Here is a 144,179-nt window from a genome sequence, read left to right as displayed (position 1 = left end):
ATACGTTCCTTAATTTTAATTCTAAGTAAGGTTTTTTGTTCAGCGTATACGGATCCCCACAATTTCCAACATTGTAAATCCGCGTGTTTATAGAGATCTACGCGCCCGTTTCCCTCTAGCGTTTTTGAAGGCCGTTCAGAGTGCGCCGCTCTTTCAACGCTTTCAACGTATGACCAGAAGTAACAATTAAGTATGACACTGATCGACCTACACTCTTAAAAAAAGGGTGTTTTAATGGTATATTAAGGGTGTAATATCTGTAAAAAAACACTCTTTAATGTTAATTTAAACGCCCTAAAGGGATTTTTATTGTCCCAAATTAAAAACTTGAAAAGGTGTATAAAGGGTGTTATATTACCCCGTAAATTGAGTGATTTAACACCTCGTAAGGGTGTAGCTCCCTTAAGGCAGTAGTTTAGTACCCTAAAAGGAGTATTTTAACACTTTAAAGGGAGTATTGTAGCACCCTTACGGCAGTAGTTTAGAACCTTAAAGGGAGTAGTTAAAAACTTTAAAGGGAGTATTATAGAACCCTTAAGGGAGTATTGCAGAACCCTGAAGGGGGTAGTGTAACACCCTGAAGGGAGTCGTTTGGTACCCTTAAAGGAGTGCACTGGTCTTGTACCCTAGAGGGAGTAGATAATAACCCTGAAGGGAATACTTTTATACCACAAACTGTTAACAAAGGAACCAAAACGGAGGACATAAGCACCCCAAACAGTGTAAATAAACACCCTAGCAGGAAAACTGCTTTTTAAGGTGTAGAATAACATCCTTTATAAACCTGTTAAGGTGCTAAATATGGGACAAGAAAAAACTCTTAAAGGTTTGAAAATACACCCTTTTTTTAAGAGTGTAGTCTTCGGCGTATGACCGGAAGTAATAAGTGTGATCAGAAGTATCAAATAAGTATGAGACTGATCGAAATAGTCTTTGTCGTATAACCAGAAGAAATAAGTGTGACACTCAACGGCTGACTAGTAGTAATAAATAAGTATGATCAGAAGTAAAAAAAAGAGTGACAATGATCGAAGGAGTCTTCGATGCTTTCAAAGTATGACTAGAAGTAACAAATAAGTGTAAATACAAATATGTGTGACCCTGGATATATATTGGTTGTGTTACCGGTGTAGTATTTTCACGGGGAAAATAATTTTACGTATGATTAAAAAAATGCATCTAACATTTTAACACGCGTGCTTGGTGTTTGGGTGGAAATTTTTCATAATTATTTACTTAGGAGCGATGCATTATGAAGAATGGGGTTTTTACTTATGACTCGAGTCCAGTAGTTTATTCGTCCAATATTAAACATTAATATAAAAACAATTTGAATTTTGTAGGTGGGTTATGTCTTAAACTGATTGATCGTATATTACACTATTAGATTTATACGATCAACTAGAATAGCTGTGGTACTGACGAAAGACGGGTTACTCGGGTAGTTGGTAATAAACTTGACCGTTTTTTGTACGCTCATTTAGCATTTTACTACATAGATTTATTAAGGTAAGTTCTAGAAAAACGGCCTTTGTTTAGTTTCAACGAAAATCAAGATGTTTTTTAAATAAATCTATACACAACCTTTTCATTGTACAGCCATTGATGCTCTTGCTCGTATACGCGTTTTTTAAAGAGTTATCTATGTGAGAGTCCTATACCATGTGAAACTACGCGAAATCTACATATTTAGTGAAAATGCTAAGTGGGTATTTCAGCGCTGGTCTTAAAAATTTTTGAGTTTAGTGATTGGACAACCGCCGTTAAATCGATTATTTCTACGTAATGAGTTCCCTTGTTTTAATTTATTGCAAATTGCCAAGGCCCTACGATATTCTTTCCAGTGTGATCAAATTTATAAACCAAATTAATTGTTAATTTATAACCCAAAATTGAGTCATATATTAACCATATTTTGGGTAACTTATAAATTTAACCCAAAATATCGTTATTAAAATAACCCATTTTGGGTGAAAACGAAAACCACCCAATATTTTGTTTGGTTAAATACTGACCCAACAATGGGTAAAAAAAACCCAATTAATTGTTAAATTATAACCCAAAATTTAGTCATATATTAACCATATTTTGGGCTAATGTTCAACCCATATTTGGGTAACTTATAAATTTAACCCAAAATAACCCGTTTTTGGTTTTTTCTAATTGACGTACCCTCTTACCCAGACTGCTTGTTGGAGCTGCGGCTTCCGGGTGGTGAGCAAATCCTTTCACATACTTATGCAGCGACATCGGTTATAGCAACTATATATGTATACCATTTTTTTCCAGAAAATTCATCCTTTAGGCAGTCTATCAAATGTAACCAAGTGTAACGGTTTTTAATAGTGAAACCTTACCTTAAGCCGAACTAAAAATGTTTTAATACACTGAGAGAAAAAACCCTGTTCAAATTACATGAAAGTGTTGGAAGCAGGGGATGCCAAGACGTTTCTGTAAATATAACAGCTTATTCCGTATTATAATTTTACAAGTAATTTTAGGTTAATTTAACATGATGAAATAGCTGTAAATAACATAGTAATAAAGTCTGTCAAATCAACATGAATAACAGTCTGGAGTACGTGAACCTTATACGTAATTTAATTGGCATATTAAAGTTGGTTTTACACATCCGTCGGTAGAAATTACTTTTTACATCTCAGTAAATTCGATAAGTAGCAAATAATTAAATCAACAAACATTATTGTAGAAAATACACTAACACGTTTAGTCAAATTTACGAATATGAAACTGAATTTTTGACGTGGTAGCTAGGGAAAAAACAGCTAATATGCAGGGCCGATCTCACATTTTCCAATAATATATAATTAAAAGGTTATGCGCACAGACAATTTATTAAAATCCGGGGCTAAACGGGTCAAATCTCTCAGAGAGACCCAATAATGCACATTTGCACAACTTGTTCTTGGGTTTTTAGAAATTAGCCTTATGTTCAGTTCTTTTTGGTTAGTATTTTTTAAAGTTTCACGCGTAAGGTTGATTTCTAGTATATAGCTAAGGTAGCCTACGTAAAGAGACTATATTTCAAAATATAGCACGATTTTAATTTACATGTTTACGTAATTACTGATACACAGCTATTTCACTAGTAAAAATGATTTTGTTTAAAAAATAACAATAATGTCAGAAGACTTTGGTACAAAATTTTACATGTTTTACGAGGCAACTGGGTTTTCAGGTTTGCCAGATAGGTACTAATCTAATTGTGAGCCTCTCTGGTTCAAGAGAAATCGGGCCCTGGCAGAGCCTTTAGCCTCTCTATAAACCAAAGTAAATAATCACGTAAGTAGTATTTTACCGAATTGTTTATTGCTGTAAATAAATTCGACAAACGACTAAATATTAAAACGCTCTTTTCCGAAAGAAACTCTCGCTTAGGTTGTAAAAAAATATCTCACGGTTTTATATTTATTCATTTTTCTTATTTATTTCTTACAATTTGTATAACGTTTTAATTAAAATTTAATTAAAACCATTTGAGGCCGATAATGGATGACTATAACCACAAAACATATCATGACTCTATCATTAATAGATTTCAAAATAGAGTTTAGTCAATCCCTGCCTTGGGCAGTGCACCCAAAAATATAATTTTGGGCAATGTGGGAATCGAAAACATTTCCAAATCACTTCTTGGTCTGCAGGGTGAAGGATTATCAAAGAAATTACCATGCATTATGCATAATTAAATTGACGGGGTTCAGATGCTATTAACTAAGTATATGAAGGGTGGTCGTACGGGGCGCACCCCCACAGCAATGAAACAATAAATAAAACTGTTTAAAAAATTTGTGTGCTGAAATAACCAGTTTTTCAAAAATATTGGCTCTCCGATGAATTATACGTTTGAGTTTTTAAATTGAAATTAATGGATTCCAGTATATCTACAGTGTCAGATATGCTAAATGTTTTTAAAGAACTTCAATGTTAATCTTACTGAAGCTAGCCGTTTAAGTACATATCTGTTATTCAAGTAAATTTTACATAATGAACTGTTAATTTTACACTCTCGATGTGTGTAATAAATACAGCTGCAAATATTCCTGAACATTTTTACAATGTCCTTCTGTACATTTTACAAGACCAACCCATTTTTATAGAATACAGGCCATTTATGTACTTATGTTCCTGTATAAAAAAAGGATACGTGTAATTTGTACAGTAGTATTCTGTACTAGTTGTACACACACGTTTCATGTTCATATCTTCTGTTAAATTAAAGGATAACAGTAATTATCACAGGATTATTCTGTGCAAGTGATATACAGACGATTCATGTAAAATTATCCTGTTAAAACTAGGGTTTTTTCTCTCAGTGTACAATTATGTGTAAATATTACTGTTTTGACAATTTCCGCGGTGATTTTAGGTGTCATAAGAATATCAGTTTTCCCCTTTTAATTTGTTTTTATAAACACTATAATTGTGTTAATTCTGAAAGGTGTTCATTGTTATAATATCATATAGAAGTTCACCAGGTTTCGAAGAAACAGTGAAAACTAATATAAAATTTAGCCACTTTGTCAGTATTCCATTGAGATAAATAGTCTTAGGTTGCCCATGGACCAAGAATCTAAGGGGACTCACTGTTCAGACGTTTATAAGCAAACGTTAATACTGGGAATAGGAAAATCACGGGTAATTTTAGTCCAATGTGGACAAACTTGGCGTATCTGAAGTCGATTTACGACGTAATTTCGTACACTCTTTAAAAGGTTGGGTTGCTTTCAACCCAAAATGGGTTAAAATTCAGCCCAAACCTGGGTCCGTATTTACCCAGCCCAAAATTTGGGTTGTTTAGACTCAACCCATTAAAGGTTAAAAATTCAAATTGATTTTGGGTTGAAATCTACCCCGCCTTGGGTTGAATTTTAATCGCGTGATTTGCTGTGCAGCTAGATAGGTAAATTTTAGACCTGAAAATTTTCGTGTGCCTATACAAGACCAAATTAATGTCCCTCTTAGATATGAATCATTTAAAGGATCCATGGAGAAATTACAGGAATAAAATTTCAACGGAGGCCATACATGGATACTATTCCTCAAGATAATTACTGTCTTGAGCTTTCGACCCGCAGGTTTTTGTTAAATTAAACTGAAAGAAACCAATTTTCTTATATATATATCGTTTCGTAAAAAACCTACAAAGTTATTTTATTTTATTTTTTTTTAAATAGAGCTAATACCCAAGGCACCACCTTCGACCACATAAGCAATGTTGCTTGTGCGTGATCAAGTAACAGGTGGCCGGGTTACAATGCGTAGGAGGGTGGTGGCAAGCCCTTCATGCCACGCGAGCCAACAGCTCCCTACACTAACTATTACCGTTAACCTCAGCAAGTTTTTATGGGAAGGGGAAAACCCCTTTATCCAGTGGGGAGATAACTTACAAACTCTACGCAGAAGGAGTGGTTCCGGATTTAAAAATAAACATACATTTTTTAACGATTGATAACTTTTTAGGTTTTTTACGATACGATATATAAGAAAATAGGTTTCGTTCAAGTTAGTTAGACAAAGACCCGCGGGTCGAAAACTCAAGACAGTTTTTGCCTTGATAAATAATAATCCATGTGTGCCCTGCTCCGTTTATCATTTACTCCTACAATTTATCCATGAAAAAACCTTCATATATAACAAAGTAACGTTTAATTTTTCGTATATAGGGTGTCATCATTTTATCGGCCTAGGAATTTTTCTCAAAATCAATACTTTCTAGAAATTTGAAATATTCAGTATGTACGCTTTCCGGGGAGATCGTGAAACCTTTCACGATTTTTCTGAAATTTACAAATAATAAGGATCTCCCTCGACAGAGTACACACTGAAAATGTCTATGTGTCCGTTTCGTTGTATTATTTTTATGCATTTTTTTTTGTATTTTCAACACATTTTATTTTTAATTATTAAAGTAACAAAATATGTACTTTTCAACAAATATGAGAATCGGTAGGAATAAGCTAATTGTTGAAATTTTTTAAACCAAATGAGATTTGAAACGATTCTATATGGATTTTAACCCAAATTTTTAACCTAATTTTGGTTTAATAAAACCACCCATAAAAAATTTACAAATTTTAAAAAAATAACTAATGTTGGGTTGTTATTAACCCAAATTTGGGTTGCAGTGAGACAACCCAATTTTTTTAACTCTTCATTTTTAAGAGTCTAGAGAAGCTGGAGCATTCACGTTTAATTTTGACAAAATGGCGCCATTGTTGTTGGTTAAATGATGAGGCTAGACGTTTTGTTTTTGAAATTAATTCTTTAAGAGTCTAAGTAATGGTAAATAACCATTGCGTTAAGTTGAAATAACCAGTAAGCGGCATATGGCTGAGGATTTTTCATTCACTAGAGTCCATTTAATTCCTAAATTTAAAAAAATAATGAAGTAAGTCTAAATTTACTTTATCACGCGTACTCTCGCCTAAGCCCCAACTAAACCTCTCGTAGTTGAACATAATTCTTTAGGCACTTCAAAACGACTGCCGTGCCTCAGTAAGCCTTCCAATTTAGGCCACGCCTACCGTGTCGAAATATCGGGAACAGTGAGTCCCCTTAGATTATTGGTCCATGCTCTGCCTCCATATTTCCACTCCAAAAGACTTTCATCCTCTAGATGAAAGTCGCCCTGGTTCTGACTTAATTTTTTTAATAAATTTTTATTATAAGGCTGTGGAAAATGCGGGATGAAAATTTAAAAATAAAGTAATATCAGAAGTTCATAATACGCCTCTCGGGGGGGAGTATTCTACTTCGGTTTATTCATGATAGATCATTCCGCGGCACTCACGGGCTCTACTTAAACGCGGCCCACTCGCGGATAGTGATAATCCTACACCATACGCGTGTTCGCCGCCCGTCGTCTGAGGTCAGCATTTGTAAAGATCTTTAAAATAACGCGTCTTGGATGACGTTTAACATCTCTGATAAAATTAAGAAATGTATACTTTTTAATACCTTATAATATTTTAGTAAATTTAATATCTTTTAATGGTGGGGAAATAATTTGCTTGTTTTTCTAAAAACTTCACCTTATCATGAAATACAATTTATATGCATTCTACAAAGATTCATAAGTAATTAAGTGAAAGAATTGACAAGGTAAATAATTCAAGATTTCTAATGTGAATATGTAACATCAAGAATGTATTTATTTATACCTAGGGAGACTGTCTATGTCGAGACGGTTTTTAGCCTTTCTCTCAATCCACCCGTTGGTCCCCCAGTACGCTTCTCCGCTTAAAATAAAACGAATAGTCCCGGTATTTCATTGGCTGCTTAAAATTTACGTCACCTAACGTGATGGAAATCAAACGCCGCTGACGTTTTGTCTTTCCCCCCGCGCGAGACGGGGGATTGGCGTTCAACGTGCCCGGCGATTGTCGTAACATAATCATTCTTCCTAAATATAAATAAATACATTCTTGGTAACATCTAGGATTGAAAATGCATCTAAGAAAATTATATTTGTAACTTATATATTTAAAACTTAGTTTGTAAAAATGTTTTTTTTATCCTACTAGAGAAAGAGATATTCCCTAAATTTATTGGTTTATTAATTTATTTAACATAAATATTAAATTTATGTCAAATAAAAACAATGAAAAAAATGACCAGATGACTTTAAACATAGGATCGCATACCTTACTGATTATTATTATAATTGTGTTTATGTTATTATGTATTTACATTAGTTTATTTTCTTATAAATAGTATTTTAATTAAAACCAAAATTTATTTTTAAATATAATTGTATTGAAAGTAAAATAAACTTAAATCATATTCACATCAAAATTATTTCCTAATTATTTTTAATTTTCTTGAAGTGACCATAATAACATCTATTTCTGTTCTTTAAAAGTTGCGTCTGTAATGACTAAAATTTTCATAGCCTTCAAAAACAGCTCTGTCGTGATTATCTCTTAATAGAATATTTTATAGAAAAACATTATTTAAAGCTTTCACAATGTTCTGCAATTAGCTTACCATTTATGTGTTCAACATTTTCCAAAAAAATAACACTCCCACTAATCGCTAACTGAGAGAAAGGTACGTGAATTTTAGAAAATATTTGAAGAATACTTAAGTGTTTAGTTATTGACTTCATGTAATGTATAATATTTATATTATTTTAATTAATGTCTTTAAATATATATCCACTATTAGATTATTATTGTCATTATTCTGGATACAAAACAGAAACAAGTCTGGTTGTTTCTAAACAAGACTTTGTCTCAGGTTGCGCAATATTGTTAATTTATTTTCCTTCAGTTGATTCAGATGGTAATTTTTCAATACAGTCTTCGACAATAAAATTTATTTCCTAGACAATAAATTTATCGCATTTTTTAATGAAAATCAGTTAAAATTAGTAATAAAATACATGCAGCGAAAACTGAAAAATTACATACTTTATCCTCAAGACTGCAGGTACAAGTTTTATTTCTGACAAAGATCCCTGTCATTGTTTCTAATTTATTAGTTAACTTAATTAGTTAAACAACCTTTAACTACATTACATTAGCTTTAATTCATAAGGAAAACCAGTAAATCAATTTATAATTGTAGCCTCCAGCTCGGTCTAGACTCTAGAGACGCCATATTCTTTTCAGAGCCCCAAAGCCACCCGGTGACTACCTCCGGTACTACTTTTTTTCAAATACGTCATGATTCTAAGAACCAATGGAAAGCACCCGCGGTTTTTGAACTGTCGCAGAATGATCTATCATCAAAATAACATGGGTTCAATGAGAAATGGAATACTTCCCCCGAAGGCGTTTATTATGAACCTCTAGTAATATATATTAAAAGGCGCGCTATTTCACGATGCTAATTAAGAGATTTTAAAACGAAAACCTACATCGCCGTAATTAGATTCGCCCACTTTCTGATATTCTTGTATTTTTCATATGTTTATCTTGCAATTTTAGTAACTTTTTATTTAATTTAAGAATTTAAAACCCTACCTAAATTTGTTTTCAGCTACAAAGTCAAAATTTCCATAACACCACATGTAACATAATCACTCATAATATCATTTTCTTTAATGAAACCTTGTTCACTGTATATGACGTAATTTACGTCACTTCCAACTTCGTGTCGAAAAACACGTGATTTAGTTTCAATGGTAACCTTTTCAATAGCGCAAGAATTTTTTGCTCCGCCTATTGTGTGATCCGTGTGAAACAAGATCTCATTGAAATTTTTTCTATGCCTCTGTATATCTTTCGCATACTTATAAGTGATTATGAAATGAAGAAACATTTTTAATGTGCACATCGACAGTACAGACCTTCAAGGATACACACCAAATTGGACAATATATAGAATTAAGTATCACTATATTTACACAATCATAAATTACAAAAAGAAACTTTGTTATATATACATTTTTGACACGTACATTTTTGTGCTTTAAAATATCTTGATATTTACAGCAGAAAATATCAATTTCGTCACTGAAATCGTTACAGGTCATTTGGAATCTTTTTACAGGAGATGAAAGGTAATTTTTTGAAAATGTTAGATATGATAGCATTAACCAAAAAGAGCTTTTCAGTAGTATAAAAAAATTAACTCAAGGTATTTGAATGTCAATTTGTTTATTCGGAATTGACGAAGGAACGTATTTTTTTTAACGGTGCAGTCCTATTAAAATTAATTCTTGAAGCGTGTAGCTCTTCGCCTTAACTTTTCAGAATTTCCTTTGATTTGACTATTTTAAGATTAACTTTACCATCACAGCGGTTAACTCTGCAAATAATAAGGGCTGTGAAACCACAATATACCCAAAAGAGGGAAATCATCGCTCATATCTTGGGGAAACCAATATAGACTCCCATCTCTTTTCAGTTCTTGCAAAAGCTGTCAAAATAGGGATAATTTAAAAACTCAGTTAGCTTTTGACGGGCTAATATTTCCAGAGTTATTAATTTTCGTCCAACCAAAAGGCGCAATCTGCAAAGAGTCATCCGAACAGTTAATCAGATAAAAATCGAAATCGTTTATTCTACATCTACTGAAATTACGTAAGAAAAACTTAACTCGCCTCGTGACACCATAAACCTTAATTTTTTTATTTATTTAAAATTTATGCCTATTTATTGTGTTATCTTTAGAAAGCTAATCGCAGTATTCTAAATGAACCTATAGTGAATTTCCCGTAAAATTCAAGCAACATTTTAGTGCCCCCCCCCCCCCCCCCTGTAACATTTAGACTGCTATGAACCACCCTCCTCCCTTAGTGCACTACTAGTCCAGTAACCTTAGGAAAAAAATCGACCAAACTTCGGAATAAATGGCCCCGGGCCGAATTTTTGCATACACCTTTATTTAGTATCTATAAACGTTGTGTCAAAAGTCCCCATCATTGGGGTGTATGGAACTTTTTTTAGTGGGAAAATGAGCGGCAAAAATAGTTTTTCGCCAATATCTTCGTTATAATTACTTTTACAGCTATACTGATAAATTAATGTTCATTCATAAACAGTTTGATATTTACTATTTTATTTTTATAAAATTCCCCCTTCCCCCCTCCCCAAAAATCTCTTTGGTACCGTTCGTTTTGAAACTGCATATGCAGTGGTAGTAACGACCTAGAATGCCCCCTGGTGGTTGAATGTCAAGTCGGGCAGTTTTGAATCTATTTTTTTCGAACTAAGCGCAACATTGCCGGGAGTAGTGGCGTACTCCTGTAATCCCAAGCGTCTGGGAGGCAGAGTTTGGGGAATGGCCGTGTGAGGACGACCACCAATTCCCCAACGGGTGGTCGGAATACTTCCGCCATGGGTGTCCTCACCCCTGTCCCCAATAGTTGATTTTATAAAATAAAAAGTGGTCTTGCCCAACTTGTTAAAATGTTGCTCTTACGTCACAAGACACAGCTTTATTAGTATATTTTGCGCATGAGCGATTTGCACGCGCGCTAGAAAAACCAATATGTCTCTGGCGACTGTAGCGCGCGCTAGTAGGCTTGTGAAAGTAAGAGACTGTGACGTAAGAGCAACATTTAAACCAGAAGGCCACGTTAGTTTATAAAAAGAACTATTATCCCCCCGTTGGCGTGGCCGTTACACATATCTCGCCCTGATTAATCAGGTGGACGAGCGGACTAAATTTGTCCCACACGTTACAATCACGAATAAAAAATAAAAATATAAGCGCAACATTTTGTCTCAGAATTCGCCTTAGAACATTTTTCATTCGAAATTGACGTTAAACCAAGGGCGTTTAGAAAACAAAGGGTGGGGTATCAATTATTATTTAATATTAAAATAACTACTTCATCAATTTAAGTCAATCTAAATTTGGTCTTCTGCAGGGCAACATGGTTACTTGGAAGTATTACTAGAAGTTTTATTTAATAAGCGATATGGAAGAAAAATACCGTTTCTTAGCTTTTTTAGCCCGTGACCTTTCAATAACAAGACGTACGACGGTCGGAATACACACAATCCTCCTGATGTGTTAAGTTTGTTTGAGCTATTTACAGCAACCTGCAACGCCGATGACATAGCCAATATATATCCACAGCCATACTTATTTGCACTTATACTTATTTGTTACTTCTGTGGTCACACTTATTTGTTAATTCTGGTCAGACGTTGAGTATCACATTTATTTATTACTTATGGTCACACGTTGAGTATCACATTTATTTGTTACTTATGGTCACACGTTGAGTGTCCCTCTTTTTGGTTACTTCTGGTCACACGTTGAGTGTCCCTCTTTTTGGTTACTTCTGGACACACTTTGCAAGCATCGCGTACTGCTACGATAAGTGTCACACTTATTTGTTACATTGGGTGGCGGAGTGGTTAGCACTTTCGCCACACATAATTGTATTTACACTTATTTGTTCCTTTAGTTATACTTTGAAAGCATCGAAGATTCCTTCGATCAGTGTCTTTCTTATTTTTAAAAACCAGACTTAGAATTAAAATTAAGCAACGTAATTGCAATTCTATGTTCTATGTAAACCACAGCTATTCAAAAATATAACTTTCATGAAAATCGGACTTAAATTAAGGAACATTATGTCGACTTTCAGGCGGAAATATAAAACCACGAACATTGGGGTCCCGTAAATAACCCCGAAAACTATACTTAAATTTAATATTTACTGATATAACCGAAGTTGTAGTTCCACTGAATCCTAACCTATCCAATAATATTTTTTTAACGTTACTGGACTTAATTTTTAACAAAACATTAACCACACAACGACAAACTACCGAAAACGGTAAATCGGGCAAATGCCCAACTTCTTGGGCTTCGATTTCAAAAATTTAAGAAAGGCTATCAATGGCGAGATTTGTACACTCGAACGAGATATCATTGACTCTTCTAGCCCTAACCGTTGAAGAGATATGCGCGACACGGCGCCATCGGCGGCATCGGCATCGGCAACGGCTACACTATACGTGAAACTAATACACACAAATTCTTAGGATTGTGTGTAAAAACATTTATAATTTACTGCTTATAATGTGCTTATGTATTTGACTACTAAAAGTAAATTAAATTGAATAGTGTAAAATTTCAAGGTAAAACTTTTAAATATTTGATTTGGTGGGGATACCTTACTAATTTACGCGTTAAAAGTTTATTTGTTATTAGCATTATAAATACTTTTTTGGACTTTGACTTATACGTAGGTTCCTAAAGTATTTTAACAGCCGGATACATGTTCTTTCATCGAAAGCTCCCTCAATTTTAATCAGTTTTCTCGCTCAAAGTTTGTAGGAAGCTAGTACTATGAATTATTAGTCACGCACCACGGCTCAGCCAAATTTAGGCGGACGTTGCTTAATTTTTTCATTGACCAAATTATGTGGGAAAAATGGTTTCCGTTTATTTAGAATTTAAATAAACACAGACTCCAAAGGGTTGTGGACGAGCTAGAGAGTAAGCGTCTCTTCGGTTATCGCCTCGCTTTGGTCTTTTAAACGCAACTAATGGGGCTTATTGCTAAAACGGAAACTTCCAACGCTCCAACCAAATCGCTGCTCGCGGGTCTAGTTAAGAGGTCTGTAAATCATACTCGAAAATTAACATTAAAAACTAATTATTATTTTTTCTTATCATTGGGTGTTAACCGGGAAGTTGCCAGTTTTTGGTGACCACCTTATAATAAGCATTATGAAGTAGTTTTAGTTAAAGCTCGTGCGCGAACGCGTCAAGCTCCAAGTGGGTTTTCGTTATCCAATTTATTTTGAATAAAATGGATGTCTTTCCGTTTTCTTTAACGAGGAAGTCGCGGTCATAATAGCTTTTATATTTTAATTAAAACTACGCTCCGTACGCGAAGTTAAGGCAAATATGAGAACAGAAGTGATTTGAAGTCAAATTTGGCCAACCCCCGAGATAGACCTGACAGAGTATGTATCGGATGCCTGGACTTTTTCGAAACCTTTTCTGCTTCGGAAGAAAACTTCATTATCCGCCACCTCATCTTAATTTTTTCTTCTTTAGTAGGCAGAAGTAATTTCCTGGTGGCAGCCAAGTTATAACGGCTCGGGCTTCTGCTCCTCTTGGCTTCTATCGAGACATCTCCTCCGTCGCACTCCCCGTAATTGATGTAGCCGGAGCGGCCCACAGCGCCATCTCTTCGTGACCCGAGGCGGCCTCCGAGATCTCTCTCTACTTCAGAATGTGTCAAACGAGCGAGATCCGAAACGCCAGGGACTAATTAATACCGTACCACCAATTCGGTGAACTAGTCGCTTCTTTCGGTATCTACTCGTTTGATCTAAAGGATTTCCTACGGGACATTTTTTGCCCGAGTTTTGAAAAGATGTACAAGACGCCTACCGACGCGAAATGTTCGATTTACAGCGCGGGAATTCCCAGCGTGCCAAAGTGATACCGTCTTGCCAGGATGAGTGAGCAATTTTTTCACTTTACTATTTTTAGACGTTTTCTTACAAATTTTACCAATATGGCGACACACCTTAGAATCTCGAAGCTTTTGCTCAGTAAATTACGAAATATTTCGGTTTTTTATATAAGAAATGAAGAATACGCGTTGTGACGAAGCTGGAAGGCTATTTAATGGTTTTTAGAAAGTGCTTTTCTATTCAGTTTATTCGGTTGCTCCGTATACACAATTTATATTTTGGCTTCTGCTAGAGAATTTATATCTAAATTCTTAAAAGTGAAATATTTTCCCTTATGTTAGGCAAATGGAGGTTTTTCTCATTTTGAAAGAAAACTTATTTCAGAGAAATTTTAAAATCCCTCCTCTACTTACGGATCATAAAGCCACCATAATTGTAAGAATCCCCACGAATTGAATCAATTTGGCTTTGGTACTTTTCGCGTAAAAAGAGAGCCGATTCTTTTTTTCTCCCCATAAAATGATTTTTATTATATATAACGGGTTTCTTTTTCTGGCGTTTATATCCCGCGGCCCGAGTTTTCAAAATGATAACGCGCGAATCCCCCGAAACGAATGGGAGAGAATCCGGGATATTTTTCTATCAGATTCTCCTTCGCTTCGTCCCGGAGTTTCCCCGAGTCGCCATTACCCCCAAACATTTTTGCCTGGCATTTTCCCAATATAACGTTTTCCGTTTATTTCGGCGTGTAAGAATGGGAAGCGAGGGGGGCGGGGGATAAAAGGCGAGGAAGAGACGGGGCCGAAGGAATGGCTCGGTAATAGCCAAGTCACGAAGAGTTTCTACCCACTAACACTCGGGGAGATGATGCCCTTTGACATCTCGTCGAGCGCTAGCTCTCACAGCCTACGCTACACTTCTTACATACACGGCAAGGGAGCTTCTATCGTTGAGATAACCCGGCTTCTTCAACTTCTATAGCGTACGGGTCAACTAGTACTATAGGGTTTGTCAATGCGGCCGTGCGGTCTGCGCTTGTGGAAGCCGCTCAAGCGCTTTACCCTCTTTGACTGAGCTATCTCTACGTTATCCGATACTACTGTCCAAGGCTAGAGGACTCGCGTAACACTACGATTTTAAACTCGGCTAACACCAGTTTCAAGTAGAGTACTAATATTAGAAGCCATAGCGTTTCGGATACGTTTATAAACCCTTCGCAAACTTCAATAGCGTGGCTTAGATTGAATATTTTTTATTAGGCACGCATCAAAGCAAGACAAACTAATTTGTAGAACTGAGTTGAAATAACTTAAATTGGGAAATGAGTCATTTTTAAATGGTTAGCGTAAATGTAAATTGTGGAATCGTGTTTGAGTTTAAATACTGCGCGCCTTTTAGGCGATAATTTACGTTCAAGGCTACATACAGGACCCTGGATAGTATTTGCGGAGTCCGGTTTCTCACTTTGCTCATCCGTTGCTCAACAATTTTGCGAGGTCATAAGTGAAAAATGGCGCTAATATTAATTTCTACCTTTAAAAACCGGCTTGTGATTGCTATTGTTTTTTACAGTTTTAAAAAGTTCAAGGTCATTAAAAAATGAGGAACATTTACCAAGTTTCATCTAAATTGTTTGTTTAGGCTTTATTTTACAAAATGCATTAGGGCCAAAAAAGCGTTCAGCAGGATACTACGTTACGTTGAACAACGGCCTCAACGGATCGTCTTTTAATAGAACGGTTTTTAACCCAAATTTAAAATCAAGTGGTCCGTTTCACTTAAAAGCCTCAGAATGGATATCTGAAACCCTTAACAGCAATATCCGCTTTATTTCCGCGGAGCGGCTGAGAATTTCTTTAGGAAAATGCCAAAGTTCAAATAAACCCTTTTCGCATGGCGTATAGAAACTACGAGTAGGGTTACGGGTTCGTGGTAGAGTAGGGTTACTGGCGCCTGGTTTGGGCGAGGAGAGAGTGAGAAAGGGATCAGTCGATCCTTCAGCGGATTCGATTCTCCCTTTCTCAGGTAAAGCGGCAATTGAAAGGCCGCCGAGTATTTTTCTCTTTCAATCTCGACTATTCAGCGAACTAAGCCTCCCGTTCCCGACTAAGCTAAGGCCCGCTCGCAGCCGATGGATGTTGGAGAGGAGAAAGAGAGAAGTCTGTGCCCCGGGTATCGAGGCGAAGCGCGCGACCCGGGCGCTCTTTCCTTATATCTGCGGAGCTGAAAAAGAGCCCAGTAATCTTAATCAATCTTCCCCAATTGTCCGCGCTCGGCCTTTCCTCGCCCCCCCCCCCTCATCCGCGGCCTAGCCTACCCGAGGCCTGCCTTTTCCCCGTTCTTCTTCCGGGGTGCCCGGGTTTTGAGAAGAAAAGTATGAATGCTTTCGCTTCTGGCTCAGAGGCTAAGGGGGGCCCCACGCTAAAGCCCTGGAAATGAAATCGAAAAAGAGGAAAATTCTTCACCCAGGGCTCTCACTCTCCCTTTTACTTTCTTTTCGTATCCCCTTAAAGCGGAGGCGCGTTCCGTCTGTAGAAAGAGAGAGCGGATTACTTCTGGGGCCGGCGACGTGATGAATTGTTTGGCGCCGAAGAATTATTGCCACTGCCAAAACAGAGGCGATAGGCCATTTTTCCCCTTACCGCGTTAATGACTCATTAGTTAAAGCAAAGCTCTTCAGTCCGAGTCACGATCTGAACGTATATATATGTACATACACGTGACCCCCACATCGTCTGCTGTAGACGTTTCTATCGCACTCTTTCCACCTTCGCGTTTAAACCCGTAGCTCGGTCACCTCAATCCCTTTCTTCCATTCTCTCTCTCTCTCTCTCTCTCTTTGAGTCCGAAGCAATCAACGATAGATTTCTGCCGCCCACCGTGACCCCTCCCGTTTATCTATTGGAGTACGATTAGTTGGGTTTTCCTTTCCCACTAAATGATTCCGGGTCGGAATTCGATAATCTAGCAAAAACGTCTTTTAAGCCACCGATGTTGGCCCATATACGAAATTGGTTAGCTCTCTCGCATCGATCCGACGGCCCGCTGAAATTTGGCCAGATAGAAGGGCATAGGTGCTACAAATCGATTTCTTTCTTATAACGTTTACCTATTAGTTTTGGAGACTCGAAATAAGGGGCTTAAATCCGCGCCTCGTAATAACCCAACGAGAAGATGAAGCGGTGAAAAAAATCGGGAGGCTTTTTAACGTTGGCTCCGGCTTCTCGATTTTTTCGCCGCTTCATCTTTTTTTCATCCCGAAAACGAAGGGCGCCGTAAGAGAACCCCTATTTCTAGGAGCCCGTATATTAGGAGGAGAAACATTTTGACTCTAGTGGAAAAAAGAGCGTTCGCCCGATGTAACGTATGTAAAATTTCTCCCTCTCGCCATAAAATTCCTTTCGGAATAACGTCGCCTCTTTTACTCGATCCGTGGACGCGAGAGAGAGAGAGAAATCTTATACTGGCAGTGTAGATTTTTCTTTCATGAAATATTCATCGGAAAAGCAAACAAAGTCTTTAGGCGCAGTTAAAGCCTGGAGGATTTCGGGGGCTCAGCTCCATCACGGCAACGATATATCCCCGAGCCTGGAAAGAGTGATTAATTTACACGTGGAGTTTGAAACGACGCGTCTCGCTCCCAAGTAACCGACCGCCGCCGAGCGTGCAGTATTGGAATTAGTAATTGGAGCCGGCTTCCTATATCTCCCATCTTCTAGTCGTAACTTTTCTCTTTTACGTAACGATCCGATAGGTGGCGTCTCGGGTCTCACCCCCTTCTTTCGCTCCTTTTACCTCCCACTAATTAGGTTATCAGATAGAAACTCCGAAATGTTGATAAAGAGTAAGCGACTCCCAGTTCGCGCCCGTATAATATCTAGCGCGCTTAAACACTTCGAAATGGAAAATTAAACGCGCTTAGTTCAAACACGCTATTCGCGGAGATAGTCGTCGCTTTTCTATTCGAAATTAGCAATCGTCTTCATTCGCGACTCCCTTTTCTTTCTCTCTCTCCTTTTCGTCGCGGTATAAAGCGTTCTTTTATGACCCTTCCTTGGCATTTGACTGTTATTTATTACGGCGTGGCTGACGTAGTCGGAGGTCGTAATTAATTACTTCTCTTAAAAAGCGATTAATTTTATATCATTTTATATATTCGGGCACACGCCGAGTTTTCGTAAAAATTCCCAGTTAAATGACGCGACCGTTTCTAGATCTGCTTCGAGCTAGGAAGATCCTTAAAAATAATAAAAAGTCGAGAAATATATACCAAGAATTAGTATTTCATTCGATTTTCTCTTAAAACGTTAGCTCCGCGCTGTAGAATTTTATGAACCTATACGCGTGAAGATTAAGCGACTTATATATCTTACTAGCGTAGACTATAGCTTTCAAAATGTCGGTTGGGGTTAAACTTCATTAATCTAAGTCAAATATTTTCTTTTGTCTAAATTATAAACGGTCTTTAAAAGGGTATATCGATAACTGGTTGCTTCCGACCTCTTTAAATTCCTAATGAATGGTTTTGGTAATTGATAACTAATCTAATTTATTACCGAGTCTGTCCTCGTTGGTGGTGTGGGTTATTATAGAAAGCTTAGCCTGCCCACATCGTCTGGCAAAGGTATACGTACTCGTTTGAATGTCTACCTGTTACTGGATTACGTTTAAGCGCGGCTCGTAACTTTCTATTTAGCGCGGGAGTAAGAGCACGTTTCTGCGGTGAGATAATGATTGCGCCCTTAGTTCCCTATTTTCGAGATTTCTGTCGCGTCCACCTTCCCTTTCCTCAGCGTGTCTGCAGACGCGTTGGCTCATTATTGTCGTATGGCTATGATAGAATGTTTCAGTCTGGTACGGTCCTTCTGTCTTTTCCACAAAACATGACGCCTGTTATTGTTCTTTCGTGCAGAAAAACGAGCGAAGCGAATGGGGCAACAGCGTGCGCGTACGATTCACGATCGAGGAGCCAGAAAGTCTTCTATAGACGGCTGACGAGCCGCGCTGAGCCACTACCCAGCGAGACTCTTAACTGGAACAGAGCTACTGCCGCAACTTTCTAACGCTTCACCACCGCTTTCCGTAAGACCTCCTACGCGAAAGGGAATGGAGTATTTGGGAAAACGTTCGAGCTCCGACGTTGTGTCGCGGTGAGTGTGTTGGACGCGTCTGCCGGATCGTAGCTTATGGCTTCAACGTTTTTCGTTCGTGATTGAGTATCAAACGACATATTCTTTGTCTCATTCTTCGTTTTTCCCTTTTTGTTCCAGAGATTCGTTAAATTGAAATGACTTAGAGTGTGATTAACCAGCGTTTTTATTTTAATCAGTGAGAAAGTATCCACTTCGTTATTAGATTATCGGAGGGGTGGGGCGTCTAAGGTGAGCGGCCATCATCTACAAGAATGATTCGTTTCTTCGGACAAAAGCGGCAGCGCCTCGGGGAAGCAACTCTGGGGAGCGCGAGTGGTAAGTCTTAGACCAGGGGCCCGCGTTGGATCGCCTCCTTTCCTCCTTCTTGTCTCCGCATCCCTGGCCGTCGAACGTCGGCGTTGTAATTAATTTCCTAAGGAAAAGAACCGCTTGATCACAGTTTTTTGGGGGGACTATACCTCCCGAGAAAATTGGACATTTTTTAAATTGATTCTTTATTACGCTGTCATTTCCGTCGATTTCTTCGCTGTCTATGCCACGGGACGAACGTATTCGGTAGAGAGGTACGCGCGGCTGTACGAGGACGAACGCGAAGGGTCGTGCCCTTTATTGATTAATTCGATCAATAAAAGGCCCGAAAATGGAAGACACGAATCTTGTTTCGTTCGATACGTAAACTAATCGGCCCCTACGAACGCGTTTGGCAGAGCGCTAGACGCGTGGCGTGCCCTGGTGAGCGCGCCTTCAAATATATATCTGCCTCTTTTTGCCGATGAATCATGAAAAACTTATGAAAAATTGGTCGCTGGCAACGGCGAGGGGCTTCTCTCTCCGTCGGCGTCCGAGCCAAAGGGGCCTCTGCCACCGAAATCATTTCTCTTTAACGCTCCGATGCTTGACAAATGCGTTGCTCCGATAATCGAGCTCCGTTACGTATAGCACCTGCGTTTTCTCTATCCCCTGCCACACCGCCCATCCATCGAGAACCATTCGACTTAATTCTTTTTTATTTCTCAATACTAATGTCTTATAACGTCCTCTCTCCCTCTCCTCGCAATGTCGAAGCGGGAGTAATATCGGGACCAGGAGGAAATAGAAATCGCTGTCCGTAGTATGATTCCCGGCTGAATATTTTTATCCGCTAGGGGAATATCGTCACTCTTTTCCACACCTCCGTCGCGACGGGAGATACTCTATGGGTTCGGCTTCCCCGCTTGCCGATATAGGGGGAAGGGGGAGGGGTCGCTACTTGACGTCGGCATTTGCATTACCTCCCTCCCCTGAAATATCTTCAGAATGCGAAATGGATATTCCAAAAGTGTTTCGGCCCGTTTCGGGCATCCCTGGCAGACTGGCTCCCTTCATCTCCAGCCGCAGAAATCTTTATCCTCCTGGCCCCTCAAGCCATCCTCCCCCGAATTCGTGTCGGAACATACACGTAAAACGCGGCGATTCGTGCAATATATATTTTTTATTTTTTCTCGCCGATCGGTGAAACGCCGTGAAAAATATTCCCGGAGAAATATTAGGCCTTTGCGAAACAGATTTCAATATCTCCGAGGATTTTCTTCTCTCCGGCGCAATTTTTGTGATATGGCCCGTCCGAAATGGCGGAGCCCCATTATAGGCATAGCTTACCGGACGACCGCTCTCCGAAATACCCTCCTATTAGATTTATGTTCCGAAACCCGAAAATGCGTCCCTTTTAAGACCCGCGTTATATTGATCAGTGCATCAAGCCGGCTCAAAACCAATGAGGGGAAATGGTTCTTTTTTCGCTAATATTCAAGCTACCTGGCCTCTCGCGTCGACCGCGATCCATCCTTATCGACACTCTTTAAAGTTTATCGCTTTTTCAAAAATTTTATATTAGACTAATTTTTTTATAGCAAAATTGTTCTCTTAAATATGTGGAGTGGTGAATAGGTGATTCCGAAAAAAGATTTCTGGTCACATGATTTGGTTATTTTCTGTCATATGGTTCAATTTCCACAATATATCAAGAGCACGCGCCTTAAAAAATAGCTAATTTTTACAATGATAATAGTGGGGTGGTGGAGTGGTTAGCGCTTTCGCCTCGCAGCAAGAAGAGCCGGGTTATATTATAAGTCGCTATATGACTTGGGCCTATGGTGGTGCCTTGGGCTTTAGCCTAGCTGATTATTATTATGTATTTGTCGAAATTATATTTCAGAATCACTTATCATTTTAATTTAAAAAAAATCATGGTTTAACGATAATTCCAAACATATATTAAGAAGAAACCAGGTATTTCACGTATCATGAAGTATCTTGTCTCTCTTTAAAACGTGTGTTACATTAGAACTCGAAGATACTATATAGCTTGCAGTAAGTGTTTGAGAATAGAAACGAGTATAATAACTTCTTATTATCAAAGTTAAATTTAATTGTCCAATTTGGAGCTTTTCGGCTTTTCTCTAGGGACCAACGTCATTCTGAACGGTTTGTCATTTAAGACTTATTTAATATTTTCTTTTCTTATACGCTCTTTCTTCCTTTTTTTTTGCCGTCTCGATTTAATTTTTTCGTTTTCTCGTCCGCGATGTAACGGTTACCAGACTATTGGAAAACGAGGCTTTTAGTCTATTGATTACTTTGACAGAACTACGTGGTGATAACCCTCGCTCTATACCGAATAGGTGAAAAGAAAAACGCTTTTAGAAATGTTTCCTTCAGGCCGTAACGAGTTTATGAGCCGCTTATCCCGGATCTCTTTTCCTCCTGGCGACCAAAATCATCTTCAGTCTCGACGATTTTCTCTTTTTCTTGCTGGTTTTTCACGTGTTCTAATACCGAACCGGTCTCGTCTTTCGCGTAGAATGTTTTCGGTTGAGCTCGCTTCGGTTTCGTCTACCTCGAAATACGTTGGTGTGAAAATAGTGAATATCCCAAGTATTTCGGACAATTCGCAATGGTCTATTAGACTAATGCGACTGGGAATCACCCCGCCATGCACCTATTAAATTTGGGGTTTTCCGTTTAGACTGTTTTCCCGTCTCTCCCTTTCATTTGTTATCTCGGGGAAGGCCGCGTTCGAGCCGAGAGAAAGGGCTCCTTTTTCCTCTTGTTTACGCTCCTTACACGCGGAGCGGATAATCACGCCAGGGCGACTTACACGAGCCAGGCTCACTCTTTCATTGCAGCGCCCGGGTTAGCCATCTCCTTCCCACCTAAAAGTGGCTCGTATAGGTTGGCTCTCTTCATCCACGCGGTGCTCGAGTCCCCCGCATTAACCCATCTCATCCGATATTGCATTCCAGCCATTTTCCAAAGCGAAGGAGAACCAGTAGAGCGAACGTATAACCCAGGCGACGACCAGCGCGACTGGAAGGCTGAGAGGGAAAGAGGCGTTGGAAGGTGACGGAACGGAGACAAAACGCGCGGAAGAAATTCTGAGAATAAGAAAGAGTGGAAATTTAGACCGCACCATTTGCCTTGCAAAGTAGGGTTCTTATTGGCTTTATACGGAGAAAGGAGGGAAAAGACCTCGCGGCCCGATTCTTGTATTTTTTACTGAGAAATAAAAAACCTCCAATTTATAGGACTAGATCCCCTGGTAGTACACTTCTCCTGACTCGTGCTTGTATCGCTACTAGAATACTTCTACAGGCACTTGGGTCCATTTTTCTACTTTTAGTATTCAATAGGTGATTCCGAAAAAGATTGCTGGTCACATGATTTGGTTATTTGCTGTCATATGGTTAAAGCGTTTGAGCGCGCGCTTCTTTTATAAATATCCACACGAGCGAAATCTCGCGAGCCACAATCTACTAATACATAGATATAGGAAACGTATATAAAGGTCTAGATAAAATATTTCAAAGGGAGTGAATACGGTGGTGACAGCTAGCAGAAACGCGTAATTTCTGCAGACTACGTTATATCGGTAAGAAAGCTCGTGCTATCGTCGCGAGAGCCATTGTCTCCTGCTTAAAAATTATACTAAAAGTCACCAACAGATGGTGTCTAAAGACTACGGCCTGCGGAAAGGTCAAGCACTTAGTACTAAAATGCTAAGAGAGCTCGCGCTCTTGGTCACGTGCCTTCCTCGGTGTCTGCTAGGTGTCAATTCCGTATTTTATGTTAGGCTTAGACGCCCCGAAATTTATCTAGACCTTTATATACATTTCTTATATCTATGTACTAATATATCAAAAGCACGCGCGCAAAAAAATTATTTCTTTTATTCGTGTATTTGTCAATATTATATTTTAGAATCACCTAGGCCTATAGTTGATTTTATTAAATAAAAAGTGGCCTAGCCCAATTTGTTTAATTGTTGCTCCTACGTCACGAGACCCAGCTTTATTAGTATATTCTTCGCACGAGTGATTTGCACGCGCGCTAGAAAAAGGTATATTCCTCTGGCGACTGTAGCGCGTGCGCTCGTAGACTTATAAAAGTAAGAGACTGTGACCTAGGACCATATATAACATAATTACTCATAAGTATGCCACTGTACCTTTATTCCATTCAAAAATCTTCACTAACGGTTTGTTTCACAACGAACCAGTAAAAAAGTGGACTACGTTAGATTTTAACCTTTTTATTCATCCTAGTAATTTTGGGAGTCACACTATTGGCTACTAACATATGTATTTAAGCCAATGGAAAACCTCTAAATTGAGAAATAATTTTATTTTTGAAAATTATTAACTCGCTCGGTTAGCGCTGATGAAGTTAAATAATGAGTAGTTTAGAAAAAGAAATGGTTGGGGAAAATTACCAATACGGTCAAGTGATCGCTTTCCCAAAATGGAACAAGTCGTCGAAGTGGGACATTCCACCAGCGTTATTAAAACCCATACCAAGCCTAGAAAAGTTAGGCCTAGGCTCAAAATAGATGCCCCAGAAAAGCTCAGCCTGAATTTAAACTATTTTTTCCAATAAACCTGCTTTTTTTATTTGAAAATGCAAATTTATTTTAGAACCTAAGTGTACACAAGAAAATGCACGACTTTTGTCGGGTTGCGTTCTCCTTGTGTGGGGTGCTGCGTTTGTTGCTCCTAGCTGTGACGTAAGAGCAATATTTAAACAATAAAGCAATGTTACTTTATAAAAAGAACTATTCTTTTCGTTGTACGTTATTTATTCTCGAAACGTGTAAATTTAGAGGAATTCAATACGGCGGGGAATCTGTTAGTCGTTAATAGGATTTTAACCGTAACAATGACATTAATATACAATGATAATTCGGATTGACAGTTTGTTTAGTAGGGCAGAGGCACACCTCGTGGTAAAGGTTAGTTTTATCTTTGTAGGTCAGGCGGCGCTCACGTCTAATCAAGTATTTAGCATTAGCCGATAGCCATAGCCTTATTGAATTTCAAATCAAAGTCGATCGATCAAAGTCGCTCCAAATAATACCTCGGTTTAATTAACAGGCGCCTACAACGGTACAATCAAACCCGCCTAGTTACTCTCTAGAGATACCTCGTGGCCCTTTCATAAACTCCCTCAACAGACTCGCGCTTGTGTGTCGTCTGAGCTCCCAACTTGGTGTTTGTTTTCTTAATAGGTTAGTCCAAAACTCTCGTGTTTCCTCGACGCAAATTAATCCCAGCTGGATCTTTGAGCAAACCCGCCTAAAACAGAATAAATTTTGTACAGAGAATTCCGTCCAAGCCAACGCGTAAACTCACTCTGAAATGTCCGCCTATTATCGACGACAAATTCTTTGATTTTCGGCAAACCTTTCAAGTTGTATAGCGCCTACAAATTTTCTCGAACTTGTCTTTTTCCGCGGATCTTTGCTGATTACGTAAACAGAAAATGAGAGCTTTGCCTTATCGGTAAATGTTTTCTCCGAGTCAAAGTTCAAGGTCGCTACGAAATGCGTTTTCGATATAAGAAAAACTGGTTCTCAAAATATTGGTTCTCGTATACCCGACGGAATTAATCTTTCTTTAAGGAGGCGGAAACTCATTATCCCTTTGGCCCGCGCTCTCATTCGAACGAGGATGACTAAGGTCGCGTGGGCGGGTGTCATCCTCGTTCGGCGTCCGTCGAATATTCCAAATTTCCTTTTTAATATCATTTTCTCTGGCCTCCCTTGATTAAACCGGGCTTCTACTAATGAATGGTAGCGCCGCCAAACTTTCAAAAGCGGCTCGTAAAGTCACGGAAAACTGTTATTGTGAAGCGGGAAAATACGCGACCGAAATATTCCCGCTCTATTAATTATAGTTAAGGCTTAATAACGTGGTCAGATGGCGGCGGTTTTGAAAATTTAAAACCTAGCTTACAGAGTATTCCAAAAGCGGGCTTTTAGTTAAAGGTCATATTTTTAAAGTTTTCCAACTGCGCTTTCACTATTAAATTTGGTGGCGGTTCAAATTTCTGTGACAAGAAGACATACGCGACAAATCGGCGGGGGGGGGGGGATTGCGTATAAGGAATCGAGAATCTTTATCGTTAATGGCTTCTTGGAGTTGAATATCCTATTTCTGTCATGTTGGGGGTAATTTTAAATCCCATTGAACCCTTGTCTATTCTCCGTCTCACCCGCGAATTGCTGAATCAGAGAGAGAGAGAGGTTCGGATCGAAAGGGGGGCCGGAGAGGGGTTACGTATATCCCTCGCCCATTCAAATCGGCAACTTCTCTAGACAATTTGTAAGCCGCTAAAGCGCGACGTTCCCTCTATTCGAATCCTCGCTAATACGCTCGTGTATGCGAGCGACATATAACAGCGGCGAGAAGGAGCGGCCGAACTAGCTTAGCCCAAACAATGGCGAGTGGTGGGGAACTTTAAGGAACGAATTATGGAGAGCCATCTAAATTGAGGAACCGCTCAATTCGGACCCTTCCAAATGCGGCCCGACTGTACAATATAGCGTATGAAGGGAAATCGAGCCCCTTATCCTTTGTGAATTTCGACTTGTATGGAGATTTTAATGATATCCACTCACTCGCCTTCGTAATTATTCCACATTTTGATAAGACGCCCGAATGGCTGCGCTCAAATTTCCATCGCCTTCTTAATGTCATTAGTTTTTGCATTACGATCTATTCGCGAAAATGTTATTTGACGTATCCAGTTTTAAATAATTAATTTCGGGCAATGGCGCGAAGGTTTTTGACATAATAATAAATAGCTTTGACAGTATATGACTCGCGATAATTGGCAACGTTACCTATATTTATATTCGACATTGCGATTTATCAGCGTATCCCAATTAAGAGTTCAAAGTATAAAACGAGCACCCCTTACATTTGAGACCTTTGGCCACCCGGTATATAACCCTATCTTAGATAAACCCCGAAGTAATTTCGGGAGACTATTTCTATATATAAAAAAGGTCCGGGATGATGCCACTAGATCGGCTGTTTCATCTTCTAACTATAATTTTTGCCGCGCACGTTTCGAAAGATCCCGATAACGGTCGTGGCAGCTCTCTCTCTCTCGCAACATTTTGGCGGAACAAATAGGCCCGTATGAGTCGCCTCTCTCTCTGTACGGTAGGGACGCGGCGCTGTTGAGCTGATATCAGCGGGAAACTTCCTTCTTGCATCTATCTCGATAATGTTTTCCACGAGACCGTTGGTCGACTGTTTTGATCTATGGACTGCTGTTAAAGCATTTATTTAGACGGCTTCGGATGAGACGAAAGAAAGGGGAAAAACGTATAAAAGTACACTGCCGCTCAGTCTGCCGCGAGATCACTTTCGGAAGCGCAATTCCTTGCTGGCTTGTTTTCTCTCGACGCGGTTATATAGGCCAGCCTCAGTTTCCTCTTTTACCTTCTCTTCGGGAATGGCTTAACGATTTCCTTCTCTGCCCTAACAGGAAGAGCTAAGACGAACGAACTGATAGAGAGAAAAATATGAAAAGCTTGCTCGCCAATATAGCGCTCCGCTGCCCAGCGCGTTTTCTTTCTCTCTCGGGATCCCGCAGTTTCCTCGTGTTCCTGATGAGTGGCCAAGATTCTCTTATTTACTGTGTTGCTGCCGATTATTATTTGAATTAGTGAGTGTTTCTTCCCATATTGTAGCTGACTTACAATATGGTACCGCCTTGAAGACTTATGTATATGTCTAATTCTTAATTAACCCCGTGTCCAATTTATGTAAGAAAATTATTTCATTTCGTACTTAACTTTATAATAAATAAACTATTTACTATCGGCATTGCAACAGGCCGGAGCTTTTTCACAATCAAACGGAGAAATTTAAACCAAGTTGGACGGTTGTGTTTAGAACCTGCTACAACTGACCACTAGCTTATTTACACTAACTATTGCACTAAAGCCTTTGCAAGTTTTTATGGAGAGGTCAAACCTAAGTACTCTGAGGAAAGACCTTACATATAGAAGGAAAGAAAACTCAAAGCTATAGGAATGGGTTCTAGCTTTTACCCTTTGCCACAAAATGTGATCAAACCCGATATTCTGTTGCTGCAACCGTACTAGCCTCCCTACCACCCCACTAGAAACAATTAGGTTAGTTATTTAAACAGATTAATACTGATTTAGTATCTTCAAGAACAGCCTATTCAAACCGAAAATCAATGAAGGTTGTTCTTTTGTAGAAAATCACATTTTCAAACACACTCAAGTAGGGCTTAATAGCTTGGAACATATTTTACAAATCCTTGAATAAAGCAACTAATTTTTAAGCCTAGATAATATTGAAAACATTCTTAAGACACATTCTACCAATTACCTTTTCGCCAACATTTTCCTCAGCTTTGTTGGTGAGCACAGTTTTCGACCCGAGGTCGTCAAATGGGTTGCATTTTCGTTCACAAACCCCACGAAAGCGGTCGAGATTACGCGCGTTAATCGGCGAAGGAAATTACTCGTAATTATTCTAATTACATTAATAAAGGTATTTTGAAATAATTTTATCATTAAGTTAGAAAATGTTTATACATAAAGTATTAAATTTCCATATTTGGATCTAAGCCTTGGTCACAAAAACCAACCATTCTTTTAAAACACCCAAAGCGTTTGTGTGAAAAAATGTTTTTCTCCATTTACACGGAGCAATTCGTATTGCGACTCATGTTGACCAACCATGACTGGTGTGAATAGGACTCAAATATATCAAATTTGAATACACTCAATTTGCCCAAAGACAGTGTTGAAAGGTAACTCGAAACACCGTTAGTTAACTTGAACCGGCGATTAAAGAATTTCCATCTTAAGTAGGTATTTAGCCTCCTTATACTGTATATGCTTACCTATTTCTCGAATATGTAATGATGAAAATGACAATTTTGAACGATGTTATAACTAGCAAACCTCTAGACGTCAGGCTGTCAATTTCTGTAATGTTTAGGCTACTCTGATGCATTTATTTTGCGTCGATTTGAATATGTCACTAATCTCTTTCGAGACTTATCCCTATAGAGTAATTTCGGCGTGACGTACGTCGACGTCATCCATGCTTTTTCCTATAGATAAAAACTTGCCCTCAAAATGGCGGCCATAGCCCAAAGCTACAGACCGATACTACTCTATAGTAATATTTTTAAAAAGTGTTGAAGAATGATTTATATTTATAAGCAAGTTTTCCATTACACTTAGATTTTTCATATATCGTTTAAATCAAATATCGAAACAATTCCAAGGCCCGAAGATATTGATATGGTAGAGACAAATTTTATTTTTACAAGTTTGCTTGCGATAAGTTATTTAAGACCATAGAAAATTAACTTAAATCGATTTGGTGGTACTATATTCTGCGACTGACTTTTTATTTCAAAATGATCTCAATCTAAACTATCGAAATATATATCTTTTGGTGTATTTGAATAATTCAATATTGACTGGCTTTTATTTCAAATTGATCGGAATCTAATCTATAAAATGAGGTATTTTATGGCGGATTTTATTGATCCAGTATTGAAATAAGTTTTTTTTTAAAAATCCATGTTCCGAGTTAGTCGATATACCTAACCGTAGTAAAAAATATATTATTTTGTTTCCCAATTGTTCAATCGTATAAGCAACAGTTTTTCCCCTCAATATTTTAATCAGTGAAACAATTTAATCGGAATAGCAAATGTTTCAATAATAATTGGAATTGCAAAAAGTAATTTCCTTTCAATTTGTTTTTACGAAATAATAATAATAATAAAAATAATGATAAACACACTTGGTTATCTACTCGATCGTAGATTGCCATTATACTAAATATATCGTACATTGTCATTTGGATGATGAAGAAATAAGCATTAGTTCCTTCATATTGCTTCTGACAGAAATGACGGTATTTGGGAGAGAAACTTCATTTTCATTTTGACCCGAAATAAAAATCGTTTGCTTTCAATTTCTAAGCAAATTCTTTCTCGATCTGGAGGCAAAGAAACGAAAAATAGGTTTTCAATTACGCTCGCGTGCGTGATATACGATAGTCAAATTATTCGTTCGCCTTGACATTCAGACTGACTCGAGCGGGCCACACCAGCAGCTAACAAGAGAATAAAAAAAATCAATTACTTTTTTTCGTTTGACGCACACGAGCCCCCCTCCCAAACTGTAGTTCTATCCCCCCCCCCAACTCTTTGCCTTCGGATCACTATATAATAAAAGCTTTATTGGAATATATAAATTATCCTTCGATAGGGTAAAGGGAGGGCGAGATTGGGGCCAACCTATACCGCGCTAAGGGAAGGGGGGCAGAAAGGAAAGATGGTGTAGTTGATGGAGCCCGGAAAGCAATTTCTAGATGGCGAGCCGCGATGGCTGGTCATAGATGCCGAACGCGTATATCTCTCATAGGTCAACGTCAATAAAAACGAAAAAACTTCCTTCGCTTGGCTGGCTCAATTTCCCGAGCTGAAATGGAAGTTTAACTGCCAGCCTCCGCTCGCTGGAACGTGCCAAAGACAGAATCGGCGTCTATAGCCCTTCCTATTATACCTAGATGGTCGCTATGGCTCGTGGCCTACATACAGGGTCCTTAAGACTCCTCCGGAACTAGGTATCGAGGGGGTTCAAAAAAAGAAAGGCCAGCCCTCATTCGATAACTTCTGGGAACGGGTATTATCACCGGCTTAGCCGCTGGTAGCGTTCAGGTGCGTAATTGTGTTCGAAACCATCCGCAGCTTCTAGGCCACCCAGCGGCACCCCTAGTTCGGTCCGATGGAAGTTACCTTTCCGCATCAGCGACCCTATTGCGCGAAGAATATGTCTCTCTGGCTCTTCCAATACGAGTGATGAAAGAGGAAACTATTCAGGATTAGTTTACCCTCGCTATAGTATTTAGCGCGTGTGACGACGATAAAAAGGACAACTCGACACGATACGTATTAATATTCGCTTTAACTTTTATCTAGACGCGAACTTTCTGTTCCTGGTAGATTAGCCCCTGGGTTACTTTTGGACCAGGGGCGATGCGAGATAGAGCACGCGGCCGTCTCGGGTACCACGGTAGGACTTGGCGACACAAAGACGCTTCATCAATACCCATCCCGAAAATCCGCGGCAATTTCGCGACTGTAATAAATGAAGGGTGGAAGCGCGGGGATTCTACCCTCAATCCAGGCGAATATGACGCGAGGAAATGGGTGCCACGAGACGTTTTTCAACGCTCGTGGCGGCGCCCAAAAAGCGTGAAAACGAGAAGGACGAACATTTTTCAAGCGAGCAGGTGACACTTTGACACGTGTTTACGAACGGACAGGCTAGCTACTCTCATCTCTGGCCCGGCCGCGCTCTCCTCTTTATGAGCGCCCATGAGGGTGAAATATTGCGCCACTTTTCCAATTTCTGAAATCACTCCTGCTCAGCCTCTTCCTCATCTCCCCTACAAATAACTCAACTAGCACTTTACCCGGCGTTACTTCCTTAGCTCGATTGAGCAGACTTTACCCTTTCCTTGTATTTAGGCGCGTTATCACCTCGGGGGCTGCTCAACGCGAAACCTCCCTAAAGGGACCTCCGTTCATTATTTTTCTTATAGATCCCTCCTTACCCTCGAGGGTCCCGCGAACTAGTAGCGGAGTCGCTCTCCACCGATAGTATATATCTTCCTACGATGGAATTTCGTAATCAATATTTGAACGCGTCTTATTTTTCGATACTCGGTATAAATATTACTCGAAAAAAGTATACAGCGGACGAATCATTCTAAATCCCCTTTATCGCGAGGTCGTTGCGTTCCCCGTAGGAAAGCCTATTGTTCTAGTTTGTAAGCTAGCTAGCTAGCCTAGCTTGAGGGACGCCTCATTAAGGCTAAATTGAATCTTAATTGAAGTAGTTTGGGGGTAAACAAACTTTAGAGCGCGCTCTTTCGGAAATGCTAAAACTTTGGAGCGCCGCCTGGGTTTCGGATGACGAACGACGCTTGAGCTTGCCCTTTAAAGCCAACTCGCCGTAATGTTTGATAATCATTAGCTAATGAATACCGTAATATTCTAATATTTGTCGTGTTTTGGGGTTAGGCGACTCTAGGAAGATTGGATTGGGGCGACCCACCCCGCCATCAACGCGTAACGAAGGGGTCCCTTCCCCGTCTAATGGCCTCCTCCTAATGACGCCCGATCAAACATTTTGACCTATTGAGTGACACGAGGAGAGTCATTTGGAAGAGTGTATAATGGGCGCGCCGTCCCCCCGAATTACACAATATAGAGCTAACTCGTTCTTAAGTCCCGTTCTCCCATTGATTCCTCCCAGGGATTATACCGCCACTGCCCGACCTCCGCGATTCTCTATAATTAAACAGAAACGCCACGGGATCCCCCCTTTTTCCGGGGCTTCTGTTTCGCTTTATTACCCTCCGGGGTATCACCCCCGCACCCCTTTATCCCCTGATATCGCGAATTAAGATATCCCAGCTCGCGAGCCGCCTTTGAAATTAACTCAACCAGCGGCAAATATTAATAGAGCCTTTTGTTTGTCCTTTTATCTGTAGAGCTACCGTAGTCTCCCACCACTTTTAGATGAAAATAGGCCAAGCGCCACTGCAAAAGAGTCGCGATACCGACCCGTTGTGTCCCCCAAGGACCGAAGGTAGTTGTTTAGAAGACATATATTTTGCTAATTTGTCGGCGTGAGTTTGTTTAATTAGTTACTATCGTTACTGGAAAGTTATATATATTTAACTACGATTTTCTAAAAAATAGGTCTTTCAATAACATAAATTCGGGCGCGTCAAAATTCTGATAAAAGTTCTTCGTGAGAATTGTTTTCCTCGTGAGAGCTCGCTAAAAAGCGTCAAATGTAAAAAGATTCTTCTAAAGATGGCGACTTACGAGAATGCCACGAAAGTTGTACACTAAGCCTTTTAAAAGGAAATATTTCATAAGAAATTAACTCAACATTCAGTTTTCTCTGAAATTCATTATCGTCATCAGCATCAAGTAAACTGACTAGAATATTAGCTGGAATTTTTATTAATAATCCCCCCCCCCCCTTTGTGACCAAATGAGAATGATAGGAGGCATTCTCACTATTCTCAAGAGAATTCGTGAGAAGAGATTACGTCACCTCCTGCGAGAAGGACCGTCAAAATTTTGAGAAGTGAGAATTATCACCATCAAGGGAAGAATTCTTAGAATTTTGACGCGCCCTTGGCCTTCTTGTTTTAATTTTTCTTTCACAAGTCTAAGAGCGCATTATGGAGTCGCGAGGCGAGGATTTTAAGAATTTTTAGTACGATTATTTTAGTAAGCGCTGTCTCGTGACGTAAGAGAAAAATTGTTTAGTTCAATTTTTTGTTAACATAAAATAAATAGTTATTTTTATAAAGTAACGTGGCATTCTATTTTAAATGTTGCTATTACATCACAGTCTCTTACAAAATCTACTAGCGCGTGCTACAGTCGCCAGATGAATATAGTTTTTTCTAGCTCGTGCGCAAAATATATTCTAATAAAGCTGGGTCTTGTGACGTAAGAGCAACATTTTAACAACATTACTTTCAAAGAAAATGTTCGGAAATTAATTGGATCTATATAATATTATAACAAAAACAGTTCTTCGAACTGAAAAAAACAGTTTAGAGCTCGTTAAATGTGCAGCCTTAAAGGGACATATATTATTTTTATTGTTGATTAATATGTCAAATTCATTTAAAGTATTAAAAATATTCCTGTGAACAACAGAATGACGTCATTCCACCTTTCAAATCACAGTCCACTGCTCCTCCAATTTGTAACACAAAATCTTTGATCCAATTTTGCCCACAAAGGTATCCATATTTATATTTATTTTCTTCCCTACACATTTAACATAAAAATTTTAAAATTTATTATTATTATTATTATGTATTATTTATTTATTGCAATAATCTGCAACAAAAAATAAAATAATAATAATAATAAATTTTAAAATTTTTATGTTAAATGTGTAGGGAAGAAAATAAATATAAATATGGATACCTTTGTGGGCAAAATTGGATCAAAGATTTTGTGTTAAAAATTGGAGGAGCAGTGGACTGTGATTTGAAAGGTGGAATGACGTCATTCTGTTGTTCACAGGAATATTTTTTAATACTTTAAATGAATTTGACATATTAATCAACAATAAAAGTAATATATGTCCCTTTAAGGCTGCACATTTAACGAGCTCTAAACTGTTGTTTCAGTTCGAAGAACTGTTTTTGTTATAATATATGCCCATTTATGAGACGTGGTGCTTTACAAGACTTACATCTCAATTTTATAATTTTTTAAAAAATTAGTGCTTTCTAAAATTAAAAATTAAATGTTTGTAGTGTCTCTAATAAAAGTGCCGAAATAAGGCCTGCATAGAAAAATAATTGAAAACTCAAAAAATATTGTTATATTAGTTCAACCACATAAAAATTATTACCTTTGCTGCGCAAATACTCAGCCCGTCGTTTTGCCCTTTTCTTTTGTTTCCTTGGCATTTCAAATTTTAAAGCTCGAAAATTATTAGTTGTCAAACTTAACAGCTGTCATTGTTGTCAAAAAATTAAACATTCAAAAAATACTGATAGTTTAGTTCCACCAAAGATAATACGTACCCTATATTCGATATCACGCCGCCACATTGACTATACGCCACGAAGCTGTTACCGAATTCCAGGCGAAATTCCGAAAAGTCGGGCTGCTGAATTATGACAGTGATAATACCCAAGGCCCAAAATTTTAGCCTAACTTTTATTTAAATCAATTTAGAATTACCAAATACCGTACAAAACTTAGGTTGAAATGAAAGCCAACTATCTTATTTACCTTTTATCATCGAAGATTTGTTCGTTTTAAATCATTATGTTTAAACATGTTAGAATATGAAAATTAACATTTCACGCGGGCAGCTGGGCACACGGCATTAAAACCGCCATCAAAACGAAGCCGTGTCGGCAAGTTGGCAACTTTTTTCCGACTTCCACTCGTTCCCGTTGCGCATGCGCGCCAATCTGAAACTTAAGAGGGAAAATGGATGCCTCGAAACCGTAATTTCCTGGCTTCAAAAACTTATATTTTCTCGGCGTTATTGATTAAATTATAAATCGTGAAAAGACGGGCCTATGAAGTGAAACACGGCGATTTTAAATCCGTTTACAGAATTAAAATACGACAAGTGGTTGAGGTTAGAGCGCGACCCAAAAAAGGCCTAAAAGTCACTCAAGCTGAGTTGATGTCTTGCACGACCAAAGCGGTAAATTGCCAATATACGCGCAGCAGAGGTGGAAATTGGGGGAAAAGATGAGCTCTAAATATACTCAGCGGCCGCGGAGTATAATACTAAGCAATTGCCAAATTTCAAAGTTTGGTAATTAGAAGTATGCCATCAAGAATATATTTAGTTATACTTAGGCAGAATGACATCACGCTATTCCACCTAAATTAATCAAATCAGCTAAAATTACGTCTTCCTTCCCCCTCTCGAGCAGCGGTAGCATTAAACGATGATCGTGCAGTGGCAGCACTAAACCATCGTATCAACATGGTGATTCTCCTAAAGTATAAGTAAATACATTATATCAGATGATAATGGGGTTAAGTATGAAAATAGCCCAAAATGGCGTGATATGAAAGTTTCGCCCTATTTCGTCGTTGAGCTACTCCTAGAGCTACAGCGATTTACTGCTTGTAGTATTCATACGCGGTAAAGCGGTCCCAGTCGTGTGCTATAATATCTGATGTTGCCTAGGTTGTCTACTCTGGGGAAACTTAATTGGCCTTGCTTTTACATGGAAGAGTGTAATGTAGTGATTAATTGTGGTATTATGGATTTTAACAAGGTGATTTAAGTTATAGAGGAGCAAATTAGACCTAACACTTTTAAAGAAAATTTATGTACTTCCGCGCAATTAGAGTTACACAATGAATTTTTGAACAAATCTTCAACTTTCCAAAGGGAAAACTTAGGCCTGACAGTCCTTCTTATAAGGCTATGCCTTAATTTTTTAAGTAATTATGACAAAATGTATCTTAACCCATTTGGGAGTACGGCCTCGACGCATCAAAGCAAGATAAAGATAACAAATGTGGAGAAAAAATTGGTATAGCAGCATTAGTGAAGATTTACTGTACTTGTCAACGTTTTTTATAACTCCTATATGTTAATAGTTTATAGACAGGGGTTGCAATTAATAAATAGAGTAATATAAATGATAGTAGATAGTAAAATATAATTACTTTAAGAAATATATCTTATAATGAAAGTTGAAACTAACAAATGTGCTGTAGCGTTAATGCGTTATTATGACCAAGACTTAAATTTTTAAAGTTTTTCTTCGCATTTCCTCTTTTTCTAGGGAAGTTTCGGGACAGACACATATATGATTCACATTATATTATATTTTACAGTTGTTTGTACTAGTTTTGATTTAAGTTCTCGGTCAAACTGGGAACAAAAAGTTGCCGTCGTTCGTACCTCCATTTTTTCAAACCACTACTCAGTGTTTCTTTCAGGCATCTCTCCGGCAAAAGTCTACCGCCGCCCCCCCCCCCGGAGCTTCCCCCTTTTCCGACGCCACTGCCAGGCGTGCAGGGAGTGCTACGCTCGCCACTGGATACCGGCACCACCGGAAGTCTGGGAAACCCCACCGAAGAAAATTTTCTGAAAGAAACACTGCCACTACTTTCGCGGCTGACGTCACTTGCCCCTGCTAGTCCATCACAAAGACCATAGCTCTCGAAGTCTCGAGTGGATTATGTTCTTTATGGAGAAACTTTCATGTTCGCTATTTTTACCATTGACTCTACGGAGCGTTTCATACTTCTCCCCATTATCCACATCTAATTATATCCATTATACTGTATTATCCATAAATCCGTTATATCCTAAAAAATCGGTATTGCCTCTTCTATCCGTATTATCAAGGAATAAGGCAAATCTAAATCCGTCCTTGGTAATACATAAATCTGGGCATGCGTTTTTAGTTAGAAAATTAGAATATGCAGCCCTTGGGCTTCTTAGAAATCATGTTCGATTTTCGAAGGAAATATTTTTCATTATTAAAGAGCTCCAGGCCCTAAATGGTTCAGAGTGTGCAATAACTGGTGGCTTTACTGGGGAGTCGGGGTCCGGCTCTTGTAACCCATAAGGGCGGTGGCGCACTGGGAGATGCTAGCTTCGATCGACTGGTCCTATCTCCACCTGCGACTTCGGTCAGGTTTGGGCTGGATACTGAGCTTCGGCTCAGGCTAACGGAGAGGGTCCGTGCAAACTGGCCGCCTCGGCGGATTGGGTACCCTGCTGTGGGGCAGCGGGCCTCCATATGCTAGCACGGCGGTCCTGTTTCCCGGCCTTTTGGAACAACACCGGGATCTCCGGTGCCGGCTGTGCCGGGTTACTTGGACTGCTGTATGCTCGTCGTTCCCCTTTAGGAGCTCTCTCCAAAGGGTTTGACTCCTTACCTGTGTAGGTAGGGTGTCGGCCGGAGTTGCTACAGCATCCATTCTTAATCCCATTGCTGTGTGCGAAGTGGGGATTGGTCCACCCACTGCTGCACCTTCTGCTGGGTTGAGTGGCTTGCGTCAAAGGTGCGACCATCAGTAGTAGGGTACTACTACCCATGCTGGATTTGTCACCTGTCCGGGCTAGGTGGACGCTGGCGTAGGGCACTATGATGATCGGCCTCCGGTGGTATGGTCTCTGTTACTAGCTATATATTCTGACACACTATTAAAGAGCTCCACCGGCGTTTGAAAAATCTGGGTGAATCTCCAGTAGCTCCGCTTCTTTTGTACCACGTGATAGCCGGACCGGTTAGTAACATTCTAGTTTTTTTTTTTCAGGATTTCGTGCATCAAACCAATAAAATTCAAACGCCGGTGGGGTCCTTTAAAGTTTTCTGTTCATTCATACGCGTCGTCGAATTCCGTCTTTGACAAGGCTAGTAAAAATTGTCGTCGTCGTATATGAATAAAAAAAACCACCGCTGGTTTCCTCGAACTTCAAACAAACCCCTTGTCAACATTTCCAGTAAATTCTGATTAAATTTAATTACGAAATTAGTGATAACAAAATGAAAGATAAACATTCCGAAACGCCTTCGACGTCTCATTAAATTTCAGACAATGACCAAGGGAGCAGAAAGAAGTAAAAATTAGTGTATTCGTTCGCAAATAATATTTATCTTGATTGTGACCATCGCTGGTAATTTCCGAATCTTTTGAACAAATTTAGTATAGAGGAGGAACCTATTTTTCTAATTTAAAATATTTGTTACATAGGATAAAATTGGCGAAATGCCTTAAACGTAGGTGCAGCTTTCAATTTGCTACGAACATTTCATCGATAGTGAGTTTATGAATTCTTAAAAAAAAATGGTAAGATGTAAATACTGCTGTTTAATCAATTTAACTTTCCTAAAAGGGAAATAGTTAAGATAATGGCTGAAATGTAGTGATATTCCGATAAAGAAATTAAATAGAATTCAAACATCATCACCGGATAACTTTTATTATTAGTAATTTCCAGTTCAATAATGCAATTAACTATTTCTTCCTGAATTCAAAAGTGCATTTGTAAATCCGTCAACATGTTTCTGCAAATAACTCGGTTTTCTAATTAAGAAAACGTTAAAATAAGTAAATAGCATACGATTGCGTTCAAAAGGAGAGAATCGTTCACTAATTCTAGCAGCTGACAAATTTAAATTAGTACATTTGGCCCATTAAGCATTTTTAAAAAAGACCACGGCTCTAAATGTCTGAAATTTATTTCTTGTAACTATTGTTATATCAGAGTTTGTTTTAATGTATCACTTTTACTGGGTTTAATGATAGTGCTTTTCTGGATTTCAAAAACTAGAAATCAGGTTAGAAATTGTTTTTCAAGTGCATTCTATCTTCTTGAGATTTTAAATTCCTGCTTATCTTTAATTAAAGCGTTGGATTTCAAAATTCAGGTTTACTATTCTGTTTTGAATTCCATCTTTCCCCAGCTTTCAAATAACGTATAGTTTGTTTGAAAATCTATCAGAAATTTGTTTTTTGTAGAAAATAAGAAAAACATTCACACGAATTTTGAAATGTGAGCACTAATAACCATAATAATCAGCTAGGCTAATAGGCATCACCAAGTCATGTCTCATTATCGATTTTAACAAATGGTGTTCTCCAGTTGATTTGCAGTTTTACAAATTCTTTAATTATGGTAATACAATCCACTTTAAACATCCAGTGGCTTTCTTTTAAATACAGATTATTATGGATTATTTAATAATACAGCCTTGTTCTTATGATTATAATGAAATGTTTAAGCTTAAAACCATATTATGTAATTAAAATACCATACTTCACTACGTCCCTTATTCTAAAATTCCCTTTATTAAAAGTTTAAAACCATACTTCAACTTATTCACTACGTCCTTAAATCTAAAATTCCCTTTATTAAAAGTTTAAAACCATAATATGCAATTTAAATAGAATACTTCAACGTATTCACTTCGTCCTTAAATCTAGAATTGAAATAAAAAACAAAAAACAATTAAATTGGTCATTAATTTTTAAATTTATGTCACGAAACCCTATTTAATTACACAACGCCAATGGGTGCCGATTTTTCTTATCACTAAAATATATTTCCGCGCAGAGTGGCTAGGTGGCGCTGCCTCTGGTATTGAGAGATAGCTTATCTCGATCTTCTTCCTAGAGCTTCTCAAATTCTCTTTCACTATTCATTAATTCGCGTCACTGATAATAGGCATTCTGTTCCTAGTGATTAAGTGGGCCCTTTAAGAGTGTGTATCAATTTTCTTCCGCGCGAGTCGATAATATTCTCTCGTTGATATGTTTCCTTTTAATTCCGAGCCAGTTGAAATTGTACGCCGCGTCGGAATTATTTTTCCGTTTCTTCTTGTTTCTGCGAGAAATTTTCAATGGGCCCCATTCTTCGCGCTCGCTCGACTTCAAAGGAGCGGTTCTCCAGCTTGCCAGGACCAGCGGAGAAAGGGGTATCAGCGAGCGACCCCGATGCGGGCTCCCTCTTGGAGCGGACGCGATGGATTGTGGTTTTAGTTCTCTATGACGGAATGGCGTGAAAAAGAAAATAGCTTGATACCAGCCAGAGAGAGAAAGAGGGACTCCATTAAGTAGTCGTTCGAAGCTCCGCAGAGAGAAAAGCACGGACAGTGAAAAATAGAGAACGACTCGAGCGTTCTTTTCCTTCTCTCTCCTAAACCCGCGCTGCAGCCTACCACCGAAGGGCCTATCGGGGCGTCTATGTATCGGGGCTATGGGAAGGTCTCACTGAATAGGCGCGAGAAGGGGGAGACGCGAACGTAAATATATCTGGCCCAGTGAATGTCATTCTCAGTCGTATAAGGCTCGGATGGAGTTTGGCTGGGAGCGGGCCGGCTACTAAGGCGAAAAGCCACTAAGAATTGAATTGGGATGAATGCTTTAATCAGAATGGAAAGAAACTAGGAACCGTGATGAAGTAGTTTCGTCCTATTTTCTCCGCTACGAGAGTATATATCCTTAGGCCGCGCCTCTTTTCGAAGCCTTCTTCTTTACTGTTAGGTAATAACGATTCGTCTCCTCTTCTATTATACGTTGGAAGGAGCGTGCCTTTTCCTACCTTCTTTTTATTAAATCCACTATGATTATTTACGCTAGCCCAAACAAATATAATTGCAATTGCCAGATCATTACTTTAATCAAAATCTCCGCCGCGTACGCTAACTTATATTGCAAAGAGACGAAATTAATTTCGAGATTGGCGTTTGTTTCATCGGCGCCCGCGGAGGCGGCGACCCTAATTGACGCCCCTTTAATATACACCGCTATTTATTGATATATATTCCGCATTTCGCTCGGATGAGCGCTTGTTTCCCGCGAATCGCCGAATATAGCCTGCGAGGGCTGAAACTCTAAAATATCAATAACACCCCCTTTTAGTCTACCTTATCCCCGGCTTTTCCGACGAGGGCGGCAATAACTATATTTAGCGGAATGCGGTTCTCTTTATTGATAAATATATCGCCGCACGAGGCTTAAGTCGATTATTGCAGCCTTTATCACTTATCCGCTAAAACATTCGAAGGCGTTCTAATTATAATAGCGTATCTTTTAAGCAGGCGCGCCTATCTTTATTCCTTTATCCCCGCGGCACAATAGAAGCGAGAATGTTTAGAAAATATTTCGTGTGTGTACGCGCGTACGGTTAGTCCTGATAGCGAGTTTCCTTCGCTGCTTTTAAGGAGATGGTTTTGGCGAACGAAAGGGTGCTTTGGGAGGGACGTCTCGCGGATAAAACAGTGCGGGGAGGGAGCAGATCCGCCGTTGTCGTTCCATCCGTATGATAGGAGATGGCATCCGAGCGAGGGCGAAAGATCTCGTTGCTCGGCCGGCTGCCCGCGAAGCGAGAAAGTATTTGACGACACTAGGCCTGTCCTTTTCCTTTGACCCGGTTCTTTCGGGGAAAAGGATTGAGCCCATCTACTCGTCCGATTTATTTTATAGCTCTTTTCTTCCTCTCGTTTAATTAGCTCGATAATGTCGCGGAGTTTCGCCCTGGCACCAGCGGCTTCCCTTTCATCGCCCAAGATAAAGGGTTCGCCCGAAAGAACTGCACACAAAGAAATAAGAAAATATCTTCAAAAATTTTGGCGGAAATTTAAGAAGTCTTTGGTTTACACGCAACGACGCCTGATAAAATAATGTCCTTTTTTATACCATCGTGGGCTCTTCAATGTGAACAATAATATTTTTTTTTTGTTCGTTGCGCGAGTTTAAAGGCTTATTTTGTAAAAGTCTTAATTTTAAATCTTTTCGAAATAGGTCCAAACGTAAGTAATAATAAACCTTTTTAATTTGATTTTAGGGTGATTTCGAAAATTTTCGGTTTTAAGCTAAAGTATAGGTTTCGAAATGATCTTTTTGAAGTTGGTGTATTAAAACCCGGAACATTAAACCTTTCCCGAAGCTTAGCTCTTTATCGCTACACGTGGCCTGAGAACAATGAAAGTAAGACCATACACCTGAGACACGTAAAAGGTAAAAATGCTATGGTAAAGCTACTCCTCCGAGACTAACCGTTTACGAAATAATCCGTCTGTTGAGGAGAGAATCAATAACAAAAATGCAATTACCGACTTTTCCTTTTAAGAGAATTGAAAAATATTTTCAAATGGATGAAGGACGTTTTTGCCTTTATCTCCTTTGAAGATAATAGAAATTTTCTTCCGACATTTCCTCGGGGCTATTAAATTTACAGATTCATTTTTCTTTTCTGGAGAATGTCATTTTCCGTCGGCAGTCTAATCAAGATGGGATAATTATCATGACAGATGACCCTCTTCCCATAATGCAGTAACTGAAAAATGTTGTATCGATGTTAACGATACTTTCGGAGATAAGGTTACCTGCCATTTAAAACGAGGTTGGGCTGCGATAAACACGTCCTTATCATTTTAGTTTCGGTATTAGGTAACCCATCTTCGAGCTTTTTCACGATCGTATACTTTGATCTATAAAGTGTTCACGTGTAGGCTGTGATTCTTTCCCTTCCGCGCCGGCAGCCGTTCCGTATATAAGAGGCTTCTTTCCTAAATGACGTTGCGGGGGCAGACTTTTCCTCGATACCTGTCTGGCACGTATCGTGTGTTGTGTGTGTGTGCCGGCAGACTTTCTATATCCAGTTTCTTTTTACGAGCCTATTCAACCGGTTCTCCGATAAGTTTCCGTTTTCTCTAATGACGGAAACGTTTTTTTCACTTTCACTTCGGGTAAACAATTAGTATTTTGGCTCCCTCACTCTCTCTTTCCAAAGAACTCACTCTTCAACCCCTTCTTCCATTGAAGGTTGCGCCTCCTATATAGGAAAGAAAAAAAAGTATATAACAAAAAGGAAGAAAATAAAGTAATAGCCAAAGTTAGCTTTCTTTCATTTTTACTTTTCCGGCCACATTTTTTTCACCGCTCTCTTTCTCTTTACCGGAATCTTCCCGGGGTTCTGGCGACGAGTTTCCGCGAAAAATATAACGATTTTGGGGAAATATTATTCCGTAAAATATAATAGTTTAACTCGGAACGAAACGCGCGGGTCGTACCCTTTCGTGCGGCCAAAATTTAAACAAAAAATAGATTATATTATTGGTAAATTGGTGTAGAGCCTATTGAGTTGGCCGAATGGTCTATCCGCACGTGATTTGCGAACGAAATTACGACAATGGAGATAGATGAATGTAATGAACGACCATCTTTTTTTAAAAAGATTCGAAACCGTATTATGGGAGCGTGACAGACCGTCACGATATTCCGTGCTTGTACTATAATCCTTCCACTTTATTACATAAGCAAACTAAAAATCACGTGGATGAAATGGCCCATTAGATTATACACCGCCCTCTAGATTGATTCTCTAGAATCGGTTAAAGCCAGGCCAGGCGAGGATCAAACTCGAAGGTTCCCGCTTGTCTAGCCATATACCATGTAATAAACGTCCTAGAATGTTTTTCTACGGAAAATTTCGCTTTGGGGAAATATTAAGGGAAATTCGTTAAAGACGATGCTATTAGAGGAACGCCCCTTATTACTTAGTTTCCGAGGGAATTATATATAAATTCCTCTTATCTACGACTACCCGTTTTAATTCCCGTCTTTCCCCCCAATTTCGAACTTTGTCTGAATTAATGATAATAAGCGATGCTAAATTAGGAATTCTTTGAAGATAATTCTCGCCGTAAAAATAACGACGTCGACTAATCCCCGAAATGGTCACGGTGGGGTTATGGAAAATAGGAAAATTTCCCTTCTTTAAATGTCGGAACGGCAAAGTTAGGCATAGCACTTACATTCCCCGATAATTTCCTCGACTTTGAAATCCCCCGACAAGTTCCCCCTCAATAAGAATTCGAGTCTTATTGCGCCACAGAAAGGATGGTCCAAATTCAATTACGGTGACAACCTATTAAGCCAGGCGTATCGTCCTTTTAAATTTTACTATCTTTTATATACAAAATCGAATCTAACGAAATAGAAATGTGACATTTTATCGCGTACATCATTGGTAGTTTCATATTGCGTGTAAATGGCTAACTTCGGTTCAAATACCCGAGCTGAAATCCGAACTGAGATCAATTCCATTAAATCCGAGTTTTGAGTTTATGACTTCAAATTTCGCACCCAGCATCTCTTTCATTTGTTTTACGAAATTTAATGTTTTAACGGCGTTTTACTTTTATGAAATATATAAAGGCGTAGCTTTTTCACGGACTGGTGCTCCGCGTATAGGTCTCCCCTCTTAGGGCGCGAGAGAAGTGGTTGGTTTTAGAAGCGGAGAAAGAGAGCCCTACAGGAGAGTCGTCCAAAATGGAAGCGTAATTAGAATCCCGGGCAATTACCGAAACTAACGGGACTCGCGTCGGAAAAGGGATCTTCCAGAGTGGTCGGAGGAACAGCCCCGGCGGCACTCTACCAAAGAGAGATATAATCCCCGCGTATATACGCTCATTTAGGAAAATGACGAGTGCTGCTCAAACTCCCGAGTCTAAACCGATGTCCCGCAACTACGCGCCGTAGTCCTTGGCTTCGGGAGGGGAGATTTCGCTAATTCCTGAGCAACTCGGAGCTCTCTTTCTCGCCTCTCCGCGTATATCTCTTTCCGAGTCTCGGTGGAATGCGAACGAGAAGAAGGCCGTCTTAAGAATTAAAAGTACTTTTCGCCTTCGGGAGAAATTAGATAGGACCTCTTCGCTTTGCCGCCAGTGTGGCTGAAAACAGAGATACGCTTCGCTACAAATTCCAGGGGCGTAAATGCAAATATACAACGGGATTTCGGTGTTATTTAGAAAAGGCCTCCGCCTAGCTGGGATGCGGTGTTTACTCTCGCTTTCCAGGATAAATGGCTGGAGAGACACTCCGACTGAGAAGGAGCGAGGCTGAAGGAGTGAGGCTGAACTCGCCGCGTAAACGCGAAAATGAAAGGAAACTAAAACAATTATTACGGCTTAGGTCAAATTAGCAATTTCCTCTCTCTAATTTAGTAACATTTGTACGATATAGAAAAGGCGCGCGCGAAGGAGGAAATAGCGTGCTGACTATTCTCCGTACATTTTAATCCATTCCTTTCGTCTTATATGTATTATACGAGCTCGCCGAACTTGAAGGAATAATCGCGATAGTCCCGGAGTTCAAAGTTTTCGACAAACAACTTTACGGCCGGATCTAACGAACTCGAACTAAGTTACTATAATTTGGTAACGAATCTCGGTGCTAGAAAAACCCGGCAAGGATTGTCGTTACCTCTTTGCTTTCGTACTCCCGCCAAGAGCGCCCGGATCGTTTCCCGAAGACCGGTTTCGCCGGTTCGCGACAGGCTTTCCCGCACCTTAATTTCTAGGGGTATATCCCCAATTAGCGTTATTGCTACGGCCATAATTAAGGCATACCGGGAAAACGTGACTTCTACGGTAAGCTTGGATAATTAAGCAAAGTACTGTCGTCTCAATTTACTTGTAAAGCACTTAAAGGAGTCAGATAACGGGGACTACCCTCTATCGTCATGCGCGTGTTTCGCCGAGCTTACGCGCGATTTGCCAAAGACGCTTCGCTATTATTAGCGTATAGGACAATACATTTCATATTTGCTAATGAGGTTGAGTCTCGCAATATATTACATTTGAAGCACGATGACCTTGAAGGGAAACCTATATCAACAATCACATTGAAGATATATTAATTTTCGGCTATGAACTATTTACGGATAAAATATTTCATCGTTACGGTTTAATAATTTTACGAAACCTAAGCCAAACATATTGGGCAAAGTCAAAACTTAATTTATTGTTCCGAGTCTATATCATTTATGTCCAATTACTCAATCGTCCAACGCAACAAACAGAGTTCGTCGTGATATCATTATGTACTCTCTTCGCTCTCAATCAATAGATATATAAAAGCGGGTTGGAGGGTTAATACTTTGGAAATAACATCTTCATTACGCTTGTCAAACGCTCGTGAATGACGACCTACCCACCCCGTAAATACGTATACGTGTTCGGCAAAACTCCTTGTCCCGCGTGTAGGCTCGTGCTGTACGGGCGAAAAGGAATGGCGGCACCGGTGGTGGTTGGACCTGGCTATAATCCTTTTTATCGGAAGAGACGTTAAAGAGACTCTCCCACTCATAAAGCGAGAAAGCATTAAAAAGAATCATTTCTGGGAAACGTGCCCGGGAATTAGACTGAGCCACCGCGGTCGATCGTGGAGCGTGCGCTTATTAATCTCGATCAAGGCGCTTCCGGCAATGAGCTTTTATATAGCCCCAATGTCCGCGCCCGACCAGTAGGCACGTAAAAATCTCGACGTCGGCGGTGGCCATTTCCAGGACAATGAGGTGTCAAGTCCGAGGAAAGGCGAGAACAGGCGGTGAAGACATTCGACGTCAAGCGGTGGAAAAATGGGGCGCGCTTCCTCACCCGCGCTACGTGTCTTGCCGATGTACTAAGCTGTCTCTAAAAGTGAAAGCGAAACTCTTACGTAAAAATCAGCCACCTTCTCCAGCTTGCGTGAGCTCCGAGGGACGGAAATAATGAAATGGTCCTTTGAATGTTAGTCGAAGAGAGTAGGAGGGCCCTTCACACGCTTATTTTTTTAAACAGCTTTTAGATTTCGGACGGGCCCATCCCACTAGTTTTTATCTCGAGTTCTTTTTCTCGCAAATGGCAATGGCCTTTATCGGCTGGCAGCTGCGGCGACGCCAACACTTTCTTAATTAGTTTCCGATCAAAACGTCTACTGGCAGGCTACAAATTGTATCTATATAATAGAGATATCTTCTATAACTCGCGGTTTATAGATATAATTTAGAAAACCCTATAGTCGGATAAAAGTTTGATTAATGATGTGTACTCGTTACTGGTAAACCGAAAAACCTCCAGGATTACTAGCCTATACGCTATAATGATAAGGTGAGACTCTACCCACGCTTTGCAACGAACGGGCTCTCCCATTTTAAACGCCAAACTAGCTCTTTACCTTCGAATTTATGGAGTCGATATAATCCCCGGTTAATACTTTTATATATGATCGAGCCTCACGTTCGCTGCTTCTTCGTAACGCGTTCATTTTCGTTTTCCAAATGAATTATACACGTACCAGATTAACCACTTTTTCACGTTATGACCGATACGTTAAGAATACGCGTTATACTTCTACGTATAAAGACGTCTTTACCTGCAGGGAGCTTCAACATTTAGAAATAAAATCCAAGGTCTAAATCCTTTAACGCGTAACTCTTTTTACCTTTTCACCAAAAAAACGCATTTATAATCTTATTACAAATTGCAGTGGTTATATACTACCATAAGCTAACTGCGTGATATATTGCGGAGGTTGTCCTCACTCGAGTGAAAGATGTATATTTTCGGATCGCGTGAATACTAATTTGCGAATTATGCAGTTTCTTGCATATTCGGCGTGTTTATACTCTATGCCATAACGAGTCTTTATTTATGAACGGCAAGCGAAATTTTACCCAATTTGCGGGGGTTTTGAAAGACTTTTTGCCGAGTTCTAACAACTCGTTTCAACCAAGTAAACACATTCCTCGTAAACAAACTAAGAGAAGAGTGACGCAAAAGGACTTTTGCCAAAAACATCCCATAATTTCTTTATCGCGCGACTCTCTGAATTTAAATATCATTCTAGAAATAAGCCATCTTCAACCCAGTAGACTTCAGAGGCGTTCCGACTATATACCACTTAGTTTGAACACCGAGTTTGTACAACTTACAACAATGAATTAATCAGTGTGAACAGTCGACGGGCTAACCTTTCCCTAAGAATCTCTACACCGATTAGAGGCGTATAAAATTGAGTGCAGTCTTTTCTAATGCTAAATGCGTAAACAATTACCTAATCACTTTACTACAGTCAAACCTACAGGCTTGTATACCTATTTCTTGGAGTTATCAGAATCTCCTGAACAGTAAACGTTGATACACTTTTGAGGGGCCAATATACAACTATTCAAAATTCAAGGAACGAAATTGATTTATTCCATGACGTCAGAAGCGCGCGAAATTTGAACCCTCAGCTTAGTATATAATATTTTTTTTTATAGACCGGCTAGAACTAATGTCAAAATTTCATACAGGAAATAGTATATAGGACGAGAATAAAAAACAGAATTCCATTGATAGACCTGGAAACGTTAGTCGTCTTGAGGAAAATTATTGCACTATTGTGAATTGTCAAAATTAAATACAATTGAATTTTCGGTGAGATATATGTTTACACCAACTGATACACTCGAATACCGAATCTTTTCTTGAATATTTTCGAAACGTCAGTAGATAATATTTGACATTTCAAATTGTTTGAAAAACTGGTCAAATAATCGCAGGAGTTTTCCTCGGTTGCTGAGTTTTATTGCTAACAACAGAGAGCGCGATGGATATTAAAGCGCCATCTGTTTCCAATTTCTGCGAAATATAAATTTAAAAAAAGCCACCCACTACTTTGGAGCTAGCTTTTAAACAAAGGTGCGTTAGATAAGACTCCGCGTAACATAACTTTGACGTTGTACATAGTGGCGATTCGTATTTAAAGTAATTAATAGGCTGACGTCATCTATATAATTAATTTGTTGTTTTAAAATATCATCAGCGAAAATGGTATTTACAGACAAACATTTAATTTCAATAAGCCGGTTAAATATGGTCTGTCATTCCGTAACTAACATTTACATTTTGGTAGACGCCCCAAAAATCCAAAGTCAAAAAAATAAAGATAAAACATTTCAAAAACATCCAGGATAAAAAATATAGAGTTGAAAAAAACAATAAAATAAACCCTCTAAAACATCCAGAATAAAGGTGTCAAATAAAAATTTACCTTGGTAAAGGACATGTTATGTAATTCGAAAACCTATGGAAAAAAATCTAGTAAAAAGCCATAATTCAGTTAGATTAGGCTAGGTAATATCGAGACTTATTAAATGTATTTGTGTGTAGGTTAGTATTTAGGTAAGTTAATAAGGACACTTATAAGAAGCTGAATAATTTATATTATGTTAAATTTAATTTGAACTCCTATTGAAAATAATCCTAAAAAGATAAATGAAGTAAAACTAATTTAATATATAAAGCTAGTTTAGGTTTGGAAAACTTTAGGTAATTTGGAACTAAAATGGCCAGAAGATGAAATTTGCCAGAAAAAGCCTGAGAGTTTCTAAAGTTAATTTATCTACTTTTTATTTCATCCCAACACATCTTTTCCCTTAAATTCTTTATGATGGTTCTATACATACAAACCAATGAGTAAATATTTAAACAAACCCATAACAACAACTTGTCTAACCCCTATTGATGTCATACTGATTAGTTCCTGGTGTTGTTCACTTCAAAACAATCAAATTGAATTTGACCTTAACCGAATAAAATGGCTTTCATTATAAATTGTAGTATTTTTCCTAATATAAAGTAACCTTTTCGAACATCATCGTAGAAAGCTAGTTAGGCTTCTTGGATAATGGATATATCAAATGGCTTCGTCTAGACCCTTTGATCGAGGTATTCTCCGCATTTCCATCCGTATTGCCGCAATACCTATATATAGAAAGCTTATATTCAAGGTGATCTTTCTTCGGTCGTAACAAAAGGGCAGAATTATTCCGTCGCGGAATAAATTCTAAGAAGCTCCTATCCACGCGGGAATCTTTGTCCCGAAGACGAGTAATTGGAAGCCCACGAGAAGAAGAAGTAGATGAAGAATAATACTATTCCCTCCGTAGCTTAGTGGCCTGATCCCGCTCCTCGCGAATGTACGCCGCGTGTGATGGTAATTTCGTCAACGGCCTACCTTTTCTTCTTAAGACTAAGTCACCGAGAGTATTGTCCTAGCCGCGACAAAGTTTCTATAGCGAAATATAAAGAAAAAGAACGTTTTCGTATTATTTTATTCCTCATTGAAAGTCGTCTCGCTGAAAGAAATAGAAGCGAAAGGTTTTCTTATCTGCCGCCACCGTAAAAGTTCCCGAATCTTTTTATCAAACGCTCTCTGTCTTACTGTACTTCTGGATACAGTCGAGGTTTATAAGGAAATAGAGTTCAAGCGGTGAATGCAAACTCGGAGACACTAATTCCGAATCCGGTCCACCCTTTCTATTGTTCGGGATCTGATTAAAAACTTTCATTAAACTCTGCCATTGCTTCTTTTTATACCGCGCTGATATATACGCACCTGCCTGGTCCTTTTAAAAGGGGAAAGTTTCCCTTTTTGCCAGCCCCGCAACTTTATTCTATTCATTCCGTAATCTCGAGGAAGAAGAGAGTACGACGTCCTTCGTACGGCCTTACGAACTCGCCCAGTGTTTTCCCGACTAGCACAGCCCTTGAACCCGTATATACAGTCTCGGAAAACAATTTGGCTCCAAAAAATAACCCGCTTCTAGCGGAAGATTCCGTAGCTTGGAGAAGGGAAAGATACTACTTGTCTATTCATAACGCGTTCTCTTTTAAGTAGTATTTCATCTACTCTCTTGTTTTCGCTCGTCTCTCTTTCTGTGGGCTCGTGTTTTTTCTCGCTTTATGGCGGAGCCGGGGTCGTAACGGTTTTTTCTTACCCGAGAAGAAGAACGTCGCTCACGGAAAACGACCGTGTGTGTATCCGTATTCTTTCATCCGTCTTTACATTTCTCCGTTGGCTAAAAACATTTGGGGAGAGGAAGAAGCCGAGGAGTTTTTATCCGTTTTATTCCAAAGTCGTTAAAATGGATTTACTCAACCCCTGGCTCCATGTTCTTTTCGCGTTACCCTTGTTTCGGGATGGAATACATTATAATAGTTTCTCTTTTTCTTCTCGTTTTTTTTGTCATGAATAAATGCATAAGGCGTACTTTTTTACGTCTATCAAAAGGAGAGAGCGAGAGCTTTCCTACACATAACTCACGCGAGACGGTAAAATATTATGTCAACCTCGGTTAAAATCGTAATTCGTTTCTTAGGGTTTGGCCCAAACACGGCCTCCGCTATACTCTCCCTCAATGTTCCGAGCTCGCCAGAACGTCGAAGAGGGGCCTACACCGTGACGTTTGAAGCGAAACACGCGGGAAGATCTTAAAGACCGCGCTATAACCCCTTTCTTCCAAAGGGGGGTTATCTAACACCCTGCATCTACAGCGTCGAAGCGATATCTTAGCCATTGAACTAAATGCGAGATAACATCGCGTCTTTCGTTACAAACGCTGGGCGTTGATGAAGTTACCTTTCGACCTCTATTCGGGGTGTTCGTTAAAATCCATGACAGTACCCATTCTCCTGATATACTTCACGCGTCTCTCTACATAGCGTGTAAAATGAAAGCTTTAAACTGCGTTTTAAATTTGACTTTTTTCACTCTCCTTGATAGCGAAAAGTAAAAAAATAAATCTAATGAAATTTCGAGCGTGGCCAGTCTGGCTCTGTTGATAGTCCCCCGCCGAGCTGTTTTCCGCTTACCAAATCAAACGCGGGGTTAAGAGTCCGGCTCATGCGTTGCCAGACTGAGAGATGGTAGCCAAACGTGTTTATTTCTTTTTCCGCATAACAGCGTCAGCAGCTGATGCTGTTACATTATTCTATTATATATCGGTCTATTGTTCGCCTCCAGGGGATATTTAACAGCTGTAAATTATATATTATTTTCCGCCGCCGTTTTTCCTATACGCATAGTTTTGAATATTTCTTTGTTAGGTGTAAGCCACCTACCACGGCTTCTAATCAACCGAGATAGTAGGCCTTCGATTCGTCTCGAGAGTATTTTTCATTTCATTTTCAGTCGTTGCATTGAGTGAGGGCTAGAGCCGGTTGTTATTTCTAGGACTGAATCAAAATGTATTGTTCTACCGGCCAGCATTCAAAACGGGTTTCTTTGGCTTCTGCGTCGCGTCTGGCTTTTACGGGTACCGGAGCCGCTGGAGGATAAGATGCTTTTATTCTTTCACGCCGCGCCTGTGCCTCGAAGGAATACATCTTTTAAAGTTAACAAACGCTATTATTTCGTCAGTGAATAAGGTGGTAAAAGTAAAATATAAATACCGTGGTTCAACTAAACAGGAAAAAATTCCTGACTTTTAAAAGACCCTGCAAAAGTATACGACACTTTTCGTGTGTGCGCGTCTTTGGAGGGAACCCTAGCTACTAAACTCCTTTTTTTATCGCTATTGGAAATCTATGGCCTTTAAACGAAGAATACTGGATTTTTTTATATTTTCTATACGAAGAATGTGTATGCGCGCCAGTAGAGGTTACGACCCCGCAGTGGTCTCGGGGAAGTCTTCCCGGTCCGTAGCGGGATTTATCCCCCGCGGAGATGTCCGCCTTTCATAAAGCGTCATCGGAAGTGTGGAAGGCAGCCCCTTCCTGATTCACAATTCGTCAGGAGAGATTCTTTCCCAATCTTCTGCCTCTCCCCCCTTTGTACGAGAAGCGCCTTTTTTACGGCATCGCCCGAGTCGTAAATTTCTCCCAGGAATGTTCAACGTAATGATTTCTTCGTACTGGATAAATATGAAGAAAAACTTTATTCTTCATTTCCCCCGGATATATCATTTTTTTCGGGGAAACCCCCGAGAAATAGTCAGCCTCCGCTCAACTTTTATAACGTCATATATCGCTAATTTACTTTTAAAATTCGCTCTAACGCCCTTTCCCAACACTTTCGCTATGGCCGTTTTATAGAGAACAACATTTTTTAAGTTGACTACATTTTTTACGATCCACCCGGTATTTCACAATACAAAATTTGTGATTAATGTACATTAGTGATGCTTGGCTTCTTCTATCACTATAAAAAACGAGTCCCATTGAAATTGGTTTTTTTTCTCTCGTTTTTGACCGATGCCGCGGTCGAGACTGCGGTATTAAAAACTAGCTTTTATCACTGTACGGTTTCGTCGGATTTTCATTTAATATTACGGTGGTACCCTTCACAGTATATCGCGCTTATTTTTTTCTATCGTTGATTTTTTCCACAACATTTCGTATTTATTACATTTGGCCGCTCTATTCAACAAAGCGTAGAAACGAAGGTAAGAAGTTCGTGGCCAGGCATTCGTCTATACAGGCAATAAAGAAGCGCTTCACGACTGTTATTAAGACTCGAAGGCCTCTAAAGCGTGTAACAAGAGGCAGGGTTAACTGTCCAGCAAGAATGAAAGCCGGAACGATGAAGAAGAAAGTAAAAGGTATCTCTCTCTCTACGTTTTATTTGTGAAAGGCCCCGGGGGCCTTTGACTGATGGGGGAGACTGCAGCGAGCGCCCCGTGGTGGCCAAACACTTTACTATACGCGTATATAAGTTTAGGCAATCTCGTCTCACCAGTTACGACTACGGTACGCGTATCGGCGCCGCGTTAGGAAGGCCGTTCTTATACGAAATCAGTTTGGGGGGTCGAGAAGTATCGTGGCACCCCGTCCATCCCCATCCATCTATTGGGTATAGATGGTGAGCGTACGCGCTCCCTTCGCCGTACAGAGCCCGTTTTCGCAGGTGGCATCTTAGCCCGTTTAGTCGTCGATCTTTCGCTTTTTGCCTGGACCCTACCGCCACTTGGTCTCTCTCGCCTTTTGGCGGTTTTCAATAGCTCCGAGAATGTTGTTTTTGATGTCGTTCTAGATTCGCCGGGGAAGTCTCTGGCAAATAAGGAGCTCCTTATTATCGCTATTCACGCGAGGTTTAATCGCCGTCGGGGTAACGAAACGCCGTTGCGCGCCACTCTTTGCTAGAGAAAGAAAAATTGGATTTCTTTCGGTGAAAAATAGCCGTCGGATTTTCGACCGCGAGAGTGTTATTGGAACTATTTGGTTTCTCGAAATACCCTCGGCAGGCTGTAAATAGGGGGAAAACGCTCGGATTCGGCATCCCCTTCTTTTTGGTCTCTGCGGAGCGTATCGAAAGGTTTTTCTCGTCGGCGAAGGGGACCAATGTCGCTCGCACAATCTCTTTCTTTCTTTCTTCTCAACAGTGGCCGCGCAGTCCCGCTATAGTCAGTCCCGTCCCAGCTTTCGCCTCGTGACATCCCGGGACACTTTCGTTATTTCCTCTCACGCTTAACCGCGGCGGTGGATTGAAATCGCCGCCAAAAAGGTCAAGGGTCATCGTTGAGTCGGACGGCTAGCGCGGTCGACCAAAGAAACCTAGCTGGGTGGTTCTCAACAGATTTGTTTCAGTTCGGTTCGGAGTATTTGATCCCTTCGAGTCTCCTCCGACGCCAGATTGACAGATAAACGTCTAGGCTGAGCTTCGAAATTGATATTTTTTTCGTTGCCAAAATATCAGTGACTATACCGCTAAAGAAACTCAATTTATACGTTGCATTTGGAAATACTTCATTTGAAATTGAAGCTATCGGAGGACTTCACAGTTGATACTTTTTTGGTAAGATTCAAAAAACATTATTAAACCTTATTTTAATTGGATTGTTATTTTTGTAAAAGGGATGGTGTTAAAAAAGTGGTGTACGTGTTTTTCCTTTTCGATTATTCGGTTAAAAAAAAAGCAATAATACTCAGGTACGCCTATTTTAAAAAAAAAATTTCAACTGTCAAAATTGGCTAGGCTTCGTATAATGGCGGCTACGGAGACCTACGCGTCGGTACGCGTTACGATCAGAAGGGTTCGTTTCTTCCATTCCGCTCATCGATCATCGATGTTTATACGAAGGGTCCCAGCCCCTCCTCTCTAACACATTCTGGATCCGTACCATTTAACGGAAAGCGCTATATATAATTTTGGGAACTTTTTGCGCCTCTTGGAGAACCGGTTGGTTTTTAAAAGAAAAATTAGAGGTTAAAAGTATTAAAATTGATAGCGTCGACCCATTTTGACAAAATAGGAAAAATTTATTTTATTTAACGCGCCGCGTGTTCGTTTGATGGTTTCCGGAGTGAAATTTCTTTCGCTTAATCGAACCCTTCCGCGACGTGTTTATTTAGCAGTTAACACATTTTAATCGCTAATTTATCACTCACGCGTTATATCCTTCAAGGTTAAAAAAGAACCTTCAAGAAATTGAATATTTTTCATCGTTAGGTTTAAAGCGCCACATCATATTATTATCTAGACTCGAAATAAAATGTCACGTGAGTGCGTTTAAATTTAATTTCCACTTTCGGTTTATAATAAAAGCTTTTTTTTTAGAATTTTAAAGTTTCGTTCCATGGTTCTATTTTAAAATGGTTAAAACGTTTTATGATAAAACGAACTGCTACTTCGTGGAATTTAAAAATATTTAATTTGATTAAAATATTGGGAGCTTTCGGACCGTGGTCCTTTGTCAGCCGCTACATACATAATAATAAATAATAATAATATCTCTTAATAATATTTCTGCAATGTAAAACGTTTTTTTGGCGTATAAGTTTAATATTAAAAATTAATATTATATTACCTGCAGCAAAAGGTAACCATTTAAGCTAAATATTAGGATTATTTAATGTTGCATTAAAGTTTTTTTACCGTCATTGGTACTATTAATGTGATTTTATTTCCGAACTGAAAAATTTAGTGTTTTTTTTAATATTAACTGGAACAAAACATTCAGCTAAATATTTTTAAGGGGATTGTACTGTTGCATTATAGATATTTTAATGTGATTGTATTTCCGAACTGAAAAATTTATCGATTTTTTTAATATTAACTTGAACAAAACATTAGCCATTTAAGGGGATTTTACTATTGCATTATATATTGGAGCTATTAATGGTAAAACGTTTTTATCGAGTATTTTGATCTACGCACGGCGACTGAAGGATAAAGAGAAGTATTCAAAGCACCTCGACAAAAGCATCAAGCTAGCCCGCAATATAGTGCAGAAGTGAAAAATATTGTCCATTCCCCGGAGGTGATCTGGTCGATTTAATGTTTGAGGTTCTTCCCCTTCTTTGGGGCCCCCTGTTTGGGTAATAGGCCTCTTTCTACACCCCGTATACTTTATATAACTTTTCGGTTGTTTGCCCCCCAAAAAAAGGGAACGCGGAGAGTCAAGAGGGAGACTTCACACCCGCCGATAACAATCTGTTCTTAGGGCCGAATTTAAATTTTCTCTTTTTTTCTCTCTCGGCGCTCGTGCAGTCTAAACTATATATATTTTCCCGCCCTTCTTTATATACACGCGGGATTTACACCTCTGGAATCACGCGCGTTATTTGTAAATCTGTATATATTTTCTTGAAAGTTAGCGCTGAGACCTCGCAAATAAAAACTTTCTATTCATCCCGAGGGCTCTCTGGATTGTGGAATTATCATACGCGTACATCAGGATGAAAAGAAAACCGCCAGGTGGACATCACGGTGATACGCGCTTTTTAGAGTAGCAACTGCGGCGAAGAAATGAAATAAAAAACCCGAGATTTATTTCTAAGACAAGGCGCGCGGGTAAACTAGAAGAAAAAATATTTTCTTAGCGGGACTACGCGTTTTCCTTATATAAAAAAATGGCCAAAGGTATACGTCGGTGGCGTTGCCGGTCGGCGAACAAACACACTAAAGCCAAACTATAAAATATATAGAGCCCGGGGTATAATGAAGTTGTCAGCAGTGTCTCGAAAAGAAATAAGCCTAACAAGAGCCACGTGAAAACTAAATTCTTTTCAGGGCACTCCTCCCCGCGCTTTCTTCCCTTCTATATACCTGCGGATCCAAAAATAAAGAAAAAAAACTATAAAGCGAGCGACCCTTGATAGAGGTAAAAAGCGTAAACTAGGCAGGGTGGATTTACGCGAGCGAGGGTAAGGTACCTGAAAATTTTATGACAAAACAGGCTTTATTACGGAAGAGGCATATATATTGCCAAGAGGTTTGTGCTCTATAAATTTGTGTCTGAAGAGAGACAAGAGCCGATGCCACGCTCGACTCTCCCCATTTTCTAAAAGTAGTGTTTTTTAAACAAGGACTCTTTTACGACCTGTCCTATAGATTTTTCTATTACCAAAGTGGCGACCGTGTGTTGAAACCCATCCAAAATACCTTACGTGCGTGTCTTAGTTCCAGATAGCGGTATTTTACAATTTCTCCGGTTATGCCTTCGGGCTTTCTGAAGGTCTTAAATTCGTCCCCCTAACTGTTGGACAATCTATTCAATAACGCGGAACCAAAAACCGTATAGTTAGCTTATATTAATTATTAACGCATATCCGTCGGTTTTTATATTATTTGACTATTTTTTCGACGTTCTTTTCGAAAGACCTTAGACAGAGGGGGTCCTCGGAAAATTGATTTGGGTACATTTGTTCGAATTTCATTCGTCCGAACTCCGAACGGTGGTACAAATGTCCGAATGATCATTTGTCCGAATGCCGGAAAACAGGATCGTATGTCCGAAAACGTATTTCATTTGCCCGAAAAATGTATCACACTTTTTGTTGGTGATTTAGTCGTTCAATTTATGTTAACTTTACTGGCGAATTTAATTTATTTGAATAATCGTTTGTCCGTTTTTTCGAACATTAGGAATTAGTTGTTTATTTTTAAATATTGTGAATATAAGAAAACATTAATGTGACCCTTACCTAACTAATCTAACCTAAAATATCCACAACATTCAACGCAATTCCCACTTACTATATCGGCCAAAGGAAAAAAAACAGTAATAAGAATTACTAATTTAGCGACAGAATTCGAACAAGTGATGCTACCGATTCGGAAGAATGAAACAAACAAGTTGTCAAATTCGAACAATTGAAACATTTGTTATTTCGGCGGTTCGGACGAATGAAATTCAAACATTTTTTCCACCGTTCGGACGATTGAAATTCGAACAAATGTACCTACCCCGGAAAATTTATATAGGCTGACCCCGCTTAACAAGTTTATGGTTACGATACTGTTTCCAACGCGTATTTAATGCCAGCTAATAACAAACAAATGTAAGAGGAAATTTTAATCATTATATTTGTATTTATTGAAATATTTCAAAGTATTTAAAAGTACGAAGAATTAAGTTTTTTGTTATTATTTTATGCTAAATACCACCAACAATGCCTCGTTGAGAATTATTCAAATATGGAAACGGATCTCGTTTCGCTGTCTAATTGAATATTTGCTTAGCGCTCCTATAAAATTTTGGTTTTAACTTTTAAGTTTGTCTAGCGCGTTATTTACGACCGTATCTGATTAACATAATGAAGCCGTTAAATAGTTTAATTATTTGATTAAAATTATTCAACAGGTTTGTTTCTCGTCTTTAAAGCGTACATTAGTACGGTATTGTATCTATATTTCCTTCCATTGTTCATTACTCAACAAGTCTCGTGACATTAAATTAAGAGCAGGAAGTATAACCTCTTTACGTTTACTATTTAAATATTAATAAAACTTTCCAAAGACGGAAATATCTTGGTTGCAACAGCGTAGATCATTATAGAATGGGTTTTTTTTGTTCGTGAGGATAGCGCACGTGTCTCTATAACGCAATCCTGGTCGAGCCTATGTACGAACAAAATGTAAGAATGTTGTCTCGAAGCTAAGCCCTTCGGCCCATTTAACCCCCGCGAGGATGTTAAAATTAATAGATAGCAGTTGAAATGCGGCTGAGAAGATGGATTTAGGTATGTACGTCACGGGGAATTTTACCTCGTACTCAATTAATTACGGCGAGGAAACGTAATAAATAATACCACTCACGCTAGATAGCCCGTACCCAAATAGGAGGGGGTCCGCGAAGACCTACCCCAATGTTAATCTTAACTCCGGTCATGTCCGCTCTAATTAATGAGCTGGCTCTCAATGTCGATTTTATCACATGGCTAACAAGGGCTCGTAGCTTCTAGAATTCCTGGCTTTATAATGAAATCGAGCCATTGTGCGTTAGCTGGCGGCCCGATTATATATCGCGATGGAGGAGGCCCACCTTTTATTCACGTGTAGAATTTTATACAATTTTTTTACGAAATTATATAAGGCATTCTTTTAACCTTTCTGGGAAATATCGTGATCCCATTTAGATCAAATGTTGGAACACTCGCTGAGGGCCTCTCGTATAACCGCGTTTTACCGTCGCAACTCCGTACGTCCCAATCCGCGTCCTTGACAAGGATAAAACTCGAAACGTTGAATTCCTTTTAACGGATTCGTTCCGGAGTTGCAACGCTCGAGTTGTTTAATTCATCCCATCAGCGCTGTCTTATGTATTTTTTAGCGAAGACGTTTTCGTGTCCTAATCTTGGCCTAACAGATAAGAGAGAGAGAGAGAGTCTGTGTGTAGTTTTCTTGTGCCGGGTTTCATGGCTTTCATCGGGCGCTTCGGGGCGTGTACCGCCGTTATCAAGTTTAATTATCTGCTCGCATTTGAAATTTCCACGCGCTCTCTCTCTCTTATGTGATCGAGACGCGTAGAATTCTTAACGAGGAAATTATTAATTAATGAGATTCGCTACATCGGTTTCTGGCGTTTCTAGTTTCATCCCTCGCGTTGCTGTTTGCGCCAAGTTGATACTCTCAGGTTCAATATATATAGAATAATATGCTTTGAAGAATTCTTCGGAGAATTTTAACTTTATAAAGGGCCGATGTCCGAGCTAGCAAAATTTTTGCGCTTATCGGTAGCGTAGAGTCGAGATAAAAGGGCTGAGCTTGGCAAGAGGCTAAACCCGGGATGAATTTGAATAATTCTTAGCGCGACTTATTCCGGGAATGGTGGTATTCGGCAAATATCCCACCGCCGCTATCCGATAAAAGATTCTCCGTAATTCCCAACCAGAAGCGATTTCCCGTTGGAGATACGTCGCTTACACCTTCGTACGGCGAGGGATCAAAGGCGGCGCGGGCGGACGTTGATTTAGAGAGACGCCTCCTCCGAATGACGTATATGGTAAAGCAAACCGATTCCTTTTGAAAAGGTTTTAACGCGATAATTCTCTGCCGGATGATTACGCTGTATGTAAATTTTCTGGCCCTTTTGCTCCGAGCGGGGCTCTCTCCGCGGACCAGAGCCTCCTCGATCTTCCCCCAAATGATCGTTCTTATTATTCTCAGTTCGCCGTAAGCGCCCTCGTCGTAAGAGACTATATTTCGGGGCGCTGGCCCTTTCGTTCGGATACTTCGACGTTTGCCCACTTAACACCTTCTCCTCCTACGCACTCTGAATTTGTAATGCTAATATTGGGAGCTTCATTACGAGAGGCTTAAATTCGGGGGCTTCGCAGTCCCTGGAAGCCGCCTTTCCCTCGCTAACGCGTTATTTCTCTACTCATCCCGAAAGATAGGCTGCCAGAAATCCTAGTCAACAAAACCAATACTTGATTATTCCTTCGAATATAACCTCCGAAATCTCGAAATTTCCTCATTATATTTCGCCCGCAGATATACTAATCATTTTTCAATAAACGGGAACTCCGGATATTCCATTTATAGAAGCGTCTTATAAAATCGTCATTGTATCGCTTTCTTTTTACGCGTTCGCGGATAAGAAAGAATAACCGCGTCTGGATTCGAGTGAAAACCTTGCTCGATATTTAATAAGGCATACCAACATTCCATTCTTCGTACGCGCGCATTTTCAAAATAATCCTCGAAGGTCGAAATATTTCGCTGTCTTTGGTATTCGGAAGCGTATACGCGTGTCTGTTAGTTTGTGTATATCCGTTGGCGGCCTCCGATTATTATGCGGAACACGACCCGCAAACAATAAATCTCTCGGAAGGCACTGCGCCACTTCGGCCGCGGTTGCGAAAGATTTTATTACGTGCGCTTCTTGGAAATTATCTTTCTATGAGTGAAGGATTTACGCGTACCCCTATAGTAGTATACCGCTACGCCAATAAAACGAAGATGTAGAGAATAATCGGAACTGTATGTATAGAGGTTTAGCCTCTTTCGGGGTAAAAGTTTTTCTCTTATTTCTTAATAGTTGGAACTGGAATTTAAGTCTGATTGATAACTTTAGAGAAGCCCGGTTGAAATGAATGGTCTCCTTGGCCTTCCAGGCTCCAGAGGCCGAGCAATCTTGTCGCCTCTTCGCGCCTCTCCGTTAGTTGCCGCCGAAACAGGAGATATATATGAAGAAAAGGGAATAAGCGCTAGAGAAAAAAAACAAGTTAAAAGTACATGCTTGGGGGAGCCTTACTCAAAACGCGTACGCGGCCGAGAAAGCGAAGAGGGGAGGGTGCCGGGGATAGAAGAATGGAGGGGTATATGCGCTAGTGTATCGAATAAATCACGTTTGTTGTAATGGGAACGCTACTGGGGTATAACCCCTCGTTTCACTCTCGCCCGTACGCGCTTCAGCGCCGAGTTGCTCTCCTCTCTATAGCTTTGAATTTAGACGTAAGTTGCAAATCCGTTTTACCGTTCGTAAAGGCGTAGCCGGCGTTTGGGAGTAGTGGCGGACGGATTGATGCGGGCTTTCAGAACTACTCCGCGACTTAATAATAAAGACGCATTGTTGAACGAACTTGTTCCCGAAAGTTGGTCTACAATGATCTCTCCCACCTCGTTCTCTCCTGGCTGTCGTCGGGTGGAGGGAATCGAGTTTTGTAAAGAATACCGGGCTCGTGCCGGTGGAATCCCCCCTTTCGCTGTTGAATTTATAGCAGCGGCGGCGGCGTAGTTCTTAATCAGGGTAGCGACTAATGAAACGTGCATATTCATAATCTCGGTCCGTTGAGTGCGTGCCTGGGATTTTTTCCACATTCTCTCTCCTTTCTTATTTCCCTCAAAGCGTATTTTCGTTTTACTACAGTCTATACGTTTAGACCCCCCGCCCTCGATACGTGACTGTGCCGAGAAGGACTGCCGACGCTATTATTACGTAATAAAAGAGAGATTTTTGGTAATAACCGAGCGGCGGGGATACTGATGTACTATACACGCGCGTAAGAGCCACGTTAAAACGTACGTCGTCTTTTCTCCCCTCGCTTATAATTCGTCCGGTTCGTTTTCAGGGACGCCGTCACGTTATGAATGAGACACTCCGGAGAGGAGAAATAATGGTTTGAAATAACCCATATACAGTTAAAAAAAAGTACTTTTTTTCAAACGAGAAACCGTTTTTTGAGCGTAGAGTGGTACAGTTCCCCCGGTGTTACCCTCCGTCGTTTTGTACTTCTTGGAGGGAAAAATGCGAAGTCGTTCATCAAGAATTACCTAATGAAGTGTACCCCCTGAAATTGTATTACTGTTCGGAAGAGCGTCGTTTCTAGTTTTTTGTTCAGCGTCCCTCAATAACCCGCACTCCGTCTTCGTGGTAAGGAAATGAGCCTGGAAACGGGGAAGTTTCTGGAAAGATGCAGCCTCAGAGTGCTGGTTTCCCCTCTTAGACGTTATTTCAAACGCCGAAATGCGAAGAGAATTAATGCGTTTGAGCGCTTTCGGATCACTAGAAGAGAGACCCGTCGCTTGTAATCTTAACAATATATACGTGGCTACTAGTTTCGCGGCCCCTCTAGTAAGAAAATGCTTTATGACGCTCATCAGGTCTTTGATGGGGCGTTTCCGAGTCTTCGTTAACGTCGCTGAAAAACTAAGCGAAAGAAGGAAATAAAAAATGCCAGCTCGAAAACGACTAACGTTACTCTTATTTTAGACGTTCCTCGCAAATTTGGGACTTACGAGTCGAGTGGCAACTGGTACTATAACGCGAAGGATGGTAAAGCACGGAACGTCTGGCGATATAGTATCAAGAGAGTAAAGCGGCTTTTCCAAGTTGTGATCTCCGAGATTGAGAGTACGTTGTCGGGAAGGATAGGCAGATGTATAAAGCTTTTATACATTCGCGTGACAAGTTTCTAGGAGCCCGTGTAACGTAATTTGTGCCTTTTCGGATAAGAAAATTGTGTCGTATATACAGTCCCGCAAGGAATAAAAAAGTTCGACCCGTTCTCTCGCAACCCTTTTACGTTTTTTATCATTCTCAATATTGCTTCTCCCTCTAATTATCTTAAAAAAGACGCGGGTGTTTTTTGCGTCATCTAGCGGGTACTATATAAAGTGGTTTAAGAGAACAACGCCCGTTATAATTGCTTTGAAAGGTTATCGCGTCGTGGCTTTTATACGACCCCCCTTTTCGTAATGACTGGACGCAATATTTCATTATTAAATCTATTTTTACGTCGAAAGAGAGTAGGGTTGATGGAAGGCTGAAACTCCGGGCATACAGAAACTTTATATTCAAGCGTACGTGCTCGAAAATAAAGTTCCGAATGAAATATCAAAACACGTCTCGAGGAATTTTTAATGGAGTATTTCCTTAATTCCGTCTTTCAAACTGTCCCCGTTTGCCGATACGATCAAAACTGTTTGACAGTTTTTAAGTCCCCCGCGGGAAGATGCTTATTATCAGTCAATTATCCCTTAAAAGTCTTTTGCTCCAAAGAATTAAGGAGGTTGAAGCGAGCTCATCTAGAGAGAGAGAGAGAGAGAGTTTAGCTTGGGCTCTTTCTCAATATCACCACTTTAATACGCCCTCTTTCTTTATTATAGCTCGCGGTAATTACGACCTTCCGTCGTACTCTGGAGGTCAGCTTTTTATTTCCCCGGGCTGGAAGCTTTTCCAACGAAAAATCCTTTCGTGACTCCGTAGATCGTGTTATCAACGCGAGCCATTCGATGGCTTTCATTTAGAAGCCTCGGGCGATGTGTACCTATAATTCCCGAGCCCGTCGCGGCGTTCGCTTAAAAGCGGCGGACTATTTAATAGCTCCTTCCTTTGGTAGCGCTGTCGGGTTATATTCGACTCTAACATAGAATTATGGATTGGAAGAATAAGAAGTCAAAAAGGGCTGGAGAAAACGTCTAGAAACGCTAAGAATTTCGAAATCGTATAGACTTCCTTCGCCAGCGGAACTTTAAAGTCTAGTTCCCATTAGGATTCGTGGCCAATACCTTACAACTCTTACCGCTATTAGTTCTTCATTTATACAAACATTTTTCTGAAATGGAAAGTTAAAGGGAACATCTGTTAATGCTTATTAAAATTAAAATATTGGTAACGCGTTTATGACGTCGTACAAAAAGATTACTAATATTATTAAATAATGCGAACCATACTAAAATAAAATATGGTTTTTTATCAATTTTTAATATTTTATAGAATAATTAATACCGTGTGAGGAAAACGAAATAATTAAAAATTTTACGTTAGAGAGTCGCTATAGGCGTGATAAATTTAAAAAGAGTGGCGTAAACGGTTCAATGAGAACCAGTCTTCTTGACTCGTCTAGTCAAAAGGGTAAAGAAAACGGGCTGTTTTAAGTAGGATTTTGGCGTGCCGAATACGAATAAGCCAAAAGGTTAAAATAGTTTTCGAGGGATTCCGAGAAGAGAGTATATGTGTATTGACGGCTGCGTTCAGGCGACGCCACGTATATACTTCAATTTTATACATTCTCTTTATCATTAATGTTTGGCCTCGACTCCTCGGAATACCCTTACGAAAGGGTCACGGCTGTTTCACTACGCTGATTATAAGAATGTTGCTTTTCTCCGATGCCCTCCCTCAAAAACCCCGCATTTTTATTTTTCATCTCCATTTTAAGGAGTGTATTTATTTTAGATCCGCGTAGGTTTTTTTCCTCGTATTTCTCGGGGAGTTTCGATTCCTTTCAACCGATGCCAACGGGATCCATACGGGCGCGCGGGAAAGGCCCTCTAGACGCGATGGATGATACGGTATGGAGAAACAATTGGCCAAAACTGCTTAGCAAATGGAAAGGGGTCTCCGGGTGGGTTATTATCGATTTTTCGAGACATTTAAAAAGGAGGACCCTGCCTCCCTCCCTCTCTTTCCTTTTCTAATACTTTTTCTCGTCCTTGTACTTTCGAAGACGATTTTCTTCTTTTCCGCGCGAAACTTAGTAAGATAAAACTCTTCTTTTTCTTCCTCCTTTTCTTTGGGTACCCCCCCTCGTGGTCCTCCTTTCTTTTTGCATCTCGGATGGCGCTCGGGAAACGATAATGGGTTCCAGTTTTTTGTTCTCTGGCCGACTTGAAACTCGATATCCGGTCGCACCTCGGGTTTTTGCGCGTCGCTTCGTTCCGTTTTTAAAATAAGAGTAAAAATCTCCGTGCGCGACGAAATTATGTAGAAAAGCTTCTTAAATGAGCGATTTCACGAACAGGTGCCGGCGCTTTCATTCTTTTAAATAGCAACCGTTTTAGCAAACACTCGACGTTTAAAGCGGATTCGATCTCCCAATCTAGAGTACGCTTTTTAGTTTTAACGCGCGGCACCGGCTGCCTTTCTTCAAAGACGTTGCGGAAAAAGCCGCCCTTTTCCTAAAAATTGAACTATTAAGAGAGAAGGACCATTAATATTCGGTTCGAGTTATGTTCTCCTCCCCCAAACAAAAGCGGGAAAAAAATTGGTTCTGCTAAAGCAATTAATCTTTCTTTTCTCGCTATGATGCCACGCTTCGTTCGCGTTCGATAGCTACAAGATGTTATTTTTAACCCCCCTCTCCCTCGTATTTACTGGCGTACCGGTATACGCTTTGTTTTTATACTTGAACGGTCATTATGGCGTGTCTGAAGCGAAAGCAATACGCGGTTTCAGACTCGTGACGGTACGAGAGTCGAAAGTTTGTTTATGGACGTTTGATGGCTTTTTACTTTGTTTGCATTCCGTCGCCTGTTTTGTACGATATTGAACGCGTGCGGTTTCCCAGGTACCGCGTTTGTGACACTTCACGATGTTGGTCTTTGGTTTAAATATTGATTTAATCGACCCGGAGGACGAGGCGGAACATTTTCCAAGACACCTTGGACGAGCCCCCATTTCCTTCAGGTGCCGTAGAATACTCGTTAAAAATGAATAAAACACTTGAACTCGTCATTGCACTTCCCCGCACCCGCGCCTCGTTTCGTTTTTAGCGTCCCCTCCAAGTCGTTCATTTCTTTCTTACCGGCCACCTTTTCTCATTTGTGATCTTTAACCACTTTTCTCTTTTACCCCAAAGGCTTTCATTTTTCTCGCGGGCTCCAAATAAGGGAGCAATTTGTAGTAGCTCTCGTCAGAAATTTGGTGTCGTTATATATACTCGTATATCGGGGAGGGTTACGGGTGTGCCCGTGGAAGGGATTCGGGAGAGGAGGTTTTGGGCCCGCCCGAGGAAGGGATTCGGGAGGTCTTTTTATTATTTTGCGCTTCGTCCCCTCTTTTCTTTTCGAATTTAGTCTGGGCGACGTACTTAGGGGTCTATTGATGTCCCAGCCATGGAACAGTCATTAGCATTCATTAAAGAGACCGATTCACCAGAAGGCCTTTAGTCCGAGCGCCGGTCCTGCTAGAAAGCAGTCGATCGAGACTCCCAACAAGCCACCGTATTTGAGGAAAAAGTACCCCGATTCACCCCCGCGGTCGATGCCCACCCACTAGCCACCCCCTCGTTTTATCCGAATACTGGCGCATCCGATGGGGATGCCTATTCTACCTTCGTCGTCAGAACGGCCGAGTCGAGCAGTTGCTAGAGATCCGCCCGAAGGGGTAAGAGGATAAATTAGAAAACGAGTTGTTTTTCTTTGCCAGCCAGAAGATGAATTAGAAGTCCCTTTTCCTATTTTCTTTTTCGCCCTTTATTGTCGATTTCGAATGAACTTTAGTCGCGAGGGGTGCTCCGCTCTCGAATTAATCGCTTGGCTACCAACTTCAATAACTTATTGGAAAAAAATGAAATGAAATTTGGAGAAAAAGTGGCGATACTTTAACTCTGTAATAGGGTTTTCTATTTTTAATTAGCTTTTTCGAATTTAAAACGCTTTGGGACATTTTCATCTTTTACATTTTGAGAAAAATTCGCTACTTTCCAAAGTGAATTTATCATCTTTAAATAAAGCGTTTTTTCCATTAATGCTCTTAGTTCGAAAACGCCCACCAAATTTCCAGGAAAGGATTTTTTTCTCAAGTTTATCGCTCTTAAATACGCGCTTTTTTACGAGTTCTTGTATTAAAGACACCGCGCGTTCGCTTCGGATCATTTAGATCGAAAACGACCCGAATCTCTTAATAGCGTCAACTAGGATAGGCAACTCTACCGCGGTGTTGAAAGAGAAACGAATTCTGTAGTATTCGAAGCTCGTCTTCGTCGGTCGAGAGGTAATTATAGCGAGACAAGAGTGTTTATCCGCGAAAACCCTCTTTCGGAATCTATTTGCTCGGCCGTGTCCTTGCTAGAGGGAACGGCTAGAAACGTCCTTTAATTCGGAGCGCGCTGTTTAAGCGCTGTTGGGTAGCTTCGGGGTGTAACTAAATGGCGGATTGTGGCGCGGCGCCGAAGCGCGGGAATGGAGCGACGAAAAGAAATATATTCCGAAAACAAAGTTGGCCCGAAGTAATGATCGAAAACCGCAAAGTCTCTCTCGACGACACGTCGACAATGGGTTTCCCGTCTCGAATATATCGTTAGTCGCTCCTCCATTCCGGAGGTCCTTCGGTGCTGGACTCGTTATTCATTTGAGGCACGAAATCTCATTTGCATTTCCAATATCTTTTCGCCTTCTTTTATATCGCCCAGGGCCTATATAGTTCTCGGCTTTTTAGCTTGATTGTCTTTGGTCCTTAGTTTGAAGGGTAAGCCTTCCGCGTCTCAATACGGCGTGGTGGAAGAAAGACCGACTTTCCGCCAGCCACTGGCACAGACAAAAGAGGTGGTTTCGTTTCAACCTCCTATTATTTAACGTTATAGGCTTAGCTCAACTCGGTCCACCGTTTGTTTTCCTCGCGTCGTTTCTTCGCGGAATAACAAAGTTATTCGAGGCAATATTGATCGAGTTTTGTTAACCTCGCTCGTTTTTACGACCCGAAAACGTACCGTAAACGGAAAGAAGATGGTTAATATATTTCTTTACGATCCTGACTTCTCGGTGAACTGGGTCTTCTCGGGATTGTCCCTCCGCGATACGCGAGGTCGCGGAGGAGAAGCGGCCGAATTACCCGACAAATTCGTATCGTATACGTGGTTATTTGAATGTCGCCGTTGCTTCTCGACCTTTTACCAACGTCATCTCGCGGCGATATTATTCGTGTCCGAACCTTGCCGCGGAGATCCGTTAGCGAGATTCTAGCGAAGAGGACATTAATTATCGGAGATGGTCGGACGCCCTTTCTCGGCCACCCTTTCGTTCTTTCGCCTCCCATCGAACCGGCCGCGCATCTCGAAAAGCCGCTTCGGACGGTTATCTCTCTGGAAGGCTTTTACTGCCTTTCCGCCTTCGCTCTCTCCCGCGCCAGTTATCAGCGACTATGCCCTCTCTTTCCGGACGATAATGTATAGGCCCGAGAAAGACTCTTCGCCCGGCAGATCGGAATCAGTCGATGGCTCGAGCGGTAGCTCAACTATCGCTGGGAGACGCTACCCGACGTTCTCGTTCGTATTAGTTGTTGACACTCAATTAACCGTGACTGAAGTCATCAAAATCCTTAGTATTTACTTTCGGTCTTTGCCCTCTTCCCATTTTCTGGCCGGTACACTTCGATTGCCTCTAAAGGGAGGGCAGCCCACCCATCCAAGACCGAGAAGGCGCGGTTATTATAGGGTGTTGCGTGCATCTGATCGGTATCTTTGGACGGGGACTTGTCGTGTCACTCGGGGATACCAATCCGTTCGCTATATATACGCGGAATAAAGCGGCCATGTTCACTGGCAGAGCCGTCGCGTCGACTAGGCTGGCACGAAATTAATTTCCCCTCTTTCGCGTTGAAATATTTCCTCGTCAAAAATGAAGGTTTTTCTGAAAAGAACCCGCGTTGACAACGCTAACTCTTTTCAAGCTTTTCTATATCGCGGTATAATGAACAATGGCCCGAATTACCCAGCGGCTGTATTAAGATAACCAGGCGCGGAGTTTCGTCCTCGGCGACTCCTCTTTTGTTATTTTGTCGTTTTTTAAAGGGTTTCCGCGGGTTTTCTCTCTCTGTGGAATTGAGGGCGCCTCGACTAACTCCCGTTCGAGATTGCTGTCCATTGGAACGTCGAAGCTATACCCGTGAATTACTTTCCTATGGAGTGGTGGTAGCCGGAGGTCTATAGAGCGCGCTTTCATCTGATATCGGCGTATCGGGGGGGGAAGGCTTAAAGAGTGGCCTTACGGAAGAGCGTTTCCAGATCTGTTAAAGCGAACTGAGAGAGTGAACTTCAATTTCCTCCGAAGGTACTCGACGAGGTTACGGACGCTACCGAATCTCCAACGATTCCCCTCTGCTGGAACAGATAACCGCGCCAGGAATCTTCTTTGGCTGCGTGGGCCTTTTTTCTCGGGCTGGTTCTGATTAGAGTGGGATTTGAGAAAGAGAAAGGGGCCTCCTTATATTCGCTAACGCCGCCAGTTCCACAAATCAAGCTCTTCGCTACTCTAATATACAGCCTTTACGCCCTAAAGCACCGGCTGTTAGAATTTCTTATCGTATATACTTATAGGCTTTTCGCCAGGTACGACTGTACCGCGTTTTTACCAATAGAGGCGCTACCACGGAGGTGGTAAGCACTTGCTTTGATAAAAAGTCTGATTCGCTACATCCATTAAGGATTAAGGAATCTTTCTTCAGGATTATACTACCACTATTCGTGTAAAGTTTGCGGAGGAATATCTGAAGCTCGCTCTCTCCTTTCTAACTAAACGCTCGTGTTCGATTCCATCAAGGCCGTAAAATGATATTTGGAGGTTGCCGCGACCAAGTATAGTAGTCGCGTTTCAAACTTTCATCATTAGCGTAACCCCGATGAATAGCTTTCCCTATTTACCCCGGAGTGATTGCTCGGGGCGATACGAGCTCTTATTTGAAGAAATGCCGATATTTATTTGATTAGAGGCAGTATTTATTTATGTAAAGCTAAATACCCCTTTTCGCTTCGTTCGTCTTTCATATAAGTAGAATATTATTCCCAATTCAAGGACCTTATAGTCAATAGCAATCGTTGAAACCATCTCGTCGCGTATATATTGCGGGAAACCTTCGAATATACGCGTCCCTAGAATCAGTCTTTCCGCTGGTGAAAGGGATCTTACCCCAATCTATGGATCTTCTCTCGTATTTTTTCTTGCCGAGCACGACCCGTCCTAGCGAGATAGGTAGTGGGATATAGAGCCTAGGTTTGTCGATTTTCAATCGTTGCGTACGAGGCGAGGAGGCAGCTAGCTATTTCTAGCTCTCTCGGACTGAAGTTGCCACTCGGCTCCCCTTAAAAGCTTCTGCCTCTGAGACACGCGCGTCTTATAGCCCTAATCTAGCTTCATAAAATGTGTTTTTTTCCCCTTCATATTCCTCTTGCCTTCTTCGCGGAGATGGGGAAGATCCGGAGCATCGCTATCGCTTCTCTCGGGGATAAGAGGCTGTATTGGATTATACAGTCCATATATAGGAATAACATCTGCTCTTATAATGTCGGTGATGGTCGGAAGATCGCGTTCCTTCGCCTTCGACTACCCCTATCCTTCCTCGTGAAGAACCAACTTTACGCCGTTGCCCTGAAGAAATACCGATATGATGGTCACTATTGACTCGAGTTCATAGGGGCCGCCAACCAACGTTTTTTTTTATCGCCAACGATGGTCGTATCAGCGTATATGGTTACTTATTTCGCCCAAAGAGCATTGTCGCGTACTTTTTTTTTAAATCATTTAATGGACGGTACACCTTATATTTCGTAATTGAGATAAGATACTTCATAAGTGGGTTGTGAATAATTGGATACGCGTTGTTTGACGTTATAAAACTATCCGCCAAAACCTTTCTGGTGGTTAAATAATGTTTAAAATGCGTCATTAAATTGGTGGCTTAATGTTCGGGTAAAAGCCCTTGTTAATGTGTGGCCTAGATTTGACGCTTTCAGCGCGGGGCAGATTGGTGCAGACGCGTGGCTTGGTTGCTGGATGGAAACGTGCCCTTTGAAGTATCGGTAATCGATAAATATTCCTCGTTTTCCCGCGTTGTCTCGAAATTGGGTCTTCCAATTTTGTTGCCGCAGCTTGTCCGAATTATAACGCGAACACGAAGCTCGAGTTCCAATCTCAAAAATTGTTCATCCTGTAAACTGTTTAGTGTTCGCCGTAATTTCGTCTTAATTTGTTTACATTTATTCCGAGAAAATTTTCGCTCTCAAACGTAAACAAACCGAGGCTGGTGAACAAATAGGATCTAAAAGATATTACCCCGTGTGGATTTTCGCCGACATAACGTAAGCTTCGGTAAATACGGAAAGTACTAACGTTTTGAAGCGCGTCGTATTTATAGCGAGTAAATATTTTCATCTCGCCGCGATGAACAGTTCCTTTTTATTAGAGGGCCTCGCTTTCTTTATAGCCCTTATCTGTTCAGTCGCGGGATGACAACCTAATACTTTAATTTACTTTCGCGAGAATGGGAAGACATTGCGGAGAGGGTGGAGGTACCGGATAGTGGCGAGGTTTGCACCTTTCCGTTGGCTAAAATCCCGCTTCGAAGCTACAGTCTCTTCCCGGCTTTTTGAAAAGAGCCGTCACCTTTCCTTTTATCGTCGCGGGGAAGCAGCCAGATTAAAGAATGACACGCGCTGAACTTTTGCACTCCCGTCAATTCTTGCTCGGCGTTGGGGCGAGTGGCGCCTCCTTCGGCGGATGGCATCCACTATTCCGAGCCACGGGGTCGCTGCCAGGGCCTCTTTTCCTCCAATTTTATTCGCTCCGACTGCGTTTTTTATCTTCATTTGCTTCTTGTTTCTCGTGTCTTGACCTCCGCGGCCCGTAATACCGTATGGATCAGATAAGCTATAAAGAACTCTTTAACGACGAACAAAAGATCGTAAATGTCACGTGTCGCCATTAGATCGTCCAGCGTTCCGAATGGATTTTGAATGGCCCCGGGGCTTTACTTCCATTTCGTTAACTTTTGGGCGCCACGCGGATACGAGCCAATCTGATCCCTCGCGTCCCCATCTCGTCCTATCTATTCTCCTCTTCTCGTTGTCGGCCGACCACCCTAGACCGTTTATCTCTCTCTTCACCAACGTCTTCATCCGCTGGAAATTATTCCGGGGTTAAACTCGGCGAAACGTGGTCAATTTGTGTGTTATTCTTGTATCCGAAAACGAATCTCGTTTTCTTAGTATTTTCCGCTATCGGCCGAGCGAACGAACCACCGACCAGCCTAGTTCGCGCCGCTGCTAACTACGGCACTTTCCTTCTCGGTTTGCTACGATACTTTGTTTCTTTGTTTAGCCATACCTAAGGGCCGCTGCCATTTACAATTAACTTATCAATCAATTGGGAAAGTTGTTCTTCTTACTAGCCTTTGCGCTCGTTCCTTCTGGCGGCCACGATTAAGGGTCTCTTTAAGAAAACGCTTTCTTAGCTAAAATTAAGGATCTAATCTTAGTTTTTTCGGCCCCGTCTCATTCTCTTTTTCTCTTATATAGCGCACGCTTCTCTCTCGGGGTTGATATAACGGAAAAGGGGCAGAAGGAATAATTATTGGCTGCCGAGTCAGGGGAAATGTAACGTTGGCTGTCTTTTTTCCAGGTAATGGTAGCTCTTCACTGAAAAATTACAGACCCTTCGTAATGATATTACAGGTTGGACGTATAGTTCGCGGGGAACTTTTTCTCTCTCACTCCGCTAAAGGCATGAATCACCGAAGATTTTTTTCTCAATATCTCTTCTTCGACGACCATTTTTTATTCGTCCGCTTAAGCGAATAAGCCCGCGGTCTGGCAATAGAAATCGAGTTTATAAATAGACGTAGATTTATATCCCTCTCACCCCACTTATTTCGGGTCGTTGTGTCCCCCCCCCCATCTCTTAGTTTCTCGGGCCTGGCTGTATATACTATAGCGCTTATATGATGGTCTTTTCTCTCGACAACTACGGAGCGAAACGTGTGTCATCCTGTCTATCACCCTGTAATCGGGCTCCGCTTCGGTGGCTAACGTGCGGGCACTAATTACGGTAAAACGCTATACCGCGGTGTTCGGGCCTTGCGTGGGTGGAAGGCCCCGAAACCTATTTGTGTTTGCTCGTCCAACCAATACCGAGAAGGTGATGATGCGGAACCTTCGTCCACGCTAGCCTGTAATCCGAAATGAACGCGCCGTATATATATCACAGCCCCGTTTCCCATTTGTATAAGAAGGATTCCGATTTCGTAGAACCTTAATAACACCTATCCTAACCAATTTACCTGCCCGCTCGTTCTGTACTTTTTAATTCGACCGCGTCACTATTATTTGATGAATTTGCGGCTTTGGAAACGGGCGTATTCTTTGGAATTACGAGCCCACACACGATGGACCGAAGTAACGATACAAATAAACTAAGAAATAATTATACAACTAATATCATTTCGGTTGAATTTGGCGTCGGGGGCACTCCTCGAATACGAGCAGACTCCCCCATCCGCCTCCTAGTCAGTCAGTGCCACGTAGCCATCGAACGATTTCGCCTCGGGCCAATCTTCTTCCGCGCGTCAAAACAAAACTCTTATTAGATAGATCCACTCCCCATCAGCTCTCTCTCCCTAATAGTAGGAGGCGGTGGTGTAATGGTATCGGAACCGAAATCCGCCTTTCATATAGATAATAGAGCTAGGAATCGAAGAGTCTGTTATTCGCCAACCGCGTATACAGAAACAATGTTTCTTATTGAAACGGCCGTATCTTCTCGATAAAGGCACGTATCGCTTTTATACCGTGTTTATTAAGGCAACGAATCTATGGCGTGTGATACAATTGGTCTTAGTGGATCTCGACTAACTCCGGTAGAGTTCGAGCCAGCGCCGAAACTCTGATTATTCGACAACGGTAATTATGTTTGTATATATCGTAATAATAAGGGTCGCGCGTTGCTCCATTCGGGAGAAACTACCCCGGAGCTTCGGGGAAGACCCGGGAAGGATATCGCAAATTGGGCGTATGAAATATAATGAAGACGATCTTCACGCGAGACCTCGGGGCCATGTGTGTCTCGGAGCGGAGGCCGCGCCGATGCTATTATATCGACGGAGTCGCAGTCAAGTTCAAAACCTGGCTCTGGATGCGTGAGAAAGCGGGGGTGGGTGGCCCCTAGATTTGAGCGTCTAATCGCACGCACCAATTCTAACGAAGACAATAAACGCGCGCGCGCGCCTGGGGAAATAATGATATTCCCCATGTTACGAAAAGCGGAGACGACTGCCGCCTTGATGTTATCTCTAGCACAGCGCGATTCCTCGATCTGTTCTCTTTCAAGTCGAGCACGGTCAACCCCTTTTGGAGTCCCCTCTTGGCACGCGTGTTCTCCCTCCATCGGTGGTGTCTGAAGACCTTGCCGCTTCCACTGTCAAACTCTGCCGTAATCATATCCGCGCTTTTTAATAATGCATCTATTAAATTACCCGGACACAAATCCCAATTTCCTTGTTTAAACATTTCCATCTCTATTATTGCATTAATTTCGAACTTGGATAAGAATTCCCTTCAACGCGATGTACTGAAATACGTGAACTGGTGGAATTGGCAGAACTGTATGAAATCTAGGGTCGGAGGGTCTTACTTATTTTTGACTATTTTATCTTTCAACAATTATGACGAGACCCGTAGCACCCTTTTCACGTTAAAATAGTTTAATTTTTTTGGCCACTTTTTCGAATGCAAGCTGTCGAGATGGAATGGTGATCCGGATTTTAGCGAATATTTTTATTTACGGTAATAATAACGTCTTTTACGGAAAAAAAACGAAAAACTAAATCTACTTAGATTCAAATTAACGGTAAGCGTTCCGAAAATCGCAATTAGCGTTGCCCTCATTTTTTAATTAGTAACTTCTCGCTTAACGACCTTAACGAGAGGTGTATATAAGCTAGTGGCAGTTCCCGGGACGGAGGACAGCTCGAGTTGGTGGCGCCGCTATAAGCAGAGCGGCTCCCTTTCTCATCAGATTCCATTCTTTATTCACTTTAGCTATTTAGGCGGCCTCGATGCTCCGTACAAGATCTCCCATTAACCGGAGACTCTTAATCACGAAATTGATCAAGTTAAGGATCGATTAGAACAAATTACCCAGAAGGCCGCGCTCCTATTGAAATCGAACACCAGATACACCATCAACCCCGCGTGCTCCGTACAATGTACCGCTACGTAGCCCAGTATAGATCGCCAGTCACTGACCGAGTTAAACTAATGGTCCCCTCAAACTCTCTAACGTATTCCTCCCACCTTACGCCGTAATAACGAAGTTAACTTTCTCCGTCCGATCAGTAGCCGCGACGTACGGCTAGCCTTAACGTCCAACTTTATAGCTAGAAAGAAAGGACGGTAAAAAAATTACGACGATCAGTTTTTAACGCGAAAAAAGAAAAAGGCTCGGCCGAAGTTGAATAGATTTTTTAGGTCGTGAAATTGGCATTTAGCCGATCAATCTTCGTCCATAAGCAGCTCTAACGAAAACGTTTTATTCTTTCGATGAAAGCTTAACTCTTTAGCTAATATACCATCTTAAAAGTCTCTCTCGACCCTTTCTCTCGTATATATCTGAAAACTGAGACGTGGTTTCCTAAGAGAAAGCGCGGGAGGAGGCTAGTTTTTAATATAAGTATTCAAATAAAACTCAATTTATTAGGCGCCCCAGTATTATAAAATAAAATTCCATAATTAATAACATTCTAGGCTGACGTGTGATGAAAACTAACACCAAAACGCACTTATAGGGAGAGCTTAAATTAATTGGCGATTAAAGCGGACTGAAACACTCCAATCGCTGACTTCTTGACCTGACACGATGGGTTACGTGAGAATTAAAATGAATTGAAACCAAACTTCTTTAAAACAAAACAACTACTTTATTTAAACTGATATAACAAAATTATTTTACTAAATGCCCTGACACAAGGGGCGCTTAACTAGGAGACGGCCGCAGTCGCTCCTTTCTGGACTAAAACTCTTCCGCTTTCTAACGGTTTTCTTTCGAAAACCTTTTTCTTTTTAAAGACTGGCCCTAACGGCCAGTAATCTCTTTTTTGGGGTTTTTCCAACCCGTGACTATCCCGCGGATGGTCGACACTTTGTCCACATTCCCTTTCCTTTCTCAACATGAGGAAACAACTCCCTCTAGCTACTTGGGAAATTTCCACAGTACACTTTTTTCGCTTCCCTTCATAGGGGGGCTATTAGCTATTTCTTTGACAAAAGGTATTGGCCCATGCAAATGGCGCCTACAAAATACGTGGGTAAATACCGATTCACAAAAACATACCTACAATACACTACGAAATTACAAATATAACAAAATTAAATTCAACATAACAATACACTAATTTACCTATATACATTAAAATTATATACATTTAATTAATTAAATTTAAAAACCATTCTATACAATCGAGATTTAACAACGTGACTCTAGCATCCTGCGGGAGCTTCGTAAAAATCTTCGTATCATCATGTCGATAACGGGTTTAACTCGGTGCATTCTATATTATCCGTCTAAAGCTATATTTTAAAACAAAGAAAGATAAATGTATTCTTCGAATAATGAAAACAAAGGCCATTTTCAATTTAGGTGCTTTGATGGGAAATTTATGTCTGCAGTTCAGAATTTCAATAAATATTTCACGCGCAAATTACGAATAAAAGCGGTTATTCTACAGCGAAAATTTCAAAAGGAAATCCGCGGAAATAAAATTTAAGTGATATCGGAATATTTTATTTGATTTCCAGAATATTTTAATTTTAATTAATTTATATTAAAAGGGATATATTTACTTCTGCCTAGGATGAAAGTTTAGATTGAGAGTTTTCGAAATTTTTCGTGTTCGGTGGAACAAGCGGGTTTGACGTGTAAATATATACGTTACGAGCTTTGTGAGTTGATAAAGCTAACCGTGTCTGTTCCTCCCTCAGGATACTTGGATCAGTTCGAGGATAAGTTCACGCCGACTCGAAGCGATGGTGTTTTTGAGGAAGGCCGAATGACAAAGTCTCTGAATTTAAAGGGAGGTTTATATTTAGACTAAAATTTATCAAATTAGATCTCTCCTTCGAGCGAGATGATGCTAGCATCGTTAGGGGGATCTGTTTCGCTAATCCCGCGTTTTCATTACCGAAAGAGAAATACAGAATAAGCTTTTGTTTACTTAATATTCTTTTCGAATGGGACTTTTTTAGTCTTTGGCCACGGGACAATCTGTCCATTAGTGAAATGAATTTTTCGGCCGCTTTCTTCCCTTATATCTCCGAGAGTAATTTAATTTGGTTCAACGTAAAAAGTACGGTTATATATGTTTATATTATCGCCGTACGGGCACCTATAGCCGTTGAAATTTCTACATGTATGGTTTTTACGTAAAAATTTCCGCCGTTGGTCGGGTGAATCTGATCCCGGCCAAGTCTCTTTCCGCTTTCGCCATTATAAAATCGGGAAAACGTCGTAAGCCCCCCCCCCCCGTACTTCCTTTGTTTTGAAATCTCTTTGTTCTAGTACGGTACATCTATATTTAATTTAACTTCACTGTCAAATCGGAGGAAGATGCTCCACGCCTGTTCTCAGAAAACAAAACGGAAATTTAAGTTCGTTCTTTTACTAACTGGAATTGGATTATTTGCTTCGACAATTATTATCGTCTATATTACGTTTAATAATGTATCTTCATTTATTATAAATTGTATTTGCTATCCGTACAAAATATATTGAAACTATTAGCTAGGCTAATACCCAAGGCACCACCTTAGGCATAAGTCATCAAGCGACTTTTAAAGCCATTAATTCAGGTGGTTGGATTACAACGCATAGGGGGTGGTGGCAAGCCAACAGCTCCCTACACTAACTATTGCCGTTAACATCCACAAGTTTTTATGGAAGGGGAAACCGAATAGCTCTTGGGAAAACCCCTTAAACCAGTGGGGAGAGAACTTTCAAACTCGACTCAGAAGGAGGAGTTCCGAGTTTTCATCAAGTGCCCCAAGCTAGGATTGAACCCGCTTCTTAGTGCGATGCGAAAGTGTTAACCACTCCGCCACCCTCTAGCATTTTGGAGTATAGAAAAAACGTTGTAGATAATTTATTTATTTTTGAATATAAAACCGTTGAATTAGCAATTTCGACTTGCCAATCCGCTTAAGCTCGTAGTTCACCAATGACACTGGCCCCGACATGTAATAAAGGGGTACGACTGGGACCCCTAAACCAAAGAAAAAGGAATGCATTGGTATTACCCCCATTCTATACGGGTGCGTTTTTATAAAGAGCCCCCTGTATCATATTTATAGTGCTTCTTTGTATATTTAGCTTCTATCTTCCAGCCACGCAGCTAGCGCGTCTATGGATATATTTTTTTATGTTATTTCGGGAAGAGGAACACGGCCGGGGCATCCCTCTCTTCTCATATAACTTTACGAATACAAAAACGATGAAAAAATCTAGTATACGTATATAAATCCCAGGCACGAAGCCTTTCCGGTATATATATCGGCTGTCACGCTGGAAAGCGTGCTCTACGGGATAGGGGTGCCCCTAACTATGGGAGTTCACCCGCGGCTCGTTGGGGAGACAGGGAAGAGCGTTTTTAGGGGACGTTTACACTATAGTAGGCTTAAGAAGGATGGAGTAAAGATCCAAAGGGAGAGAAGGGAAGGCAGAGTCTTAACAAGGGGGAGCGCCCGCTGGATACGATAGTTAGGATGAATCCTCGGCTTTTTATCGATCTTCGCGAGCCAGCGTTCTCTCCTCTTCGTCCTCTGGCCCTCCGTTTCGACTGTTCGCCGCACTCGCCTGGCATTTTCCCCACCGCGCGATCCCCCAGGCTCCCTCAAAGCGTATAACCCGCGAAACACCCCAGCCACCTCGCTCGACTGTTCACCCCCCGTAGCTCATTCGCTCCGCGCTCGTGGACCAGTCCTCGAATTTTCGATCCGAGGGAAAGCGCCGAGCGCGTTCTCATCAGGCGGGACTCAGTTCTTGGAGCAGGCTCGCTCGGAGCTGGCCCCGTGTTCTCTCTCCGGATCTCAACGCGAGTCTTTGGTCGTGCGCGAGAGCGCGTTTCTCTCTACAGTTATTCTTGTTGTTGTTGTTGCCTCGTCCCCACTGCGGCGGTTCCGCGAGCCTCAGAAGCAAATGACTCGGTGGGAGATTCCTACGTCTCTTCGTGGTCTCTCGTCCGTTTCGCTTTGATATCGCGTTTTTGACCGAAGGACAGTGGCTTTCCTTTTCTTCGTCGCGGCGACTCGATCCAGCCGATTTTAAATTGGCGCGTGTCACGCAGTTGTGTCTAGTACAAACCCCGAAAAAAATAAGAAGAGTGCGTGTGAATTAACCCGTTGATGCTTCTTTTGTGAAAACGTCTAGGAGATTAATACCCTGCTATTAACTCGGTTTCCTCTCGAATTGTGCGCTTCTCTTACGTGTCGAGTTGGGAAAAAATATTGCGAGTTAAATAACAAAAAAATAAAACCGGCAACAATTTCTATTTCGAAGGAGAGAGAGCGTTATTACGTATATATAATTTTAATTAAATCCTTCCGAAATCAGTGGCCCATATATTCTCTCCGCATTGGCTGTTTTCTCTCCGGTTCACTGACTCGATCTCTTTATTCTTCGACCGGATAGGAGTCGCTCGCTACTGGACCAAGATGATGAAATTTCCGACGAAACGTTGAGTGAGTCGACGTATAAATAAAGAGCGCGAACCAATTCGTAGTTGGGTCGAGCCAACATCGTCACCGGCGTCCTCGTCCACCCGTCCGTCGACCATTCATCCATCTTCTGACAGAGGTCTGAGCCAGAGCTGGGATGTGGGATGTTGAGCGGGCGACTACTTCGGATGACCACGACGACCGTCTTGTGTGGTATGGTCTGTCTCTGGTTTAGCCGAGTTCTATGCGGTAAGTTCTCTTTCTAATTTTTTAATAAAGATTTCTCTCTCGACCCGCAGCTGGTTCACGCCGGCTTCTTTCTTTCGAATAATCCTCTAACTCGGGCCATCCATCATATTCGTATAATATAAGGGACCGATATACTCGCGCGCCGCCTTGGCTGGGAAACGCCGAGTGGGAGATGGTTATTATAGACATATATAAACACCCCCTAATAACGAGGTATACTTGGTTTCGGCTTTCTTCGCCTGCCTCCTCGATGACTTTTAGCCGCGAATTTCACTTATTATTTTACCCTTATAGTTTTTCCGACGTCCGCTTTTTAGCGAAATGTGAGAGTGCCGTCGTAAAGAATTTAGGAATTTTAAACTTGCCTCTTTTGTGTAAGGTTAATAGGCTTAATGGGTCGCGAGTTCCGCGGGAAAACTTTAATTATATTTGAATTAGACAAAGTTTCCCGTCTATCCATCGTGAAATAATAGTGAGCTGGATTATTAATGAACTTATTTGTATTCCATTTAAAAATCACCCTCAATTCGGCCTACATAATGTCTCATCTGTTCGCGCTCTAAGCCGCTTACGCGTATTCAACATTCGTTTTTTTTTTCAATATTTTCTGTTGAATTAATTTACGACATCGTGAAAGATCCTTTTTCTGGACGAATTTTTATTAATGATATTTAAGTGCCATTTGATAGGCCCAATTTAAATTATTCGAGTTACATTAGGTAATTAAATAACAACACTTATTTAAAGTGCGTTTAGTGGAATGGATGTCAACAGCCTTCTCTATATTTTCTTTAATTTCCAGCTGCTATAAGTAGATCGATTTCTAGCGCATAAATAAGATAGCCTATAAATAGTAAATGGCTAAGCTAATACCCAAAGAACCACACTGGCCGGATTAAATTTCTTAGAAGGGTGTTGATCAGAGAACGTATTTCAATATTAGCAATATTTCCGGTATAAAATGTCGTTTTTCCAAATTTAAATGTTAACTTGAAAATATTCCGAAATAGAGATTGCGGTCTTCTATGTTCTCTTTTTTCGACACCACCCCCAAAATAAACTAATCTCAAGCCCGCTAACATCACCGAAAACAAACCATCCCGTGAAAACCGGTAATTTTTCGATAAAGCATTATATACAATTTAATAAAGATATCTTATTTAATATTATTCCAATAATATTTCCGTTGAAATATGTAAACTTTAGGAAGCTTGCCTTGGCGCCACAAACTCTAAAGAGCCTTGGAAGATCAATGTCGTTAAAATTTAGCTTCTTTCCGATTGATAAATCTTTTAATTTATAGGTATATATATTAGACTAATTACTATCGCAGGCGTTATGCGTAATAGAATTTAAAAGCAGTCACGCGGTTATCTCGTTCCATGTTAAAAATTAAAATGAATGCACCGTAATAACGGCCGAAGGAGCGGCTCAATTTACGTTAAGATAATGAGAAAGGCTTTTCCCGGATACGTCAATATTTAAAACGATCTTTTACTTAATCGACTGTTTCCTATTTACGTAAAAAGAAAGGGACCTCGAATATTGTATTCTGAGCTATTTTCGGAAGAGCTGAATATTTGAACAAAGGCACCTGCTCGGTCCGATCGCCGTCGTATAGTTTAGTCCCATTAAGACGCGGTGTAAACCTCCGGTATTAAAGCTAACATCCGCGGGACATCGCGTGCTACGTCCGAAGTGTTTTGGCCATTCACGGAGAATTAGCGTTGCCGTGGTTCGACACGTTCCCAAATCTCAGCTATAATATTCCCCTTTATTAAGTCTGTAGCGTAAAATTACCGGCCGCGGACGCTATCGAGCCCGCGCTATAAGGCCTAATTGAAAGATGAAACATGACACGGGCGCACGCCAGGCCGGCGATCGGCTGTCCGCCAAGACGCCGAAATGAATGCGCGCACCGCGGTCGAAATAACCCACTTCGAAATGATTCCTCTACTTGCCTAACAGCGCCAACAGTCCCCTATTCCGAGTTTCCCCGGCTTATGCTAAACGAATGGAAATAACGTCATTTGGGAGAAATTAACAAACGAGCCAATGTCTGGAATGTCTCTCTCCCAAACCGTTTTGCTCGGCGAACCCTTCGCTTATAGCTTCCGAAATCTCGCGAGAAGGCAAACTAATGTAGACGCGCGGATACGGTTGTTGTATCTCTTTAACAAGCTCGGACAAATCGCGGATTTACGCTTTGGAAAATCTCCGACCATCGGATACCGGTATCCTTCAAATAGCGACTGTAACGCGCGCAATTAATTTTAACGAGTTTCCATTAGCGCTCGTCGGCCGTAGTCGGATAATAATCCTCTATACGTATTTGACCGTTTAAAGCCGCTCGTAAGTGGCTATCCCGATATCTTCGGGCTAAATTATAATATGTAACCAACTTGGGATCGGGTTTCCGCTAATCTACTCTTACAAATTCCTGTTTTATTATCACGGTGGCTACTCCGGCCGAAAAATGAAGCCTGCGTTGTGTTTCGGGTAACCGCTCAAGAAACTGATTAAAGTTTTCCAGCGTTTCGATCACCGTCGTTTTTGTAAGCCTCCTTAAAACGACTCTGGTTGTTATCCTTTCGCGTGTTTTTTCTCCTAGAGTATATATTCTTCCGTTGATCGGCTCAGCTAGTCTTCTGTAAAAAGAAACAATAACTCGATTCCGCTAAACTCCCGCTCTTCCGATATTGGAATTTCTCTTTAATAAAAAGACAAACAAGAAGGGTCGTCATTCTCCGTTATCTTACCCCTTTTTTACTCCGATACGCAATTTAGTAGTCGTATTGGTTCGCGTGGCGCGGAGAAAAAGATATCTTTCCCTTTTTCGTAAAAACCAATCCTAGCCGCGGCGGGAATTGACGGTCGTTTTATGGGTTGAAAAAGACGAAATCTCCTTTCCTGGTTAAAAAAAAAGAATTATTTTTATCCCTTAATCCGAATGGCAGAGACCAACGTCCTTTTCCTACTACATCATTAGAAAACGAAATAATATAAACAATAACTGAGGAGATCGGAATTCTTCAACCGTGGAATATATATTAGATTTGATAAAATTGGTCAGTTTGAGGCTAACCGTTGATGAGAGTACGCGGTTATTCGCACTTTTCTTTTAGAGAGGGTTCTATTTACGGGCTTTAGTAGCTTTGATCTTCTCCTTCGAGTCGATGAAAGAGTTTCGGCACTAAGCCCCTTCGAATCCATCTCTTCTTATTCCTAACGGCTGCTTTTCTCTTTCTCCGGACAGAGCCGCTTTATCACGCCGTGGCCGGAACAAAGACCTCGTTGCCCTGCAACATTACCATTCCGCTGACCGAGGACACCGTCGCCTTAATACTCTGGTATCGAGGGAATTCCGGGATCCCGATTTACAGTTTAGATGCGAGGTCCAGCCCCGTTAAAAACGCCAAACATTTGCCCGGCGACGAGTTGGGGAGAAGGGCCTATTTTGACGTCATCGCCAATCCGCCTGTCCTCAAGCTGGACCCGGTTAAGGAGGAGGACGAAGGCGAATACAGATGTCGAGTGGATTATCGAAGGCTTCGATCCGAAAATCGAAATCTTTTCCTTAAAGTTATAGGTGAGTCTGGTCCGCCGGAATCTTCCGCCTCTTTCTTGTCGGTATATATGTATTTAGGCCCTCCTATCGACTGACTCTAACGGTTTGTGTACCGTTCTCTAAAAAGGAAGAAATATTACCAAAATAATCGCGGAGTTTCCGTATAGCTCGTAACAGAAATGTCGGGGTACGTATTTGCTCGTAAACGTTTGCGTAGCTTTCACGAAGGTCAATATGTTTGTCTGGATTACATTTTTCTGTTTGGAACTGGGATTTATAGTATATACAATTTCTCTCGAAACTATATAACATACGTAGCTACCTTTTACCTTAATAGTTTTTGTAAGAAATAGGCGAAAAGTAGACTTACGCCTGGTCGTTCCTTTAACAGTAATACGCCTGGACTTTTCGGAGAGTTACCTCTCAGGGGTAATGAATTTTCTTCCACGATTTGTTTGGATTGAATTGATATTTTCTTTTTAAAGGGTCTTTCATAGAAGTATCTTTATTTTCAATTTCAGTTCAAATACAAAAAGAGCAAAATAACTATTCATTAATAGGGGACCGAAATTTAATCTTCGAAGCGCGTAGTATTTTAAAATATCTTTCTGACATATACATGTATATTGACGAAATGAATTAGGAATTCACATTCTGTCGAATCAAAGTGAAACTTTCGTCTTTATTACTATCATATATTTAAAGTCACAAAAATTTTGCGAGACAATTGGAACCAATAAATTACCAAGAACGTAATCAAGCTCAATTTATTAGAAAGACTAGCAATAAATTTGCAGTGACCGTTAGTAATTAATCCTGAGCTCGGCTGCGAGATTCGCAATCCGAGATGCGTGTTTAGAGACCTGTGTACGAAACATTTTACTAAAATTAATTAAGATGACGCGTGCCCAGCTACTGGGTGGATCGATTTGCCCCCCCCCCCCCCGAAGATGAATTGCCTTTCAGGCTATATCAAAACCCTCCTGCATTTCTCATCAGCCCCAGCTACGGCACGGATGGCCAAAGATAATAATAAAAACCTCGGAACTTTCTCTTTTTCAATCGGCCAACTAAGAAAAGATTCGCGGCTCGCTTATTGAAGCTGTTTCTCTCTTATAGTCGCCAAATGGTATATTTCTTGGCGGAACCGAAGACGGATTCTCGAGCTTATAGAAACGGGAGCCGGTATCGGGTGGTGGGGTAGTGGTATATTGTTGACTTAACTGATTACTGTCAGGGTTTCGTGCTGTTCGATATTGGGCAGTTGAATGGTTGAGTTGCCGTGAAACAGTTGTGTTTGAGCTTTACTCTCGTTTTTTTTATCTTGATACCTCGGAAGTGTGAGCTTTTTCTGCTCCTAAGTCAACTGATGAAAAAGAGAAAATTCCTCAATGGACAGTTGTATATCTCGGTGGCCGCGTTGACTCAAGGCAGCCGGCCCCGTGTTAGTACTAAACTGCTTTATACGGCAAATATATTCCAGGCTTTCGGGATCTCCGCGCCGTTATCAAATAACGGCTTATACGAGATTTATAGTCCCTTAGGCGTCTGCTTATCGTCAACGACGTATCGTAGTAGTGGATAGGTTCATTGATTAAAACTAATTCTTTCAAAGTGACTAATTCGAGGTGTATTTTTACAGTGCCTCCGGGTGAAACCATCATCAAGGACGAACACGGTCAAAGGTTGCATGACGTCATAGGTCCGTTCGACGAAGGCACTCATTTAACCCTCGTTTGCGAGGTGGAAGGAGGTTCGTACGTCACTGTACCCCGGGAATTCCGAGTACCCTTCATCGCTTTCTCATTACGATCGTTCGTGATGGCCTCTGGCCTTATAGCGCGGCCCGCGAAGGGAAGGGAGTTGGAGGAGCCAGTTTTGGGGGTTTGTCTGTCGTAACCGGCTATCTCGGAAGGCCTTATCAGTGATAAATAGTTAAATAATACGCGGGTAGGACGTTATGAATTTATTTCATTGTCTTTGCTCGGTCATTGTTTTCTTTGGTCGTTGCCCGGGTGGCCGAGCCCAACTGATGGAACAAAGACCGTATACAATCTCGACGGAGGCTCTTCTTTATCAAAATCTCGGCGGGTATGGCTATTCGGAGTGGCGGGGAAGAGGGAACGAGATCAATGGAGAAACCCGCGACTAATTTCCCGTAACGTCTTTCATTGATCCGCTCACTTGTAGCCCTGGAGGACACATTCGTATCGCGTCTCGCCCCGTTGCCCATTTCACCCTTTTTATATTTTTCTATGTTGGTCGATCGCCGATTGATCCTTTTGGAAAGGGTTTAGCTTTATTTTTCCGGACGCCTTTCGGAGCGGCTTCTCCTTCTAGTCAGACCCGGCATCGGCATTTTTATCTTCCATCTCTCACTGGCCAAAGCCTCGAAGCAATTAAAAGGGAAACCGGATCAAAACTCCCTTCAACGGTATCGCCTTCTAACTAGCCCACACTGCCCTCCTGCCTCGGAGAAATTGTATACGTTGCGGATCGAAATAAAGAAAAGCCTTCGATTTGTGGACTAGAAATCGCAGGGAGCCACGAGCGTGAACTTAATGGGGATCGAATTAGAGCGCGGCTATAGATGATCGAGCTTCTCTCTTTTTCATTCGCCGGGCAAGAACGAATAATAACCTCGGTGGACGGGCCGAATGTCTTACGCGAAATTCTATTAGACTTTTTTTCGGTCTTGTCTCGCCCGCACCGCTGCCTGTTTGTGGCGTTCACAAAAGACGGCCCGTTGAGAAAATCCATCACGGAGCCGCTCGAGGAATCGCTTGGCGCTCCATTTACGCATTGGGTTATCGGGACGAGGAAAATGGTTGATAATTCCTTATCTGGCTCGGGTTCTCTTTCTCTCTCGTGTCGAAGGAGCTTCTCCCCGATTCCAAATTACATCACGCTGCCTCAATGATTCCGCCCTTCCGAGGCTGCCGCAACGCGATATACTTCTTTATTATACGCGCCATTCGCGTGTGTGAAAGCGTATTCTTTCGCGGCGCGAAAGGGGGTCGAAATGAGCGAGACAATCTAGCTCTCCCCTTTCGTGGAGACCTTAAGCGCGCGAGAGTTCGTGGCACGATGTGTTAGCGTATGGCGGGGGAAAAAATTCGATATCCAGAGGTTCCCTGGCGCGCCGGTGGGGCGGCGTAAATAGGCCGGTATTACGGGGAATCGAAAAGTAGCTCCTAGTAGTTTTTGAGACGAGCGTAAAGTAGAAAAGAAAGTTTGTCGTCCGCTATCTCCAACCAATTCTCTTTTTTTGGCTGATTTCGGCACAGGTCGGCCGTTACCGTCACTGACCTGGTGGAGAGAGTCGACGTTGATGGATGATACGTATATTGTCACGCCGCAAGGAGTGGTGAGGAACGAAATTTCTATTCCTCGCCTCAAAAGACACGATTTACAGGCCGAACTGACGTGCCAAGCTTCCAATACAAATCTTACCGTCCCCACATACAGCTACGTCAAGCTGGATCTCAACTGTAAGTAATAAAGCTGGCCCACCAAATTCTTCCTTTTCTCTTTTCCATAAGCGCAACGGAGCCCTCGTAACCCCTAGCCAAATAACGCTTCCTGAGGGAACACCTGGCAATACAGTCGACGAAAGAGAGTCGCTCAAATTCCCGCCACATATGGGTTCCGCCAGTAACTTCTCAACTCTCTGGCAACTTTCGCGATCAAGTACGTGTTTACCGTGTCCAGCAACCCCCGGTTTTCGCTCTCCTTCAAACTTCGTACGGATCTGGAATGCGACCCGCTTTTGGTACAGCTCGGTAGGCGTCATATTTAGAAGAATCGCGTCTTCAAATTCAAACGGCGCCAGAGAAGAGAAGGTTTTCATTATCTTTTCCGGTCGCGTCCCTTACGATTTGAAGTCGTGAAGATAACCTATCGAAATTTTCCATCCAGGAACGCTGGTTTCCTTTGTTTGCCGCTCTTAAACGTTCTTTTTATTGTTGAATTTTCATTCTTCTTCGTCCTGGTTGAAAAGAAAAGTTCTTCGGGACCAGTATAATAACTTACAGTGGCTTCTATTTTCTGTCTAGCGGGTGAAAGCGCTTTTTCTTCTGGCCGCTCTCGCGTTGTTCTTCTCCATCTCGCTTGTTTTTCTCGGCTCGAGTTTTCCTCTTTTATACTTTTCCGCGTGTAGACTGTCTATAGAACGCTATTTTCCCCACCACGATACAAGCGGCTCTTTTAGAGACATTTTACCACGGTATAAGAGGGGTGCTGCCGAAAAAGCGAAGCGAAAGAGACGAAACCGTAGGACTTAGATTAATGACGGCTTTACAAGGGCGTAATGGGTAACTCGGAAATAGGCCCCGTCGTTTCGGACTCTTATATTCGAAACCCTTAGGTTTTTTTTTGGATGGGGTTTCCTTTTCTATTCCGTATCTTAAACTGCGGATTAAAGATTCGGGCTATTTATTTTGGTGTTTTCGTCGTTGAAAAAGCATTTTATGAGAAAAATATATGTATGACAACCTAGATTTATCTTCCCGAAAAAATATTTTCTTCTTTCGTTGAAAATACGCGTTTTAGAATTGGTTGGATATACGAAACCTGGCCTTTATTTTCCACTTTATCTTTTAACGGCGCAGCTGAGAATGTAATAGGAGGGGTTAGTGAAGGGGGTGAATCGGGAAATTTCCGTTAAGGCAATTCCTTTTGAAAAAAGGATCTCTTGATTAAAGCTCCTGGAAAAGAGTTAATGAAGTTTTCGGAAAGGGCTCTCTCTCTCTCTCTCTCTCTGCAAACCGGAATTGATTGTCGGTTATTTTCGTCCTCCTCCGCCACAGTAAGGCCTCTGGACATCAGAATCACGACCTTACAAAGACCCTTATCGGCAGGCACTAAAGTCCAACTGACTTGTCAGTCGACGGGAGCTCGACCGCCGGCGCAGCTTTCTTGGTGGAAGGGCAGCAAGAAAGTTCACACCGCCAAAGAGACAATTTCCCAAGACGGAAACGTCACCTTCAGCGTTCTCAAGATCCAGCCCACCATTGAAGACAACGGCAAACCTCTCACTTGCCGAGCGGATAATCCGTCGTTGAAAACCAGTGCCTTACAGGACGTATGGACGCTCAACGTTTATTGTAAGTTCTCGCTATCCATTCAATTTACACAAATCCCGTTCAATTAGCTTCCTATAGCCGAAGCCCCTTCAAAGTTAGACTTCGCAATCTGGCTTTACACTATCGTGAATATAGACTAATTCGCGCGCTGCCTAATACAGTTCTACGTGTCATTCTCCAAAGGACAATTTCCTGTTAGCTCAGCCATAGTACTATTTAACGTTCGTAACCTTTATTATTATTATTATATGCTTATTAAGACTGTAATATAAATACAAAACTAACCCTACTACATATGTGTAACGCTTGTGCGTATATAGTTGGGGTGCATATATTTTAGTTATTTTAGAATCAAGGTTCGCATCAAATTTAGAACAAAAGTTAGATTATACATTGAACAAAACGAGGGTTAATATTATTATAGATTTAGCACACGATTTTTATAATTATATACGTTAATTTCAACTTAGTGCCTTGGAATCCATTGAACTATTTTTTAAATATATTAAATTCAGCCACTGGCGTACAATTTCGTAAATGACTCAGTCAGGGTTTTGAAGTAAACTTTGAATTTAAAATAATAGCTCGATAAATATTTTTGCAGCAAACTTTTGTTTTAGTTTCAAACGTGGTTTTAAACGTTAATCGTTATACGCTCCAATTTCAGATCGCCAGTAGGTCGCTCGCAAAGAGAAAAAGGTTTAAGTTTTCTAAAAAAAAACCTTTGCATAAACGCAAAGTGCTAGTTTTTTTGAGATTACTGTATTAATTTTATAGCTAAACCACTGAATATTAACAACAAAATCAAATTACGTCACCAGGTCTCTAATATGAAGCGTAATATTTCACCACTATGAATTATTTCCGATTGCTGAAAGCCATGCTGGTTTAAAATGTAATAATAGATTTTTGGCCAAATATAGCTTAAATGCATTTTAATTTGTTAAATACCCGTATTCGTAGTAATTCCTTGAATTTGGAACTAGTTTAATTGAATCAATCGAAACAGCAATCAGAGATTCGTGACGTTCTCTTAATTTCCGGAGCCAACATTAAGTTCTTTTATCTTAATTTCTTCTAGAAGCAGATTGCGGCGGCAGCTGAGTTTGGAAATAATTCTCCAACTCTAATTAAATAAAGCGCGCGAGTCGATCCAGCTAGTTGCCTTAGTGATTAAATAGAGAGCCGAGATTAAGAAAGAACCGACTGCTGGTCAGTTTTTTTTTGTCCAAGGAGGAAAAAGTTCGCTAATTAGCGTCATTTTAATAATTACGAAAATGTATGACATAGAGACCGTCTTCAAACTCCGTATACCGCGTGAAAGTTAGTTCTTTGTTAAGTCAATTTAAGGGGTTCCAGACAAACATTTTTAGGGGCAATTTTCTTCGTTTTTCTTGCATACTATTCAAATAGGTCGAAAATCATTTTGTCTGTTAGTTAGAAATCAAAGCGTTTTCAACGCGGTAACTGCCGTATGCGATTTTCTGTAACTTTCTTGGTCAGTTGGTTACACCAAGTTATTTTTAATGAGATCCGATGATTATTTGCATTTAGAAATTATAAATATTTCGAAATAATATGAGACCGAGAAACGTGACTAGTGAAATTCCAAAGCTTAGTAAAATAATCTTCCTATTATTAAAATATTTAGGGCAATATGAAGTACCATCCCGTCATAGGTTTTCCTTTTTCCGTGAAGCTGCACCTCAGCCAATTAGCCCATCCTTGACCCGCGCATAGCACGAGGGCAAATATTATCTTAGAGAGGTATAAAGTGAGAGAGAGTGGGCGCGTCTTCCATTCGCCCCAGAGATGATATGGTTATGTATGTCCCCTAAGTGACGAGTTATACCTCTTCCGTCGCTCTTTTGCCCGACTTCGAGTCCCTTCCTCGTTCGAAGTGTTGACCTAAGTCCGGTTAATCCTACTAGGAATTGGCACCGCGCAATCGACACTTAGGCAAAGAGTGGGATTTTCCATCAACTGCGGTTTCCTTCGGCGCTTTTCCTTGTCTATAATTCACGAACCACGCGTGGCCCACTCGAAGTAAGTTGGGATCCGTCGCGCCAAATCCAATTTCCTAAAACAACTTCGATTCAAAGAGCTAATATGTCTTCATCCGTTGTTTAAACTGCTCTCCATTACTCATTTTAAATGTTTAATTGGACTACGTAGAGTGTGCTAGATAAATAGCCTTTATCAAATTAAAGTCGATACAAATCCGATTAGTTCAAGTTTCGCGAGTGTTTATTTCGTCTTCCTCTTCCTCCAACTTCATTTCGCTAATACCTTTTGCAAAGATTTGATCGACGTTCTAAGTGGCAATTTTCATAAAGAAAACGGGGAATAGATATTTTAAGATCAGCTTACAAAGGCTTTCAACTACATGGCTAAACATTTGCCTAAGGAAAATTATCTCTTCGCTATATTTTCACTATGGCGAACGCCTGTAGCTCGCTTCTCCTTGAGCATTGGTGCGCGTCGTGTAGAACACTTCTACAGGCGTTTTAGTCTACTTTGAAAAAAAAAAAATATATATATATATATATATATATATATATAATTGTAAAATAAGTTAAAAAAAACCCTTACGCTAGTGATTAAAAAATACAATATAAGTAAAAACACGATAATATTGTGTAAGTAAACGGTTTATTAGGCCGACTAGTTTCGGCACAACTTTGTCCCATTGTCAAGACGAAAGAAGAGCGACATTAAACAGGGTATATATATACAACCTAACAATAATAAACAACAATAATAAGCTTGTATATATAAACATATATATCATGTTCGTCTTGACAATGGCACAAAGTGGTGCCGAAACTAGTCGGCCTAATAAACCGTTTAGTTACGCAATATTCTCGTGTTCTTGCTTAAGTGGGGTGGCGGAGTGGTTAGCACTTTCGCCTCGCAGCAAGAGGAGCCGGGTTCGATCCCACCTTGTGGCACTGGGTGAAAACTCGGAACAACTCCTTCTGCGTAGAGTTTGCAAGTTCTCTCCCCGCTGGTTTAAGGGGTTTTCCCCCGAGATCTTCGGTTTCCCCTTCCACAAAAACTTGTTGAGGTTAACGGTAATAGTTTGTGTAGGGAGCTGTTGGCTCGCGTGGCATGCACGGCTTGCCACCACCCTCCTACGCATTGTAACCCGGCCACCTGAATTAATGTCTTCAAAAGTCGCATGATGACTTAGGCCTAGGGTGGTGCCTTGGGTATTAGCATAGCTGATTATTATTATTATCATTATTATTATATTGTATTTTTTATGAATATATCTATATATATATATATATATTTATTTCATATAACAATGGAAGCCTCATCATGTATGAGATTATAATCATAACGTCGTGGATTTACATAATTTCATTGTGTTTCGTAATATTGTCCATTTTTTCAGAGATATTTTGCGTGAGTGTAGCATTAGTAATACGAGCTCGTCTTTGGATAATGCTATCAAATTAGTCCGCGATTAAATTTCCCGAGGGGAATCGGAGTTCTCTATAAACAGGCATTACGAGCTTTTCAAAGTCGATATGGGCTGAGCTCTTAGGCGAATTTCTGCTCGTTCTCGTACCACTCTCTCGTCTTTAACCCCCCTCCCTTTGAGCCCGTTCGACGCGGTGCATCTTTTTGTCTTAATTGAACCATTCGGGCTTACAGAGAAAGTACGTGTGTTCCTATATAAAATGTTTGGGTACGCGTCGAGGCCGTTCTCGCTCCGATATTATAACGCTTCGAGATTCCTTGTTTGCAATGGCACGCAGTCTATAGGTTTAGTTTAACTACGCTGTCGGCTATAGAAACAGTCGCTAATACAATGAAGGGGGATCCGTCGTTACGCCCGGGCCATTAGGAGTAGAGTTCGAAAGCAGTTCATGTTGAGCTAGAACTCGCCCCGGAGTGAGAGAATAGAAAATTGAGCTTTTCGTTGTAATTGTCCTTGGCTGCTTTGCTAGTTCGATGAAAATACCTCTCTCTCCTTCACTCGCTATTTTCTCTCTCACACGCGCGCGCTCGCTCCTTAGGCCAGTAATTTTGAGAGATATAGGTCGGAGGCGACGACGCCTTACCCATTCAATGGGCGCTCTTCAGCCTATAATTTGAGCTGGCCCCTTTTATACGAGCGAGAGTGTTAAACTCGCGAAACGTCCCTTCCAATCTTTAGAAGCATATTTCGGAATGGGATAGTACGGCGTCCGCGCGTTTTTTGTTTTTGACCTTTTGGCTTTCCTTCAAATGCGCTGGTATACGAGAGCGCTCCCGGTCGCCGTCCGCGATTTGCACCGTACACTATCCCCTCTCCAATAATGGGGCTGAATCCCCCGGATTGAAGATCCGTCGCCGCCGCCTTGGCTGCCGCTTCGAGGGAGGGAAGAGACCGCTGGCGTTGTCGGGGGTATAATGCGTAAGTGCGAGCTGGGAAATGATTATCGATTGTCGTTTTGGCAAACATTCTTCTAGAGCGTTGAACACGGACGCGCTGACGGAAAATGTTCGTCATAGGCCTACACGTAACGACGGAAAAATACGTACTCGGTCCTTCATTATACGTGACCGACTATCCGACCTATTAAAAGAGACGAGATGCGCTCCTTTTCTTTATCGAACTCGCCGCCTCTTTTTATTATTGAAAGTAATCCTTCATCACGGCAGCGTTGTAATCGCGGCTTGTATATTAGTTTCCTTCCGAAGAGAGCTACACGCGCGCTGTAAAGCGTCAATATAACGAGTGTTTAAAAGATACGTGTCACGCACTGGTATCGCGTGATTGCGGTAATAACGGAAAAACCGAAAACTCCTATTATTTTTTCGGAAAACTCGTACGACAAGTGTTTACACTAACTTTGATTGTTTCGACCGTGTAACTATAACGAAACGCAAACTTTTGTATAAATATCAAATTTCAGAAAAAGTTTCAAAGAACTCTCCCTTCCTTTTTTTCAAACTGACAGAGGGCGGCGTTTCCTAGACCTTTACGGGCGTTTTGGCCTATTTTTACCCTTTACCGTTCTCGTTCTTATGTAGACATAATGGCAGTTTAAAACATTGTATCGCGGCTATTATACTTTTAGATTTGAACCGCGCGGCCCGTTAGAGAGTATCTTATGGTAATTACTGAGAAATTTGCGTAAAAGTGTACTTTAATGAACAACTAACTAAAAGCCGTTTCTGCTACGGATGTATTGAAATTGCGGGGGGTTTCGAGTTACCAAAGTTTGGTTTTCTTTATTTGGGGAGCGCGCGAGGGCATGAGCTCAAACGTTGGTGGAACGAGTACCGTTTTCGCCTTCTAATTAGCCTTAGGTTTTATTTGGAAACGAGAGAGCGCCGTTGTAATTTGACTTTTCCTTCTCTTTTTGTCGTCGCCGATCAGACGTCCCCCGATTAAAGTTGGCTTTGGGGGCGAACATAAAGCATTCGGCGATACGAGAGGGCAGCGACGTCTACTTCGAATGCAACATCAACGCCAATCCCAGGGTGACGGAAGTAGGATGGAAGTTCCGGGGCGAGCCGCTGTTCAGCCAGCCGACTTCCGGCATCATCATCAGCAACCAGTCTTTGGTTTTACAGAGTGTTAGGAGAGAACACCGAGGATATTATCAATGCGTGTCCGCCAACGTCGAGGGTGAAGGCGAGAGCGAAAAAGTCATGCTCAACGTACAATGTAAGCTCTTTTCTTATTCTTCTACTAGGCTAGTTTTTGTCCGTGCGCGCGCGTTTCTGTTCCGAAATTTCATCGGAGCATTTGTCTCCTTCATCCGGCTCTCCCGTTTCGTTGCATTAAGACGAGTAGTATACTCATTGTAGGGAGAAAGCCGTCCGTCTAGACGGACATTGTTCCCTTTTTGAAGCGTCCCTCGACGGAAGCTCTTTATATCCAGAGGCCAAAAGTCGAATACTTAGCGCGCCAGTAATTTTTAATGGTAAACACCGATTTGTTTTAATAAATAATATATAGGCGTCTCTCTTTATGTCTTCCGCCTCGAAGCGTTCGACCCGCGAGGCGCAACTTTATCACTCGGCATTAGCCGAAAAGTCGTTTAAATCTGCCGTAATTATAGCAGGCTCCACCGCCGAGAATACTTTCTGCCGCCGAAAAGAAAACTATCAAAAAGCGAGGGCTCGTCCCCTGGAGCCTCGGATGGTTTTTATTGGTCCCTATCGGATGGAGTCTCTCTTTTCTCTACTCGCGTCCTCACTAAGGTTTCTCTTTCTATCTGTTCTCTCCCTATACTATACTATACCGTAGGAAAGTATAGAGTGTGTCTGGTGCTGGCGGCGAGAGTGTGCGGATCAACGGCCTATTTGTATCGATTTTCCTCTTTTGAGTCACAACGTGATTACTCGGTGCTCATCCCCCCTCCCCCCAGCGTCTCACTCACTCACCCCGCTATATCCACCCCAGTCTTGTACACGGAATACCCATCTATCCACTCTTCCGCCTCCCTCCTCTTACAATCCTCTCCATCTCCGTAATCTGAACTCTACAACGAGACCAAAGTTAGAGAGAGGGAGAACGCGAAGTGAGGCTGCGCCGAATATGAGAACGGGCCACCCGAAATCTCGCGCGAATTCGTCCTTTAATCAAAAAATTACGCGGCTTTACCGTTTTATTTTCATTTCGAGCTCCGCGGAATTACTAGCGACTGCGGGGCCGCGCTCAAATCCCGTCGTCGCGGGTGGCCCCGACGGAATGGCTTTTTGGAATATGGATTTTATTGATCTCGTTATTATTTGTTTGCCCTTCTCGGGGTTATTTGAGATAGCCTCCGCGATCCAAGGTTCACCCTCCCTCCCCGTCAATCCCTAGAAAAGTCTCTATCGCCCTTCCTTCACTCTTTCAGTCATGTCGACTGAGAGACGGTTTAATCGCGTGACCCTTTTGTCAACGTCGTAAGGCTTCGCAGCTCGGGCTTCTCTCTTTCGCGAATACGCTTACAGTCAACGCCACGTCGCTAATAGTGAATATAAGCCGGCTAGCTTTTTTTATATCAAACGCCAATGTGGGCCTCCCATATTGACTGAGGCCCGCAGATCGCCTAAAGGTAGCCCCGTCTCTTTTTTTGGCTGGTGAATTGAGTGAGAAAACTCAGTAGAGGAAATGGTTTCCGAAATTCCATAAAGTCCGCTTCCGAGTTTTTAGATCCTAGGGGAAATCCCTGGTAACGAAATGCCCCGCCGCCAGAAATATACAGTGGAAAATGTACGGCGATAAAAATAAAGAAAGGGTAGAAAAAATGATTTATTTTTGCCTCATTCAAAAACGTAGCCCGCTGAACGTATACTCACGCCCTTTAAAAATGTTTTTCTGCTTTGTGGATATTTTCGCGAATAAAGGCAACCCGGAGGCAAATTGGATACAGGGAGTAGTAAAATGGTCCTTTTTCTCGATGAAAAAATTCATTTTCAATGCGAATTGGAAGAGACGAAGGAACTCCCTAGGTTCCCGAATATTAGATTTATTCGAATTCTAAAATTTGTCGTTTTTCCCCCATCGGATATTTCCCGAGTTCTACCGCTGAAATATTTTCCCCGTCGCTAACTACGTACGTTTCCATGTAAGAGTTCCGTATGTTTTGAATTCTAAAATATAAGATCTACGCGTCCCAAGTCGTGCGAAGCGTAAATTTGAATTTCCAATAGAAATTTGCGCGTTGCTCACATTTCCGCACCTTCGTATTTACATTTTTATAATAAGAATATATATAATAATTGCTCACTGTAATTTTAAATTTTATAGTTCTGTTTGAAAATAGATGAATTTGTTTTAACTAAAATTTAAAATAAACCGCGGAAAAATGATATTTAGTCAATAAATGTTGCAAAAGAATTAAAGTTAAATTTTCAATAACATATAAGATAAGCAAAGTTTTAACTCAAACATTTTTTCTTATAACTAAAAAGCTACGTATCTTAATAATTCACTGATAGCTACGTATTAATTACATAATTATCTTTCTATATGAAAACCAAAAATTACTTTAAATTTTAGAAGCGACTTATATTAAAGTTTAATAAGAAAATTCTATTATACAAATATCAGGGTATGGAGCGATTTAATTAGGGTTATAATAACATTTTAGTTTAGTATAGGCCTAATCGCGCTTAACGAGGAGAAAAATTGGATCTCACAGGCGCTCGTAATGGAAGATCGTTCGCTATAAAAGTAGTACGTACGTTCCTGGCTTTTAACAATGCGCGACGTTTCCATGATAAATAGCGGGTCCGCTAATGATCGGCCCTTCGAAATTATAGGGTTCAGCCAAAAATATAATGTCCAGGCTAAAAGTTAGTTTCACGGAACTGTAGTATCAGAATGTGTTCTCCCTCTCCTGCCCCCCTATTCCACCCCCCCCCCGCAGTATTATTTCGTCTGGAACAAAGGCCTGGTTTCGATTATTAAATTTCCGGAGCTCTTAATAATACTGCAGCCTAAGCTTTAGAATATAATACGAACCTTATTGAAATTGCGGAAGGTTACATTGCGCGTGGAGAAAAGTATGATAATTATAAAGCCTTTATTCTTTAAGAAATCGCGTTAATATCATTAGGGTTAATGCGAAAAGAAGGAGGGAAATGCGGAGGCTTAATGGAGAAGCCGCGTAGAAGGAACGAGAAAGCGGCTCTCCAATTTTCGATTTAGGCGGGCGCTGGCTGGCTGGCCGGCTAATAGGCCAAATAGATTTTGCATCTCGCGCGCCTCCGGAGAATTAGCGCTCTAATGAATTTGCTCCAATTAGAAACTGTATCAAAACAAAAAGGAACAATTTCTGACGCGTACGACGCAATTATATCTATATAGAACGTGGCGTTGTTCTTATCTATAGCACGTCAGGGAAAAGTCAGGGAATTTAAAAATGGGCCTAAAAAGTCAGGGAAATGTCAGGGAATTTTAAGAATTGGTAAAAAATCAGGGAAAAGTCAGGGAATTCAATTTTATCTTGGCACTTTTTGAAGGTATTTCAACTCTAGATCTATGACAAATTCCACGATTATCATTTATATCCTTGAATGTTTGGCTAATTTTTTCAACATTGCAATAACCTTTTTACTGAAATATAAAGTCATCTAAATTTATTAACTTCTGATAAAAGTAAAATGTAAAATAAAAATGTTGTCAGGGAAAATCTGTTAAAATGGTCAGGGAAAACAGGGAATAGTCAGGGAATTTTAATCTGAAATTTTTTTGGCAACCCTGTATCGGATTTACTACGTACGTTGGCGTTGTTGATTCGCGATAGCATACTTTCGTGAGTTGTATTTGGCATTCACTTCCGAGATCCAAACTGAATTGGTAAACCCTTCACTCACGCTCTCGTGTTTAACGTATATTTGCATATAAAGCTCGTTGCAAGTTTTCAGTCTTCCATGTATAATTTATTAAAACTTCTGCACCTGTAATTAAATGACACGCGTGTAGTCATTAACAGGCGCGTGTCGCCTACTCTCCACGCTTCGACGAGGGGCTTTATTTTCTAATAAAACATTCAACAGCCCTTTCTGGAGACCTCGGGGCCAATAGGCTCGGGATTATTCTTGAAACAAAAATGAGCGGGAAACGAAACTCTCGGAGGAATCGATAGGAGGAAACGATCTCTGGGGGTCAGCGTCGCGCCCCCAACCGACTATTTTCCTTAATCTTAACCCCGCGTTTTCCAATTAATAGAATTAAAAGCGTCGAGCGTGTTCATCTCTCAGGGACCCGCGTGACGCTGTTCTTAACCGCGATACGCTCCCGTTCCTTAAACGCTGGACGCGAGTCTTCGGCTCGCGGACTGCTGGCAAAGGAAATCGATGGCTCGGATGAAGGAAAGGGCGTTGAGGAAAACGCCATTATCGAAGATAGGCGGCTCCGAGCCTCGCCGAAAAGCCGCGGAATTAATTTGAGAATATTAAGTATCGAATCGAGGATTTGAGCGTTGGGAGAATAGGTTCGGATTTCCTCGTGTAAAAAGATATCAATTATTCTTTTGTCGGCTGGTAAAGGAATCTCCTGTTTCTCGACCCCCTCCATCGTCGCCCGCTGCACCCCTCCATCCAGCCCGCATCGTTAGTCGTCTTTTTCTCTCTTTCGCGATTCTTCCTTCGATGACGCTCTGGGCGATTGAATGAAGGAATCGATATGCTAAAAAGGAGCCGGAGGATTGACGATGGAGCGGAGTCCCGAGAACGGGGAAGATACTGGGGATGCCTGTTCGATGTACGACACTTCTCCGAAGGTAAACCGCGCATTGAAACATCTCTCCACCCCGATCCATCGGGAATGGCGACCCCTCTTCTTTATTTCCAAAATATTCTATCCCCCTTTTATTTTACATACGCGGCTACGCGTATTTGGAGAAATCGCGAGTATATAAGGATGCAAAACGAAGGGACCCCGAGTGTATTTGTCGGCACGCGTTAGAATTATTCCGGAATCCAGTCTTTCAATTGGTACCTCTTTTACATAGTGGATTGTCTGAGTCCTCTCCCTCGACCTTGTTCCCGCCTCAGCGGTTACTGCCACGCTTAGGCCTATAACCTCCGCATTTTAGTCGCTGTATGAAATAGTTTGGGGGCTTCTCCGCGCGTCTGTGTGTTTTCTATTATTACGCGGAAAGAATGAGAGCGTCTGGTTTCGCGGGTTTTGCGCGTGGTGTCGGAGCGTGAGGCTGGAAGACCCAACTTTAGGGAGTTAACGCCTGAAGTGGCAAAATCGTCGGGGGATAAAGTTTCGCCGAAAAAGGCTGTCTTCTCCGCCTAAGGGAAAAACGATGTAAAAAGGGACGAACGAAGGAGAAGGGGAGAGTGAGCCCAAGATGATGAAAAAAGAAAATGTATATGCGCGGGTATACACGCCCCCTTCGTTGGCCCACGCGTTATCGATTGAGCATAGATTAAAAAGGGTGATGGCTTTAGGGCCCCCCTTATATTCCGTGCCTCTCTGCTTTTTTTCTATTTTCTCCGTCGCGGCTAATCTTTAAGAGAGGTATTGGCCCGTGCTCTGCCTTCGCCTCTTGATGAAAATGATCCCCTTCCTTTTCTCTCGGTTTTTATCTAGTTTTTTATCCGGGCACTCGGTTCCCATCTACTTATTAGCTTCTTTACGCATAAATAGAAGAGTTCATTCTTGTTTGGGTTCTTCTTTGAGAATAATGTAATTAAGCCCCACTGCCTAATAAGCCTCTCTCGGGTAAATAAAACGGGGTATCATTTCGTCTCGTTGTAATTTGAATTTTAAAAATCTGAGAGTCTCCTTCGCTCTCTTCTTTTTAATTCGTCGATACGCGAACGACGAGCTCTATTGATGCGGATGAACATTTATCATTTAAACCGTAAGGCAACATTGCCTAATTCTCTGCCTACCATCCCGGCGGAAAAATAGGCGAATATAATATATAAATAAGCGAAAAAGTATACGAGATTCCTAATTTATTGTTAGTATTCTCTTTGATGTGTTCAAGTTGGGGAACTCTAACCCGCCTTGATTACTTTTCCGTACAAATATTTTCCTTTCGGAGGTCTGATAATTTATTTTCCAGCTTTCGTACAAAAGACTGTTATTTTCTTTTTGAAAGTGCAACCGAAAAATTATATTCATGTTATGTTCTGTTTATGTTAAGTACGTTAAAGTGTTCGGATTAATTAATTTATTTCAGGTATATCAACCTTAATTATATCAGTTATGTTGTAGATAAAAAAAAGTAAATACGGAATCTGGCATCTCCCATTTCGATGATTAATTTTTTATATCTTCATCCATTCTGCTATATACACACTTAAAAGAATGAAAGCTTTAAAAATATATGTATTTTTTTGATAAATTCTTTATCCTCTCTAGTCCATTGTCTTTTTCGGACTTTCCTGACCCAAATAGCCCCTCTTCGGTATCCCTTCGCTTCCTCGTATTCATTCCTTTAAAATAGGATTAGACGTTGAAACGCGGAGAGAGGCCTCGTTACATCCGGGAAAAAACTTTTGCTTCGTAGTGAAGGCAGCGGAGAGATACGTATAGCGAAATTAATCGTTAGAAAAATCTAATAACATTGGAAGAAAAAACGATAAAGAGTTGGCTCTTTCCGCCTCCCGCATTTTCTCTCGGTCTATATCTATCTCTTCAAGCCGAGAAAGTAAAGGCCAAAGGAGCGCTGCCGCCTTTAGATGGTAAAAACATCTTATGGGAGCCGTCGCCTCGATAATCACTTTTAGCCAGTATCCCGTCTCCCTCGATACCACGTATGCTAATTTGATTACAGGCATGTTAGCGTCTTTTTATATCAATGTGTCCTCGTTTCCGACGTGTGCTCCTCGTTCGTACCCCCGTCGCGCCCCACGCGCTTTCTTTTCTTTGACCTTATTCTCTTTTATACGTCCGAAATTCGATCACTTAAAACTAACATTGGAGAGGAGGCGGGATGGGAAGTACGCCGCTAATTAAAGCGCGCCTCGATAAGCGTGTCAAAAATGGTTTATTCCTTCTAAAGTATTCAGCCACTTCGTACCCTTTAAAGGCGGCGTTGAAAAGCGCGGAGTAAAGGGAAAGGGAGTTGTTGCGGTGCACTGGACTAACTTTATCTAGACGGTAAATGATACTTTGTAACTTAAACGTTCCACTTTTTGTTCCCACAGAGTCGCTAGTCTGTGGAAGGCGGGATGGTATACGTTAAGGGGTTGACGGTGCGCGTCTGCCTGTAAGCCTCCCAAAGCCCTAATCCATCCTTCACTTTTATTTTACACGTAACCCGACCATTCGAGATCTTTTATTCAGGACGAATTTTATTTGTAATATAGGAAAATTTTCGTTCTATTCTTCTTTCATAAATGAGCTAAGAGGACCTCTAAGCTCGTTTTCGTTACGTACTTCAAGGTTTATTGGAGCGTTAAAAATTCCGAGTTCTTTTATCCGAAATTTGTATTTGGAAATAACTGAACTAACTCGATTTCTCTAACGCGGTGTAATTGGCCCGGGGAATCTGCGACTTTCTCGGGCACAGAATATCGAATGTTTCAAGTGGGCGTTTCAGACACATACATTTCGCGATAGAAGGTCTTCTGGGCTTTTTTTTCCTTTGTCTCGAATGATACAGGCCCAAAATGTTTAAATAAAAACAATAGTAGGAAGACTGTTTAAAGCGGAATACGAGTAACGTTTGTTTAAGGCTCCCCTTCTAATGATTTATTAATAGCATTGTCGTAAGGATTTTAGCTTTATCAAATCATATTAATAATTCACGACCAGGGTTCAGCCACCCAGGAAATCTAATTTATATTTAGACAGCTATTTCTTCAAATCAAATAAAAACTATATTTATTAAAGATTTCCAATCTGCAAGAAATCAGACATTAAAATCTAATTGAAAATAGTAAAATTCAAACGGAAAATTTGTTATAAAATCCATGATACAATATAAACTCAATAATATTCATAAATATTAAATGATTTTTTGAATTATTTGATATTGTAAGATATTCAGATATGGGCGTCGTTCAGTATCAACTCACTGCTTTACTGAAAAATACCACCTATCATATCACTGCTACACTAAATCTAGGCAAGTGTAAAATATCATGAATGAACTGCGTCGCTTTAATGAATTCACTCTATCTGATAGTGACCGCCATAGAAAGAGCCCTTTCGTTGATCGCCTTAAACTTTGTTCTATGTTTTGCGTCAAATCGTAGACACCTTTCATTCAATAGACGATTTATTGGCATTTGATTTTTTACGAAGATCCTTTCTCAAAGTGTGAAACAGTTACTTCAAATAATGCACTGTTCGTGACCCCTACCGTCAATATTTTTATTTCCAAAGGAAGAGCGGTTCATTAAAATGATCTAAAAAACAAAGCTCAGGTTTTATTAAAATAATCTAAAGATAATTTCGCACACCAGCAATCAACGGATGAACGGGTGTAAAAATGTGGGACAAAGGGTGGGTTTTTTTTGGTGGGTTCCAAATATTGCCGTGAGTAACCTTGGCAAACCTTTCAAGGTCATTCACGGAAAAATCGTAACCTTAACACAGTATTCAAAAGCGTAATTATTACTTATCCGTTTCGATTCAATTCTTCTTAGTCACTAATAAAAGTTATTGATTAGCTGCCCAATGACAATATGTAACATTAAAATTGATAAGTATAAAATTTAATACGAAAAATTGTACCAATTAAAGGAAATAACAGCAGAGTAAGGTATCCCCCTCACCTTTTTCGTCCATAAAACAATCTGGAGCTGCAATACTCAATAATATTTATTGTACTATTTCCAGAGAAAACGCGGCTAGACATTTCAGTTTTCTTCAGTGTTAATGGTGTCTTTTTGCTGGTGTTTAAGTAAAATATTTTCTATTTGGTATAATAAACAGTCTGGGACTAAATCCATACGAAGCCTTGCCCGTTTCGGTCGTTTCAGTGCCCCACTTACAGAAAATATCTTTCACAGGCAGCTGAAGTAGCTGGTGCTAACAAATGTCTTTTATCAAGTACAGCAATAGCTAAATATTTAACTTGTTGCTCTCTTCAGTAGACTAACGGGCACGATAAATCTGGATTTGCCGTAAATTCGTGTATGTAGTCATGTATTTGTCCGTTGAGAGAACCAGCCTAGGTCTCTTTTTCCACATTAGGTAAAAATTATTTGATGAAGTTGACGCAACTGCTTCGATTTTTGCCGGGTCATGGTTGCTTGGAACAACAAACTCCGAAGTATACGTTTCAGGGGCGACTTTCTTGAGCGGTGTTTTAAACTCTGGGTATATTTCTGCCCAAGACGGTGCGCTAAGGTCGCCTGTAAATATGATTAAGATAAATATATTTTACAGATTATTTCCTTAAATGAGATTTCGGCAGATAGTGGATGACCACTTTCAGTGAAATATCGAAACGTTACAGTTGTCGACCTAATAATTACGAGTATCTTGAGAATTATTATTTCTTTGAAAAACCACTACTGATCGATTTATTTGGTAAAAATGGATTAAACCACATTACTTCGATTATAAATAATTATTATCTTCTTATATTACCTTCAAAAATAAATAATTTTTGTCTCGGGTCAACCATGGCTGGTATTAAATAAAAGGGATCGGAGAGATGGGCACTAAGATTTTGTGGTGGGGTGCTATAAATAGATACAAAAGCCTCTAATAATTTCATGACGATCATGGCGTTTAAACACTCGGTCGCTTCTTTCAGCGGATAAAAAATATTTTGTACACCTTTAATTTTATCAAACAAACCGGGAGACGGTGCGTATGTTATTCCACGAATTGACAAAGATCTATTGTTCAAATTGAGTCTTCGGTCCAGGCTTCAAGAGAAGGTTCATTTAAAAAATTAGTACTTAAGCTACAGTTTTCTACTTTTATATGACCTTAATGAAACGCTCCATTGCGAAGCATAAAGAATTCCAGCGAGTTTTCACCGGCAAACTAAATCAAGGCAATTTGATTTCAATTTAAGTTTTCCGTTCAATTCGTTGATTTCCAGAAAAACATAATGATACCGCTGACGTAGTCTAACACTGGCTTAAGCCTGGTTTTCACTTGGCGGTTTTTGGGCGAAAAAGCCCGGCGTCGACGGAAAATGGGCGAAAATTTCCGTCGACGCCGGGCGGAAATTCCGTCGGTTTTCGGTTTTGTGTGGCGATTTTCATTTTTATTTTTTTCGCTCAGTTGGGCGATTTCGCTCTTTTTCAACCAATCAAAAACCATTTTCGAAAGGTGACTGTGACGTCAGAGGGGATGGTTAATTTCCTGCTTCTTGCATCCGGAACTCGGCCACGTGCTTTTCTGCGAATTTTGGAACGTGTCTTTTTTCTTGATACCCTTGTTGCCTTCTTTTCCAGTATGTTTCTTTCACACAAACCGATCTTTCATAACTCATATTTCTTCGAACACGATAGATAATGTAAAATAACATTAAATTTAAAATGCTTACATGGGCTTTAATCAATAGTTATTATGATCAGATAAATCATCCATTTTTAGGCCTAGGCTTAAATCTCCATTATCAGACGAAAACCGACGAACTCGCTGGCAGAAACAAAATCGCTTTATTTCCGCCCAAAAAAATCGCCAAGTGAAAATGCTAAAACGCCGACAGTGAGCGAAACGTTGAAAACCATATCGCCGACGTCGAACTTTCTGTCGGTGATTTTCCGCCAAGTGAAAACCAGGCTTTACGCGACGACTCTTGTTTTAAGTTGTTTACCACAACTAGACTGTTCCATTTGGCTTTGGCAGGAATACATACCTCGAACTAGGAATGGTTATGCTCTCGTATTCCCTATGGTAAGATCTCGCGGACCGTTTTCGGTGACGTGTATGAGAAAAAAAATTCCCCTCTTTAGGAGTTTTAACTCCGCGCAACCTCCGCTTTATACAACTGTAGTTTTGTTGTCAACTATACTCGGTAACTCTGGGGAGTCCAGGATATTATTGGTAGGAGATTTTTAAGCCAATGAAACTCGTAAGAAAAAACACGTATGCTCTGACGTCAAAAATCGGCCGAGACAATCGTTCCAAGTTAGAGTAATGTATTCCTGGCTTTGGTAATTGTGTCTTGGTTGAAAATCCAACTGTCATCGCTCCATGCTAAAAACAAATATATTTTAATGAAATCTCACATTTCAGTGGCGCTGTGACGTGAAGTACTCGCTGCACCACAGTCTAACAACTATTACCATCATCTAATTCCACTAGATTATCATCTGAATCGCCTTTATCCCAGGATTCGGAATATAGATCTTGAAGATAAAAGGCCTTTATCATATTGCTGGCATTGTAATAAAGTATTTCTTTTAATTTTAAGTCGGTGAGATTCAAATATCACGAGATACGAAAAACTACCCGAATTTATTACAGAATTTTTACACCCCTGTGTCGCTCTTTAAGAAAAGATAAGTTCTTTGTGAAAGAACCACTACACGTTAGGAATAATCATGTAGGGAGAAGCGTTACATCTATATAAATCCTTGGCGGGCAACGAAAATACTACAAAGGGTTATCTCCTTTAAAAAGAAATATAAACCTGTGTTGATGGGACACCTAGGTTTTCAAGAATTTCTTCAATTTTAGGGAGTATGTTCTCTCCAGTATGAGATGCTTTGAATTGCGAACAAACCAGAGTGCGATGCTCAAGTTGGAATATCTCGTTTTTGAATTGGCACTTGACACCTATCACCGCTTCTATAGATATCGAACTACAAAGTCAGATGAAGATACGAAACACCGCGCAACGAATTCTTAAGTTTGGGTGTGATGTCTTAGGAAACAAAGGTTTTCAAATCTCTCGAATGTTCGACGGCTCTGAATGCGAATATGTGGCAGGAACATGCTTGTAAAATTTCTGAAAGCCTTTCTTTCAACGAATCGGAGTGGAAGGCCGTCAACAGCCACTGTATCCACCATACACTGTTAAAAGCATAATTGCTGAGTCTTTTCCACTTTGTTAGGGGAGAAATCGTACGATTTGAGGAACCGATAGCTCTTTTCCAGATTGTGGCGACGCTCTTCTAGTGGAACGTCTTTTTGCTTTTTCTATACAGGGTGTTAAAAAAATGGACCAGTGTGAATATCTCAATCCGGAGAACGCGGTGGCCAGTGTATTGGCCCGTTGTTTCCGATCCATTTGTTGTGAAAAATGTACGTCTTTCACAACTCAATTTCTGTGTGGCCCAGGACCATCATGTTGGTACCAAACTCTGCGGTACTCGGCGATTGGAAGATTTTCTAAAAAAATCGTTGACTCCATTTTGGAGTAAACGCAAGTACGTCTCTCCATTTAGCCAGTCCGGAATGAAAACGGGACCAATAATACGGTTGTTTAAAATTCATGGCCCTACGTTGAGGCTAAATTAGTCTTGATGGTTGGTCGGCATGGTAAAACGAGGGTTTTGGGTATCCCAGTAATGAACGTTATGAATGTTCACAACTCCATCCTGAGAAAATTACTTTCATCTGTGAAGAGAATGTCCCGGTGGAAATTTGGGTCAACGTCTAATTGAGTCAGTACCCAGTTTGAATAATCTAGTCGATTATTCTCGTCACCTGCTTTTAATCCTTGGTGGAGGTGAACGTGGTAAGGATGCATTTTGTTTCTTTCTAAAACTTTCCAAATGTATGTGTAAAAATTGAGCACTTCTTGTACTGTTGCGAGAATTAGCGTTAAAATAAACCAAAATGTCGAAAACGGCATTTTGGCCACCTTGGTTACGTTCATCAATGTTAATAATAATAAAATAATAATAATCAGCCCAAGGCACCACCTTAGGCCTAAGTCATCAAGCGACTTTTGAACCCATAATTCAGGTGGCCGGGTAACAATGCGTAGGAGGGTGGTGGCCAGCCCTGCATGCCACGAAATCGAGCCAACAGCTCCCTACACTAACTATAACCGTTAACCTCGACAAGTTTTTATAGAAGGGGAAACCGAAGAACTCGGGGAAAACCCCTTAAACCAGAGGGGAGAGAACTTGAAAACTCAACGCGGAAGGAGTTGTTCCGAGTTTTCACCCAGTGCCACAAGCTGGGATCGAACCCGGCTCCTCTAGCTGCGAGGCGAAAGTGCTAACCACTCCGCCACCCCACCACTCCGCCACCCCACCACTCCGCCACCCCACCACTCCGCCACCCCACCACTCCGCCACCCCACCACTCCGCCACCCCACCACTCCGCCACCCCACCACTCCGCCACCCCACCACTCCGCCACCCCACCACTCCGCCACTCCACCACTCCGCCACCCCACCACCCCACCACCCCACCACCCCACTACCCCACTATTACTCCGCCACCCCACTACCCCACTATTACTCCGCCACCCCACCACCCCACTATTACTCCGCCACCCCACTATGTTTCCATTGACATTTCTGGTTAGTTGAAATAGCCTAACAACTTTTAAAATTGTTGCGTGATTTGGTCGAAGTTGTGGATGACGTAGGTGAAACGTTCTTGCAGCAACTCGTGCGTAATTACCATTCTCGTAATAAAGTCGAACCATTTCAACCTTTTCTTTGGGAGTAATGAATTTCTGATTATTGCAAATACCTAAACTAATTGGATTTTTAACAACTATACAACATAAAAACCTTATGCCTTTAGGCCTAAGTGACTTTTGAAATTTTATTTCGAAGTTGTTGACATGGCGACCGTGCTACAGCGTAACAAGCGTGAGAAAAAGCAAGTGTAAATGCCATCGGACCATTTTTTTAATGGAAATTGTACGTAAGCATCGCAAATGCAAAATCTTTTATGTTAGTAGCCTTTCAACCTGGTCTCTGACGCAATTCATTTTAGGGCTACTTGTCTTTGATCTCGACTTTATATTTCGCAAATCAGATCGGGTCAAATCTAGTTAGCCAAACAATGTGACGAGGAACCAGCTTCGTAACTCTTGCGGTTCTCAAGATAATTTTCGAATGACCTTGAAGACATAGATCAAGGTCATTGAAATGTTCATGGTCGGTTGACCCCCTGAGCGCTCTAAAACACCCTAAAATATCAAAATCGTAGCTAAAACTAATTTTGAGATATTTGCCCTGGTCCATTTTAGCTAACACCCTGTACAATTTCGAAGAAATTTTTTTGAAAGGCTATGTAACACTTACAATTGTTAGAAAGATAATATCGATACGCTAGACAATAAATGAGCAGCGGATAGTTGGGCTTCATTTGCAATAGTTGATTTTATAAAATGTCTTAACGCTTGCCCAACTTGTTGAAATGTTACCTTGGAATAGTTCAGCTAATGCCTAAGAATGAGTTCATAAACTCTTAAGTGGAGAGAGAACGGATCCACAGCTGAAGCGGGGAGGCAACATTTCAACAAGATGGCCAAGGTTATTTTATAAAAAGAACTAAGGAACGTATTGCTTTGACAATTCCGCATCATTTTGGTCGAGCGTGACTGAATAATAATCTTTACGGAAAAAAATCAACTTACCTGCAACTGCCGATTAAAGTTCGCTGGTCCATCTCCTCTTTTCTGTTCGTTGCAAATCGTGCACTTGAGTATTTTTTGTTGGCGCCCCGGACTTTACAATTTTGACAGTTTTTAAATGTTTTTTTAATAAGTGTTGCGCATTTTTAAGTTTTTAAAAATTTTTAACCATGAACGCGCAATTAAAAGTTGGTGAATATTTTCTATTGTTTTACTACGACCTTAAGCTGCATAGTTTCTTGCTCGTTATAATTTGGTTGGGTTATCAGAAAACAATTAAGCCAAAGCTTGGTAAATCGACAGTGGGATGCGTTATTCTTTTGTGCAGTGTGTACGGATTGTTCTGTTTTGAATACTTTCGTAATTGAACCAAATTATCTCGCACTTTCTCGTGTTTAAAAGCTTCGATCAGTCTTTATTTTCGCCAATAACTCTCAAGCTCCTCTTATCTTCAATGAATATTTTATTATTCATTTCTAAACTGATGTACGTAAGTGGCTACGAGTCGACGAAAACCCATTGAAGAGATCAAAAACTTCATTCACGCTAAACGTTAATCTATAAATCGTCGCGAAGTTGTAGATAACGACTTGGTCGTAAAGAGAGGAATTTTACGAAAATTAAATCTTGAGTTTAATTGACTGGAGTATTAAATAACCTGCTACAAATTGGTATCACCTCATAGGTTAAAAATATTTAGATTACTAGGTAATGTGGATCATTATCGTTATCATTTATCAAACGGTTTTTCTAAATACACGTAACTTAATTACTTCCAAACTTTAAATTTAATTTAATTTTGATTTGGTAAAATTATCGTTGAATTGTAGTATTATAAATATATTAAGAGTTTAAGTGAGTTAAGCATTTATTCGTGAATAATGATTGTCCATATTACATAACGGATTACAAATTAGGTTTATCGCTATATAAAATTTTGACAATGGATCATTTATGAAACATTTGAGACGGACATGATTTTCAGTAGCGGCGCTAAGGTTTTTTCACAGGTGGGCTAATTATTTTGTGGCCTCTAAGAATTTGGTGGCCCTTACAACCATGGAGTGTAGCTACACTCCATTTTACAAATTTAGTGACCCCTTATAAATTTTCCAGGAAGCGAGAAGAGCAAGGTCATTTTCTTGGTGCGGCTCTCGTCGCGTTTACTGGAACCCCTATGACCTTGTATACGACCTGGAGGGGACATGTGCATGCCCGGGGTATTTCCCTAAATTCCCTTTCTTTTCTTTCTATTGTCCATTCAACTTTATCTCAACTTTCTCTCAATTTCCGCTCCCTTCCTCCCCAATCTATCTGGTAAACAAATTGATTTTGAAAGTTTTTTCCAGAAAATTTTTCTTGGCAATAAAACAAATTTCTAGAGATAAAGAAAATTCATAAATTCAAATATGTGGCCTCTTAATTATAAATATGTGGCCCCTCTCAGAAATGCAGGGGGGCTAAAGCCCACTTCAGCCCACCCTTAGCGCCGCTACTGATGATTTTGTAAATATATTTTCTTTGTGTTCGTGTAAATATATTTCTTTGTGTTCGTGTAAATATATTTCTTGGTGTTCGTGTAAATATATTTCTTTGTGTTCGTGTAAATATATTTCTTTGTGTTCGTGTAAATATATTTCTTTGTGTTCGTGTAAATATATTTCTTTGTGTTCGTGTAAATATATTTCTTTGTGTTCGTGTAAATATATTTCTTTGTGTTCGTGTAAATATATTTATTTGTGTTCGTGTAAATATATTTCTTTGTTGTACAAACCATTTATTTTACAATTTTATTATAGTAACCATTTAACTACTTTTTAATTTATTTAATGTAACACTTAATCCTAATCTCAATTATTCTAATTAAATAACCCTAGACAACTTAACTATAATTTAAAATCTCCATTACTCTACCAAAATATTTAAAGTGTTTCACTAAATTATCTATAAAATCATTTTTATAGAGTTTGATAGGGTTTTACAATCATACTAAGAAGGAGTTTAATGAATGGTATTAAAAAGACCGTTTAATTTTAGATGGTACCAGTCGCGTACTTATTTCCGGAAATCGCCGTATCTATAATGGTCCAATATAATGATGAACCTTGACACGGTGTGCTCCAGAATTAGAGACTTTCAAATGATTGTAGCCCATTGGACCGAAATCCCATTCGTCCGAATGTACCATTCAACCGAATTCCAATCGACCGAAAACCGCTTTTTGCGCGGTTTTCATTCAATATACCGTTAGTGATACATATTTATAAATCGTAGGTTACGTGACGATAGTATATCTAATTTGGACTAAACTATGTCTTAAATATTTATTATTTCGTACCGACGTGTAATTTTAGACCCTTTTCCCTTGAAATTTGATATTTTCCGGGTTTAATTTTGGAAAATAACCTTGATAAGACCCGACGTGAAATAGTTGCCTACCATAACTAACCTAACCCAACCTAACCTAACCTAACCTAACCCAACCTGTACTAACCTACCCGAAGTGAAAACGAACCAGATTTAAATTTCCCATTCAACTGAATCCCGCCATGTTGGGCTATAAACGAAAATACTTTTCGGTTCAATGGGATTCGGTCAAACGAGATTCGGTCCAATAGTATACAACCCTTTCAAATTAGTTCTCGAATTATTTTTGTGAGAAACTTAAATGGCGGTTTGCTTTAAAAATGAATATCTGCAGTTCGGCATGTTCAACGTAGTGAATAATAAAATTCGGTATACCCGTAAATTTCGGTAGAGCGCGTTAAATCAAAACGGGGGTAGAGCTCCGAGTCAGATCCGGAGATAAAGCGTAGTAGAGAAGCCAGAGATTACGGTGAGATATCAATTAGATGTTCAATTTCACCATTATGGCAACGATTCCGTAGGAAAGAGATTATAAGGTAGATAATTCAATGGGCGCGGAAAGAGATTGCCAGCCTCCCTCCTAATGTACGCTACAATATGATCACCGCGCAATCACCAAAACGGGGGAGAAACGTACGACGAGCCTCATTCGCTTCTACATAATACGCTAAATGTTTGGCCGCTGGCTGCCGGTTCTGAGCAGATTAGATTAGCCAGAAAACGTTTGTCATTGGGAAGGTTCGATCCGTCCCACTCTTCATTCGTATACTTCCATTAGATTAATCAAATTGCCCTAGCAACGACTGTTATTACCACTAAACATTAATCCCCATTTAAATAACTTCTTAACGTTCCTATGTCTCGCGTACTAAATTAGTGGAGCTCCGAATCGTCCCGTCGAACCGGCTCTAAAGCCACGCGTAGTTTTTAAGCAAATATGCGCCTAATTTTGGCAATCCGAACGTCTACCGCTCGCGTAATCCGTCGGCGGATGACGCGACCACTCTCCCGCCCGACGCTCGTTCCTCTTTATAATAATGGATTCGATCAAATTGTAATCAGCGAAGTTTAATCTTCGCCGGTTTACAATGCCCCGTACCAGCGGAGCGGAGAGATTAGGCATTTGCCCGAATTAAGGTAACGTTACTCGGAAGAACCGATAAGCCCTTGTCATTTCTGTTCACTGTTTCCTCCCGCCTGTTTTCCAATAACTCTAAATAACTACAAATATGTCCACGAAATCGCCAAGCTCGGAGTTGCTCCAAACTTCGAGCGTTAAATTGGCGTATACGAGACGTGATCGTTACGAAGTTGCCGATTTCTTAACCGATTTTCACTTCCGTTCCATGACACAAACTGTTACAATTTCCGGTCTTGGTTTTCAAGCCAATACGGGGTTCAATTAAAATTCCCAATAATTGGCCTGTTAAGTCGATTCGAGATCGATCCAAAATCCGAAATCGTTAAATACGAGATATAGATTGTTAGTCTTTTCTGTCGCGTCTACTATTGACTTATTTGATGCTAGGTTTGTTTTCCATCTTAAATCGTAACGGTGTTGTCGTGGTGACATTTCTTATGTCTTTGCGGGTTAAAGGTGTAATGGATAACCTGTATCTAGTAAAATAATAGTTACCCTGTAAAGACACCACCTTAGGCGCAAGTCCTCTACCGACTTTTAATGCCTTTTTCATTCGGTTGGCGTAGGAAGGTGGTGGCAAGCCTTTCATGCCACGCGAATGAAAAGCTCCCAACACTTGCTTTAATAATAGAGAACTTGCTTACGAGGTGATAGTGCTGACCACTCCGTCAAACAATCAAAATAAGCACCTTAAGACATTAACAAGATCCAACATTTTTACACAATTATGTTGGGGGGGGCAAAACACGCTTAACGGAAAGTTGTCGAGATCTCGCTAGTTTACGGACAAAGGAATTTAGTCGTAATTGTCAATTTACCTTAGAAGTCGGGGACGGTTAATCATTATCCATGTTTAAATTGATTTTTTTCGGGAAAAAAATGTAAACAAAGAAATTTACCGGTTAATATTTCGGAAAATGATTTTAAAACATGTATTATTCGTAAAATCTGAGCTTTTTATCGAAAAAAACGTCGTTTTTCCGATTAATTTTACAAATTTGTCAAAAATTTAATCGGATAATACAGAAATATAAATTACTTGATCAAAACGTTTTACGAATAATTTTGAGAGCTTTATCTATTGAATAAAATTTAACCATCCCCGACCGCTAATTTACCTTCACTAAAGGTAATTAGTATTTTTATTTAGTTTTGTTCAATCAAATCGATGTGTACGAAAATTATTTATTTTAAATATACTGTACATGGAGTTCGGTCTTGGTCCGAAAAACCGCAAATTCTTTAAAACTTTCCCAACAAACGCGTTGCGTGGCTGACCCTTTGTTGAAATGTTTTCTCCATTCACACGGAGCAACTCGGTTTGCGGGTCTAGTTGACCAACGAGGCTTTCAAAAAGTGTGGTCTCGTATAAATAGGTCTTCCCTATTTCTCGTAATTCACAGGCTCGCGTTTCACTTTCTATATATGAATTGGCTTGTTATCTATTTTGGACAGACTCTCCGGCTTGCAAGAGCTCCGAGAAGATTTTGTACGGCGTGGCTCGAGGCGAGGAAGCGCATATCAAGTGCGAAGTTGAAGCCGATCCGCCAGACGTCACCTTCCAGTGGTCTCTCAATAACTCGTTCGAAAATCGAGAATTGCGCGGAGTTCGCACGAACGGCACCGTCAGCGTCGCTCTTTACACGCCTCTCAGTCGAATGGATTACGGATACCTTTTCTGTTACGGGGTCAACGCTATTGGCAAACAGAAAGAGCCCTGCATTTTCAAAGTCGTACCAGCAGGTGAGTGAACGAACCCTTTTTTTTGAGTGCCGAGCCCCGCTTCTTCATTTCACATTGAATTTCTCGATGTACTCGCTCCCCCTGTATAAACATAAAACTCCTCCCGCTTGTATGGAGAAAGAAATTTTACGTTTGAGACTGGCTTTGGGGAATTTATGACCTCCTTTTCATTGCGCTGTTAGAAAGGCAAATATTCCGCCTCTAGATGGCCTTTCTAATGGAAAATCTACCTCTTTCTAAATTTTTCAAGCAAAAAATATTTCAAAGCTGAACCCATTCCATTGCCAATTTCTTAGTAAAGTTACCGCTATGTTTATTTTAATTCGACCTTTTCTACCCAGGGTATATGTTGCAGCTTTTTTTAGTCTTAAACCTATTATGAATGGAAAGTTTAGAAACCAATGCTGCTGATAAAAGAGTATTATACTAACGGCTAATACGCTTTTCTTACGATGGGCAAACAAAGGGGAAAGGAACTTGTCTTCAGCCTGATGCTTTTCTTCTTTCGACTTAATAGTAAAAGGCGGTAATTAGGATCAGCTGCACCGTCAAAGCATATCGCACGCCCTCGTTTCATTAAATCTCACCCAAACATAATAAACTCCCTCAAAAATATATTAACAAACTTGCTACCAAAACTATAAGGCTCTGTAATTATAGTTCTTAACTAGACCATTAATTTTTTCTAATCTTGCGTCGCTGTGAAACGTGTAATTACGAAGTTTATTTGGAACTTGTTGGGGTCGCACGAAAAGTTTTTCTCAATGAAAAATCTGAGGCCGTCTTTGATATATCGATTTATTTTCCAAATTTCGTTTAATTTTTATATATTTAAGCTCTAGCTTTATAACTGGCTGCGTAATTGTTGGTGGTGACTCCATTCGACGATATAAGTTACTTTTCTCATTTCGAAATCATTAGTGAAGCTTTTTCTTTTAGGTAATATCCGCGCCCTAATTAGTGTAAAAGCAGCAACCGTTGGCGTCTGCCTTCGTTAATAGAGAGGTTAAGCAAAGCGCTCTAGAAGTTTTAAAAACAACGTCGGAGAAACATTCTTTAAAATCGGTTAAAGCAAGCTTTCAGTTCGCCGGCTAACGCAATCAAGTACTTGTAAGTTTGCAATCGAATTTAACAAATTGCGCACCTTTCGCTAATCCAGGGTAGACAAAGAATTAAAACGTCGTTTGAATACTTAAACAGGCTTTTTGTATGGGTGTTAGTGTTGTCGAAATACAATTGTCGCTTCATGTGTCCGGGTGTACCGCAAATTTATCTTTTGTATACTAGTACTTATTTCGCCAAATTCGTCTTAAGGGCCTACAGTGGCCATTGTCTCATTTCGCGCTATTTCAAGCTGAACTTTTTTAATTTTGTATTTTAACTCATAAAATGAATATTTAAGTGTAGAACAGCCTCTTGTTTAGTGATTAAAATAATTTTGACAATTTAAAATTTAAAATTAAGTTATTACGTTTTAATTCGGACCCCCGGAGATAAACAAGTTGGGCAAGCACACAAACTACCCTTTAGTTAGGACCTTATATCTCTTTATCTATTAATATTAGAATTATCAAAATTATTTTAAGCACTAGAGGAAGGTTCAACCTAATAAGAAAAATGTAATTCAATGATGTAATTGTTTAAACAGAAATGTTCAGCTTGAACGAAAAAGAGGCTTTTACTGTATTCTTCCCCCTTAATTGTACAAATCCTGGGTGAATTTCAATTCAAACAAGTACGCTGCTAGATAAATTATAAGTTGTCATAACTCTGTCTCAATTTGTTCAGTTGGAAAATTATAATTATCAGTATTTTATTTTAACACTAAGTATATTACGACAGAAATATCTTGAAGTTGTTAAATATTCGACTCCGAAGTACAACAGGGAAAAGTAAATCGTCTAAAATGTTCACGTGACTCCCGACGTTGTTGTTCAAACTTCTAGAGTACTCTGCTTAACCTCTCTTATAAAATAAACTCTGTCGCAGTCTAATCTTTTAACTCCCGAAATTTCTAATTGGATGTAAGAAGCGTTCATAATCTCCCTCCTTTATTGAATACGATTAAGTGTGTATAGATGCTAGTCTAATTTCTAGAATCCGCTTTGAATGTCTGACTAGAGCTTAATTCGGAATCAAATGTGTATAAAGGCTTTGAGTGGGTGCGACTAGTCTGCAATATTCTTGGTGCATTGTTTCGTTGATCTTTGACTCCAGACTTCAGTCAGAGAATAGATTTCCTTTCTTACCAGGAGTAAAATACTTAGCAGAGTAGCCCGCAAAATAAAATGTCGCCATTATGAGTATACTGAGAAGAATTTTTAATTCCGCGTTGAAAAGGGGTCGGTACACTTATCCCAGGAAGGGGCAATTACAGTACAGCTGACGCCCGCGCTGTGTTAAGCGAAAATGGCTCCAGCGATGCAGTAAGTGCGCTATCGTTTAACCTCGGTTTCCCTCTGCAGTTGGCGGTGCTTAAAAGGAGGTAGTAAAATAAGCGGCTCTTTTGTTTCGATTGTTGCTATCCATATTTTCTGAAAATTTTTGACTTATTATGGAAACTAGTGGGAGCCACCTTTCTCTCTCTCTGTGTCTTCTCTTTGAAATGGTTTTAAAACGGCTTATTTTAAGTACCGGGGCTGTAGCTATGGCTGTCGACGGAAGCAGCTGCGCCATTGAGCCCCTAATTATCCATTTCGAGGCTTCCGAAATCCGTGGCAATGAAGCGAATTATATTCGTTATGGGGTAGCCGCGTTTATAGTGGCGCCATCTACGCGCTTAGCCCTTTTCCCTTCATAGTTACTCCCTCCTCCTCTACTCTTTTCCTTTTATTATTCGCGCCTCTTTTGTCGGCCCTAACTTAACACAATTAAAATTTAATATCTTCGCAATCCTCGTCTAATTAACTCGGAACGAGTATCTCCTTCCCGTCGTCGATAGCCGATGATTTTCTAAAAAAAAAAAGATTTAAAATTCTCGTTGAGAATGCGTGTGTCTGTGAGACTGGGTTTCCGACTCTTCTAATTATCTATTGAACCGCGCAGCCAGCTCTCTCCATCGTTGCTCGTCTTGGATGAAGCGTTTTACCTAGTTTCGAACCGAGCGGTTATGAATTTAGTAACAAAGTTAAAGGACCCGCTTCCCCGATTTGTGAGCCCTTGCTCGCGAGTCCCGCTTGTGTTGGCGTTTGGCGCCTACCTTTCTAAATAAATATCGAAATCCTTCCTGCGTAATTTATTATCTCTATCTGATTTAGTAAGCGAATATATTTGTCTTTCACGAATCGTTTAAAATTTTATTATTTAATTTGAGCTTCTTGGATTCTTTCGAAACGTGTTACGCTTTTAAATTAATAGGCGAAGAATAGATCACGCGCCTGTAATAAAATATTTGGCCACCAGATGTTTTTTTCGTTGAAATTCAGAATATTTCATTTTTATATAAAATCGAGTGAATATCGCCATTACTTACGCGGAATTTGAGATTTGTTAAATTTGACACTTTATTTCGTCGGATATATAAGATCGATGTGATCCGGCAGCGGTCGTAAAAACCTAGTCGCGGAATTAAGTCTATAAATAAAGCCTAATGCCGTACGCTAGTTTCTTTCTTATAGATAAAGTCGGAGCTAGTACTCGAAGTTCTTTAACAGCGATCTCGTCGGAATTGGGCACTTTTCTTTCGCGTGAGACGGTCGAGAAAAATAGAAAAATCTCTGCGAATTTCTAACGCGGAGTTCGAGGAAGCGTTACGAAGAGGCAATTTTTCCAATTCATTTATATCGTAAGAAATGTTCTTTTTCTCTACGCGTTAGCTAGCTAGATGGAGCCCTACAGGCGTACGGCGGAGCGTAGTAGCAGTCGCAGTTCGCGAGGCGTTCGTCGCCGAGATTTCCCCCCTTAAAGAGAGATAGCGTGTCTAGCTGACGTCAACCGGCGACAAGGTCATAAATCTAACCGGTCAATCGAGTGAAACAAAAGCCTTCTCGGCGACCCCTCGCCATCTGTACCCGAGGTCTCCTTTAATGGCCATCTTCCATATACGGCTGCTAGCATCTTCTCTCGTTCCACCGGCGTTTCTACTTCTCCACCAATATACATTGTCTAAATAAGCCGCGCGTAAGCTTCTTTGTAAGGGTTCTTAGCGCGCGACAGTTCGACTCGGCAGTCATTTTTTCTCATCCACAACGCGATTCTTTGGTTAGTAGTTATCTCTCTCTCTCTCTCTCTCTCTCTCTCTCTCCCTTTTTTATATTTATTCGAGCATCCTCTTTGTCTTTCGTCGTCGCATTCAACGCGGCTTACTCTCATCTGTTTCCCTTCTAGTTTCCTTTATCTTTGGCCAGTCTATCGCCTCGTCTCCGTATGATGGTAATTTTTGCCCCTTTTTTTGCGTCTTGGTCCGCTCCGGCTTAAGACTTTTCCGCGACGTCCAACGTATCAAAACGGCCACTCCACTCGAAACAAACAAAAATTGGAGCGACAGGGAGAAAACGCGTCGCCCCGACTTGGCGTTGTCGTCCGTCGTTGACATGCCCTAATGACTTTAATTTAGCTCTTAAAGTGACTCCGAAAAAATATTAATTTTGTACGGATTAAAAAACTTTCTCATTACGATAAATACGATCAAAAGAGACGTTAAGGAAATTTTTCACTCCTTTCTCCAAAAAAGATTATTCTCCAAGGAAACATTTGTTTAAAAAATAAAAAGCGGAATGGTTTAGTGAATTATTTTTTTATTAATGACAACAAACTGTTTCGCTACGAATTCCTAATAAATTGAAGTTGATGTCTTTAGTTAAAAGTCTGGGAAACGGACTTCAAAGGCGATTTAATTTTTCGTCTGAGACTTTAACGGACTGAATTATTTAATTTTTGTCTGCGGTTGACCAAAATGTAATTAAAATTTTCCATTAACTTCTTATCATTAAATGTCATCCGCTGCATGTATTATTAAGAACAATAGGCAAGTAAACTTACAGTTAGTTCGTGGACTTGAACTGCCCCTATTTATAAGTACACTGAAATAAAACTTAAAAAAAGGGCCCTGTTCGAATAAATAAATTATCCGAACTAGGTGCGTTTGATACAAAAGCCTGCTTCGCGGATAAACTAATTTAAATGGTATACAAACTCTGGTACTTCCGGGAAACGCCATTAATTTTCGGGAAAGAAAACAGTTTTCTTTTTAAGTTCCGAGAGTGTCGAAAGTTTCGTTTCGTTGCCGACGCGGGGAAGAGATTCTCTCTGTGGTTTTCACGGAATCTAGCCGCATATTTTTATTTTTATATAAGAGTACTCTCCACCGTTGATTTTTTTTTATCTGCGGGAGTCTACTGGTTTCGGCAGATATGGCGAAATCTTTTGAAGCTAGAGCATTTTTCTTCATCTTCTCTGGGAAAAGAAGGGAGAGCTCGCGCCTCGAGAAAAGAGAGGGAGATTTGGTACAGTCTGCCACGCAGCCACGTGAAGTGTTAAGAGAGTTCTCTCTGCGGTGTACTGACGGTGGGAGAGGTGGTGGTGGTGGTCTAGGCGTTAGGCAACGGAAAAAAATTCTATCAAGCGAATAATATATCGGTTATCGTTTTGTTGCAGCAGGTGGCTCCCATAGGAATGCTAATATCAAGGGCGGGGTGGGGGACTTCTTGGGTAGGAGTTGGAAAGGCGGCCTACGGCTAAAATTCCAAACACGCCGTATAGATGTCTGTCTCCCGTCTCTCCCTCTGTGTGTTAGACGCGAACCATATCACAAATAAGCGCCGTTTTCTGGAGATAGACGTAGTGCGAAAAGTAAGCGGAAAATCCGTTTGAGAACGTTTGAAATTGAAATTTGTCTCGACGCAGGGTCCATTCAAATGTATTCATGAATCTGGGATTACGTTTCGCGTTTACCAACCTTAATATTTTGTTAAAATGTTTAAATATATTTTATTATCCGAAGAGGGTATTAATTTGAGAACGTTATTCTTCATTATAGATCGCGTTTTTTATCACGAAATGATGAATGAAGTTACACGAAGCCAGAAACAGAACTCGATTAGTAAAAAGCGTGGTAGACGAAAATAGACCAAGCGCCTGTAGAAGTGTTCTACCCGCCACATTCTCGAGTTCAGGGTGAAGCTAACTACCAGAAATAGTATAGTGACTAGTCTTACATCGGATGGGCGGATCCGTCGTATTCGAGGTAGCGAATTCTGATAAAGGTCATTTCCCGAAATAAAGTCACCAGCAACGTTAATAACTTTGGATCTCGAAAGAAAAAATTGGGTGTTTAATATGAACTAGAGAGAGAACGAGCTCGCGAATGCTTTTATTTTCTCGCAGTCATTTGGCTTGTGTTCAGCCTATAAAGATGGCTCGCGTATCCCATTAGAATCTCATAAAGTCGCTCGTGTATTAATTCCATTTAAAATCGTTTTATAACTATTTTCAGAAAGTAGGGACACACCCGTGCTCGGAGTAATACTCGGAAGCGAATTTCAACGCGACGTAGCGATGTTATATTCATTCGGACAACGATATTCGGCTGCGCTCCCCGTGGGCTTCATAAATCATTTAAATCCCGCTTCGCAAGAAGGTTATTTTAGCGTTTCAACGAGAGAATTGTTGTTGGCGGGACACACGCGGACGCACTTGCCCATCGCGACGTCACGCACTCCTCTCTATGTACAATAACGCGGCTTGGCTTAAATGGAAATTCTACGAATGTTGGAAATTCTTCAAGCGATGCACTCGTCAAATTTAATTAAATACGTTCTCTCATATGTAAGCTAGGATTCCGCGTCTCGTTGTATCGTCGCCTCTCTGTCTCTGTAACTTTTCGTTACGTAAATACGGCTCGTCTGTGAACGCGCTTCAAAGCGTTTGCCCCAGCACATCCAAGTACTCGTTATTTCCCAAATGAAAGATTTTAATGTATCCGGAACAAAGTAAACGTATTGAGCGTTTTGAGAACACGGACTCAATAGCCGCGATCCCGCTATCATCCCGCCCGGATTTTCTATTAGCGATTCATTCGTTTATCGCCCCCCCCCCCCCCCCCGCCGTCCTTTACTCTTTGAGGTGATTTATCGACTGTAGAATAGCTTCTAAATTAGGAATTCTTGCGTATCGGTAAAATGTATCTTTAAGAAATCGATCCTATTGGCCTCTTATAAAGACAGAAAGCCTCGCTTCGAAAATCGATATTGCCAATACCAATTTCGGAAATCTACGTACCATCTACTTTAGGCCCATGAAGGAAATCTAGACGCTCAAAGAAAGAGACAGCGGAGTTTGGAGGGAGGAAGGATAAACGTTTTGATCAATTTTCTCTCGTTTCTGTCCCAGCTCGATGGCTAATGTTCGCGAGGAAGGTTCTTAAAATGATTCCGAATGTCTCAAACGATTTAGCTTTTACGTTTTAACGAAAAAAAATAGCCACTGAAGATATTGCTTTCTTTTTCCTTTCCAGCCAGATCCCCTTCCTCCGGGCGACGGCCGTATAAAACCGAAAGAGATGGCCCGGAGAGTGGAAAAAATCGTCCGATTGATTTGTCATTAACTGTCTCTAGAAACCGGAGGGGGCAAACAGTCATTTCTTCCAAATAAAATGGAAAGGAAAAATATGGGAGTGGGGTGTCGTTTTATAGCGTAAAGGCAGCTGCACTGCATGCTCGAGGACAAGATGCGCTTTTCATCGCGTGGGGGTGCTCTTGCCACACTGGAGACGCCACCACCCACTCGTAACCCTTTATTTCCTTTCTTTTAAGTCATCGTCAGTACGTGGCCCTTCTCCCGGGAAATTCTTCATGGTCGTTAATGCTCAATCATTTAGTCGGGCACGAGAACGGGGCTGCTATGAAATAATACTACCGAGTGCGTACGGCTTGGGTGCGCTGCCAATATATATCGTGACCTTCGTACTCTCCACCGCGAGTTTCACCCGCGTGACTTTGCAGCTTAGGTGCAGCGGCCAAAACTATGAATAATGAAGGGTCGTAGGAATATGGCGAAAGCTTAATTTCCGGAAAGAGAAAACTCAATTTTTGGCCTCCTTTTTTTCCTTCTTGGCTTAGCGATCTCTCTCTTTGGAAATGAGCGGTTTTTTTTTGGTACGAGCCAGATTTAGAAGACACCAAAACCATTACTAACAGAGTGAGAGAGTAAGAGCTATCGGTATAGAGGGGCTGGCTCTACGCGCGTACATGTAAAGAGAAATCTCGAATATTGATGAGGTTTGCCCGCCACGCTGACGGATTTTCTTCGACTAAAATGCTTTTAAACTAAATGATACAAGAGTCCGCCGAGCTCCACACGCATTATTAAAGGGCGTTTTTTTTGGGCCTTTTTATCTCGCCATCGTTAAAGCCTTACTCTTATTAATAAATTTAAGATTGCTCCGAAACCATATTAGGGACACTTAATTGCTTCGTATCTCCAGTCCTTCCTCGAATAATTTACCCGGAAAATATATTACTCTTTTTCGGCGTTTATATTTCTAACGTAAACTGAATTGAAATTAGCACCGAAAATATCCACCAAAGCCTTGGATATAAACAACTAGAATTATCTCATTGCATTTTCATTACTCAAGAAATTATTCTTTTTTCTTTATTATCAAAGGCTTGGCTGCGCTCGTAACTTCAACGTGATATTTATCTAATTAAATAAGGGGGCATTGAAAGTTAAATTGCGTTATGTTGTCTAAGGGAATTAAATAAAACTGAAATCATTAAAAAGATATTAAAAAACATAACGTACTGAAAATATGTTCAGTTATTATTTAATCACTAATTAAGTCAAAGGAGATTATCATGCCAAGGAACGAAATGCAAAACCGTATGATTGTTCAGGCCGAAAACTAATTTATAACTCTAAACCAAACCTATGGTATGGCTACCTTAATGTTCAACTTATTTAATATTTGAATATAAATTGAAATTTTTATTAATAAATTCTATTGTAACAAAATTTGTATTACGTAATCGAAGCAAAGCTTAACATGTAAGGTGAAATGAAAGGACGCTGTTAAAAATTGAATTTGACCCCTGACATAAATATATGTAAAATTTAAATCCTTTTACTTCTTAAAAAGCGATCAAAATCGTCGTCCGCCTTTCCAACGATATGTTATATGAAATATAATCACCAGTATTTCTGTCGCCCTTACACCAAGATTTCCATTATTGACCACTCCCTTTTATAGATTTCGATATTTTCGGCTTTGCTAAGTGGTTTGTTTTGAAGGTTATTCCTAAAGTTGCGTTGGAGGTTGTATGCCCTTAAAGAAGTACACGCCCAAAGAAATAGCACATTTATTTTGGTTTTACCGTTTATATGTTTATATTATATTATAGAATTAGCTGTAAAGAGGGAATTTACTGTTTTAAAGAGCTCACGTCATTTTAGTTCCAATCTACGTAGCGAAATTCTGTGGGTTAGCTTTGCTAACGACGGATAATTTTCAAGCCTTATGACGTCACGAATAATTTATCCACTTACAATATTGCCGGCTGCGTAGTGTACAAGAAATTAGTTGTGATAAAAATATAAAATTGAAGACACCTGTGTATATTTTAATAAGAATAAAAATAGCTACTTTATTTACACAGTAAAAGTTTAAAAGTACAACATTTAGTACACGGCGACTACTTTTTCAGTTTTGTCACGTGGTTCTCCCGAACCGTAATTTGTATATTTTTAATTTGTCGAAACCAGACCTGATGATGCCTCTGAACAGAGCGCGAAACTAGTCGCCGTGTACTAAATGTTGTACTTTTAAACTTTTACTGTGTAAATAAAGTAGCTATTTTTATTCTTATTAAGAAATTAGTTGATGGAAATTTCCCGGTTTGCTCGCGTCTCTTCAGTTTGAGGTCCGTTGAGACAACCTAATTTGAGAATTAGATTGAATCTATTTATTCCTATATATTTATAATCTGGTTGTATTAGTAAAAGTAGGCTATAATCTATTGTAATTTATTTCACGAGTTAAGCATCTTTAACAAAAGTCATATTATCCATATTTGGTCGGAAGTAAGAGTCATTTATCATAGTTTTATATTTTCCGTCAACTATTTAACGGAAAACCCTACGTCGATTATTTCAATAGTAAAGTCGAGATGCGAGCTTCATATAGCACAGTTCTTGCTGTTCCTAACGTATCAGAATTAGAATGGGCGAAGTCTTCCACATATTTCAAGAAAATAATTATGTATAATACAATGAATGGGTTTATTTAAACTGCCTACGCTAAATAATATTACCATTATGTACATTTAACGAAAACATAGTATATTCCCTCTTTTTATTAACAAAATAATAACTAACAGTATACCCTTATCATTTAATTCGTACTATGCGGAGATTCCCTTTGCTTAGGTAACTTCAAAATTATTTATTCTTGCATTAAATAAGACTTAGTTTAATCTGCAATATAACTATAAGGCCCAAATTTGTAATTGTTTTTTGTAATTTTTGGCTGTTCTATGTGATGTATAAAATAATATATATATTTAAATTTATATCCGATTTCGAATACTATCATTTATAACTCCTTTAATTATTAGCTTATTTGGCTGAAACTGTTCGTGTTGGTTTCGGTTAAAGTGTTGGTTGCACGAAAAATCGATAGGAATAAAAACGAATGAATGCGGGCTTGTTTTGAAGCCCTGGACATTCTCTTTTCAAAAATGGCATTGTCGAAACAAGTTTTCAAGCCTAAATGTACTAACTTTGAGTCCGAAACTGACCTTTTTCGCTCCACAAAATCCTGAAATTTTCCGCGAATTGTTCTCTTCCGTAGCACGAAAACTTTGAGGCAAATCGAAGCTGTAGTTTTAGTCCTAAAATAGAAGGAACTGAAGTGGAGTGATTCTGTTTACTTGTAGAAGTTTTCAAACCAGGGATTTTTAATCATAACTTTAGGCATATTATCGAAATAAAATAATTTTTTTTTACGCGCGCGCTACGAGGTTTTAAGAAGAATAAAATAATAAATCTTACAAGGAGCCTTCGGTTTCATATCGAGAAGAATTTTAGAAGTCTGGAAATTCGCCGGAAATCTAGATTTCCACCATTTCGACTTCTTTTTATAGTAATTCAAAGACCGCTTAACCGATTTTGATGAAATTTTCTGTACTTTCTATAAAATATTTGCTCTTTCCAATGAATCATTAATTAGTCATAGCTAAAATTTCGTGCAACCAACACTTTAAAATCCGAAAATTACTTGAAAATGTCAAAAATTATTAACTATTCCTAAATTAGAAGTTCAGCTGTCCAAGAATTTCATTTCAGTTCAAATTTAAAGTGTCAGAGATGAACTTATTTTACATCATCTGAAATTTAGTTGAATCAAGAAATACCTTTTGCGTATCTCCTCGAGTGTGTTAAATCAAACGCAGCGAGGTTGGTTCGAACAACCATTAGGCTACCAAAGCCACGTTTGTCGCGTACCTCGTATTGATTAAGGTTTCTTATTTTTTGGGTGATGGGCCGAAGTACATCAATTATAACAGGTCCTTTATAGGCTGTGGCCAAATAAATGAGTAGAGGGGACATATTAGCTAGTATATTGCGTAATTTGTTTCGGAAAATCAATGGTTATAGGTTAGAGGTATCACTTGATTTAAATAATCTACGGATGAAAATGCTTAAAAAATATATGTTAATTTTATTTAAAAAATATTTAGTTGAATACCAAACAATCTCACTGGATTCAATAGTTATATATCACTAAATCCAAGTTCAAGACTATACACATTAATTGCATTTTTCCACACTATGCTACTTTCCTGCATGTGGAATTCAACTAAATTAATACTGAAACTCAATAACCATACCTTATAAATTAGCACTGTACCCTTTTACTAAACCTGATATTTGCAGAGTTTCAAGTTACCTTTCTGTCTAAATAAAAGGACAGTTTTATATGTGGGTATGGTCTTGTATATAAAATATTTCAGAGGCAATGAGTTTTTTGCGGTTTGAGTTTTGAAATAGTCACACATAAAGAAATTAAAAGTAGGAAACGAAGTAGAGCTATTTACCATTTTTCTACTATAAGATTTGAATGGGGGCTTTGGTGTATATATGATACATAAACTAGCATTAAAGTAAAATAATTTCAATACGACTAAGTAATAAAAACCAAATTAAAAAAAATCATTTCACCTAACCAATAGGGAGAGAAGATAACGCCTTATCTTTTTTTGATTTTTAGAAAAAATTTGAGAAATAAACCAGACATAGAGGAGAAGCGGAAGGGTGTGGAGTTTAGCTCTATGAATGGTTGCTTCGGAGTTGGATTTTTTAAGGCTAGGATCTCTAAACGAGGACTAAGAGATACATAAGGGCATAAGAAATTTTTTAAGTATTTTTAAAGCGCAGTAAAGAATAGAATGATATTAAAATGCCATTGGGCTTGTTTCCATAACAATGCATCTGAGAATAATCAGATCATCTCAAGTGGGAATCAAACATGTGAACTTTCCAATGTAAGATCTCGGAAGAATGTGCAAAGAAGGATTTTACATAAATACACAATTTATTAATTAAATTTTGAATATTAAAAATATTTAATTTAAAAAATATTTATTAAAAATATTTATTAAAAATATTTATTAAAAATATTTATTAGAAATATTTATTAAAAATATTTATTATTGAAAATTGTTAATTTAATAAATGTTTAATTTAAAAATGTCTAATTTAAAAATGTCTAATTTAAAAATGTCTAATTTAAAAATGTCTAATTTAAAAATGTCTAATTGAAAAATGTCTAATTTAAAAATGTTTAATTTAAAAATGTTTAATTTAAAAATGTTTAATTTAAAAATGTTTAATTTAAAAATGTTTAATTTAAAAAATGTATTTAATATAAAAAATATATTTAATATAAAAAATATATTTAATATAAAAAATATATTTAATTTAAAAAATATATGTAATTTAAAAAATATATTTAATTTAAAAAATACATTTAATTTAAAAAATATATTTAATTTAAAAAATATATTTAATTTAAAAAATATATTTAATTTAAAAAATATATTTAATTTAAAAAATATATTTAATTTAAAAAATATATTTAATTTAAAAAATATATTTAATTTAAAAAATATATTTAATTTAAAAAATATATTTAATTTAAAAAATATATTTAATTTAAAAAATATATTTAATTTAAAAAATATTCAAATACCCAAATTATTATCAACCATACTGAATAATAGTGTCAATAGAAAGTTTAAATATATTTGTCGTAAATTGGTTATCGTATATAGCACTTCTTATAGATTACTTCACAGACATTCCAAAACGTGAGGAATAATTTATTTGAAAGTCCTTGAAGCACAAATATGTGTTAGATTAATATTTAAAGTAAATATTCAATATTCAATTAAAATTCTAAATCGCGCATTTTTTTTGGTATTGTTATTTTATTGGAAACCTTGTTTGACAGTTTCTAGAATATGCACTCCGTAAAAAAAATTTACGTCTTCTAAGAGTAAAATCCCACATGGTGTTTCTGATAGAACCTGTTAATACTTTTCGATTACTTCACCATTTTTTTTCGCTGCAAACTTTTCCAATTCGTTTCCTTTTAATATTTTACTACGTGGCGTGGAAAAAGAAAGAACGCCTCTGGGGAGGCCGCGATTTTGTCTGCATTCCTCTTCGATATTACGACTCCATACGAACCCGCTCCGTACCCAATGGTGGTTGCCTCCTTCGATTCATTATATAGCGTTGAAAGTTCAAACTAACGCTTACTTTCAATTTGTTTAAGTCGTCGTCGAGCCAAAAGTTTTTTTTTATTTGGGAATTATTTGCTATTCCCTCAGTACCTGCCTTTCTTTTTCTTCGGCGGTAACCGCGTCGAGTCCCGGCCTGCGAAAGAAAAGTTTTTAAACGAAATGAGATTTATGAGAGGGCTCTAGTTGGCTGGTGGCCGTGGCAACGGCCTCGGGATGATATACTTGTAAGAGTTTAGAGGAAGGGCCGAGCCTCTTCGGAGCCAGCGAGAATAAATAAAAAGGAGAAAATCACTCGCTCCCTAATTCCCCCGGGACTGATTTGAAGGAATATTGGGAAAGTCGGGGCTATGGCCGCCCCATCGCATCGCCAAGGAGGACGGTAACGGCTCGAAAAGAAAATTCGGGAAGCAGCGACTTCCCTTCGCTCCTAGTCCAGTCACGAAAAGATAAGGAACTTTTTTCGCCGTCTACTCCTCCTCTTCGACCTCCGCGCTTCTCTTCCGAAAATCTCGGCTCGTTGGTTATCGGTCTCTGTCGTACAATTTTTTCCACAACGGCGAAACGGATTTTTTTTGTCGGCCGTTCGCGAAAGACTCGAGTCGAGTTATACATATAAGAAAGAGAAAGGGAGGAATTTTCTAAGAAAAATATAAACTATATCTATAGGGATAGGGCTAAGCAACGATCGCCCTTTATTCGGTCACCTCCGAGAAAACAAAGAAAAAAGAGAAGTTTGAAAAAGAAAAGGATCAGCGCCGAGCGACAAACCGCTTCTTATCTTCGATCAAAAAAGCAGAACGCGTCGTGGCAGAAACTATTTGAATAATTTTTGTCGCTCTTTACATAAATATATATATATATATATATAATGATATATATTTTATTGACTCTTGTTTCTTTCTCGATCTCGTTCCGGTTGGACAGGTCCTCCGGATCCTTTGAGAAAATGCGTCAACACCAATCAAACTTCGACGTCTCTGGAAATATCTTGCGAACCGGGTGACGACGGCGGACTCAAACAAAAGTTCTTTTTGGAAGTGTACAACGCCTTGGCGGTCGTCTTGCAATCTAATCAGTCATCGGACTCTCCTACTTTCGTCGTCAACAATCTTCCACCGGGAACTTCTTTTAACTTGGTCGTGTACGCCGCCAATGAAAAGGGCAGAAGCAATACGGTGGCTATGGCCGCCACCACCCTTCCAGTAGCTCAAAGGAGGACCGGTAAGACCTTTTATTCTTTAGCCCTTTCGCCCAACGCCGACGCCGCTGTCAGTATCACTCCCCCCAAAAACTCTTTTCGGATCAATAAATCCAGCCACACGATCTTCAATACTAAAAAGGGACGATAGATAGTAACGATTTCTAGAGGCTTCGACTAGCTATCACCGGTAAAAGGCTGCTGTGGGAGGTGGGTCGTTCGCTGATGAGAGGGACGTTAATGCTTGGCCAGGTAAAGAGAGCCCTTTGACCTAGGAGATGGGTGAGACTAAACTACTTGTAGGTCATCGAGGTCATCCGATCTTGCCCGTTAGGCCATTAGCGGTTCCTCCTTTTTTTAGTGATATATCAATGATATTTATAGAGGCTGGCTGCGTTTACGATGAATAATCTTAAAGCTTAAAATTGTAGTTTAATAACACCACTGGAAACATTTTCCGAAACTTGAGGAAATCACTTATTTAATGTACTCGTCTTAATACCGAATGAAGAACGTACAAGCTGACCCTTTAACGGAAATTTTACCTAAGCCTGACTAAATTTGTCAAATTAAATTGAAACAGTAACGACGTCTGTCAGGGACTTGTTTTAAAATGTTTTTAGTACAATGATTGAAAATCTACCAATCGTTTTGCTATTTATAATTGATTTAATAAATAACATCGTTAAAGGTTTTAAAGTTTGCACGAACTTAATTAAGAACTAATTGTACTCGTGTTTTACGACTCATCCTAGATAATACTAAACAATTGGGAATATGGGGGTGGTTTAGCTTCAGAGGGAAGCCAGGGTTCTCGTAAGCTAAATTCGTTCTCGACTGAATAATATATAAGCTTTGTTTAAATATCTTACGGGAAAGAAGTTAGACTTTTTTTATTACTAATACTTTTTTTAATTTAATTTTTTTTTTCAATTTCTATATCTAGTTAAACACTTCGGGACTTAAATATTTTAAGGTTTTGGTAATAAAATATTCAAAGTATTTAAAACTTCTGTTTTAAATTATTTAAACGAATTACCTCGAGTATTGTAATAACTAGGTGCTTAGGCCACTGTCAACCGAATCATTTGCTACCTAAGGTAGCCCCTGTTGTCACTATTCTATTGAAAAACAGATTTAAAATGCCAATAATAAACCTATCCTAATTTATTTAATATTAGGCTAGCTAGCTTTGCCCAGCGTACTATTTAAGTTGAGGTTAGAGGTATATATGGGTCTTGGAGACAAAGGTTAATATTTATGTAAAAGCTAATAATGAAATATTAAATTGTAAAGAATTAAAACCAACGAACGGCACAATTCTACTATAAAATAATAAGCCGTAAAGGTAAATACAAAATACTGCCACACTAATCAATCGTAATAAATAAATCTTTTCGTTAAAATACTATAATTATATTATAAATTATACTTTTGTACTCTAATTAAGTATTGGAAGTGGTCGCTTTTGTATTAATTCCCAAAAGCTGTAGCATCTCATTTTTAATATTAATAGGCCTAGAATCAACACTTATGACTGAAAAAGAACAATATCAAGTTACTGAACGATGGATGGCTGCGATAACAAACCAAGCGCGTTATCTATATTCGGACCCAGTAATTGTTTTGACCAAGGTTAGAGGGCAGTGAAACATACGCGTATATATGGTTATTATTATAATGGTTTATTCAATGCATACTTTTATACAGTTTTTTTCTTCAAATGCATTGGTTATCCCCACCACTTAGGCGTTTCGCGTGTGCGTGGTGGAGTGTTACAAATTTAATACATTTAATACATTCGTATTGAGGATTACATCGATAAATATATATATATATACACACACTTTTTTCATTTTAATTTTCTTTCTTTTTCCTTTTTTTTCAAAACAAATAGAAAAAAATAAAAATCCGTTAATTTTACACAATATTAATTCTTATAATAGACAATTTATAGTTAAATATTATTGAAATTTTAATAACCGACATAATTACTTGTTATGTCATCATTTTCTAAAGTCCATTTATTTACATTTGAAGAGATCACGGTTTAACTCTTTTTTTTAAATTTAACGGTAGTATATTAAACCATTTATAGCCCAAATACATAGCTTGAACTTATGTTTTAGTTTTATTCATTTTTGGGAGTTTGTATATGGTAATCTTGTATTTTTACAAATCTCTAGTAAAATGTCATCCCTTTCTTTATATTTTGAAATGTTTATAATTAAAGTTTTTACAAATAAAGTGTTTAACAGTTTTTAGGGTTTTTATGTCTAGACCATCTAAACCGGAAGATGACCTTTTTAGACTATTTATAGTCGTTATTACTTCACATTCAGAAGCTGGTACAAGAAAAATGTTGTTTACAATTTGAGTTTCATTAAAAATAGGTTCAGTTTCGTGATTTAACTGTTTTAAAGATTGAGCCATTTTTTCACATACATTCACAAAATAATAATTGAAAACATTTGTTAATATATCAGCGTCACTATTTGAATCTACTAAACTATCATTAATTTTAATCTGTATATTGCTATCTATTTTTTTTAAATATTTATTGGGAGTAATTTCTTTTATAACATAACAAAGTCTTAGTGGGTCATTTTTAACACGCTCAATTTTATTTCTATAAAAGCTGTTTTTTTTTGTAATTCGCAGAAGAGCCGATAGTCTACGACGATAGTCAGAATAATAGTTTAATAAGCGATAATTAAACGGCTGCTTAATAATCTTCCGTTTCAACTTATCCCTTGTTCTTATGCTTGTGACAAGACCCGTAGTTATCCACCATTTTATAGCTTTAACTTTTTTATCATTTGTAATCTTAGGTTTAGGGCATTGTTTAGCTAAGTCAATATAAAATTTCAGTGAATCAATAAAATTAGATTTAGCTTTATCAAGATTTGTCAAATTAAAAACGTCATGCCATTTTTCAAAACTTATAATTGTGGTTAATTTATCAGTAAACATTTTGCTTAGTAAGATCTAAGTTCAAGATTATTAAGTAATGGTCAGTGAGACTAATGTCATATATTAATGAATCAGTGTTATTGTTAACATTACAATAACTCGATTTTATGAAGTAATGGTCTATACAAGTTTTTGAGTCTATCTCGCATCTCTTGTAATTATGAACATATCCTAAGTAGATTTCATTAATTGATAGCCGTGGTAACAATAGGTTTCGTATATAAGAAGTACTACCTTAAAAACAATCAATGTACAACGAGAAAGATAAACGGTAATTTCAACAGACTTACAAATGGATTTTTCAAAAGGATCCCGTTTGCTTAGTCGTGGTTTTCCACTAGTTGTATATTATTTGTAATATGAAAAGTAAAAAAAAAGAATTAAAAATAGGTCAGTCAAATAGAATAGAAATATACCTTAAAAAAACAACTTGCTCGAAACACAATTACAAAGAAAACGACTGAAGCCTAGTTTAAAGATAAACGACCTTCATTGGGAATTTTTGGATATAAATAAAGAAAACGACTAAAAAGTGATGGTAGATAGGTAGAATAGTCCATAATGAAAAGGGACAAGAACGCTATAGACATTAAAAAAACTTTCAAATAGCTATTGGTACGAGCTATTTGTAAGTTTTCCAATTTCTTCAAATTTCTTTAGGGTTTAGCTTTTTGAGCGGAATATTCTTCCTATTCGCGTGTTTTAACATTCTTTGAAATGCAATGATTTTCGTATTAAACTCTGGGTTCAAAGAGCTATTAACAGTCTTTACAAAGAACTAATATGTAGCCCTTTCTAAAGGCAGTTAATGTAGCCGCTACATTCCTTTATTACCTACAATATTCCATGGGAAATAAAATAAAATCTGTTTGAAAGGATCCATTCTAAAGGTTTTTAAAAACTGATATTATTAAGTAATCTTGAAGTGTACAAAGTAAAACATGACGTAATAAAGGCGTATTAAAAATCATTAAAAAATAGGCAATTTCATACTTAATCAAAGAAAACGTTACGATACTAACAATTGTAAGATATGTTGTAATGATTTATAATAAAAAGTACTGCTACTCCATGAAGTAGCAGTACTTTTTATTATAAATCATTACAACAAATTGAAATAGAACCATGGAACAAAATTTAAAAATTCAAAATTGTAAGATATAGCGTATAATGCAAAAATTTACCTAGCTAAAACAGCGAAGCTCGTTTCCAAAGCGTTAACAAGTTAGATGTAAATATGGTAACGTCGTTACATAGCCACTGGTTTTATCTCGTTGATCCTATTGAAGTTTGCCTGAAAGTCACGGATCTAAGCGCTCGTGTTTGTTTTGGGGCGTGAACGTGACATATTCCCTTTTTAGCGAAAGCACGCGTCCGCGCGACGGAGTAGCGAACCGTCTGCCAATATCAACTAAAGGAGAACTTATCTCCGTCGACTCTCTTCCACTTTTTAGCGGATAAGGAGCAAGTAACGGTGAGCCCCGTGCTCGGAGTTCTGATTGGCATCGTGGGAGCGCTGGTGATCGTTGCTGTGGCCATCGTGGTTGTAATGAGGCTCCGAGGAGAAGAGGATAAACGTAAGATCCGCCTACATAATATATACCCATTCCTAAAGCCGCACTTTATACGCGTCTATCTCGCGGAATGCCAGGGAGTAGATGGTGTATAGATTCCATTTCGCTTTCAACCGCTTTCCCTTTCCTATACACGTACGAACGATCGAAACTCTCCTCTAGCTCGAGATCTACGCCCTAGCTATAAGGGCCTCCTAACTGCGCCAACTTCGCCGATATAGTCTGCTCTCGCAACTTTACTCCACCAACTTTAGTACGAAAACGTATAAATGTAAGAGTATTGAATTGCCAATTCTTTTTCGATGGGACGCCAGGTTTTTTTCCCGCTAATATCATTCAATAAATGAAATCTGAGACGCGCGGAGAAGGCTGAGACGCGGCTAGAACGGAGTAAAAGAAACTTTCGCTTCCGATCTATAAATATACTTATATTGGCAATGTACGAATGGGATATTTGGGGTGAAGGCCGTCGCCGCCAATTCAATGGGCGCGCCATTTTCTCTTTCTCTCTTGCCCCCTTAACTAGAAAGATGGATTTGGCTTTGTGGAATTGGAAGATTAACTTAAAAATCGACGATTTCTTCGGAATTCTTTCGGGAGGCGATGGAGGAGGGTATAAAATTGAAAAACCCGGCCGGCGAGGAGAAAAATGAAAAGCTCTTTGGCTGCGAAGGCTTATTCCCTATAAAATTTGTTCCAATAGGTCGGCTATTTCTTTCCATTTTTCTTCCAACGTCAAATTCAGGATATGCCTGATTGTTTTACTTTTTTTTCTCGCAATGGTTGGGGCGGAATGTATCGATAAGTCTTTCTTCGATTTGGAAGATCTCAAATATTTGTTCGTCTTCGTATTTCTTTTCTAAATTCGAGATTTCTTTTTTTAATTTGAGTTTTTCTTTAAATTTTCTAGGTTCAAAGGAGCACTCCGAAGCTCCCGATAAGTAAGTTCCTAGTTAGTTTTACGAACGCGTTCTATATATGTGAGAATATTTGACTCGAGTAGGTCGCGTGATATCTATTATTTAATTTCTACTGTAGGCCTGATCCGCCGGTTGTTAAGAACGAAGAGCACGACATAGTTAAGAAAGGTCCTGACGTTATTCCTCCTCAGAACGGCTCACCAAGTATGACTGCTAAGAACTCTGTTTTCGTTCTCTTCATATTTGGCTAGCTCTCTCTTGCCTGTCCAGAGAAAATTCTATGTCTATTGTTGGCGTCTTTAACAAGTACCAGGCTCTGATTCGAAAGAGGCTGCTTGTCCAAAATACCCGACCATTATATGACATTCAACAATCTTTAGAAACTATCAGGGATTTTCTCTTAAGGCTTTTAATTCTTACCACCAGAGGTAATATTTTTTTTCGTTTTACCTTTGCTTTGTCAACCAACAGCTCAGAGTGAAGAGAAAGCGTTCAGCGACATTGCCCGGTATATGAGTGGTCATCCAATGACGGAAATGGAACTCGGAATGAAGAAGCTGTCTATTTCCCATTCTCCCGTTTCACCCATGGTAAGCTCTATAGTGGTACGAAGTCCCCAATACCCACCTTGTTAGCATTACCGCGCACCACATTCGTCTCGCTCACTCAGCTTTTGGCAATCACTCTGATTTGCAGCTCACGCTCCATCGAAAGCGAGGCCCGCATCATTGGAACCGCGCGACTAAAATATTAAGGAAAACACCCTCCTCTTTTCGGGTATGGGGTCCTGGCCATCAAAAATGAAACTATTTTCGGATAGGCGATCCCGCGTAGCACTTAAAGTAATGAAACGAGCCCATCTTTAGACTTGGCCAACAATATATAGATGCCTTTAAGGTAAAAGCCCGAGTAGCTAGGAGGGGGGATGGAAACCTGCTTTTTTTTTCCTTCAGAAATCCCCCGAGCGATATTTAAGAAAACCTCGTCAAAGTTTTTAAATAAGTTGAAAAAGTTATTTACCCAGTTTTCCTCTATAGCAGAATAAACAGCGTCTTGGAATAATAATATGTATAGGAAAACCTTTTGTGATGAGGTCTAGAAGTAAATTTTCCTCCGTAAGGGTGTACGCCCGACAGGCCACCTTTTCCGCATCTTCACCGTACCCTTTAAAAGGATGCTGAGAAAAAATGTTTCTATTCCTTTGTGTCATCTACGAGCATCTTTGGAATACGTTATTTGCCGAATTCTAGCGCTATTCAAAAACCTTTCGTTTCCTCGGGAAATATTAGAAAATTTGATTTTTATTTTGCGGCCTTCTCGCAGACTGTATTAGAATACCGCGTCGCTGAAAAAGTGGGAAGATCCAAGGTTGTCTTTTTTTCCAGGAACTCCGCTTACAACCTTGAGGAATATTGGTTTATGTATTTTCCCGGCTCTTTTTTTTTCGTTTATTTCGCCGTATCCCGAAGCTTTTCAATATCGGTTTATATTTATGTCTAGTCTTTCGCTGTATTCTGCTACAGGGGGTTTCAGTGTTCATCCCGTTATTTAGCCTGCCTAAGAAGCCCCCTCTCTTTATAAAAATAGCCTTCAAGATAAATAAATGCTCGAAGCGATTCAAAACGTATTACGTTGTTTGTCCATACCCCACAGACCCCTTTGATACGGTCTAATAATGTTTTTCAAGAAATAACTGTACTACTATGCAACGCTGTTATTTGATCCCGCCAACTTTGCCAAGCAATCACTTCTAGTAGAAAATGTATAATTTAAGTTGGATCTTTGAACTTAAATAGTTTATAATAAAGAGTAGGCTTACACGACGCTTTTCAAACGAGATTGAAATTTTCAATAATTTGATTACAAAATAACATTAACTCTTAAAAATTAAATTGCTTTTCCGAACAATAACTTAGTAACGGTATAATCTTTTACTGGTCCATTAAATCGCGTGAATTTTCGTTGTAAAAGTATAAAAAAAAGTTTAAAACTTACATTAAAAATAATTGATGCTAGCTAGAAGAATTCAATTTCGCTGGAGCGCTAGAAATAAAAGGGTTCTTTCGGAGTTAGAGTATTGAGAATATAAAACAACCTGACGCCGGCGTTTCTCGGAAGAAAGTAAACGAGTGCTTATCGCGTGGTAAATGTGTCGACGAGTAATATTGTTCCATTCGCGCGCGGACTCAGCGATAGTTTCTTTATTCCGAGCGAGCCCGGTCCATCTCTTTAATAGTTTTCGTCGCCGACGAAATTAGCAGAGATACGACCATTGAAAACTTCCGTTAACAAAAACCGTTAATCGTTTTAGCAAATTGTCGCCATTGGGGCCCCTTTCCCGCCCGCGTTCGCTTTTCCCTCATTGACTCCCCGATTTAATTTGACCAAAGTTTTTTTGCGAGCCCTGTCCGACGAGGGCAGGGAGGCTAGTGTCGCGGTGCCTTTAACAAGCGTGTCCGTAGTTAATTAACGCCGGACACTTAAATCCAACGTTTCCGGGGCCACTAAAAGACCCTCGTTTGTCAGCCAAACCCCTTTTTTATACGGGCCGCGAATGTACGATTTAGCGCTGACATTATAGGTTTCCTCGCCCACCGATCCCCATACCTTTTTTAGCGCGTTTCCTTTCGCGACAGGCCCCAGGCCGGTTCGGAATTGAGCCTATTTTCTCTCGTTTGCCCGTCTCTCTTATAGCTAATATCCGTTCTGGCCTCGCGCTTTTTGATGACTGCTACATCCGACCAGCACGTTCTGATAAAAAAGAATTTCTCTTTTTTTCTTACGCGGGATGCGCTCTTAGCCGCGGTACAGACAGCTATAACACCAGTTATTCGGAACATTTGTAGTGGACTAGGAGCGATGCTGTTATTTGTTTCAGTTCATAGAGTCGGATCGTTTACTCGCCCATCCCGTTATTATTCCGGACACTCCAAACTAAATAAATACGACGTTTCTCCGCTACCCTCCAATACCCGGATAATAACCTTATCGCAGTTATCGAGCCGTTTTCGAATCGTCAACAAGGTTTATAGTTGCGTTAGGTTCGATACATGCTTAGGATTAGTAACTATAAATCCCATTTTGTCTGTATAAACGAGTAATAGTTGAGTCTAAAATCGTATTAAAACTAACTCGGCGCTTGTTATCTCGCGGGACCCAGACGCCGGATCTGATCCTATTTCATCGCCTTTAAATCCCGTTACCCTTCGAGAAGAATTCCTGAAAAATTCATCTTTTAAGAATAAGACGAAGAAAAATAAATTAGCCGGCGTAACTCTTCTTTATTCGGGGTACTTCAAAAAGCGACAACGCTATTGTACATCCCGGGTTACGCTATCGTGGCAGACACTAATCCCAGATACGCTACTACAACTACCGGTTAGATTATATATCCCGAAACACGTAAACCCAACCACTCGGTAAAAAGTGTATGAAAAAGTATTATTGAAAATCGAAGATATATTGTTTGTAAGCAATTGGTTTCGTTTCGTGGAATTCTAGATACGTGGGGCTATTGTATTGATGGATAGTTTCGCTCTAGATTCCAACTGCGAGCGGGGAGAACGGGGAGAGGATTAAGCGGGCAGGAAGGATGTAGGGACGCTGCGGGATCACCGAGAAAACCAGCTTAATTTTTTCTGGCCCTTCCTTCATATTTTTTGTTGCTGTTGAAACTGCTGGAAACATTTTTTCTCCATCGAAATATTTTTTTTTTAATCCGAACCAAAATAAAAAAAGTTTGCTGTATTTTTTGTCTCACTCGAAAAACCTCGTAGGTACCGGAAGAGGTGACGTACGCGGAGCTTTCCTTGTCGCAGTTTCCCAATATTTCTTCGGTTAGACGCCAGGAACCCCCGACCGAGTACGCCCAGATTGATTTCCAGTGGCAAGCCCGAAGAGCGCCTCCTCCCAACTTGCAGCAGCCAGCGATGCCGCAGTCCCGGGAAGAAGAGGAGGGCGTCGAGACCCCGCTGATAAGTAGCATACAAAGGAGCTCTAATAAGGTGAAGATCCTTCGGGTTTACCCTTCCTATACAATCTGCTACGCCTATGGCGTCGCTTGATGAAAAACAAAGGGGACCCGACAAAGCCCGCTGCTTTAGCCTTCTATCCGAAATCCCGCCCCCCTTTAACGCCACGACATATTGGAGTTTTGGGGAAAATTTTCCAACAATAACCCGTACATACTTCCGGGGTTGTTACGATAAAATATTCTCCCCTTTTAACGCAATTTGGTCTCGGCTAAGTTACGCGCCGAGAGTGGTGCCCCGCGTTTCTTACTATTTGGGAGCTTTGCCACATTTTAACCCTCTTTGCATTTTGCCTAGATTTGGTGGCTTTCGGAAGCATTTTCCGCACTTCCTTTGCATGATTATTTTGAGCTATTCCCCTTTTCGTTTCAGGGTAACACTTTCCGTTGAGCGGTCGATGCTATTGCGGTGTGGGTTTTTTTCCCGGTTCTGTTGCTAACGCCGAAATGTGGGCTTACTACTTACTCTGAAACAATCCTGTTTCGGATAATTATTTATTTTCACCTTTCTTCAGACTTAACGTTAACTTCGCGTAGTTTGGATTCGTTGTATCTATGGTTTTATATTGTTGATGTAACGGCGCTCGCTTCTGCCGCCATTGTCTAATGTTGCGGTAGAAAGCGACGTCTCGATCACTCCACTAGACAGCTATTCCCCGTTTCTAAGTGCCGCCGTCGTGAAGGTTTTCGAGCCTCGCCACGCGTACGCGGTTAGCTGATTATTTCCCCCTCATTAAAAGAGGGTGGAATTTTGACGCGGGGGTCAGCCCAGGGTGGCGAAGCGCCGATTTACGTGCCAGGGTGGACGGTACTTCTTCTAGCTCGTAAAAGAGGGTGGCCCTGGTTAATGGTAATGGTGTTTTTCAGTTCCAATCTTCGTCACCCGTGGACCGCAGCACCATCTCGACTCCAGTTTGACGGCTATCTGCGTGCGAGGTTTACGAACGAGACGATCGTTTCGGCGGATCGCAGCCTCCGCGAGAATAATAATCTAGACCAGGAGCTGCTGCGGTACTGCACACGCATACACTAGTCTCGAATGAGGGAGGCGGCGGCGGCGGGAAAAACACACACGCGTAACGAGGAAAGCATTCGAGAAAGAGACCCCGATCCGCCCCCTCGACGACCTCGCGCGCACGTCTACATAACGACAAAAGCTTTCGCCGGCTGAGTGGCTTTTGACGTTTCGTCTCGTCAATTCCGCTTCTTCATTCTCCTTCTTCGGTTTTTTTCCCACTTTCCGTTCGCTCCAAAGATGTAAAAGGAAACGGTAAAATTTGGCCCGAGTTCGAGTAGTCAAAGAAGATAAGAGTGCAACTGCGACGTTTTCGCGGAGACGAAGGTAGAATTCGGGACAGTTTCCTCTCGGACGTCGACGGAAAAAGGCTTTTCTTTTTTCCTTCAATCTCATCTTCGTCGCGTTCGCGGAAGGTACCGGCACAAAATACGACACGAAAAGATGTTGAGTGGGGAACGTCGGGACGTTCCTTCCGAGTTTAGTGCCTCACGCAGTCACGATGGACGGCCGAGTGCGCGGTGTTTTCTTTCCTTCATTTGCATAATGGGGGAAGCGGACGAAGCCAGCAAAAATACATATGGAAAACTGAAAAATAAAAACGACGGGGCTAACCAGAAACGCGTAAGCTACTACCAAAAAATAACGTACACAAAAACAATCTAACAAAATTTGGCGAATCATATTTTGTTGACTAACGGTGTAAAAAATTAAAAACCATAACTCTAAGCGACGGAAGAAATTTTGTAATCGCCCTTTCTAGTCAATTTCTTTACGACATCTCTTTTCATTTATCCCTTCACCCTCCCATTTATCTTGACAAAAACTTCAGTTGCCATCCTTTGTCGTTTTCGTTCTTATATGATTCGAAGGTTTTAATTTAGTCATCAACGCGTTTTGAAGAACCTATAAGCCGAATAAATCCGTACGATTCAATTGGCTATGTTGATATTTTTGAATTAACGCGGTTTTCCATCGATTTTATACTTTTTTTTTAAAAAAAAAGGCCGAAAGATAATTGTATAACTTTAGGAATGAATGAAAGATGCGGGTGAAAATATGAAATTGTTTTTACGAAAACTTTAAAGGTCGCCTGTGTAAGAATCGCGTTATCGTCATGGCAAATCGCGTTTATCAAGCTTACCATTATAAGTTTCGAACGGTTGTGGTTGAACGGATATGAAACTGTATCGCCGATTGAAATTACCTCAGAGAAAATACGAAAAAAGGTTTGACGCTTGTGATACTTGATCGCGAACGATTAAACCAACGAACCCGCCACCGAAACTTATTTAAAAAGAAAAACCAATTACAAAGCGCCATTGATCAACGAAAAAACGGGAGATGTATAAAATATAATTGCAGTTTCGGTTTAAGTGCGGGATTAAAACCAAAAATGAATTAATATAAATATACTAAATATATATATATTCGCTGCTTTATACGTCGAGAATAAATGGGTGGTTTGAAGTGTATCATATATAGATTCTTATTGTCAAGGTTGACTACAAAAAAAAGTGGGGAAAATAATAAGACAAAAAATATTTCGTATGAACGTATTGTATATATATACTAATTCGTGTTGTTGCTTATTTCTCAAAACCAAAACAACAAAACCAAAAAAGATTAATAAAAGCTACGTTCACTTTATTTATCTCTCTCACTCTCATCCAGGTCTAATTTACTAACTTCTTACGTTTAATTGAGTTTTCAGTGTTTTTGAAATTTAGGCGCAATTTCGTTGGGATATTTGCAAATTGGTCCTCTATTGGAAGAGGAAGAAACGAGGCGCCGCCGTATCGAGTTAGCGACAAGATCCGAGTTTATATTTCCATTATCTTTTTTGGACAGATTTTTAACGACAGTCGCGTTTTAAGATGAGAGCGAGAGTATTTTTTGCAAAGCCGCGGCGATAAAAAGAACGTCATTGGATTACGCTTCCATTTCCCCGCTCGTCGACTGCGTGGCTGCGGACTATCCTCGAAAAAGTCCCTCGGTAATGGTGGTTTATAGTCGGAAGTGCTGGTGTTAGAGAGCTGCAAAGTGCCGCCGGTGATTCTTGAACGAGGAAGAAGCGTTCGTGTCTATGCCGTCGACCCGCATGCTCCAAAAAATAGAAGCGGAGAGCGAAATTGCCTTTTCTGGAAGCGCTGAGCGTTTTCTTTGAGCATTTTTTTCCCAACCAGCCAGTGGAAAAGAGTTTTTTAGAGCGCAATAACTGTGACACGTGAGTGTGAACGGGTATAGTGGCGGCCGCGTTTGATCGCGTCCTCTGATTGCGCTAATAGACATTACATATACCTCCGACGTCGCACGATTCCTCAGGGGCTGTTCGCAAAATTCCATCACGGACAAAAAATTCTTCTTTGAGTGGAAATTGGATAAACCCTGGCCACGAAAAACAAATACTAAAAATCCCTTTGAAGTAGCGTGATTAACGTATAAATTATTGAATTACAATTCAAATTAAGCTAATTTATTAAGCGTTTTACATTTTAATGAACTAATCTTGCTTTGAGAATAAAAACAAGTAATAAATTACGACTCTAAAAACTTTGTTAACAGTAATAGCGAAAGTTTATTATACCTTATCATAAACTAATGGGAATTGTTAGTGTAGGGAGCTGTTGGCTCGAGTGGCATGAAGGGCTTACCACCATTCTCCTACACATTGTAACCCGGCCACCTGATTCAAAGGCGTTACAATTCGCTGGATGACTTGCGCCTAAGACGGTGCCTTATTATTTTTAATATGATTATTATTATTATGAGTGAAAATATAGGTTTTCGGCATAACATTATGATATTTAGCGTAATCCTCGCCGTTGTAACATTTACTAACGCTCTTACAACCGCGTGACGTAATTTATCAACGGCCCCCTCAGTCCATTTCTGAACGCTACGTTTATTTTTACACCATCGAGGAAATGGGTTCGCGGTTTTTGATATCTAGCCGGAACTAACCTCACATAGGGGCAGATAGTTTTCTCCTCGGCTGACTGAAAACGGAGGCTTCGTTTTTATTTAGAAGTAAGTGCGAATTCGGCCTCACGCTAAAGGTGAAAACTGCACGTGGATTTTTTCGAAATAGATAGGCCCTATCGGTCTTTTGACGTTGATCATATTAGAGATAATATGGCTGTTCCTTTGAAAAAGACCTACATAGTTTGCTAGAAATAAGTTAATAAAGAACCACCTACGGACTGCAATGGAAAGAAAGATAAATCACGCGGAAAGGTAGAAAAGTCCATAATGAAAAGGGACAAAAAAAAGCTAAAACAATTTTAAAATAATAACCAAACTTACGAATTCCTCGAACCAAGAGGTTATCGAAGATCTATTGGTACAAGTAATTTGAAACTTTTCTTGTTATTTTAAATTTGTTCGGGCTTAAGCTTTTTGTCCCTTTTTATTACGGACTTTTCTACCTCTTTGCGTGATTTATCATTTTTTGTTAAAAATAAACCACAATTGCTACTTTTATCGAAGGCTAGACGACTCTTGTATATGTAAGTTTTTAATTTAAGGTAAAGTTGATCTCTAGTGAATCATATGGTTCGTTTTTCCATGACTAGCATAGCGCCTAGAAGAGGTACACTTAATTTCAAGAATTTTTCATTATTATTCTTTTGTTTCATACTCATTCATTTCGATTGAAGCAATTCAAGTTCCCGTCAAAATGTCTATTTTGAACTCTGTGTTATTTTTAAATTAATAACAAAAACAATTTTGAACACTTTCCCAGAAGCTTTTCCCAGATAATTAAGGTGATTAATTTAATTTACAATATGAATCTATTTTTATTCAAATGTCTATAATATTAGTTTGTACAGGGGATATTAGCTGGTGATGTTGGACTATGGCGGTATATAATCGAAGGAAGAATTTCCTCAAATCCCAGTTACTATTAATTGAATTTTAATCAATTTAAGTCCATAGATTTAATTTACTCAATATTTAACGAAATTCCCGTCCTTGTTCTACAAGACGTTAAATGTTCGCCCATAATGCCATTAGTTACACGTAAGTCTTGAATTCTCGTAAGTTGCCTTATTTTCAGATTTATTTAGCTTCCATTTTTGTATGGTTCTGACGCGATATTATTAAATTTAAAAACTCACATCGTTTAATTAAATTTTAGTTCGAATTATTTATCGCATAGCGGCATCTGTCATGTTGATTTACTTATTAGTATCATTATTATTTTATCATTGCCGAGTTACTCCGTGTTAGCGAGGGTTTGAAGATAAATTAAGACTATTTAAATCATTAAATTTACGCCAAAACATAACAATTCCGCTAAACTAACATTAGGTATGTATGTTAAATTTATTCCAAAGGAAATATAGAAGATAAATTAACGGCCCCGACTTCCAAAAGGCGTTAAAATTATCTCGATGTTTGAAAACTATTGCTTTTGCGTAATAAACTTAAAGTTATTTTATTCCAACAAACGAAGCTTTCGTCGGAGTATGAGAGGAAGTGAGTAGCCCTAACATACGAAAGTTATATTCCGCTCTTTATTTTCTCTCTAGTGGTCGAAGGGAGTAATCGTAGTTTTGACACCAACTACAGCCGCGAATAAGCAAAGTTATTTATTTGGTCTTCGCCAGAAATATCAAAATTAGACCAGTCAGTATAGCTATATGCTATAGATTTTATTTCACGCTAGAAGTAACGCCGTATTCTCTCCATGTCACCGTTATTCCCCGTCACCTTGTAGTGATTTTAGATGCAAATATTTGGAAATTAGTAAATTACTCTCACGCTCCTATAGTCATCCAACAGGAATCTGCTAGCTCTAGAGCTTTTCAATATGATGGGTCGAACGTTTGGCAAGATTTTATAAATATAGATAGTATTACAAAACATAACTATTAAACGGTTAAATTTTAAGCAAATTAAGATATTAAATAATAAAATAATAATAATAATCAGCTAGGCTAATACCCAAGGCACAACCTTATGCCCAAGTCATCTAGCGACTTATAATGCCTTTAAACAGATGGCCGGGTTACAATGCGTAGGAGGGTGGTGGCAAGCACTTCATACCACGCTAGCCAACAGCTCCCTACACTAACTATTACCGTTAACCTCGACAAGTTGTTATGGGAAGGGGAAACCGAAATAAATAAAACATTTACAAAATTGCTATATTTCCCAAAATTGGAAATGGTGTTCAACGAAAGATATTTTTTCCGAAAACTGTTTCTTTCCCGTTTTACGTTAGCTTACTGAACGCAGCCGTAGGCTTTTTTAGTTAAATTCTGAAAGAAAGTAGGAAATAATATTTTTCTGCCTGTAATTTTAGGTACAAAGCAAATATTCTGTTACTGACATGTGTGTTGCCGACTATTATTTTTCAAAATAACAGAGCCCATTTTATGCCATGAAACAGTCACAATTAAATATATTCGAGATGATACCAAGAGTTACTACATCGTCGCCTACAAGCCAACTCTACGTAACTCTTTGGCGGGCGTTTTAACAATACTGATATAAATATTTATAAGAATAAATAAGATACCCGCTTTTTAATACGTTGATATCTTCGCGAATACCTTTGACTGGAGACTGCATTTTCGTTCCTGTTTTCAGAAATCGGTATAAAACTATTAACAAAAAAGACCACGTAATTCAAGTTACGTTGTTTTGGTTACGAATTATTTAAACGATGTTCATTTTCAATCCTTCTGATGAAGCATTCTAGACTGGTTGATTTAGTTATAGTTGTCAAATAAACGATACACTCT

At 39.9% G+C, this 144,179-nt stretch overlaps 1 protein-coding gene across 5 annotated transcripts; it reads left to right on the top strand.

Moving 5' to 3' along the window:
- Positions 1–52,320: 52,320 nt before the first annotated feature.
- Positions 52,321–139,307, top strand: LOC149932468 (neural cell adhesion molecule 2-like). Of its 5 annotated transcripts, none has more exons than XM_090155279.1 (16): positions 52,405–52,424; positions 53,361–53,773; positions 78,872–79,146; positions 82,403–82,735; positions 84,357–84,467; positions 86,002–86,205; positions 87,523–87,819; positions 93,176–93,466; positions 112,687–112,974; positions 127,641–127,937; positions 132,342–132,464; positions 133,372–133,402; positions 133,500–133,585; positions 133,853–133,971; positions 137,158–137,385; positions 138,279–139,307. In XM_090155279.1, exons 3-16 carry the CDS (start codon positions 79,062–79,064, stop codon positions 138,327–138,329), a joined length of 2,544 nt encoding a protein of 847 aa, XP_090011405.1. In that variant the 5' UTR covers positions 52,405–52,424; positions 53,361–53,773; positions 78,872–79,061; the 3' UTR covers positions 138,330–139,307. The 5 variants fall into 5 exon arrangements, with proteins under 5 accessions (XP_090011407.1, XP_090011405.1, XP_090011406.1 ...); XM_090155280.1 differs by lacking the exon at positions 52,405–52,424 and adding an exon at positions 52,445–52,573 and having other exon boundaries at positions 53,555–53,773; XM_090155281.1 differs by lacking the exon at positions 53,361–53,773 and having other exon boundaries at positions 52,321–52,424.
- Positions 139,308–144,179: the final 4,872 nt, after the last annotated feature.

This window comes from Leiobunum rupestre, chromosome 8 (genome assembly GCF_980474605.1).
Source record: "Leiobunum rupestre chromosome 8, qqLeiRupe1.1.hap1, whole genome shotgun sequence".
NCBI lineage: Eukaryota > Metazoa > Arthropoda > Arachnida > Opiliones > Sclerosomatidae > Leiobunum > Leiobunum rupestre.
The sequence above is the reverse complement of the archived record's forward strand: the minus strand, read 5'-3'. Positions and strand labels throughout refer to the sequence as shown.

Excerpts from the sequence above, each read along its gene's own strand:
- LOC149932468 (XM_090155281.1), top strand. The coding sequence starts at position 79,062 with ATGTTGAGCGGGCGACTACTTCGGATGACCACGACGACCGTCTTGTGT. Across the intron at positions 79,147-82,402 it reads GTTTAGCCGAGTTCTATGCG|AGCCGCTTTATCACGCCGTG; the intron begins GTAAGTTCTCTT and ends TTCTCCGGACAG. Across the intron at positions 133,972-137,157 it reads ATTCTCCCGTTTCACCCATG|GTACCGGAAGAGGTGACGTA; the intron begins GTAAGCTCTATA and ends AAAACCTCGTAG.